At 35.7% G+C, this 144,179-nt stretch overlaps 5 protein-coding genes across 6 annotated transcripts; 3 read left to right on the top strand and 2 right to left on the bottom strand.

The window, feature by feature from the left end:
• The first annotated feature begins 68,149 nt into the window (after positions 1-68,149).
• Positions 68,150-80,867, top strand: LOC131147265 (uncharacterized). Its single transcript, XM_058097048.1, has 7 exons — positions 68,150-70,314; positions 74,109-74,199; positions 75,171-75,328; positions 75,415-75,466; positions 75,561-75,643; positions 75,810-75,903; positions 79,872-80,867. Exons 1-7 carry the CDS (start codon positions 68,692-68,694, stop codon positions 80,465-80,467), a joined length of 2,697 nt encoding a protein of 898 aa, XP_057953031.1. The 5' UTR covers positions 68,150-68,691; the 3' UTR covers positions 80,468-80,867.
• A 1,171-nt stretch (positions 80,868-82,038) lies between these two features.
• On the top strand, positions 82,039-84,809 carry LOC131147263 (protochlorophyllide reductase, chloroplastic). Its single transcript, XM_058097047.1, has 5 exons — positions 82,039-82,398; positions 82,499-82,597; positions 83,221-83,758; positions 84,003-84,361; positions 84,477-84,809. Exons 1-5 carry the CDS (start codon positions 82,345-82,347, stop codon positions 84,630-84,632), a joined length of 1,206 nt encoding a protein of 401 aa, XP_057953030.1. The 5' UTR covers positions 82,039-82,344; the 3' UTR covers positions 84,633-84,809.
• A 557-nt stretch (positions 84,810-85,366) lies between these two features.
• On the bottom strand, positions 85,367-107,945 carry LOC131147262 (lanC-like protein GCL2). Its single transcript, XM_058097046.1, has 6 exons — positions 107,643-107,945; positions 107,300-107,478; positions 87,208-87,319; positions 87,017-87,133; positions 86,622-86,936; positions 85,367-85,966 (listed from the first exon to the last, which is right to left on the bottom strand). Exons 1-6 carry the CDS (start codon positions 107,883-107,885, stop codon positions 85,616-85,618), a joined length of 1,317 nt encoding a protein of 438 aa, XP_057953029.1. The 5' UTR covers positions 107,886-107,945; the 3' UTR covers positions 85,367-85,615.
• A 3,523-nt stretch (positions 107,946-111,468) lies between these two features.
• Positions 111,469-128,684, top strand: LOC131150415 (ribosome biogenesis protein BRX1 homolog 2-like). 2 transcript variants are annotated; one of them, XM_058101127.1, is made up of 9 exons: positions 111,469-111,760; positions 112,685-112,901; positions 113,023-113,164; positions 113,354-113,432; positions 113,716-113,840; positions 115,752-115,853; positions 127,565-127,633; positions 127,711-127,809; positions 128,240-128,684. In XM_058101127.1, exons 2-9 carry the CDS (start codon positions 112,711-112,713, stop codon positions 128,369-128,371), a joined length of 939 nt encoding a protein of 312 aa, XP_057957110.1. In that variant the 5' UTR covers positions 111,469-111,760; positions 112,685-112,710; the 3' UTR covers positions 128,372-128,684. The 2 variants fall into 2 exon arrangements, with proteins under 2 accessions (XP_057957110.1, XP_057957103.1); XM_058101120.1 differs by lacking the exon at positions 128,240-128,684 and having other exon boundaries at positions 111,474-111,760; positions 127,711-128,128.
• Positions 128,685-131,116: 2,432 nt separating this feature from the next.
• LOC131150403 (stem-specific protein TSJT1) lies at positions 131,117-132,716 on the bottom strand. Its single transcript, XM_058101113.1, has 4 exons — positions 132,256-132,716; positions 131,913-132,153; positions 131,651-131,771; positions 131,117-131,522 (listed from the first exon to the last, which is right to left on the bottom strand). Exons 1-4 carry the CDS (start codon positions 132,462-132,464, stop codon positions 131,323-131,325), a joined length of 771 nt encoding a protein of 256 aa, XP_057957096.1. The 5' UTR covers positions 132,465-132,716; the 3' UTR covers positions 131,117-131,322.
• Positions 132,717-144,179: the final 11,463 nt, after the last annotated feature.

Raw genomic sequence — 144,179 nt, 5'->3', positions numbered from 1 at the left:
ATTTCAATATCTTGATTTTACGATATTTTAATACCATGATTTTATTAATTTTAGTACCATGATCTTATGAATCTCAGTACCATGATTACACGAATATCAGTATTATAATTATGCAGTTTCAGCATTATGATTATGCAGTTTCAGTGTTATGATTATGCAGTTCTCAGTATTACGACATATGAATTACAATACAGTTATGCAGCATCATGGTTAATTCAGTACTTCAGAATCATGGTAAATTAGATAGACATATATATATATATATATATAGAAATATATTATATGATATCAGACCCTGTTGGACTTGCAGCTACAGAGCATAGTACCGTTGCTACGGATACTATGTTACTTTATGAGTGCAACCACCTGTTTAGATAATACATGGTAAGGTCAATCACCTAGGCTCTTGAAGAGGTTAGGATCCCCATCCAGATATGGGTTGAGGTGGGCAGATTGACCGATGAAGTATAGTGATTTATTCCTGATTGGCCAGCCAAGGTAAATCCAGCCTACGGGCCGCACAACCCTGTCATGAGGGGGTAAGTCATGACACACAGTTAGTCACAAGGAACATTTTCAGTTATTATTATGTATGTATAGATTTGTAGAAACAGGGAACATACTTACTTATATTATAAGTATTTTGAATAATAAGCTCCAATACTGTCATGTTAAGCAATAGGGACAGGGGTGGTGGATTTTATCACTTATACTTCAGTATATATTCAGTTATACATGTTTATTTGAAAATAGATTTTCATGATATAGTAGCTCATTTGCCACACACTAGTAATAGCATATTTCGTCTTACTGAGCGTTGGCTCATCCCAATGTTGAAACATTTTTCAGGTGATCCAGGTAGGCGAGCAAACTAGGCTCGCAGATAGAGGGGCTTCTGTACTGCCCTGCCAGTGGAGAGTGAGTACATTTTGGGAATGATCTTGTATACCCTAGCTAGTTAAGGGCATTTTGAGAAACAGACGTATGTACATATATTTTGGAAAACATGTAGTACTCTTGTATTGTGTGGTATTGGTTTGGTATGATATATATTTTTTCATATGGTTATGTCTATGTGATTTATGCTTCTCGCTGCTTAGGTTTATGGTTGGGTTTATCCTAGTATGGTATCAGAGCATGTAGAATATTATAGTATAAAAAAAGAGTCCCCAGTTAATTAAGCAGGTCGTTACATTCTGTCATCCATATCTCCAACATAATCAGCATTTACAAACCCTATAACTGAAAGGAATCCCCTGTTGCTTGCCGAACATAATTCCACATTTTGATGTATCTCATAAATATCTAAGTATCCATTTGACGACTTCCCAATGCTGTCTTTCTGGATTAGAGAGAAACTTACTTACCACGCTCATCGCATGAGTCAAATCTGACCTCGTACACACCATGACATATATTAAACTCCCCACAACACTAGCATAAGGGACCTTTGACATGTCCCAGATTTCCTCATCCATACTTGGGCAATCTGCAGCAGACAACTTGAAATGATTTTTCTAGAGGTGTACACACCGGTCTTGCATCAGTCATGCTAAACCTCACCAACACCTTATGCATATAACCGCCCTGAGATAGCCATAATCTCCCTGCAATTTTGTCATGGCGAATCTCCATCCCAAGTATTTTCTTTGCCGAGCCAAAATCTTTCGTGTCAAATTTCTAATACAACAGGTCCTTTAATTAATTCACCTCAGTTAAATCTTTTGCAGCTATCAACATGTCATCAACGTACAATAACAAGAAAATAAGAGAACCATCCTCAAACTTGTTCACATATACGCAGTAGTCATACTCACACCTTTTGTAGTCAATCTTGATCATGTAGGAATCAAACCGTTTATACCATTGCCTTAGAGACTGTTTCAGCCCATAAAGAGATTTCTTCAACCTGCAAACAAAATTTTCTTTTCCTGGTTTAATAAATCCCTCCAGTTATACCATGTAGATTTGTTCCTCTAAATAACCGTGAAGAAACACAATCTTCACATCCATTTGTTTCAAATGAAGATTATAATGGGCTACCAACCCCAACACAATTCTGATATAAGTATGTCGAACCACTGGAGAAAAGATCTCATCATAATATATCCCCTTCTTCTGTGAGTATCATTTTGCCACCAACCGTATCTTGAATTTCTCTCCTTCCTTTTCTGAAATTGTCTCCTTCTTCCTATATACCCATTTGCAACCTATCGGTCTCTTCCCATTTGGAAGCTCCACTAAATGTAACGACCTGCTAATAAAATAATTTTTTTCCTAGTTTTAAATCCAATCATTAACCTAAATAGTGGAAAGCCAATCATATAAAAAAATCCACACATAATACAATACCAGAGTGACAAATCAACCCACGATATACAATCATCATTGTCCTCTCGAAACTACCCTTACTGATACCAAGGATTTACAAAAACATGTTACCCAAAAATACTCACTCTCAAAAAGGGTAGTACAACAACCCCTCTACCTGCGAGCCTACTCCGCTCACCTAGCTGGTTCACCTGAAAAACAATTCAACACTGGAATGAGCCAACGCTCAGTAAGACGAAACATGTTATTACTAGTGTGTAGCTACTGAGTTATATTTCTGTATTAATAATCTGATTTAGAAATAATATCATGGATAACTGAAATTGTAAATGTTGGTATAAACAACATATATTAAAACTATATAAATTTACTTTTCATAATACTACTACTATTTATGGAAATCTACTTATAGTTATAATATCTGAGAAAATTTCCCTGGATGGTTGTATATCATATTTAACCCCTCATGACAGGGTTGTGCGGCCTAAAGGCGGGACTTATCCTGGCTGGCCTACCAGGGTAAGTCAACTGAACTCCGACAATCTGATCGGCCCCCTCAATCCATATCTGATGGAGAGCCTGTCCCAACGTGGGCACGATCGACCTCATACCACTTACTATCTAAGTAAAGTGGTTGCACTCTAAAATGAATATCTATAGGCACGGTACTGTGTTCTGATATCTGATCCATCAGGGTCTGATATTATATAGGTAACTGATATCTGTAACATACTATTTTTACTGTGGTTTCTAAAATAACCATAACCCCATAGAATTTATCTGAAATTCTAAATAAACTGACTGAAAATCTGATTTCTATATAACTAAACTGTTGTCTGAATATCTGTTTATTGGGGCATTATGGTACTGATAAACATGTTATTCTGAAATTACTGAAAATGCATATTTCTGAGTTTACTATACACTAAAAAATTCGTCATTCTATAAATATGCAAATATCATGGATTTCTGTTAATAACTATAAACATGGTATTCACAAATTCTATAAATATAGTAATGTTCTATTATCAACTCCAGCCGCACAAATAAATATTAATATTATTAGGTCCTGGAAACTGTAAATATATATAATCTGAATAATAATTTGGTAAAAACATATAGTTCGTAGTGAAATCGTAAAAGGGTTTCCTAGAATAACATATTTCTCTTACCTAACTACTAAAAAGCCCCTACTGAATATTTGTCCAACACCCGCAGGGTTTCCCACTCAACTCCCTAAAAACAACATTCGCCAGAACAGAATATCATTATTTCTTTGTCTCCATCATTTCCTATAACTGACAAAAGGCTAAAAACTAAATAAAAGACCTTACCCTGATTTTAGGGAGAAATTCGACTCGATCCCACCAACGATCTGCCCCCGCAAATTTGAAGAGAACTCCACCAGGAGCATCGTGGTGGCCTCAGATCGTCGATCCTGCAAATAACGGGGCCGAAATCGAAAAGAGATGGAGGAAAGACCGTAAGAGAGAGAGAGGGGAAGATTTGTGTTGATTTTTCTGCGATTAAACCAAGTTTAGGGCTATTTATACTGCGGCCTTCGTTGACGAGCCACGTCATGTAACGCCCTCAAAATTCTATCAATTATATATATATATATATATATCCATACCTAAGCAACGAGAACACATATCATATAACCATTCACATTTATACTATACAATACCAGAATCCAGTATATACAGACCATAGCCATACAAAAATACCCCCAGCATCATCTACTCAAAAATATGTACAACTCTGTCAAAAACTCACCCTATAACCAAGGGTAATCAAACTACTCTCTATCCGTGAGCCTAATCTGCTCGCCTAATTGGCTCACCTGAAAAATGTTAAAGTAATGGGGTGAGTCAACGCTCAGTAAGTGGAAATATGCCATTACTAGTGTGTGGAAACTAAGTTAAGGATACTTTTAAAAAATAGTTGAACTGTAATGCAATAAATAATCTGTAAAGCATATCTTTCTTTCACAATTTAAAATATATTGTATCATCTGTATTTTCTACTTTTCATACTGATAATATCATACTATACTCATCATATATTGTAAAACTGTATACATATAGATAACTGTACTTTATCCTTGGGACTCTGTACGTCACGATTTGACCCCTCATGATAGGGTTGTGCGGCCCGTAAGCGGGACTTCATCTGGTCGGCCCTCTAGATAAGTTAATATACTCTACACTACCTCAGCCCGGTCAAACTGCATCCACTCCTAGGCTCGCGACTAGCTACAACCTCGTTAAACCGGCTCCCTCCACCCAATGAACTGGGGAGCTGCATACTCTCCGAGCACGGCTGACGGCACCCACACACTATCTAAGATATGTGGTTGCACTCTATCTGTATATAGCAACGGTACCGTGCTTTGTATTCTATATCTATACTGTATCTGTCTGTAATCTTTCCACAGGCATCTGATACTATATATATACGTATATACTCTTTTACTGTTTTCATCATGTTTCCAAAATTACAATAACGCTATCTATCTGTACTGTAAGTATTGTAATCTCTGTATACTGTATCTGTAGCATCTTGATGCTACCTCTGTATCTCTATCTATATACTCTGTCTATATACTCTGTATGTTATGGTAATAGGAAACATGGCATGCTATTACTCTGTATATATTGTTCTGTATAAAGCTGTGATATATATATATATATCCTAATCTAAATAAAATTGTATACATGTATATGCATATATATATCTGTTTCATGAAACTATTCATATAAAAACTGCATATGCATGTAAATTTCTCTGTATCATCTTTTTGAATATATATCTGTATCTGTATATTTTGTATAACTCTATATACTAGGAAAAACTATGTAAACTGTATATACTATCTATATCTGTGTATTCAGTATAGTATGATACATTATAAAAACTGTATAAATTCTTCATCAATAAAAATCTACTCAGGTCACACAAGCATTTAAACTCATATTCTGTAAAAACTATATAATAAACTGGTATGAATATATGTCTATGAAATCTCTATTAACTTTATTAAAACTCCTAGTATAGCATATTTCCCTTACATTAACTCTGAAAAGCCCCTATAAAATTATGGCTCTATACCCGCAGGGTTCCTAACTCAATATCCTGAAAACGCAATCCCCCAGAACAAAATATCAGTATTTTCTTATCTATAACATTTCTCATAACTGAGGGAAAGGCAAATACTGAATAAAATGCCTTACCCTGAGATTGGGACGGAATCCAACCCAACTTTTCCAACAATCAACTCCGGCAGATTTGCAAAGAACTTCGCCAAGAGCTTCGTGGTAGCCTCAGATCATCAATCCAGTAAGAAACAGGCTCGGAAACGAAGAGAGAAGTGAGAGAGGGACGTAGAGAAAGAAAGAAAAGAGAGAGCGACGTTGAAAATGGATAATAATCTGGTTTTTAGCTATTTATAGGGCCTGATTCATCGACGAAACATGTCACTTAGTCGACAAATCCTTAGTAAATTCATCGATGAAATTCAGGGTAGCCTAAATTCGTCTCTTGGTATTTTCTCATCGACGAAATCTTGCCTTCGTCGATGAGGTCTTGAAGACCTTCGTCGACGAAACCCTGTATTCGTCGACGACTTATATACTCGTCGACGAACCCCTGTATTTGTCAACGAATCCTGGTAATTCCTTGAAATTATTATTATTATTATTATTATTATTATTATTATTATTATTATTATTATTATTATTATTATTATTATCATCTCCAAAATGTAATGTCGTCGACGATCGCTAAACCTACTGCCTCCTTCCATTTCTGTTTCCATTTTTCCTCTCTCTTTAATATTTAAATATCAATGTTTTTCGGGTCGTTATATGTCATCTTGTCGACGAGTCTAATAGGCAATTCGTCGACAAACTATCCCCTTCGTCAACGAAATTCAGAATCGCCCAAAACATTCTCTCGATATCTTCTCGTCGACGAAACATGCCCTCATCAATGAGACCCTCTTGTACCCTCATCGACGAATCCCATGTGCTCGTCGACGAGGTCATGAGGAAATTAATTGGGTTATTATATCCAAAATGTAATGTCGTCGACAAACACAAAGCGTTCATCGACGAAGTCTGCTGCCTTCCTCTATTTCTGTTCCCATTTCCCTACCTCTTTATTATTTAATTAACATTATTCTTCAAGTCGTTAATCCCAAGTTTGGTTCTTATGTAATGATTCCCTCTCCTCAATCATCGCACTCATCCACCTATCTTTCTCCTGGCCGTGCATTGCCTTTTGAAATGTAGTTGGATCATTACAACTACTAAGGAAAGCATAAGATACTAACTCTTTAAATCCATACCTTGATGGAGGTCTGATAGTCCGTCTGGATCGCCGTATAGGAATATCATCGACTTGCTGGTTTCCCGAGCTAGAGCTCCCTACAACCATAGAACCATGATCATTGTCGTTGCCTTGAGCATCCAACTCCACCTGCACAACATGTTTATCACTACCCCATCTTTCTAGCTCCTGTTTCTAATCATCACACTATTGAGTATGCTTTACCATAGCCTTCTCATCAAAGACTACATCCCTACTGATCACCACCTTGTTTGCAACTAGGTCTCATAGCTTATATCCCTTTACACCCTCAAGATATCCCAAAAAGATGCAACAATGAGACTTTGGGTCAAGCTTAGACCTCTCCTCACTAGATATGTGAATATAGGCTAGACACCCGAATACCTTCAATCCGGAGTAGTATACTGCATTTTCCGTCCAAACCTCTTTTACCACTCTACCGTCTAATGACGCCCTTGGTGATCGATTTATCAGAAAATAAGTCATACTCACTGCCTCAGCTCAAAAGTTCTTCGGTAACCCTACATTTAATCTGAGACACCGATCCTTTTCAAAAAGAGTTCGATTCATCCGTTCTGCCACACCATTTTGCTGAAATGTCGGGCGAACTATAAAATGCCTCTTAATGCCCTACTCCACACAAAACTCCATAAACTGATAATTGACGTACTCGGTCCCATTATCCGACCTTAAGTATTTGATTCTCCTCCCTATCAGGTTTTCCACTTCAGTCTTCCAAATCTTAAACTTGGCAAACGTATCTTATTTGTGACGCATGAAGTAAACCCAGACCTTCCGTGAGTAATCATCAATAAAACTCATATAATACACATGTCCACCCTTTGATGCAACTATAACTGGGCCCCAAACATTTGAATGCATATAATTAAGAATACCTTTTGTCTTGTGTATAGCTAGTCTGAACTTTGCCCTATTCTATTTTCTAAGAACACAAATCCTGCAAAATTCAAGCTGACATGATTTCAAGCCCTTCAAAATTTTCCTCTTGTGTAGCTCCTTCATGTTGTGTTCCCCCATATGCCCAAGGCGCATATACCACAAGACAATCTCATCTGATTCAGCATCTACGGTTGTAGCTCCACCTACAATGGTAATTCCCTGCAATGTGTAGATATTCCCATCTAGTTTCTGCCCTTTCATTACAGTCAGATTACCTTTCCATACCATCAGAACTCCACCTTTGGACTTGTAATTAAAGTCATTACAATCCAAAGTACCGAGTGATATCAAACTCTTCCTCAACTCTGGTATATGTCTTACATTACACAACATTCTTACAACACCATCAAACATTTTTATCTTTACATTTCCTATGTCAATGATCTTGCAAGAATCATCATTACCCATAAGAACCGATCTAGAATTCACTGACCTATAAGTGCAAAACCACTCCTTGTTAGGAGTTATGTGATAAAAACATACCGAGTCAAGTATCCAAGAGTCCGTTAGATTTTCCGACCCCATTAAAACTGATAGAACATCACCATCACCACACGCTGAACCTCCTTCTTGAACAACATTCACAAATTTTGAAGTACCCTCATGTTTCTCAGAATTCCCTTCTTCTAATCTGGACACTCCGGTTTCACATGCCCATTTTTACCGCACTTATAACACTAGATTTCTTTCTTCTTCTTGAATTGATTTCACAATTTCTGACTTGATCCATGTTTGGATTTTCCCTTGCCTCGCTCATTATTACCGTTACCACTAATCCTTCTCCTTCATCATATATTTTCAATCTTTGATGAAAATTTAGTAAAGCTCTTATTACCTTTTCTAGATCAAGAGTTTCTTTTCCCCATGTAAAAGTGATCACAAGATTTTCATAGGTATGAGTTAAGGGCAAAGAGTTTAACAACATCAAAGCTTTGTCATTCTCATCAAACTTAACATCAACTCTCATCAAATCACCAATAATTTGATTGAAAGCATTAATATGTTGATCTAAGTTTGATCCTACAACAATTTTAAGCCAATACAAACGTTGCTTAAGAAAAAGTTTATCATTGAAAGATTTGGACATGTACCGACTCTCTAACTTTCGTCATATAGCCGCTGAAGAATCCTCCTTCATAGTCTTCAACAAAACTAACAAATGACGATTCACTTTGTTGCCTGCTAAAACACCCCATTGCACAATCATAGAGGACCTTTGATATATCCCGGACATCACAGCCCATCCTTGGGTACCAAGCAGTAGGCATTCCATAATGATTCTCCACAAAACCCCCTTGAGACAGCAAATAAAGTCTCCCTGCAGTTCCATCCATAAATCCACCTTGAGATAATATCAATCTCTTTGTAGCCCTATCAACAAAACCACCTAGAAATAACTTTAATCTCCTAGCAATTTTGAACATGTGAATCAGCAAACCAAGACCCATCTTGGTCGTACCCAACACATTCTTGTCAAAACCTTTCGACAGAGTTCCCAATTGATTAGCCTCAGTCAAAGCCTTTCCAGCCAATAACATGTCATTCACAGACAACAGATACATCAATCCACAGCATCCTATCACCTTGGAAGCCTCACCAACTCACTTGAGTAGTGATCTGATAGTGCACATGGGCTCACTGTGATTCTGTTGGTCTCCTGAGTTAAAACTACCTACAATATGAACTGTCATCTCCGCCCTTAGTCTGTTGCTCCACCTGCTTCACATGCCCATTCATTCCATGATACTGTTGACCCAGGATAGAACTCCCCGCATTTCTACCCCGAGTCCCTAACTCCACCTAAATAACATAATTGATGCTACTACAGTTTTCTGGCATTTTTTTCTCTTCCTTTACCTAAGTACACTGCCCCATGATTTTATCATCAAAAGTCATATCCTCGATCACCCCTTTGTTTGCCATAGGATCACCCAGCTTGCACCCACCTTTCTTATACCCTAGAAAAGTGTACCGTCCGAACATAACACCAAGCCTAGATTCTCCATCACTAGAATAGTGCACCAGTGGACATCCACTCACAACTGAGTAGTCTACCGCAAAACCTGCCCACAATTCACTTGCAACTTTCCTATCTAGCGATACCTTTGGCGATCGGTCACGCGAGAAACGCGCCATACTCACTAACTTTACCAAGAAGTACCTTGCAAGCCCTGCATATAACCTACCCTGCTCCCAAAACTTCTTGAACAAAATCAGCGTACTCAACCCTAATGTTTGACTTGAGAATCTCTTTCTCGGTCTAGTTCTCTACCTTAGCCACTGCATGAAGTACACCAAGACCTTTCGTGATAAACACACGAAATACATATGTCTATCTCCTTATGTTATCATCATTTGTTCCCAAATATCTGAATATGTATAGTCACCCATATGCTTTAACCGCATATGCCACAAGATATCTGACTCAGATTCAACCGTTGCAACTCCCCCTACAACCATAACATCCTACAGTGTATAGATATTTTTTGCTACTTTTCCCCTTTCATCACTATCAAGTTACCTTCACACACTTTCATTTCTCTACATTCAGACTCGTAACAATATCCATTACGGTCTAAAGTTCCCAATGAAATACCATTCTTCCTTAGACCCGATTCATGCTTTACATCACATATGGTTCTTACAACACCATTATACGTACATTTTGATTTTGACATTTCCAATAACAAACAATTTATATGAAATATCATTTTCCATTAAAATACAACCAATATAAACGGACTTGTAGAAATCAAACCATTTTCTAGGACAAAAGCATCTAGTATCTAAAATCCAAGAATCACCCGTGAGGCACTCTGAACCCGATAAAACATGTAGCATATCTCTATCACTACATTCTGAGTCTTCCTCCACTACACTTGCAGATTTTGATGAACCCATAGACATATATCAGCATTCCTGTTTTCACCAAATTAATGCCAAAGAATTCTCATCCATGACATGATACAACACGTCCTTAACCAAACAAAAACAAATGATTGCTCCCAATTCATTCCAAGTAGTTACATCAATGCTATTTGGTTGAAATTCTATATAAACCTTTCGCCAAACCTTGTTGCACTAAGAAATCCTTCAATTCAGAGGTCATACAACACACTTTGATAACAATTGTTGTGAAAATAGGGCCTCTTCGAACAATGCGCAATGGAATGGCGATATTGTTGTAAAAGATCAAACATACACTTGCATACAATGTAAATGGTGAATACATAATATATCCACAACCACAGCAATATAAAAAGAGTAATAATAAAGGTAACGACATCAAGAATTACGTGTTTCGGTAAAGTCTACATCCACGGGAGCAATTGGTAAAAGATTTCACTTTGAAGATCAAAGTTTACGCACAACAATGATCGTCCCTCCTTCTCTCACACTCTCTCAATCTCTTACTTTTTCAAAATATGCCCAGAAGAACATATATAACAAGCCCTCGGAGGTTTCTCTCTGAATCCTCAACCGTCATAACATTTAAATTCAAAATTCAAATATTTTCTCGCAACCTAGAAGCACTCATTGATGAGAATAGGGCACTCGTCGATGAGACAGAAAAGACCACTCGTTGACTAGTCTATTCACTCATTGACAAGTCTTTAAACTCTGAGATTTTATGGCTCTCGGAATCTCCTCATCAACGAGCACTCTGTGCTCGTCGATGCGTCTTTGCTAATTACCCTACACCAAGAACAAATCCACATGTTTTTCTCCATTTTTTTATAAACCCCCAAAGTATAAGAGCCACACCATAAACAACATAACACATTCATCATCATTGAGTAAAATGTAAGTGAAAGCAGTAAGCAATTCATGAAAGTAATGGCATGTAATTTATTAAAACAACACCTCTGTTAAATATGCATGTCTGGCAAGGGAGGCAAATAGGCTAAACACATTTACAATGACTAGTGAGTTTTATAGATTGATGAACACTTACCTTCCCCTAAAGAACTTTATATGCAAATCTAGCTTTGGCACTAGGAAACATTAAACTATTCAAGGAATCATACTCTTATTTTTACCTTAGGACAAAACTACCCTTGAAAAATAAACTTACACTAATATATATGTGATAGTAACCTATTCCATGTATAAGAGACAAGCGGTCATGAGCAAGCATAATGCCCTAAATAAGTTTGACTCTTGACAACCATATAAAGGTGTATTTGTGGAGTGTAAGTTTAATCCAAAAATGAGTGTAATAGGGTTTAACTTATATATTGGTTTTTTTGAGACAAATAGTCACAAGCAAGCAAGCATGATGCCCTAAACAAGCTTGACTCATGATAGCCACATAAAGGTGTATTTGTGGAGTGTAAATTTAATTCGAAAATGAGATTATTAGCTATTTTTAGCTTATGTATTGGGTTCTTCTTTTATATATTTTTTTTTCTTCTATTTTTCAATTAGAAAATGTTTGAGAGTTTTCAAAAATTGTGAGGGGCAGAAGTACATATTAAACTTCCCCTTATAGATTTTGTCCACGCATTGATTGTAAGTTTATTCTTACTAATTTAATAGTCCTTTGACAGATCTTGTGTCAAACCATGCATTTTTTGTTCTTTTTTTTTTTTTTTGCAAGTTAAATTTCATTTCACTTTTATTCTATTCCATTTTCTCACATACCAATTAAAAATTACAAATTTTTCACTATAGGCATGTATATTTCTATGTTACTACATGTAAATTCAAATAAACTTTTAATTACTTCTTTATATGCCTTAAAAATTTATAATATATATACTTATTTAACACTGCAAATTAAACAAACTAAGCCATTCATGAATAGCTCATAAGTTCAATTTGCTAAGAACTTGTTCAATTAACTTGTTCATTTATAAGTGATTACCCAGTCTAATTTTGAGATTTGTTCATAAACTAGTCAAACCTAAAAAGAATGGGCTCTCGACTCGTTTTGATTTGTGAGTGCAGTACCAATTACAAGCTTTCGTTAGATTTGTTTAATAGGCTCGAATTATACTCACTTAATAGGATCGAATTGGGTTCAATAATTGTAGAGTGCGTCTTGAATGTGCTTGAATGTTGACTTATTTAGCCTAAGATCAATAACTTGAATTTGGTGATAGTATGAAATTAAGTCCAAGGCCAATAAATTGACCTAATGGGAAGTAAACAATAACCATCACTCTTCACTTTTTGCATAATAAAACTTAAAAAACCTATCACATTTTATAGTAAGAGTCAAAAGATTCAAGTCGTTGATGATTAAGTTGGTAACTCGCTTGATAAATGTATTAAAGTTTGATTTGAATTTGACTTGCATGATTTGACCTTGACTCAAATTCGAACTTGATTAAAAATTTAATAAATAAGTTTGAACATGATAAAAGTCATTCAACCCAGTTGACTCATCAACTCTGCTAATTTTATTTTGGGTAAAAGATACTAATCTCTCATAAGATTTGACAAAAGATATTAACATCACCTAAAGTTTAAAAATTCCAAAGATCTCGCTGGGATGTTAAGAATTCTATAGACCTCCCTTGAGGTTTGTCAAAAAGACATAAACCTTCTCTTATATTTAGCAAAAAATAGAAGTCTTTTGAGGGAGATTTTTACTTTTTTGAAAAATTTCAGGAGAGGTTTGTAGTATTTTTGAAATCTCAAAAGAGGTCAATTAAATTTTTAAAGCCTTAAGAAAGTTCCAGTCTTTTTTGTAAACTTAAAAAAAAAAAATTTGTGTCTTTTTGCCCCTTTTGTTTTTACAAATCAAACATAAAATGAATCAATTAGTTAGAAGAAGCTACCAAGGCCTTGGCGCACGTACTAGTGGCAGAGTGGTGCAGGTAAATTGAATTATAAGGAAAATCAAGTGATATGGAAAGGAATTTCGTATTAGTGGAAGAGTGGTGCAGGTAAATTGAATTGCAAGGAAAATCAAGTGATATGGAAAGGAATTGGCGGTAAATTAAATGGATAAAAAATAATGATACCTCTAACAGATCGTTTGGCTCAAAGAAATAGTTATTCAATGGAACAGGTTGAAATATATTTTAAATTTTAAAAATCAAGGGAATAATTTTTCTTTATATATTTTTAATTATTTTATTCAACATGTAATAAAAAAAGAATAGACATCCTATAATGAAATTTGAGAATAATTATTCTTTATTTATTCCTTGTTGTGGACTTATAAAATATTTAACATTGCTATTTATTTTACACTAATAATATAATTTCTCATATAATTAATTGTAACTAATCTACTAAAATTAATTAAAACATAACCTGAAAATGTGTTTTCTTTCACGTTTTCAACAGAATTGATGGCATTTCATATCGTCCGCGCGCGCGCGCGCGCAGGCGGTGGTGGTGGAACCTATTAATACGGTGAAAGCAACAAGCTGGCTCATTTTTCCGTTGAGGCATTACGCTGGTAAATTACCACGGGTGCGTCAATGGATGGGCGGCTTTCAACCCCCGATTTTAGTGTCACACCATAGTGTCCAATGTGGTGCGATAGTGGCTGGAGTCCCCGAGTTATCAAAAAAAAAAAAAAACTAACTAATTTTATTTAATTTTCAGTGTTGTAGCAACTAAAGAGCGAGCATTGCATGCTATGTATATTGATTAAGTTGATAACACATACGTTGTTATGTGTTAGGGAGTGACAATGTAATGTGATAAAAGGGGAGAGAGGTACTACTCTAATTGTATTTTTTAGGGATTTATAATGAATCTTTGACTGCTTGTGTTAAAGTTTATATGGTTATTCTCTTACATATGAATAATACAAGTAGTCCATCTCATTATGGTGTTTTGTTGTCTTCGATTGTGATATGTCTTATTGCTTTAGTATTAGTCCATGTATATGAATACCTTTGCTCATGTAATATCCTAGCGTTCCTAGTTTCTCATGGTATTGAGACTTATCTAGTGCCCGTGCTTGTAGGCTTGAACGTGTGATTATTGGCTAACTCGTCGGCAGAGAGCTCTCAACGAGTGTCGGCCAACCCTTACTTGAGTCTTATTTTGGGGGTCCGTGACACGATGCAAAAAAGTTCTAACTACTGTCGGACTGATTAATTAATTGGTGCTGTACCAGATATTAATGGGGGACATGCATAAAGAAAAAGTAGCTTTAATTCGTTTGTGAAAGTTTTGTGACACTCCCCATTCCCTCCATTAAGCAAATCTCAGCTCATGAAACAAGGCTGCAGATTCACGGGCACCTTCGACATGATGCATGCATGCATGGGGCTATGTAATTGATCTTTCTAACTACTGGGAAACTTGATTTGATAGGTTTTTATTTGAGTACAAGTAGTGAAACCCTACCACACCCTTTCCAACGGAGCAATAGAGTTAAATTTGTGAGTTTCTTGCAGATTTTATATTCGAGATCTGACCAAGAGGCCGGAATTTTAAAGCAATTAATCCAAGTGATCGATTTTCCCTTCACAGTTTCCTATTTTCCTCAATTTTAAGGGAAAATTGATGATTTCATTTTTAATTTCTTCACTTTTCATTTGCCCATTGCATATTATGTCATAAATAATTGCAAATTAGTAAAAAGTAAGATTATTAAAATTTTTAAAAATTATAACTCGAGGTAAAGATCAAAATAGAATTCTAGATGAAAACATGTGAAATCATGCCCCAATTAATTAAGATTATGCACACACAGAGTAATATGTATAGAGAAATCAAAGGAAAAAAGAAAAAAAAAATGAACACGATGAATTTACATGATTCAGCAGTGTACTTACTTCCAACGAATCCCTACAAAATTTCTACTATATTATCAAATGAAAATTGTTTTAAAATTCCAACTCTCTAGACTACAATATGTATATATAGCCTATGTAAAAATTTCAAAATATCCTCATATAATAATACAGTTATATTATATCTTGACTCAAAAGTATTGTATGTACCATATAACAGGGGATAAAGTCTCAGCATCCCACTGGGTTAGGTTTAAGTAGACATTGAGGTTTCACGCAAGGAGGGCTTAGGGGTCTTGCGAGCCCCTTGTACCCTCCACGTTAAAACCTCCTACTTGTTAAAGATTTCAAACAGATAACTTATCTGAATATGAGACATAACAAAACATTTCCATAAAAATATCTTTCATGTTTATACTAATTAGCTAGTAAAGATAGAATATGATAGAAAGATTGAAATTTTATAAATTATATATATTGTAAAAATTGGTTCAAACTTAATTGCTAACAAATTCATTGTTAATTGTTTTCTTTAATTAAATACAAGTAGACGATTACTTTTATAAAAAAAAAATTATCCCATGTTTGGGAGCTTGAAATTTGAACATTTGGTTTAGATTTGTCTTAGTTTGGATAAAATGCTAAACAAAATCTGATATAAATTTTTATTATATTTTGTCCAAAACTGTAGAAATCCAAGTTCTCATAAACACTTAGCCAACAAAATGGAACATTAATAACATTTCTGTTCATATATAGTAAAGATGTGCAAATATAGCTTATTACCACACGGTGTATTTTTTGGTAGATACTATTTCATTTTATATAATGAAAATAACGTTAAATGTAATCCTAGCCAACCAATTGAGACAAAGTCTATATGCATATATTTTGACCCGAGCTTTTCATCAAAAAGATAATTACATACCTACGTCATCGCTGATGCTAAAAATTATCTTCGATATATATGTCTGATCACACCAATATACTTTGATTTACAAGTCTCACAATTAATTTTATTTTTAAAGCATTTTACTTGGATAAAGCATTTCCAAACTTCAACCACTAGACTCTTAAGTTGGAGGTATCTAATTCTAACAAATAAAAGAAAAGTATAAATTTATAATTAACTGAAGAACATAGGATAAAAATAACATCAATTCTTAATCATGTAAATCAGCCCCATATCCCTCTAGACCCAATAATTTTTTATAGAAACGGAGGCAAAAACACATTAATTAATACAAAATTTACTCGAGACTCTCCATAGTTCCCATGCGCCCTTAGGTAGCTAGGTTATCCATTTTTGTCAGTCATAAGCGGGTTGTACTCGAGTGTGTGCGTGTAAATAGAATTATAGAAATATATATTTGCAATTTGCTCTGATCGAAGATAGCTAGTCATCAAAACCTGGAACTGTGTTCCCAGTAAACAGTTGTGCTATGTAGTGGTAGGAATTACTTGTAGCTTACGCAAGTATGTTTGACAAACAACAGTTTAGACTTTGATCAATCCGGCCGGTCTCACTTTCTTTCTAATCGGCCAACTTTATTAAGTGTATGGTTGTTGTCGTCCACAGACATCATCATTACCAGTCGGTTCAACTTTCAGGCTTTTGTTCCCATTTCCCCTGGCCTGCTCACTTTGCTTTTGCAATCTAAATTAAACTTAAACTATCAAATTAACATCTATCACCTCATCAGCTAAAAAGCAGAATAAGAAACCCAATAGGGCAATGAAGCAGGCCAGAAGGGGTTTCTTTCTGTCAAGTTATTATGATGGCTATTGCGTTTTCCTCTTCGTTTAAAAAATTTTGTGGGGGTTTTGTCGTCACCATCATTCATATGTGTTGGCCATTGGTACTATAATATAATTGTGCTTTTGGACTTTGTGCAGCGATATGTCTGCATGATTGATTTCATGTTCCTATCAAACTCAGACATATTTTGCTTTGTTGTGCAGAAAAGGTTTAATTGTGCTGATTATTATTATTATTATAATTCTGCAATATGCCAAAAGCGAAACTCTCTCTCTGCATTACGCTGTTCTTGATTAATTAGTTTGTTCTTTCTTTTTAAATTTGTCTTTAGTTCGTGGGGGAACAGTACAAAACACATGCAAAGCTAGCTAGCTTTAATTAAACAAGCTGCAAAATCATATCGGCACTGACGGCATTGTCCCCTTTGCCCTTGGGTTTAGTTTGATATTATTGGTCGATGCCATTTAAATGCATGTACAGCGCTTTCTGCAGCTAGCTAGCATATACATAGCGATGACCTTTCAATTTTCTTTTGTTTTTAATTAATGCGAAATAGGTGAATCCAGATGGGGTACATGCGGCACCCATCCACTCATTTTCCTTTGGGTTCACAACAGCATATATATATATATATATATATATATATATATATATATATATATGATTATATATATCAATGTTTTTGCATGAACAATTTTTATAAACATGGTTTAGTATTTTGAAAGTCTGATCTAAAGGGATCGATCAGATTGAATGAAGTTGAAAATCAAGTTGGCACGGATCAGTTAGCCGTTAATCCATAGAAGTATTTCACAGATATAAATTTGGTATGTACTCATTAATTGATATATAACTATATATAATTCTGCCTTTGTTTTTCCAACATTCAGTTGCTTTAATTCTTTCAAAATAAAAGTGCAGATACAGTAAGAGAAGAAGAGATTGAGCTTATAGGATGTTAAATTAAACGATGACATTTATGAGGATGGAAAGGGTCAACGAGCTAAGACAAACCATAATCTAGCTAGCTACTGTTTGCTCAGTTACCCATCCATCCCTCTCTCTCTCTCTCTCTCTCTCTCTCTCTCACACACACAAATAAATAAATATATATATACATACTGTTAGCCCAGTTGTCCATCCATGGCTAGAGAGAGGGAAGTAATGGAGTAGGGGATGATGTTCAAGTAATCAAGTATGCAAGGAAAATAAACAAAAGGAAGGGCGGCCGACTAAGTTCCGCCGGAATGCATGCATGCATGGTGTACTTTAAATTAAAGGACGGAGGGCATGCACGCAATTAGCTAGCTCGAACAGTCGACCAAATCGTCATTTCTATTAATTTTCTGTGTAAATTCTTATCTCTCTCTCTCTCTTTACAAATCTGAGCAGGCATGCATGCTTAATTGCCAATGCCATACACATATATCCGAGGAATTCAATGCCCCAGCCGGATATCTTATTATTTTATTTACAATATACTTGTTTGATGACTAGTGGGGTAATTTAAAAGGAGGAGGGAGGGAGGGAGGGGAAAAGGGAGTACAGGGCAAAAAAATAGTAAAAAAAAAAAATTGAATTACGACTCGTTTGCTTGTCCTTAATTACGTGCGTACTTTTTTTAAGAGACATATTCCTACAGGTATAGTTTGAGTCTTTGAGACCTATATATATAATAGAATAGAATAAAAAGATGTATGTTGTAGGTATACCGATGTCATTAAGAATATGTACGAAGGATTAATGACTAGTGTAAAGACTATAAATGAAGAAACTAGAGAATTTCCAATTACCATAGATGTACATCAAGGATCTGCTTTGAGTCCTTATCTTTTTGCTTTAGTGATTGACCAATTGACTAAAAGTATTCAAAAGGAAGTTCTATGGTGTATGTTGTTTATAGATAATATTGTATTAATTGACGAAACTAGGGATGGAGTAGAAGCTGAGTTAGAATTATGAAAAGAAATTTTTTAATCTAGAGGCTTTAAGATAAATAGAAATAAAACAGAATATATGAAATGTAATTTTAGTAATGATAAGAGGAATATTAGTGACAAAGTTAAACTTGATGATGAAAAAATAAATAGCACTTGCAGATTTCGATACCTTGGATCTATTATGTAAGTTGAAGGAGAAATTGAAGATGATGTAATGCATAGAGTTAAAACAGGTTGGGTAAAATGGAGAAGTGCTTCAACTGTTCTATGTAATCGTAGAATACCCTTAAAATTGAAAGGAAAGTTTTATAGGATAGCTATAAGACCAACTATGCTATATGGATCAGAATGTTGGGCGATGAAAAAACATAATATCCAAAAAGTAAAAGTTGCCGAGATGAGGATGCTTAGATGGATGAGTGGTATAACATTGAAAGATAAATTAAAGAATGAACATATTCGTGGTAAGTTAGGTGTAGCTCCTATAGAAGATAAGATAAGGGAGGGACGACTCAGATGGTATGGACACTTGCAACGTAGGCCTTATAGTGCACCTGTGAGGAAGAGTGACTTAGTTACTATGGGGGGCAGTAGAAGAGGTAGGGAGACCTAAAATAACTTGGGAGGAGATAGTGAGTAAGAATTTAATATCTTTGAATCTATCAAAAGAAATGGTTCATGATCGCATAAATTGGCAAAAAAGGATTCATATAGCCGACCCCACTTAGTGGGACTAAGGTTTGGTTTTGTTGTTGTTGTTGTTGTAATAAAAAGATGTAAGGTTATTGTGTAACATGTTAAACCTTCAATCAATCCAAAAAAAAGAAGACATTACTAAGTTGCACTATGGCAAAAATATATATTATTCAAGAATTTTTCATATAAAAAGTTATAATTAATTTGAAGTGTTTAATTTTTTTTCTTTTTTTTATTACCTGGAGCTTTAACCTATGTATGTCTTTTGAATCCACCCAGATAACACCAAATCGGAGATTGAAAAGTTGAAAACATTATCACTTGCTTATTGGCGCATCTCTGATAATTCACTTAACAAATCATAAGTGCATAATCAATCCTAAGATCTTGAGAACATTAAGGTCTATATTCGCCTTTACCACGTGAGTAAAATTGGCTGGACAATGTGTTTAAAATTATTATTCTAGACAATTTATTTTTTTACTATGAAAGAACATTAAAAGTGGGGTGATTAATGTAGACACCCCATTTTGTCCGAGACTTATATAACACAATTGAGCAAAATTTATTAATGCAATAAAATTAGAAAATACAATATATATATATATATATATAGGAAAAATTGAATTTTAACATTGAAAATAAAAAAAATTAAAAAGAAAAAAAATAAAATAGAAAGTGTTGGAATTGGTGTATTCCCAAGAGGGAGGTGAATTGGAAATTTAAACTTTATCCTAGGTCAATTCAGATTTCTCAAATAGTATTGCACAAACCTAATTAAACAATTAAATGCAAACATTCAAGTGCTGAAATTTAAAATGCAGAAATTAAAAACAGACGCAAGAAATGCTATCTGGGTTCAGCCAACCATGCCTACGTCCCTACCTCAACTCGCAAGCCCAAGGATTCCACTAATGCTCACTTAACGAGTGAAGCGATAATGTTTACAACCAAGTCAAATTCCTAGGGCTGACCTCAACCTTTACACACTCTCCTTAGAGGGCGAAGAAGGTCTTACCAATCTTTACAGATTAGATCAACACCCCTTCAGGCTACGCTTGGAATACAACGGTGAGTATCAAATTTTTGTGTACAATTCTAATGCTTCTAAACAAGCAGATATGTACCAATACGCACAAGCAATAACTAATGCACTTCAATATGATAAGATCTATGAGCTCAATGAAGATACAATCTACTCTCAACATTATGTTAATATGCAATCAAAGTGTGAGAGTGTATGTGTTAGTGATCTTTGAATCAAATAACAATTTCAATCACAATGTGCAATATCAAATATCAGAACCACACAATCAAAAATCTCGAAAATGATTTTCAAAAACCAAGCACACGAGGTATTTTGAAAACAAAATTTGTCAAAAATATTTTTCTTCAAAACACAAAATAAACTTAAGAGTCTTACGATAAAAGTGCAAAGACTCACAAGCTAATAAAAAGTTTCACCACAAAATAAATTTATGAACTAAATCTATGGGGGAAAAACTTTGGGCTTAACTCTCAATAAAAATCAACAAATCAATCACAACAATGAGAGTATAAGCTAGTATAGGAAGTGTGGGTGATCTCAAAGATACTCTCACTCAATAAGATTTTGCAAGGAAATGAGTATATGTGAGGTATATAGGCTTGAATGGGGAAAGGAATTTTAGAGAGAAAAATTTTTAATCTAATCTCTAATCACTCTCTAATTTTTGCAAATGAAGGCATATATATATATATATATATATATAGCCTTCACTAAGAATATGACCGTTAGGATATAGAGGGAATAATTAAAAATGTTTTAAACAAGTTTACCCCAAAATAACTCCGTTTTACCCTTAATAACCCGTGGTAAAAATAGGCCAACCCGAGAGTTTCAGTCGACTATATTTGAGGTTCGGTCGACCATATCACTGAGTTCAGTTGACTGTGGCATTTTTTAACTAAGGTTTTGGTCGACCGCATTAAGGCGATTTTTAACTCGGTCGACCAAGGCAGGTTTGGGTGACCAAATTATGAGGTTCGGTCAACCAGATCAGATTTTAACTAGTGGTTTAGTCGACCAGGTTGTTGGGAATCACCCACATATCAATTCAGTCGACCGTGCAGTTCAAGTTCATTTAAAAAATGGTCGATCAAATAGTCAACCTTTTAACCCTGGTATGTTCGGTCGACCGAGGCTTCTATGTAGGTTCGGGTTCAGTCGACCGAACACACTTAAAGTGTGCATTTTAGTCCTATTTTGAGTTTAAAGTTACGTGCAGGGACCTAAGGTCTATCTAAGGTCAAAACTCTTTAATTTAGCCCTAAAAACTTGGCATCAGTCGACCGAAGCCCTAAAGTCTGTCTACGGTAATTACTGAGTTTATAGTCCTATTATGCATGTCATGCATTAATTATTACAGACTTTAGATTATAATTACAGACCCTAATGATAAATATGAAAAAATATAATACAACTTAAAATAAATAAAGACTTCACGCTCTACCCCTTTACATTTCCATGGAATGCACCGAATGATGTGCTCGTTTAAGTGCTTCTTGGCTTCCAAATTGCATCATCATCTGAGCTAACTAAAACATAAACCTGCTTAAATACTCAAAGCACACAGATAAGATATTGTGGTTTGTCATAATCAATAAGTTTAATGCTAGTTTATTTGCTATTTCAGAACCTTTCATGGCTAAGGAATTTATGGTAATGCTGGGTAATTTTTTGAATTATCACTATTTTATATCTAATGAAAATTAGGGCGATAAATTGTGGATTTTTTGGAAGTATATAAATGCCTTTGAGGTGACTTCAATCACGACTCAGTGATTTCTAGGAGATTCTTCAGGAACAGCCAAAAGATTTTGGTGAGTTTTGTCTATGTCAAATGTTCTTACGTTGAAAAAAGGGAATTATGGCCGCAAATGGAGGCGTGCCAATCGGATTTTCCTTGGTTGGTCCTAGGTGATTTTAATGTTATTCGAACGAATGCGGAAAGAATTGGTGGAAATCCAAGACCACTCTTACCTATGATGGAGTTTAATGATTGTTTACATCATTGTGGTCTCTTTGATTTATCAAACACAGGCTCTCGCATGTCATGGTGCAATGGCCATGAAGGGGTGGCTTGGAGATGCGCTAAGCTTGATCAAGTTCTTATTAATAATGTTTTTTCCAACCTATATGGTTCGGCTAAATTCAAATATCTGAGTTGGAAGTCCTCAGATCATAGTCCTATAGTGGTGTATACGAATACGTCATTCTCTTTGTATGGCCCTACCCCATTTCGGTTCCTTAAGATGTGGAGTTCGCATGATTTTTTTTTGTTGTGCATTAAATATGCCTGGATCAAGAATGACTCGACCTCGGGTCTTTTGAAACTTGTTATTCGCTTTAAGAGAACTAAAGTTGCTTTATGAGCATGGAATAAAAATGTATTTAGGAAAGTGAGAGAAAACCTACAAGCTCTCGAGGAAAGGATGGAATCTCTAGAAATCAACTGCAATCAAGTTTTTCTGAGGACGTCGAAGCCGATTACTTGACTACTAAGCTAGAGATTCGGGTGTGGGAGAATAGGGAAGCATCTCGCCTAGGACAAATTGCGAAAAAAAAAATGGTTGATTGAGGAGGATCAAAACTCTAAATTCTTCCATTCAATTATTAATCAGAGGCAGAATAAGGGCCGTATAGACCGTATGGTTCTGAACGACGGGAGAATATTGGATGGTGCGGAAGGAATACATAATGAAGCCGTTGCTTTTCTTCAAAATTTTCTCTCAGAGGCTCTAGTGGTTGAACCTTGTGTTCTCTCCGAGTTAATTCAAAGGCAGATTTCAAATGCTGATAATAATTTTCTCTGCACCAATCCAAGAAAAGAAGAAGATAAAAGAGCGATACCCTCTATTCCCAAAGAAAGCAGTCAGAGACCAGATAAGTTTGGCTTTAAATTTTATATTTCTTGCTGGGACATTGTTAAAAAAGATGTCTTGCAATTGGATGTGGCAAGGAATTTTTTTTAGGGCACTCCTTTTTCCAGGTTCTTTTCCTCCTCGTTTATTGTTTTAATTCCAAAGGTGGACAATCCTTCTAGTTTTGATAAATTCCTGCCTATTAGTTTGTGCTTTGTGGCTTATAAATTTTTTTCCAAGATTATTTTTTTTAGGCTAACTAAGTTTGTTGATAAATTGGTCTCACATGAGCAAGGTGTTTTTATTCCCGGACGTAGTATTTTTGAGAATATTACGTTTGCACAGGAAATGGTTCATTCTTTGTACAAAAAAATGGCTGGCGGCAATGTGATGGTAAAAATGGATATGGCTAAGGCTTATGACAGAGTGAATTGAAATTTCCTTTTGGAGGTTCTTAAGGCTTTTGGTTTCTTTGAGAGGTTTTACAAGTTCATAAAAAATTGTGTGGAGTCTCGATCTGTGGTTTTTCGTTATAATGAATGGAACTTTTAAAGGGTTTTTTCAATCAACTAGAGGCTTGAGGCAAGGTGATCCACTTTCTCCTTATTTATTCATCATAATGGAGGAGGTTTTGACAAGGTTGCTTAGGAAAAACTATGAGACGAGTCGTATTAGATAATTTAATCATCCGATTGGGGCCCCTTTGGTTTCGCATTGGCTTTATGCGGATGATATTCTTATTTTTGCAAATGGTGGGAAAAGGTATATTAGAAATTTGGTTCACACTCTGGAGATGTATGAGAAGTGATCAGGTCAAAAAATTAGTAAGACAAAGTCTGCGTTATTCCTTTCGAAATACATTACTCCTAGTCGGAAATGTGGGTTATTAAGAATCACAGGTTTCATGGAAGGTAAATTCCCAGTTACATATTTGGGTGCTCATTTGGTTTCTGAAAATTTGTCTTTAAGGATCTTGGAGCCTCTTGTGGGGAAGATTAGGAAGAAAATTGCAGGGTGGATAAGTTGCTCTCGCAAGGTGAAAGGTTGATTTTATTAAGACATGTGTTGTCTAGCATGCCGATACATTTGATGTCGGTTATTAATATTTCATAGGTCACATTTTCTCGCATCAACTCTCTTCTTGCCAATTTCTTATGGGGAGAGGTGAATGGTAAAAGGAAGATTCATTGACGCTTTTGGGCGAAAATTTGTAAACCCACCTCAGAAGGGGGTATGGGCTTGAAAGATCTTAAAGAAGTCCAAAAATCACTTTTCATGAAATTTACCTTCAGACTGCTCACTTCTAACAATCTATGGTCAAGTTTTTTTAGGGTCAAATATTGTAGAAATGATTATTTATTAATAAGGAAGGGAATACCAAATGACTCTCAGTTCTAGAAATCAGTGATGGTCACTATGCTGGAAGTTATGGGTAATGTTAAAATTTTGGTAAGAGGTGGGAACTCTTCCTTTTGGTTCGATAGGCGGCTTACATCAGGACCATTAGCGTTGTGTATTGAGGATATTTCGAACAAGAAGCTGTGTATTAAGGATTGTTGGCTAAATAACAATTGGAACTCTGATTTATTAATGGAATTGGTTGGGGTAGATAGAACAATGGAAATCTTGCATAATGTGCCAGCTGGTAAAAGTGGTTAGGATATATTCATATGGAAGCTTGCCTTTGACGGCAATTTCTCTACAAAGACGGCATGGGAGGTAGTGAGGAGTAGAAGTGATTTATGGAAAGAATTTCAATGTGTTTATGGAAAGTCTGATTTAGATGTTTGGTAGTAGATGATAGAATTTAGGCCAAAGGAATATCGATAACTTCGGCTTGTGATTGCTGCGTGCAGAAAAGCTAGGAAAATGCTAATCACATTCTTTCTTTAGGCGAGGTGGCTTCAAAGGTTTGGCGTCGGCTAGTGTGTTGTTGGGGATTCCTTTCCAACGATTAATTCCCTGGAAAAACAGAATTTCAAACTGGTTTCATTATGCTTGAAAATCATCTATTAAAGGTATTTTAATCAGTTTGATTTTGTGTTTGATTACTTGGTGCCTTTGGAATCGAAGATGTAAAGTGAGAATGGAAAGAGTTTTTCAAAGTGCGGATCAGACGTGGAGAAATGTTTGATACTGGGTTAGTTCTTTAGCTGAGAGCTCCAGTTATTTTCGAAAATTGAAGATATCAGACATTACGATTTTGAAAGATTTTCAAATTCAATATCAGGGAGTTTGCGCAGGTCTAAAAAAATTATTTCGTGGGTTAAACCCTCAACAAGGAGGATAAAACTTAATTGTGATGGGAGCTGTAGGGGCAATCCGAGTACTTCAAGAGGTGGAGGAATCATTCGGGATTGTCAAGACATGGTGAAAGCAGTTTTTTCAAGCTATTTTGGTAATGGTACAAACAATAGTGAGAATTAAAAGCAATTCTAGAAGGAATTCATTTATGCAAACGACTTAATTATTTTAATGTGATTATTGAAAGTAACTCACGAATTGTTGTTGATTGGTTTCAGAGAGGTAGATGTACCTTGTGGTATCTTTGGGATTTTTGGGAGGACCTCTTGGCGGAGCTAGAATGAGTGAATTTCATGGTGATCCATCAACATAGGGAAGGTAATAGTGCTGCTAATTTTCTCACTAGAGAATGAGAAATGGAAAACAATGTCATCTATGAAGAACAACATCTTTTACCACATTCTCTAAAAGGTATCCTTTAGATGGATAGGTTGGGTCTTACTTCTTTTCGTCATTAGTTCATCCTCTCAATTTTTGTTTGGTAGGTTTAGATTTTAGTTTATTTTTTATTTTTGCTTTGATAGGTCTGCTTAGATTTGTTTCTTATTTAGTTTTGTTTGGATATGTAGTCCTGTTTTGGTTGGTTGTTGGTATTGTTTTTTAGAGACCTTTAATATTTTTTATCTGTAATCTCGCAATGTTTGTCTTGTAATCACGGTATTCCTCCGTTAAGTGAGGGTATATCGATAAATAATTGGAGGTACTGCCCTCCTTTAGCTAAATAAAAAAAAAATAAGAGAGAAAACATAAGAGAGGGAAGAGGGTCTTACCCAAGCTCCATTGTGTGTGGCGAGAGCCACTAGAGGAGATGGCAGCCATGCAGGTTGACAATCGAGATCTAGATCCCTGCAAGAAAAAAAAGAGCTAGAGTGAGAGACCTAGAAATAGATTAATAAGAGAAAAGATTGGACAACGAAAGAAAGATCGAGAAGAAACCGAGAGAGAAAAGAAAAGATCGAAGAAATAAAGATCTGAAAGAACAGAGAGAGAAAAGCAGAGATCGAAGAAAGAAAGAGAAGAAACAGAGAGGAAAGAGAAGAAATAAAGAGAGAAGAGAAGGCATTAGAGAGAGAGTGAGAAGTTTGTGAGAGAGAGTGAAGGATAAAGAAGAGAAAAGAACAGGGTGAGAGAGAAGAGAAGAAAAAAATAAAAATAAAAATTATATTAAGATTTTCCAAAAACAAGAAAAAGAAAATAAAAATATTTTTAATGGGACACGTGTCATTGTACAGATGGTGACACGTGCGACAATAAGGCTATGCATTCAGGGAGCGACGGGGCACGATCTTCACCATCCAATCTGTGTTTTCTCTAAATGTACAGTTGGCTCACTGTCACATCAGCAATCCGTGTCAGACTCCTTAGGCAAGCCACACACTGCCACGTTGTCGAGTGACATCATTATGACGTCACCCTACTATAGAAAATTCAAAAAATAAAATAAAATAAAATTAGTATAACGTGTCTCCATGGCTAGTTGATATGTGACCATCCATTCTGTCCAACCAGACCAGTTGAATCGATTTACACTGTTTTGAATTGCCGGTTCATTTATTTAATTTTAAAATTTGTTTGTAATTAGTTTTAAATTTTAAAAAATTCAAAAAAATAGTTTGAAAAACAAAAAAAAAATTATTTTCGAAAACCAAAAAAAAAATTATTTTTGTTTTGCTCAGATAAAAAAATGGAAAAAAATACCAAAAATAGAGAAATATTTTAAAATCTTAGAAAATTGCAGGAAAAAATGTTGGAAAATTCTTAGAAAATTCTACAAAAAATTAGAAAAATATGAGAATATTTTAAAGACTCTTTTTTTATCAAATTTGATGAATTTATTATTTATATATATTTTATTTTTGTGTGTGTGCATCTCAATGACTAAACAAAAGGTAAAAATGTATTTCAGACTTCACCTATATTAGTTTTGAGGAGTATTTAACTAATAAGATCCCCTCCTTTGTAGGTCTTATTAGACATTCCTAAATCACACTAATATTTTAAAATTTTGATATTTATTTAATATTTTTTAAGGAGTTAATTAAAACAATTAGATTCAATTTAGGGATAATTCAAATTTAATTAGGTACATGTGAAGGGGGGTGTTAGTACCTTCCCCCTCGCATAACTAAACTCCTAATTCCAACTCTGGTAAAAGTAGGCTGAGACTACTAGTTCCTTAACTTAGGATTAGTCTAGAGATCAATCAACAAGTAGTAATTTATTGAACTAAAATAATATGTTAGTGGCGACTCTATCAAACTTTCAATATTATTATTTCTCGTCATTCCGAACTCGTCTTCGGGATGTTGCGACAGTTAAGACTATATTTTTTTTTTTTGAAAAATAAATTAGGTAGAATATAAGAATATATATGTTGAAACACCAAAGGGATTAAGCTGGAATTTTATTTGAGAAAGAAAATAAGTACTATTAGCACAAATTTTGTTGAAATATAATTAAGAATTTATTAAAAATAAAATGTATATAAAATTTAAAATTAATTTTTTGTTTATTAATTTATTATGTATTTCATTTTCTTTCTTCCTTTCCTTTATAACAAAAAGGGAAAATGTGAATTCTTTCATATTTTTTCTCTCCCTAACATTTTACAAGTTTTAAATAGGGGCTAAGTCTTTTTACTCCTAAAAAAAAGTTAAAAGTGTATATTTAACAGTAATAAATAGTTAAATACTTCTGTTTTTATTTTCACCTTTTTATTTTCACCTTTCATTTAGCTATAAAAAAATATTATCTTATTTATTTCTTTTCTTAATATTTAAATAGGAAGTTAAAAAACATGTACAACTTTTTTTTTCAAGTTCTTGACATAAAATAATAGATATTTTGTAAAAAAAATTTAAAAATAAAAAAAATTATTTTCTTGAGTACATTACTCTCAAGTTGAAGTCTGAAAGGTATTTTTCATATGGATAGGTGGGGTCTCACTTCTATTTGTCGTTAGTTCAGCCCCTGAGTTTTATTTAGTGAATTTTGATTTTTTTTATGATTATTTTTATATCTCTATCTTCTTTGTTAGTTTTGTTTAGTTTTGTTGTCCTGATTTTGTTGGTTGTTGGTGTTGTTTCTGGGAGGGTTTATTTTATTTTCTCTTTTACTTATCTTATAATCATGGTATTTGTCAACCAAAAGTGAGGGTTTATTAATAAATAAATGGAGATGTCGCCTTCTTTTAGTAAAAAAAAAAAAAAGTGGTGTTTAAAGTATTAATATTGTAAAGGTTTGGATTTGATTTGTATAAATTGATTCTACTTTTGGTAACATAGATTTCAGATCTTAGATTTTGAATTTGAGTGAATTTAGACAAATTTCAATGCGATTTTATATTACAGTTTATCAAAATCTAATACAAAATCAAATCAAAATATCTCCAAACATAGGTATTTTATTCAAATTCACATAAATTCAAATTTAATATTTGCATTTCATTCCCTAAATACACTAATTTTGAGAAAGTAAATTTCAAATTTTAGAGTTGATCAAATTTGTATAGGTTTAAACAAAATACAATATAATTATATATATTTAAACTTAATTAATATTATCTATAATCCAAACTCTCAAACAGTGAATAATTAAAATTCTTAAGTTTTACGAGTTATTTAAATTTTTTGGAAGTTCACTATTACTTCTTTGAAGAGAGAGAGAGAGAGAGAGAGAGAGAGAATAATCTGCAAACATTTTCCATGTAAGTTCCACTTTTTAATTTTAAAAAAAAAAACTTGCGAAAAAAAATAAGGGCAAACTTACCCCCAGGGTGTGGTTCAGGTGGTAGTGCGGGTTGCAGGAGTGCCTTTCATGAGATCAGGTGTTCAAACCCTCCTGAATTCGTTTTCGCCCCTGGACTCCTGAATTTACCTTCCCTTTGGAGTTGTGAGATCAACTTCAAGGGGCGCAGGTTTAGTCACGTGGACCGTAAAACGGACGCGTAGATACCCTGTGCGTAATCCAAAAAAAAAAAAAACAAACAAACACTCACTTAAAGGAATAATGGGGTTAGGCGCACCAAAAATTGTATGAGTAAAAAAACTAATCAAGAACATTTTAGAATTAGGGTTCCCTTCATTATTAAAATTTCTAAAGACAAACAAAATTTTGAAGAGTGACATGTGGAAGGGTACAATCATTCACCATGCAGCTGCAAACTAGGGTGTCAAACGGCTGATTGATTCTATCCCACAAATATTCTTTTAACATTTTTAATTTTATTTTTGGAAAAAGGTATATATAGACACAGACACACGTTCTTTAGAAACTATTTAATATCATTGTCAAAAATTAGAGAAACAAAAACTAGAAATAAAAAACAAAAAGTAGAAATAGAAATTAAAAATTAAAACCCAACAACTTGTTTAGTTAACTTTTATAAAACTAATACAAATTTAAAAAAATTAAAATATTATAAAAATATGATTAAAATAATAAAATTACAAATAATACACATTGAAAATTAATATAATAAAAAATAAATTTATTATAATTATTTTACTTAATTGTTATGTTTTCAAAATTTACTTTATAATAAAAATTTTATTGAACATGACAATTGAAAAATAGCAAACGTATTTTTTAATTAGATTTATTATTATTTTTTAAAATTTATGTATATTTTTATTTTAATTATATTTAAATTCATATGATCATTTAATTTTAATTTTAATTTTAATTTAAAAGTATATAAAATGAATAATTTAATTTTAAATAATTATTTTTGGACATTAAAATTTCTGACATGTTGTCAAAATAATTAAAAATCATAAAATCTAATTTTTTTAGTTTTTTTACAAATACCTGAAAATTAACAATAGAAATAGAAAATTAACAATAGAAATAAACTTATTTTTATAGTTTGTTATTTCATTATTGAGTATGAGGAATGGTGTAATTCCAAAAGGGGGATGAATTGAAATTTTAAAGCTTTTGCGGATTAATTAAACTGATTCACCAATCAATATCGCAATCAAAATATAAATGTGTGTATATAAAACAATCACAACAATATAAACAACATATACGTACAGAAATTTAAATAGTGTAGGGAGAGAGAGAATGACACCAAGATTTTTAACGAAGTTCATCTATACCCGCCTACGTCCTCCCCTTGGGCAAACCACTTGATGATTCCACTAAACACTCCTTCAAATTAGGTGGAGCCCCCCGTTACACACTCCCTCATTAGGGCAGAGCCACCCTCTACACACTCTTTCAAATAGGGTGAAACCCCCATCTCCAAGTGATACCGCATGCTTGGTACACTACTTCAAATAGGGTAGAGCCCTCCTCTTTAAACGATACTCCACACTTGGTTCACTCCTTTTAGGCAGAGCCACCTCGCCTAATAATGTACCCTCACTTGGCCACGATTCACAACCCAAACCGCGAAGAGCTGTTTCAAAAAATAATTTTTCGTATAAGGAAATGCTTCTTTAATAAGCAAAGACGTACAATATAAAAACTAGATGCACTCTCAAATGATTTATAAAATAAAGTTAAGTAGAGTTAGGGTTTTTCTTCCAAAAATATTTTTCAAGTAAAAGTGAGAGTATGGAAAATGATTTTTCTTAATATAATTGACCTTTGAAAATTCAAATGCTAAAAGGCTTCTAAACAAAATATATAAGTGTTAATATGTGCTCAAGTCTTTCTCAATAAGTTTTTCAAGCAAATATATATCAATTTCATATGCTTCAAGTTTTCTTGTAACTCACAAGTTTTTCTCCAAAAGGATTTTCAAATTGAAAATAGGAGAAACTTGATTTTTGAAAATATCATAATAATAAGAAGTCTTTTTAGCAATATATATGAACTGATATATGCTCAAGACTTTTAATTTCAAGAATTAATTCAAAATCTTTTCTCCATAAAATGTTTTCAAAATGAAGAGTGGAGAAATATGAACTTTGAAAAACCTCAAGAATAAAAAGGCTGTCAAGATGTAAACTCAAGCTTTTTTCATATAACTCTTTAAAAAAATATTTTCAAAATGCGAGTGTAGGAGATAAATGAACTTGATGCTCAAGAAGAGTACAAAATAAGAGAGAGAATTAAAAGATATTCAAATAACGTTTCATAGTAATTCTCCAACCTTCTCTAAGTGTTTAGGGTTGATATTTATAAACAAAAACACAAAATAACCTTTAACTGATCGTTGGATATTAAAATAAGATTTTATTTCAAATTTTTCTGGCTGTTGAAGGCTCAAAATGTCCTGAACCCAAGAGGTCCAGTCGACTGGCCCAAGGTCCATTCGACCGACCTGAGGCGATTTTTCATTTTCGCAAGGTTCGGTCTATTGGCCCTATGATCCGGTCTGTCGGATCATCTTTCCTTTGAAGGTCGGTTGACTAGGCTTAGAAAGCCGGTCGACTAGCCCTTTTTGTAAAATTGAGTTTTGACCAGTTTGTTCTATTCGATCTGCCGGACTTAAGAGCAGGTCTGCTGACCTTTATAAAATTGGCCATGTACACAATCCAGTCGACTGGGCTTTAATAGCTAGTCAATTGGGCCTTTGTAAAAATACATTTTTGGTCATTTTAAATTTTCGATCAATTGGGCTTATTAGTCGGTCGACTGACCCTTATGAAAAATTAAGTTTTTGTCTTCTTTTAAGTTCAAAATCATTTTAAACCTTTTGTGTAAGTTTAACTTTGTAACTGAAAAGTTTTCCATGAAACTTGGAGTTTCCTAAGGTCAATCTGAAGTCGTCATTGAGTTTTAAATTAAATCATGAGATGTGCATGCACAATTAAAACAAAATTACTATTACAATTGAAAATTATAAAATTTTTAAGTCTCTGCTCTTTACAACTTATGGAATTTGCCAATTGATGTGAACTTTAAAATATTTCTTGACTTTCATTTTGCATCCATCACTTGTGCTTTTCAAAGTATAAATATGTTCAAACACTTAATATACAAATGAGATGTTATGGTTTATTTTAATCAAAATAGGGATCGCACTCAAAAAGCCAATATTGAGAAATATGGAACAATACAAAAGCATGTTTTAACTCTTAACGTTATTTGTTAAATCCAATGTGACATCCACGTAAATCTACGTAACCGTTAGCATCTGGTGACAGACAAATGGCTCTGGTAATGATCATTCAGTGCCAATGACAGCTGGTTTACCTAAACATTCATGACAGACAAATGGCTCTGGAAATGATCATTCATCGCCAATGACATTCTGCCACGCTGGTGAGGTTTCATGCTTCAGCGAAACCGCTGCTAAACAATAAATATAATTAAAAATTGGCTGTGCCTGGAGATTAATGAAGCAAAGTACACTAAGGGCCACTAGCTTAATTTATAATACTATTATTAATTGTATATTATTTATTTTTTCCTATTATTATCATTCAGATTATTATTATAATTGGGTGCTCATGCCAATTACACCCTGGGATATTATTTAAATTATATTAATAATAAAAAGCATTAAAAAATAAAACCAAAAAATGTAACTTTTTTTAAAAAATAAATAAATAAAAATTTTGTAAGGGGATATTTTAAGTAAAGAATTACTATCAAGCTCAAATAGGCTGTTGGGAATCAAGTCACGCGGCCGGTCGTCGGTCCATATTAAATTCATAAATAATAATCTAAATTGTCCACAACTATTAATAGATAGGACTCTATCGTCTTTTTACATTTATACTAATTATGATATGCGCGTTAATTTATTTTGTGAGTCCTTAAAGAACATTTCAATGATTGATGCTTTAGACTTTTTTTTTAAAGTCTCAATTCAAACTTCGAGAAAATATAAAAAAGGAGATTTGAGATGAAGATAAGTTTCAAATTCCTTTTTGTAGATCGTATGGCCCTCCAATAGGCCGAAAAAATAATAATAATCTCTCAGGTAACTTCTTTTTTAAAGGCCGTCTCTAGGATGAGTTCCTTCATAACATTTCAATGATTAATGCCTTAGACTTTTACATTGAACTCGTGGATTTAAAATTTGTAAAGACATAATATATATATATATATATATATGAAATGAAAAATGGATGGCATCTTGTTATATATGTAATTAGCATAGATCTTATGTGTGATGCCCCAATTTTTCATACCAATTTTTTTTTTTTCATATAAACCACACATATCGGTCACGTCAACCACTGATACCATAATACATAACTCGACCTGCAAGTGGGTACCAGGTATACATCATACACACATCTATAATCCTAACAACAGAAGTCATATCATATTCATATATACATCCTACAACGAATGCACATATCAGAGTACAAAATCATCCATAAATACAAGTCTAATACAAAACCTCTAGGGAAACCAAACCTCCCAAACTCAATATACTCACCCTAACTACTCAGGGTATCTGCTCCCCTCTATCTCGGAGCTTTATTACTGAGTCTATCTCAGTTTCCTAAAATATTTAAATGATTGGGTGAGACACATCTCAGTGAGACAGAATAAATTATCTACAGTTTGTGGCAATATGAGATTCATTATATCATAATATATAAGCAAACTAGTGTTAGTGTAATGACCCGGATTTTAAATGAAATTTAAACAATAAAAGAAAAGGCAAATGGAAGTTAGGAAAGAAGGGAAGCTGCCAAGCTTCGTCGACGAACACAGGGTTTCGTCGATGAAGGCTTAAGAGAATTCGTCAACGAACACAGGGCTTCGTCGATGAGAAAATACCACGAGGGGTTCTGAGACAGCCTGAATTTCGTCGACGAATACAAGGTCTCGTCGACAAAATTTGTGAAGGACTCGTCGATGAAGGTCGGGCTCGTCAACGAATTCTTCTGTCCTATAAATATGGAAATCTGAAAGTTTAAAGCTTCTTTAAGAAGCTAACTTTTTTCCCTCTCTCTCCCCTTCGATCCTCTCTCCTTCGTTCGTCAATTTCGGGCCAGATCTTCGCCGGATCGACAATCCGAGGTCACCACGACACTCTTAGCGAAGTTCTCTTTGAATCTGCTGGAGCGGATCATCGGTGAAAGTAAGGTGGAAACCATCCCAAATCCAGGGTAAGGCTTTTTACTTAATATTTGGATTTGTGAATGTTGAAAAAAGTGTTTTATGCGTTAAAATATTAAAGTTTAAAATTGGGGGTTTTCGTTTCAAGGGGTGTTGATTGGGAACGTAGGAAATCATCCTTGAGTTGAGGTAAGGCTCTTAAGCCGAATTTGACTTAATGATAGTTAAAAGAAATGTTATATACGTTGAAATACTAAAGTTTAATTCTGTGAATTTTCATTTTCAAGATATTGAGTTAGGAACCCTGTGGGTGCGGGGAAGACTTTCTTAGGGGCTGTTCAGGAGTCAAGTAAGGGGATAAACTAAGCTAGTACTGTTTTAGAAAATGCTTATATACATATAGTTATCATTTGATTTATGGAAAATGTATATGTTTATATATATATGTTTTATATTTGCAAAATACTGTGAAAATGATCGTATGTTGAATATGTGGAAAATCTACTGTATAGCATGAGTAAAAATGTTGTGAAATGTTGTTTTCTGGGGAATGTGGATGATATGGATTTTTATGATGGAAAACCGGTGTACGGGCCAAGATGTTTATATATATATATATGTGTGTGTGTGTGTGTGTGTGTGTGTGGATATGTTTGCTGGCGTATGGGCCGTGCTATGTGATTTGCCAGCGTACGAGCTGTGCTATGTGATTTGCCGACATATGGGTCGTGCTATGATAAAATGTGTAATACCGGCGTACGGGCCGATGATTTTCATGATACACGTATATATGTGAAATGATATGATTGATGTGAAAATAAATTATATGAGATATTTATGTATCACGGTTTCAGTATATGTATATGATATCAGAATCTGGTTAGCTTGGTCTAGGCTAGCACTTGCACGGTACTGTTGCTATGTGTCCATGGTCTTCGTGATCATGATATCTATGTTAACGCCGCTGTACGGAGTGGTGTGATATTGGATGGTCGATGTGGTTATGTTCAAGAAGTGTGTTGTTATCGCCCCTGGTGTACGGACTAGTCTGGGTAGACCCATCGGACCTACAGACTAGACTATTGACTTGACAGTGGTAGGCCAACTATTGTGAGGTCCCGTCTTCGGGCCACACAACACAGTCATGTGGGGGTAATACATGACAACAACCAGCTAACCTACTAAGATTGTTTTATGTTATTATTATTATTATTTGAGATGAGATATGTTTATGAAATGCAGTATGATCTGCCATGTTTTGATGTACTTATGTTTTCCCAAAATTGATAAACAGTATTGAATATGTTATGTATGGTATATGTAGAACACAGAATACTCATGTTGCCACACACTAGTATTAGTTTATTTCCCTTACTGAGAGGTGTCTCACCCCTAAATCTTATACATTTTTCAGGAGCCCCTGATAGGAGAGCAGGAAAAGCCCCACTGATCTAGAGCAGTGTTTGCCCTCTTTGGAAGGATAAGTTTTTGGTAGGGACAGTTAGGTTTTTTTTTTTTTTTTTGTGAGAATGGTCCCTAGATTTTATTTTGGGATGTATATACTGAGAGATAGTGATTGTAGTACTCTGGTATGTTATAATGCATGTTATGCACATTATGATGAGATGTATATGATTTTATATTTTCTGCTGCGTAGGCTTCTGCTGTATGTTCTGTTATATCCCTGGTACCCACGGGTCCAAGTAGATGGTGACCTGCTGAGTTGGAATGTGAGATGTATGATATTGATTTTATGTTTTGATGTTAAAAAAAATATATGTAAAAATGAGCAGGTCGTGACAGTTAATATCTTCTAAGAAAATATACCATTTCACATTTACTATCATATAGATATACAAAATAAGCTTTCAAAAAGCTTCTATTTCCATTTCCAAAATCATTCAATATAACCCAAATTGACCTGCGAAGTTCTTGAGAATATGGAAGCTTACCCGCTCATACAAGCAGTTTCCCTCTACCCTGATATTGTTTGCAGCCTAACCCGATTAATTCGAGTTCAGTTACAACTGATACTTATCAGAGCACTCACCTTACTTAGTAAGCCTTCAGGCAGTGTGTTTTACTTCGCTTTAATTATTTATTAACTCAAACTATTCATTCCTCATTTCATTATTGCTCCCATTTTTATGTTCATTTCCATTCTCATTTTATTTCCATTTTCCATTTCCTTTTTCCTTTCCATTTCTATATCTAGCTCATAAGTGCCTCCATATTGAAGTATCTGTGTCTGTACTCATGGCTGCCCTGAGGATCTCGCTCCACGTCATGCTTCCCCCTATGAATAGGGTTGTGCGGCCCAAAGGCTGGACCTAACCGCAGTTGGCCGACCTAGTTAGGTCAAATATCATCACATATCTCATGTATGTAGTATGACTAGCCGAACAAAGCCTTGATTCGAACTCAAGGGGCACAACAATTCTACTATATGACTCAGCTTACTGTCACGCCACACGCTCCACGAGTTCGTGTGATTGCACTGCTCCACTAGCAACGGTACCGTGCTCTCAATATCATAATTCATCATTAGGGTTTCCATATTCATCCATCACGGTTTTCACTACCACATACCAATAATTATTATATGGAATTGACATTTCATCCATCATATGTCTGTATTCCCCGTGCAGAATTCCACATTTCATTTCTCATAATTTAATGTTCATGTTGCAGAATTAACGATGCAATATTCACATTTCCCATAATCGTATTTCACATTTTCATATTGCAGAATTAATATTACAATATTTTCATTCCCCATATTCACATTTCTTATCATCATGTTTCATATATTCACATTCCTCATATCCATATTGCAGAATTTTGCATTGCAATATACACATTTCAAAATCAGTATTTTCAACACATTTTATCATATAAACATATCTTTTCTCAAATATTCAGTATTTCTCAAAACACATTCACATATTTCACATTTCCTCATTTTCTTAGAAAATATCTTTCCTGCATATTTTACTTTCATTATTTCCCCATAATTCAATTCTCATACCATAACATATTTCAATATCACATATTTTACAGGGTAATTCATTTATCATAGTTTAAACATTTCCCAACACAATTCATATGCCGCACAAATTTCATCTAATATTTATATTATAAATAAATTTCAAGTAAAATATCATATACCATTTTCACATATTTTCCAATTCAAATTTTCATAAAAATACTGTTATAATTTATTCCCCTTACTTGGCTTACTGAGATGCTCGCAATTTAATCCAAACTTACACCCACAGTGTTCCCAGCTCAACACCCTAAAATTTACATTTTTCCAAACAAAACTTCAGTATTATTCCATCTGCTACACTTTTCTCAGTCCAAAAATACCAAATACTTTATAAAACTTAAAATAACCAACTTACCCAGATTTTGAGATGGTGCCCAAATGCTCAAAATCAAAATTCTGATCAAACAGTATTGTAGAGAATCTTCCCAGGAGTAATGTGGTACCTTGCGATTGCCAATTCGGGCTTTAACGAAACCAAAATTCTAGAGAGAAGGTGAGAGGGACGAATTTCTTGAGAGAGAGAGAGAGAGAGAGAAAGAGAGAGAGTTGCATGCGATTTTTCTCGCCGGAAATGTGGTTTGCGCCTATTTATAGAGTGTTGTCCATGTGGCCTCGTCGATGATCCACGACTCCTCGTCGACAATTCCAGGAAGGTAGTTCGTCGACGAAGACTACCGGTTCGTTGACAAGCCTGAATGTCTTGAAATCACCCCTCTCGGTAACTCTTCGTCGACAAGACACATGCCCTTATCGACATGCCCAAGAAGGCTACTCGTCGACGAGCATTCTGCATTCTTCGACAAGAACCTGCTGAGCCCCTTAGGAAAACTCATTTTTCTTTCTTTTTTTCCTTTATTATTTATTTGCTATAATTTTCCGAGTCTCTACATTATGGAACTCAAGTGGACCAAAAATATATATTATTCTCATGTATCGCCTTACCATAAATGTAACAACCTGCTATTTAACTGGGGTTTTATATATATATATATATATATATATATATACTGCAAAATTTATAATGCTCTGATACCTACTAGATCAAACCAATCCATCAACCTAAGTAGCAAGAAGCAGAATTCATATAAACACAACCAAGAAAATATACAATACCAGAGTGCTAAAAGTATCCTCAAAATGTACATATATGACGACTTCCCAAAATACCCTCAACTGGCTATGACTATACATAAATACTCTAAAAAATACTCACTCTACTGGCAGGGTAGTACTGAAGCCCCTCTATCTGCGAGCCTGATCTTCTCGCCTACCTGGATCACCTGAAAAATGTTAAGGTAATGGGATGAGATGACGCTCAGTAAGACGAAATATATTATTGCTAGTGTGTGGCAAATAAGTTAAAATACTAAGAAGATATGTTTCTATATAATCACATATAACTGATTCTGTAAATAGAGTACAAATAATATAACAACCACCATCCCATATTGCTTAACATAACTATATTTTAGGTTTCTATACATAATACTTCTACTATGCATAAGTACGTCCTCTGTTACCGTAAAAATATATATACATATAATAGCTAAAAACTTCCCTGGATGGTTGTATGTTATAATTTAACCCCTCATGACAGGGTTGTGCGGCCCGAAGGCGGGATCTACCCTAGCTGGCCGACCAAGATAAACCACTATACTCCATCAGTCTGATCAGCCCTTCTCATCCCATATCTGATGGGGAGCTTGTCCGCTCCTAGGCATTTGATCAACCTACATACCACGTATTATCTGAATAGGTGGTTGCACTCTGTACCGAATATCTATATATAGCAATGATACCGTGCTCTACTGAATCTGATCCATCAGGGTCTAATACTGAATAATACTTTACTATATACAATCTACTTGTTTTACCATGATTCTATAATATCTGTATTAACCATGACGCTGTGATAAACTGTATCTGTATCAACCGTATTTCTGAAATAAACTGTAAAACTGTATATCATGGTACTGAAAACTGTATAATCATGGTATTCTGAAAATACTCTAAAACATATTTCCTGTCTGTATAATCTGTAAAACATAATCCTGAAAATACTGTAAAAACATGTTTCTATACTATACCCATATTCTTATGCAACACAGTAATTTTAAACATTTTAAACATATTTGATAAACTGTATAAATTGTTGTTATGAAATAATAATCTGATAAAAATATATATTTCATACTGAAATCATACTAGTATTACCTAGCATAGCATATTTCCCTTACCTGATTTCTGCTAAAATCCCCCTACTGTAGTGGGTCCTACACTCGCAGGGTTCTCCACTCAACACCCTAAAAACCATAAATCTCATAACAAAATACTACTATTTCTACGTCTACATAATTTCTTACAACTGTCGAAAAGCCTAATTTCGAATAAAAGACCTTACCCTAAATCTGGGATGAAATCCAACTTTGTCCCACCGACGATCCGCTCCTACAGACTTAGGGAGAACTTCCCCAAGAGCATCGTGGTGGCCTCAGATCGTCGATCTGGTGAACAACGGACCAAAATCAAAGAGAGAAGGAGGTGGAGCCATAGGAGAGAGAGAGAGAGGGAGTGAGTCTCTGTGAATTTTATGCATAAAAATCCAACTTTCAGCTATTTATAGAGCCGGATTCGTCAACGAGACATGTCACCTTGTTGACGAGTCCTATAGAAAGTTCGTCGATGAACTTGCACCTACGTCGACGAATTTCAGACTTCCAAAAATCCTCTCTTGGTATCTTCTCGCCGATGAAACTTGTCTTCGTCGACGAGACCCTCTTGTACCCTTATTGATGAATCCCCCGTGTTCGTTGATGGGGACCTGATAAATTCTCTTGGTCATTATATCCCAAAGTGCAACGTCATCGACGAAAACTGCCTCCTTCTGTTATTGTTTTCATTTTCCTCTCTCTTTATTATTTAAATACCATTATTCTTCGGGTCGTTATAGTAAAAATGTATGAATAGTATTTGATGTTGATAAGAAATTCAAATGATGTTTTTATCAATTAGAATTTGATGGAGGGTCCATCCTGTAGAAAAATTCAAATATCACTAGTAAAAAAGAAATTAAGGGTCTATTAAGTTGTGAAAAATAATTTATATTTTTTTTAAAAAAATAAAAATAAAACATTTTTTACTCTTTGTTGGGCTTTTGTTAAGCCTAGTTGCATTCGATCTGAATGATGAACCGACTTTTCTTTAATGAGATATTTCTATCCTAAGGCTTAATCCATGAGCGCTACGGCTTGGGTCAAAAATTTTTTAGACCCATTCGGAACCCTGTGCGCAGCGTATAAAATGATTATTTTTGGGTGAATGAAAACTCTTCCCTGACATATTAGAATAACGCAAATACAGTGGTCAAAATCATAGATCTAATCATCAATGTATCATTAAGGAATATATCACATAAAATTAAGAAAATCAATGATACATAATTCACCTTAGATAGTGAAAGAGAAAGGCTACATATATATATATATATATATATATATATATATATATATATATTATGGTTAATTCTTTAATGAATTGATTGCACTTGTGGAATTATATAAATGACTCTTGGTCGTCTTGCCATTCAGCCAAATTTGATAAAACTTTTATCACTAAATAAAAAATAATGTTGTGTCGAGCACTCCACTTGTGTCAAACAATACTGTAAGAACTCGAACCGTGATATATGGGTTTAAATAAATAAGAGAGGGGCAAATTGGGAATTTAGCAGGTTCGTCGTCGAAGCCAGAGTTTGTTGACGAAATCCATGTATCTCTCGTCGACGAAGTTCAGAGGTTCATCGACAAGGAGAAGCCGAGGGGTTTCGGGAAACCAGTGATATCAGGATTCGTCGACGAATCCACCATCTCGTCGACGAGCTATCTATATGACCTCATCAACAAGTACACTATTTCATCAACAAGGACGCCCGAGTCAAAGGGCTATAAATACAAAGTTTCATTACTTCCAAGCTAAGAAAACTCAAATATCTTCTCTCTCTCTCTCTCTCTCTCTCTCTCTCTCTCTCTCTCTCTCTCTCTCTCTCTCTCTAGAACTCTCCCTGCTCTCTATCTCTCTATATTTCTTCATCATTCATCATGAGAATCATAAATCTGAAGTTACCACGAGGATCGTGGAAGAATTCTCTACAAGTTCTACGGATCCGAATCTCGTTTCGGAGATTTTCAGGTTTTGGCGTAAAATCAAGGTAAGGCTCGATTTTCAATTATAATCCGGTAGTTTTGTAGAGAACAGTGTTGTGAGTATCTTCTGTACTGTTGATTGTAGGTTTTGGAACTAGTTCAGGATTTGCTATTCGGGGAAAAGGTAAGGGGAATTGTGTTTATATCAGTTATTTTTTAAATCGGACTTGGTAGAACTGTGGTTTACGGTCCTATGTGTATTTTGGGTACTCATTTGGGGGGATATAACGGGGAAAACTATGGGTTTTTCATGATTACAGTTTTGGGAAAAAGAGGGTGACGGGCTGCATCCTTGGTTTTGTTGAAAACCGAACGTATATGTTGATTTATACTGTGTTATAGGGATGGTCGTGCCTTGACTTGTTTTAAACTATACGTCTTCTAAAAACCATGATTCTAGATTACCAAATGAGTGTGGTTTGTTTGGTTACATGAGCATGCATGTGTGTGTAATTTGGTTGAAATGCTAGTAGGAACGCGGTTCCGAATTGTTCCAAGTAGTGAGAGTGTCCGACTCTATATCCAAGAGCGTGAGCCTATTCTGGCAGATTGGGACGAAGGGTGTGGATCCACCAGTATAGCGCTAGTACGATGCCATGGGAGTTGGGGACTAGCCACGTGTCGGTGGCACTGTTCGCGGGTTGGCTACAGGCCAACGCCATATCTCGCGGGCCGACTTTGGGCCGATGGGTGTGACAACACCAGGATTGCTGATCATATGTGTGTGTGCATGTATGCACTGTTGTGAAATTAGTACAAGAACTACATTTAACTGTGTGTATATTGTATCATGATAACACTCAAATGTTACACACCAATATAACATGTGTTCTTTCTTACTAAGAGGTGTCTCACCCCTACTGCACGTACATTTTTACAGGTCCTTCGAGTAACTGGAACTAGCGTCCTAGTGTCGGAAGTGTAGTGGCCGGTGTACTGCGGGTAGTGCTTGGGTAAGTGCTAGTGTTTGTATTTTGTGGGTTGCCATTTTGAGATATGTTGGGCACCCAATTGTACGTTGTTTGATGGAACCTTGATTCTGTCCTAATATAGACTCTGGTATGGTACTGTATGTATATAGAATGGCCGTATTTTCACTGCATATGTTCTATTGTATTTAGATGTGTATAGGGTGTCTGGGAACCCCATGGGGTTGGACCCTCATCCTTGCTCTATATCTTGGATGTTTTGTATGATACAGAACTGGTTGGTTTACATTTTTCACCCCTAGGTCTCATTTTCGGGTTCGAGGCGTGACAAATACTACAACTAATGCTATTGAATATATAAGAAACTAAAGTAATGCAGAAACTAATAATAAAAATAGTAAAAAGAACAAGACAAGAAATTAACGAGGTTCGGTATAGAATTACCTACGTCCTCAGGTGCTGACGATCAATCTACTACTTCTTGAAAAAGTACAACTTTGAGGTGTATTTTACAAATTGAGACTTGAGCTCTATATATAACTTCAACCTCAAGTCCAAAAAACACTTCTCACCAATGTGGGACAAACAAGGAAAAAATTCTAAACAACTTTTTATACCAATGTGGAACTATTCTACTAATGTTTGACAAAAAATAATAAATCTTCACCTTGACGATAGATTCAACAAATTTTTCAGTCACCAACATTTATTGGAGTTCCACATCATCGGCGCCTTCCAAAAATATTCATACTTGCAGGATATTGATCAAGTCCAAACATTGTTTGATATTGATTGTTTTCACAATTTTGGTCAACATATCTACGGGATTTTCAGTTGTAACAATCTTCTGAAGAAGTATCTTGCCTCCATCAATAATATCCTGGATAAAAAGGAACCGAACGTCGATGTGCTTCATTCGTGCATGGTAGACTTGGTTCTTTGCTAAATGAATAGCACTCTGGCTATCACATAACACAACAATGTGCTTATGAACAATTCCCAAATTTTCAAGTAAACCCTGCAACCAAATAGCTTCCTTAACAGCCTCTGAAGCTGCCATGTACTTTGCTTCTGTTGTAGACAAGGAAATGGTAGACTATAAGGTAGACCTCCAACTCACTGGACCATTAGCAAATGTAAAAACATATCCATTAGTTGATCGGCATTTATCTAGATCACCTACAAAATCAGAATCCACATATCCAACAACTCGTTGTTCAATAGTATTATTTTTCTCAAATACTATACCAACATCAATTGTATTCAAAATATATCTCAAAATCCATTTCCAAGCTTGCCATTGTCCTTTACCTGGATCATGCATATACCTGCTCACCATACTAACAACTTCTGAAATATCAGGTCTAGTACAAATGCGACAATCTGCTTAATTTCCACATTTTTTTTCTCATAATATAAATACCATATTACAAAGGTCAGCAGATCATAGTCTACCTAGACCCGTAGATATTAGGGATATATCAGAACATATAACAGAAGCCTAAGCAGCAAGAAACATACAATCATATACATTTCATTATACCATACATCACAAAACCACAGTTACTACAACCACTGTATTTATATATACACAATACACAACCCAAAAGATATCTTAGGGTCATTTCCACAAAAATACATCCGACCCTATCAAAACACTTACCCTTTTGGAAGGGCAAATCAGTCGTACTAGATCAGCAGGGCTTTACCCGCTCTCCTATCAGGGACTCCTGAAATATTTAAGAAATTTGGGGTGAGACACCTCTCAGTAAGGGAAATAAACTAACACTAGTATGTGGCAACATGAGTATTTCTGTGTTTTATATAAAACCATACATAACATATCAATATAATTGTCTATATCATATCTGGGAAACATATATTTTCAAATCATTGCAAAACATACATGATTTTCATAAATATAATTCATCTCGTATAACATAATAAGAAAACAATCCTGGTAGGTTAGCTGACTCTTGTCATGTATTATCCCCACATGACTGGGTTGTGTGGCCCGATAGCGAGACCTGACAATGGTTGGCCAACCACTACCAAGTCAAAAGTAAAGTCTGTAAGTCTGATGAGTCTGCCAGATCTGGTCCGTACACCAGGGGCGCTCACACTCTTCTTAAAACCACATCAGCCATACAATCTTATATCACTTCGTACAGCAGTGTTAACACAAATATCATGATCATGATGGTCATGGACACATAGTAACAATACCGTGCAAGTGCTAGCCTAAATCAAGCCAACCAGGTTCTGATATCATATAACATATAATGAAACCGTTATACATGGATATTTCATTTCATTAATTATCAAATCAATCATATCATTTTGCATATATACGTATATCACAAAAATCATCGGCCTGTACGCCAGCAAATCATATCCATAGCACAGCCCGTATGCTGGAAAATCATTTCCATAGCTCGGCCCGTACGCCGGCAAACATATCCATAGCTCAGCCAGTACGCTGGCAAATCATACACATAGGTCGGCCCGTACGTCGATAAAACATATAAAAATCTCGGTCCGTACGCCGATTTTTCATTATAAAAATCCGTATCATTAACACATTCTCATAAAACAGTTTTTCATCATAATTTCTACTCATGCCACACGAACAGGTTTTTCTTATATTTAACATACCATCATTTTCAACAGTATTTCTCAAATATAAATCATACATAAATATATTTATTTTCCTGAAATCAAATGCTATAACAATATACATATTTTTCATAAAATACTAGCTTAGTTTATCCCCTTACCTAGTTCTTGAAAAGCCCCTAAGAGAAATACTCCTACACCTGCAGGGTTCCTCGTTCAACACCCTGAAAACAAAAATTTTTCAAAACTAAAGTTCAGTATTACTATGCGTACAACACTTTCTACAATTGTCAAATAACCAAATACTGAGTAGAAAGTCTTACCCTGAATTTGGGATGGTTTCCAACTCAGCCCCACCAATGACCCGCTCCGGCAAATTTGCAGAGAACTTTCCCAGGAGTGTCGTGGTGGCTTCAAATCGTCGAACCAGCGAAAATCCGACCCAAAAACTTAGAGAGAAGGAGGAGAAACCGAAGGATGAGAGAGAGGGAGATTCTGCGCAGGAAAATTAATTGAAAAATCACGTTTAACCCTATTTATACTGCGGGATTTGTTGACGAGTCACGTCACCTCGTCGATGAGTCCTGTAGAAAGTTCGTCGATGAACCTCAACCCTCATCGACGAATTTCAGTCTTCCAAAAATCCTCTCTCGGTATCTTCTCATCGACGAGACGGAACTTCATCAACGAGATTCTGAAGAACCCTCGTCGACGAAACCCTTGTATTCGTCGACCTGGCCTGAAAAATTCCTTGGGATTATCCCATCCAAAATACAACATCGTCAACTGCCTCCTTCTGTTCCTGTTTCCATTTCCCTTTCTTTTTATTATTTAAATACCATTATTCTTCGAATCGTTACATTCTCCCCTCCTTATAAAATTTCGTTTTCAAAATTTACTGTTCACGCAACTCGTCATCCCTAAATAGAAAAAGGGTCTACTTATTTTATTACTTATCCTCACTTATAGCGGAGGAATACCGTAGTTACATTCAGAGTCCTAGGAGATTACATATACAAAAGAAAAATTCTCCCAAAACTAAAATGCTATACTAATTAAACCATTACATGTACCTACAAAAGAAATATTACCTAACTACTTAAGTTTCTTGAAATAGTTGTGGGTACTTCTACTTCATCTGCTCCTCGGACTCCTAAGAAGCCTCTTCTATTGCATGATTCCTCCACAAAACTTTTACCTGAGGAATCTCCTTGTTACGTAACTCATGTACTTTCCTATCCAGAATCTGTACTGGCACCTCCTCATAAACCAGTCAATCATTAAGTTCTAATTCACCATAACTGATGATATAAGAAGGATTTCGGACGTATTTCCTCAACATAGTAACATGAAATACGTCGTGGATCTTGGACAACACAGGTGGCAAAGCTAGCTTATAGGCTACCGATCCCACTTTCTTTAGAATATCAAATAAACCGATAAACCTAGGACTAAGTTTACCCTTCTTCCCAAATCGCATAACCCCTTTCAACGGAACTATCTTAAAAAACACATGATTACCCACATCAAATTCCAGATTCCTACGGCGATTATCAGCATAACTTTTCTGTCGGCTCTAAGCTGCACTGATTCTGTCTCTGATAAGTCGAACCTTATCACGCGCTTGCTGAACAAGCTCTGGCCCCACTACTCGTTGTTCACCCACTTCATCCCAAAATAAAGGAAAACGGCATCTCCTACCGTATAAAGCCTCAAACGGTGTCATGCCAACATTGGTCTGATAACTGTTATTATATGCAAATTCTACCAATGGTATAAACTGAGTCCAACTACCCCCAAAATCCAATACGCACTTTCAGAGCATATCCTCTAATGTCTGTATCGTCCTCTCAGTCTGTCCATCTAACTGAGGATGGAATGTCGTGTTAAGCGATAACTGAGACCCTAGTGCTTCCTGCAAGCTCCTCAAAAAACGTGATGTAAAACGCGGGTCTCGATCTGACACAATTGATACTGGCACCCCATGAAAACGAACTATCTTCTGAATGTAGATCTCCGCTAAACGGTTAAGGGAGTAGCTGATCTTGATAGATAAAAAGTGGGCGGTCAATAATCACCTAGATGGCATTCTGACCATGAAATTCCATCAGCGGTCCTGACACGAAGTTCATAGATATATGATCCCACTTCCACTCTGGGATAAATAATGGCTACAACTGCCTTACTGGCCTCTGGTGCTCAACCTTTACCTGCTGGTACGTCAAACACTAGGCTACATACTCGGTGATCTCTTTCTTCATACCATTCCTCCAGTATGACTCTCGCAGATCTCTGTACATCTTCGTACTACCGGGATGAACTGTATACAAAGATCTGTGAGCCTTCTCTAAAATAGTCTTTCTGATCTCAGTATCGGCAGAAACACATAATCTGGAATGGAACAGTAAAGCCTCGTCATCTGCAATACTGAATTCCTCCCCCTGACCACTTTGTACTCTGTCTATCACCTCTGCTAACTCTAGGTCTTCCTTCTGGGTAGCTTTAATCCTTTCCTACATAATAGATTGCGTCACTAAATTGGCAATGTGAGCCTGAGAACCACTTTCAACTATCTCAATGCCGAATCTCTCCAGATCCATCATGATCGGATACTGGATCTCCATTGTCACCAATGTTGATTCCCTGGACTTCTTGCTCAACGCATCAGCTACCACATTTGCTTTCCCTGGGTGATAACTGATGGTATAATCAAAATCCTTAATTGACTCCAACCACCTTCTCTGCCTCATATTCAGTTCCTTTTGAGTGAAAAAGTACTTCAAACTCTTGTGGTCGGAGAAGATCTCACACCGCTTGCCGTACAGATAATGCCTCCAAATTTTCAAGGCGTGTACTACTGCAGCCAATTCAAGATCATGTGTAGGGTAGTTCTTCTCATATTCTTTCAACTGCCAGGACGCATATGCCACCACCCGGCCATGCTACATCAATACACAGCCAGGTCCCTTCAAGGACGCATCACTGTAAATGACATACCCCTCACCACCTGACGGGATGACCAATACTGGTGCTGTGACTAATCTTTGCTTCAGTTCTTGAAAACTCTGCTCACAGCTATCATCCCACTCAAATCTAACATTCTTCCTTGTCAGTCGTGTCAAAGGCCTCGATAACGCTAAGAATCCCTCTACGAAACGACAGAATACCCAGCTAGCCCCAAAAAACTCCTGATCTCCTGGACATTCCTCTATCTAACCCAATTCACTATGGCCTCAACCTTACTAGGATCCACAGAAATACCGTCTCCAAACACAACATGCCCCAAGAACACAACCTTCTCAAGCCGGAATTCACATTTATTGAACTTGGTGTACAACTTCTTTTCCTGAAGTGTCTGCAGAACTTAAGTGCGTCTCATGCTCCTCATAACTCCTCGAATAGACCAGTACATCATCAATAAAAATAACAACAAACTAGTCTAGGTATTGGTGGAAGACTCTATTTATCAAGTCCATAAATACTGCAGAAGCATTCGTCAAACCAAATGGCATAACAATAAATTCGTAATGCCCATACCTGGTCCTAAAGGCCGCCTTCGAGACATGTACGCTGGAGCTGGTCAAACAAATCATCGATACGGGATAGAGGATATTTGTTCTTGATTGTCACTTTATTAATCTTCCTATAATCTATACACATTCTCATGGACCTGTCCTTCTTCTTCACAAATAAAATTGGAGCTCCCCACGGAGATACACTGGGTCGTATGAAGCCCTTATCAAGCAGATCTTGCAACTGATCCTTCAATTCTGCCAATTCTGTTAGCGCCATCCGATAAGGTACTTTAGAAATTGGTGCTGAAACTGGGAAGTAGATCAATAGGGAAATCTACCTCACGATCGGGTGGTAAGCCTGGTAACTCATCTGGGAAAACATCTGTAAATTCCTTTACTATAGGTGTGTTAGCAAGTTTTAATTCATTCTCTGACATCTCCTTCACAATTGCCACAAACCCATGACAACCACTTAGTAGTAGTCTTCTGGCCTGGATAGCTGAAACTAGTTGAGGCGGGGATTGCACCTACGATCCTACAAACCTGAATTCCGCTTTCCCTGGAGGTTTGAATATCACTTCTCGTGCTCGGTAATTTATGTTGGCAAAATTAGCTGCTAACCAATCCATGCCAAATATAACATCAAACCCGTGCATGTCCAGCACTATTAGATCAGCAGACAAAATTTCCCCTTGAATATCAATTAAACAACCCCGGAGTACTTTACTACATCTTACTACAAATCCAGTTGGTGTAGACACTAACACTTCAATATTCAACAACTATGTTTCTGCCCCACATAGTTTAACACACCCCGAAGATAGGAACAAGTGCGTAGCTCCTGAATCCAACAATGCAATAACTTTAAAAGAAAGCATAATAACCATACCTGTCACCGCGTCACTTACTGTCTCAGCCTCACCCGGCGTTAGAGTAAATACCCTGGCTGGAGTCATATTCCTTTGTTGGCCCCCACGCGGCACCTGATAACCTCCCTGGTATGGTCTGGGAGCTAAAACTGCATCTGGTGGGGTAAGGAAGTCTCGTACCATGTGCCTCGGTCTACCGCAACGATAGTAGACAACACCACCAGCTCGACACTCTCCCCAGTGCCTCCTACTACAAGTCTGACAGACTGGAGGACCCTGCACTACCTGAACCTCGCGTCCTCCAGTCTCCTATCTCCGCCCTCTGCTGTGGTTTCCTCTCCTCCACTAACCCAATCTATGACCTTGCTGATAACCTGTGGACGCAGATCTCTTCCTCTGTCCCTGCCCCTCTGCATCTAGCCGCTCATCAATCTCTGCCAAGGCTGCCTTGTCGACTAACTCAGTAAAGTACTGGATCTACAGCACCACAACTTGCTTGAATATATTCCGCCTCAAGCCTCTCTCAAATTGCCTCGCCTTCTTCACTTCATCAGGGACAATGTACGGGACGAAATGAGAGAGCTCGATGAAATGCGCTGCATACTGCTGAATTGATAACTATCTCAGCTTCAAACTCGGGAACTCTTCCACTTTAGCCTCCCTAACAGTAGCTGGAAAATATATATTGAAGAACAACTCCTTAAACTGGTCCCATGTCATGGCTATTGGAGTCACCCTCTGCTGCTCCAACAGTCTCATCGCAGTCCACCACCTCTCGGCCTCTCCTGTCAATTTATAGGTAGTGAAGAGGACCTTCTGTTTTTTATACACTGTAGCACCACAAAAAATTTCTCAGTCTCCTGCATGCAGTTCTCAGTGATTGCAGGATCGACTCCACCTTAGAATGCCGAAGGATTCATCTTCGTAAACTTCTCTATTAAACTTCTCTATGGTGCACCCATGGCATGCAGATGGACCACCCTGCTCCCTCGAGCTCCTAGCGATCTCAGCAATAACCTGCTGAGCCACACTACGTAATACTGCGTCAGAGTCGGTCCCAGCTGCACCTGATGGCCCTACTCCATCACTGCCACTCGCATAGGCACTACTTCCTCCTGGATCCTTCCTAAAAAATAACAATTGCAACTCAGTAATCCTATCCTTATAATTTACCCGCTTAACCTAGCCTCTTATCTCAATACTCTCAACTTATTTCTATTCCCCAGTCCAACATTCTAGGAACATAACCCATCAATAGCTTACTATGGTTTTCTTGAAATCGTCACCCTAGGAAAAACACAGAAACTACCACGGAAGTCCTGTGTCCAGACTATAGAACAAAACCTCAAATCATTTCTTATACTCTTGTATTGTTCCCGCTGCATTCTAAAGTCTACAGAACCTAACAACCTAAGTTCTGATACCAAACTGTGACGACCAGCTTAATTTCAACATTTTTTTTTCCATAATATAAATACCATATCACAAAACTCAGCAGATCATAGTCTACCTGGACCCGTGGGTACTATGGATATATCAGAACATATAGTAGAAGCCTAAGCAGTAGGAAACATACAATCATATACATCTCATTATACCATACATCACAAAACCAGAGTTACTACAACCACTGTATTTATATACACATAATACACAACCCAAAGATATCTTAGGGTCATTTCCACAAAAATACATCCGACCCTATCAAAACACTTATCCTTCTAGAAGGGCAGATCAACCGTACTAGATCAGCAGGGCTTTACCCGCTCTCCTATCAGGGACTCCTGTGAAATAAACTAACACTAGTATGTGTCAACATGAGTATTTCCGTGTTCTATATAAAATCATACATAACATATCAGTATAACTGTCTATATCATATTTAGGAAACATATATTTTCAAATCATTGCAGAACATACATGATTTTCATAAATATAATTCATCTCGTATAACATAATAAGAAAACAATCCTGGTAGGTTAGTTAGCTGTTGTCATGTATTACCCCTACATGACCGAGTTGTGTGGCCCAAAGGCGGGACCTGAATATGGTTGACCGACCACTGTCAAGTCAAAAGTATAATCTGTAAGTCTGATTGGTCTGCCAGACCTAGTCCGTAGACCAAGGGCGCTCACACTCTTCTTAAAACCACATCGACCATCCAATCTCACACCACTCCGTACAGTGGCGTTAACATAAATATCATGATCATGATAACCATGGACACATAGCAACAGTACCGTGTAAGTGCTAGCCTAAACCAAGCCAACTAGGTTCTGATATCATATAACATATACTGAAACCATGATACATGGATATTTCATTTCATTAATTATCAAATCAATCATATCATTTTGCATATATACGTATATCACGAAAATCATCGGCCCATACGCCGGTATTTCACATTTACCATAACTCGGCCCATACGCTGGCAAATCATATCCATAGCACAGCCCGTACGCTGGCAAATCATTTCTATAGCTTGGCCTGTACGCCAGCAAACAAATCCATAGCTCAGCCCGTATACTGGCAAATCATACACATAGCTCGGCTCGTACGCCGGCAAATCATACACATAGCTCAGCCCGTATGCCGGCAAAACATATAAAAATCTTGGCCCGTACGCCGGTTTTCCATTATAAAAATCCGTATCATTAACACATTCCGAGAAAACAGTTTTTCATTATAATTTCTACTCATGCCACACGAATAGGTTTTTGTTATATTTAACATACCATCATTTTCAACAGTATTTCTCAAATATAAATCATATATAAATATATTTATTTTCCTAAAATCAAATGCTATAACAATATATATATTTTTCATAAAATACTAGCTTAGTTTATCCCTTTACCTGGTTCTTGAAAAGTCTTTAAGAGAATTACTCCTGCACCCGCAGGGTTCCCCGCTCAACACCCTGAAAACGAAAATTTTTCAAAACTAAAGTTCAGTATTATTATGCGTACAACACTTTCTACAACTGTCAAATAACCAAATACTGAGTATAAAGCCTTACCCTAGATTTGGGGTGGTTTCCAAATTAGCCCCACCGACGATTCGCTCCGACAGATTTGTAGAGAACTTTTCCATGAGTGTCGTGGTGGCTTCAGATCGTCAAACTGGCGAAAATCCGATCCAAAAACTTTGAGAGAAGGAGGAGAAACCAAAGGATGAGAGAGAGGGAGATTTTGCTCAGGAAAATGAACTGAAAAATCACGTTAAACCCTATTTATACTATGAGATTCGTCGATGAGCCACGTCACCTCGTCGACAAGTCCTGTAGAAAGTTCGTCGATGAACCTCAACCCTCGTCGATGAATTTAAGTCTTCCAAAAATCCTCTCTCAGTATCTTCATTCTGAAGAACCTTCATCAAAGAAACCCCTGTGTTCGTCGACAAGGCCTGGAAAATTCCTCGGGATTATCCCATCTAAAATGCAACGTCATTGACTACCTCCTTTTGTTTCTGTTTCCATTTCCCTTTCTTTTTATTATTTAAATATCATTATTCTTCAAGTCGTTACAAAAAATCATTGCATATATCAGACTACCAACAACACTTGCTTAAGGAATGTGTGACATATACTTACGTTCCTCATCTGATTTAGGAGATAAAGTCGCACTAAGTTTGAAATGAGGAACAAGAGGAGTGCTTACTGGTTTTGACTGCTCAGACATGCCAAAACTCTGTGCCACCTTCTTTAAATACTGTTCTGAGACAAACTAACTCTTCCTCTCATTCTGTCTCTACGAATCTTCAGGTCAGGTATCTTCTTTGCTTCACCAAGATCTTTCATCTCAAACTCTTGATTTAACTGACTTTTCAACTTGTTGATTTTTTATTTGTTCTTTGAAGCTATCAACATATCATCAACATACAAGAGTAAATATATAAAAGATCCATTTTTTCGTCTGCGAAAATGAACACAATGATTATGTTTATTTTTGATGTACTTCTGACCCATCATAAATTGATGAAATTGTTTGTACCACTATCTTGGAGACTGTTTTAAACCATACAATGATTTACCCAGTTTACATACACGATTTTATTTTCCAACAATCTGAAATTCATCTGGCTGAGTCATATAGATTTCCTCTTCCAAATCACCATGTTAAAATGTAGTTTTTACATCAAGTTGAACTAGTTCAAGATCAAATTGTACTACCAAAGCCAACAAAATTCGAATGGAAGAATGTTTAACAACTGGATAAAAATACCTCATTAAAATAAATGCCTTCCTTCTGTGCGTAACCCTTAGCTACCAATCTAGCTTTGAAGCAAACATTATTTGCATTTGGAAATCCTTCTTTCTTTACATAAACCCATTTGCAACCAATTGCTTTCTTACCCTTGGGCAGTTGGGCTAGCTCCCAAGTCTAATTCTGATGAAGAGACTGCATTTCTTCATCCATCATTTTTTTCCACTTGTCTGATTCAAAGTTCCTCATTGCTTCTTTGAAAGTGTAAGAAACATTATCATCCACAACTGGAAGTGCATAAGCCACCACATCTGTATACCGAGCAGGTTTTTGAATTTCTTGTCTTAGCTTCAAAGAAATAATTGATTCTTGTTGCTGTGAAGATTTTCGAATTGGAATCTCCTCTTCTTGTACACTATTCCTTACCGTAACTGGAGAGTTACCTTGTGTAGTCTCATTTCTCACTAGGTTTCCCAAAATTGTCTCAACCTCCACCTGTTGTTGAGTACCACTAGTCTTCTCTTCAACTCGTGACTCCTTGCGTATTGTTTTCTTCATCATCGTAAGTTCATCAAAAGTCACATCCCTGCTTAAAATAATTTTTTTTTTGTCTCAAGATACCAAAGACAGTATCTTTTGACTCCTGCACTTATTCCCAAGAATATTGATCTCTTGGCTCTTGGATCCAACTTAGATTCTTTAACATGATAATAAGTCATAGTACCAAATACATGTAAATAATCAAAATCACTAGCAGGCTTTCTAGACCATACCTCATAAGGTGTTTTTTCCCCTATTGCAGATGATAGTAGATGATTGATAAGATGACATACATATCTAACAACCTCAGCCCAAAACCTTTTGTCTAACCCAGCATTAGACAACATACATCGAACTTTCTCTAGCAAAGTCCAATTCATGCACTCTACCACCCCATTCTGCTTTGGTGTATTTCGAACTGTGAAGTGTCAAGCAATACCTTCGTCCTGACATACCTTTGTAAATGGGTCACTCTTGTATTCACCACCATTATTTGATCTGAGTCGTTTAATCTTTCTACCAGTTTGAGTTTCAACTAATTTTTTCCACTTAAGGAAAATATCACACACTTCATTTTTATGCTTCATAGAATACACCCAAACTCTTCTGAAAAAATCATCAACAAAAGTGACAAAATAATGCATACCACCCAATGACACTGTTTTTGTGGGCCCCCATACATCTGTATGGATGTAGTCTAAAATACCTTCAGTCTGGTGGATTGTAGTACCAAATTTCACTCTAGTCTGTTTTTTCAGAATGCAATACTCACAAAATTCAAGTTTGCACACTTTTACACCCTTTAACAAACCTCACTTAACTAATTGTTGCAAAGATTTTTCTCCTATATATGCTAATTGCATATGCCATAACTTGATTGTATCTGTACATGCATCTTTCTCAAAAACAACAGCTGCTGAGCCAATAATTGTACTACCTTGTAAATAATATAAGTTATTTTTCCTTATTCCTTTCATCACCACCAGCGCACCTAATTTAATCTTTAAGGTTCCCTCTTTCAAAGTGATAGTAAACCCTTTAGATTCTAAGGCGCCCAATGAAATCATATTTTTCTTTAGGCTTGGAACATACCTAACATCAGTTAAGGTTTTAATAGTTCCATCTTGACATTTTAACTACATTGATCCTATTCCATTTGTTTTACAAGTATTATCATTTCCCACAAAAACAATCCCACCATCTAATTCTTCAAAATTAGAAAGCCATTCCCTATTGGGACACATGTGATAGGAACAACCATAATCCAAAATTCACTCACCAAAATAATGTGATGAAGATGTTCCAATAAGAGTAAAATTTGACTCACTTCCATCATCATTGGCAATATTGAAATTAGAATGTACTTTGCTCTTATTCTTCTGCTGTAATTTAGGGCAATCTTCTTCCAATGCCCTCTCTCATGACAAAAGGCACATTCATCTTTAGTAGGTCTCCTGTGAGATTTACTTCTCCTTCCAGGCTTACGACTCTGAGAACATACCCTTATTGTTAGTACTTCTGTTGTTTTCTTATGGACCCTCTGATCCTTCTTTCTGCATTCTGTACTAATTAATATAGTACAAACAACATCAAAAGTAACTTTATCTTTCTCATACAATAAAGTGGTGGTCAAATGTTTGTAATCATCAGGGAGAGAGTTTGATAACAATATGACTTTATCCTCATCTATCACCTTTTCATCCAAATTTAACAAATCGACCAAAATTTTATTGAAAGCATTTATGTGGTCATTAATCAAACTACCTGGTTGATATTGGAAGTGAAACAATTTCTTTTTCAAATAGAGCCGATTTTCCAAACTCTTGGTCATAAATATATCTTCCAATGTCTTCCAAAACTTCTTTGCAGATGCCCCCCTCATAACACAATATTTCTAATTTTTAGCGAGATACAGACGAATCGTACCGCATGCTTGACGATTGATCTTTTCCCAATTTCTGTCACCCATATCCACTGGTTTATTATCCAAAGCAATATCTAACTTTTGATGATACAGGATCTCCATGACCTCACATTGTCACGTACCAAAATTATTGGTACCATCAAATTTCTCCATCTCAAACAAGCATTAGCTATCATCTTTGACAATGATGTCGAAGTCGAAGGGGTTGAAGTTCGTGTGGATAGAGTTTCTTCTACCGTTGCACTAGTTTCTGCTGTCTTCTTTATATTCAATAGTAACCAACAAAGCAAAAGGCCTAAGATGAATAGTACGTACCAATCGTGTCTACTCTATTTTATCTTATGAAATTTCACTTTAACCACATTGACTTCCAGGGAGCGACTGAACCACAATGGTCTCTAAGCACTCGCTTAAGCAAAGTCTTTCTTAAGCATCAAACATAAAATCAAGGATCCTAACAGAGAAACACCTCCGTATTGACATTATTCAATCTAACTCTAATACCAATTGTTGTACCGATCACCCCACTTGTGTCAAACACCAATACTACAACTAATGCTATTGAATGTATAAGAAACTAAAGTAATGTAGAAACTAATAATAAAAACAGTAAAAAAAAACAATACAAGAAATTAACGAGGTTCGGTATAGAATTACCTATGTCCTCGGACGCCGACGATCAATCCACTACCTCTTGACAAAATACAATTTTGAGGTGTATTTTACAAATGGAGAGTTGAGCTATTTATATAACTTCAAACTCAAGTCTAAAAAACACTTCTTACCAATGTGGGACAAACAAAGAAAAAATTCTAAACAACTTTTTATACCGATGTGGAACTATTCTACCAATGTGGGACAAAAAATAATAAATAAAAGTGAGTAAGATGAAGGAAGATTAAATAATTGCAGTATACTTAAAACTTAATCAAAAGGAATAAAAAAATTAAAAAAAAATATGGAACGATTTTGATTCTACTATTAAATCTCCTTACATAATCGACGACAGACTTTAATATACACATTGATGAGAGGGATGGTTACAAAATCATATTCAAAACCTCCACATAAATGCCTAAAAAACCTATGTAATCCCCACAAGCACAGTAAATTAATGTCGGGTTGATTGAGGGTTTACCTCCACCACTATAAAAATAGACTTTGAGAAAATGTTAGCATCTCATTCATATCTATTTATTTCTACTATTACAATTCACAACCTCTCATTAGTTTCTTACTTAAGCATCAGAGTGATTTTCTAAAATACTTCGGTAAAAATAGTATAAAGTACTTATATATCTTTTCTTAATTATTGATAAAATAACTTAAATATTCTATTGAATGCGAGTCAAATGTGAATTGTGGGGTTTATTTGGGCTGGGGGGTTGACCAGCAGCCAAATTGATATGCTTTGGGTATATGCCAAAACCAAGCTATGTGGGTTTGTCTCCTGAGCTGACATTAGACTCGTTGATATTTTAGTCAAACATTACGGACCATTTTTCATATTATTATTTTTTAAAAAATTTGTTCTCATCAATGCTAATGTCTAGATCATTCATATTTTGAATTTAAAATTATAAAAAATTAAATAAAAAAACATATATATATATATATCTATATATATAATATAGAAAATATAATTAAATTTTTACATAATTTTAAATTTAAATAAAATTCATGCTCTCAAATGCAATAGCACTCTTATTTTATTTTTTAACATTTGGCAATACCACATTATATTGTTTTCCCTATTTTCTTTTAGTATGTTATTTTTTAAGGATAAATTGTGAAAATTATCTATATTTTTGTAGGTAAAAACGTAAACAGTATAAATTATTTTATATACAAAAAAACCCTTGTCAATTAAAATTAAGCTGGCGCATTTATTTAAAAAATAATCAAGTTCAACCAATAAATTTGGAAAAAATTATAATTTCATTCTCACACATTATCAATTTGACTTTTAGAAAATAAATATTAATAACAAAACCCCATAGGCTCAGAAGATTTTATACGTAAGGTAAGTCAAATTTATTTGAGCTAGAAGGAACTAGTTAAAAATAATAACTATAAATTAAGATGATATCTACAATCTGCGTTTATGTTTGATGCTAAAACACAAGGTAACTGTGTATCCAAATTTTTTTATTATATTCATAGGTCCACTTATAGCATGTCGGCATATGAGCTATACAACATTTAAATATCTTATAAGTCAAAATATGACGTAAGTGTTGGAATTTAATTTTCTAATATTTAATTTTCATATGTGGTATATGAATATTTTGTAAAAATTAGAAACTACAAAATTTCTAGAAAAATGCAGGAAATACATTAAAATGTTTTGTTGAACAAACATTCTTTCAAAAAATAATACTTTTTGTAAACTCTCACCGTGGATGGTGAGAGTTTTCTGTGAACCAACGAGAACTGTAGATGGTAATGGAGATGTGTCACAGGAGTCAGGTTGGTCGAACGTCTAACTAATGTATGGAAGCCGTGTCCGCATTCCGGATTTTACCTGATCAACGAGACCTAGGCGGAAGTCGCTGATCTGTAGGTTTGGTGCCGCACTAGAGGGTCCGAAGGGCTTATTGGTGCCTGAAGTTCCTATGTAATAAAAAAAAAAAAAAATTTTTTTATAAACTCAAATTACCTTATAAATTAATTTCTGTATATTTATACATACTGAGTATATAACAAATCCACATGCCGATAAGAATTTTTGTATGTGATTTATTCATCTACACTATACACTCTTCAATACTTTTCCTACACGCATTAGACTACGGTGTCACGTTTACCATTTTGAATATATTATATAATGCTTACAAAAGAAAATGACTTCAATTTTGAGTTTCTTAGTTTTAAAAAATATGGTGAATTGTTCACATATTATTAATGAAAAATTCGAAAAAAAAAAAAAAACAAAGAAGATGTGTTTGTATCTCTTAATTAAATTTTTTGCATAACATCATACAAATATTAGAATTTAATGTTTTATCATTTGCAATATATTTTAATATAATATTAATAATTTTACTAAGCACGCCCTTCTCAAGCTATGCCTAATATTTTAAGATTTATTTTATTCCTAAAATTTATGTTATAGTTTAGTCACATTAGACGTCTATGTATTACTTCTTTTTTTTTGGATTCGTCCGGGTGTCCACAATCGTCCGTTTTACGGTCCGCCGCACCAGTCGTGACTAATCCCACGCCTCGTGGATCCGGCCCCACATCGTCACGAGGAAGGTAAACCAGGAGCCCAGGGGAGGAATCGAACTCGGGTGGTGCAAAGGCTGACCTCGTGAGAGGCACACCCAGTTATTCGCTCGACCATTTGAGCTATGCCCTGGGGGCATCTATGTATTACTTCTTGTAAGCAACTTTGGGGGTTCATACCTTAATTAAATTATGAACATAAGCATAATATGTTTTAAAAAAAGCTAAACTATATCATAAATTATTTAAACACGTTACATACTCAAAAGAGTGATTAATTACTTTCAATCGTGCGCAATATATTAAACGTTATATTTCTTATAATTTTAAATATTTTCCAAAAAAAAAAGAATTTGTAGCTTTAAGTGGATGGTTTTTGTATTAAAAAAATTCTAAAGAATAACTTGAGTTGAGAAGATAGGAATCAAGGAAGATGCATGAATAGAAACTGTTGTGAAATGTGTGTCAATTATGATAAATAGTACGAAAAAACAAAGAGAGAGAGAGAGAGAGAGAGAGAGAGAGAGCAACAAAAACATGCAAATTTAACGTGATTCGACAGTATGCCTACATCCATAAAAGCGAGCAATGATTGAATTTCACTATTACAGAAAGTAGGGTTACATCATATGTATTTATATAAACCCTAGTCATATAAAGGTATTAGAAAAATTTCTCAAATATCCTTATACCGTCGTTTCGCTCCGCTCCACTTTCGGCATCAGCCTGCTTTCTCTGTACACGTGTTTCACCCAATATGAGACAGGTACTGCAATAGAAACTAAAGAATGTAAGGAGGGAAATGATGAGTGTTTGAGTAATTGGGGAATACGAAAAGGTGATTAATTAGTAGAAAGCATAAAAGTAAATGTTGTCAAACGAGTAATTTGATTGAGAGGATGAATTGACCACTAATTGAAAGATTAGCCTAGCTAGCTCCAACATTATGCTATATAAATATAAATATATTTGTGTCATTTTCTTTCCCCAGAATGAACTCCGACCTCACCCCACCTACAATGTCCTTTTGTTCCCCTAGATTTAGCTACACCATGTCTCCTCCCACTATTGCTCTTTTGCACCGTAACCATGCATGCCTTCAAACCTTCTTTACCTAACTAGCCATAGGTAGCTTTCCACCCACTATCTTTGAAAAATAATATTCACAAAACATCTTTCTTTTTCTTTTCACATCACCAACCTATTTTAGAAAGTTTAAACCCTCCCTCCAAATATATATATATATATATATATATATATATATATATATATATGTATGTATATATATATATGTATATATATATATATATATGTATGTATTCACGGGACGATGTTTCCTTCTCCTTTCTTGGAAAAGAATAAGCCACAAAATGCCGTACCTTTCACATTTATATTATTTTTGATCTATTTTAGAAATTTGGTTTATAAAACCTCGAGTAAATATCTGGGAAAAACATCAATGGTTAAGGGTTGGAGTTTTATATTGAAAGCTTGATCAATTTTGAATCTTGAAAATAATAGAAAAATGGTACGAGAAGGGATCAAGATGGGTTTATTGTATGTATGTTTTTAACCGAGTATACTAGCCCTCCGATTTACCTAAAAAAAATAATTAACCTGTGATGGATTCCCTTCTAAAGAATAGCATGACTCTTATTTGAAAAGTCTTTTTGAATTTGGCATGAAGCTGCTATGGCTGTGGAAACGGGGGCAAAGAATTTTTTGTTCTATGAAACATACATGTATTTATTTTATGAGTATTTCGACTAAATTTATACTTAAATAAAACAAACAATGACTAGTCAATCAACCTTATATAATTATTATGGAATGCTTTCGTATCAATGTTAATTAGGCGTGTTTTAAGTAAATGTTGAGTCTTTATTTATTTATTTTTTTGGGTCTCCACAAGCATCCAATTGTGAATTGTGATGTGGATGCGACTTAGAGTCGGAGAAACACTCAATTCAGCTTTTGAAAAAGAAAATGGTTGGGAAATAATAAACAATAGTGTAATCATCCTACTTTATTAAAGAAAATTTTGAAAACAAAAATATCTTTGAAAAAATTACATTTATGTAATCCATCAAACATGATAAAGTTTGATAGTCTTTTTTTATGTCGGGAATGTGATTTGACAATTACTATTCAAATAGTTGTTACTACCAAACTATGTATTTGCTTTAAGAGTTTAATAAGTTTACTTGAACTAGAGAGAGACCAAAGATCATCATTATTGATGTTATGCAACTCACCCAAAGTGAGAAATTTTTTATTTTATTGACTAACAAATGTTTGGGATGACTATTTGACAATTTTAACAATATAGGCGAGAAGCATTTTAATAGAAGAAAAAGGCAATATATGTCATTTAGGGTCGTTAGAATTAAGAATTTTTTTTGTGAAAATGAAAGAAAAAGAAAATAAAGAGGATACTCATATTTTATTATTATTTTATATTAATAAATATTATTAAAAATAAATTTTATTTAATATAATTAAAAAATTATGAAAAATCAAATATTACTAATCTATAAAGTTTAAAAAGATTATGGGTTTAGTACTTTTTTTAATTTTATTTCTACTTTTATTTGATAGCCAAACAAGAAAATGTGAGTTCCTTGATATTCTTTTTTGCCTTTGTTAATAGTTTCTGAATTCTAAACGTGGCCTTAGGAAACATCATATTGATCAAAACTTGTGATTTTCATACTGAAGGTCTCAAATTTGAATTCTGAGAGGGGAAAAAAGAGAGATGGAATGGGAGATAGGCTAATGTCCTTTGTATAATACTCTAGTCCTTGTTTGGGCCTCCAATCAACCTAAGTAATTTTTGTATAATTTGCATCCATTATTAAACTTAGGCAAAGTCTAGGTTATAATGAATAAAAACACATTTAAGAGACTAAACTCTAAATTTATTGTTATTTTTATTTATTTTAGTTTTCTTTATTTTTCTTCTATATTAGTCTTTAATTTTCCTTATGCTTTTAGTTTTTAAAATCTGTTATATTTGTAAATTTTTATACATTTTTCTTGGTATTTTTCGAACCATCCCTTAATTCACAAACTTTTCTATTTTCATTTTTATTTTCTGTTCTTCATTTTTTACCTTTAAATGTTAAAATTTTTGAACGTGTCGACAAACTTTTGATTATTTTTAGGATTTCATTTGTTTTTGGATAAAAGTAAAAAATAAAAAAGAAAAAGAAAAAAATTGTCTATGTGGATCATGCTAACACACTCTTTCTTGGTAAAGTAAATAAAAAGTAGACGTATGAATTTATCAAATATGATAGACTTATAAATTAGGAACAAAAATAGGTACATGATTAGCATGAAATTTGAGTCATTATTATTAATTTACAGAATATAAATATCGATAATATCTTTAATTAGTTATTTTCATCCTAAAACTCGACCCATCATATTGCTTGCAATCCTCAAATTAATATAGCAAATATATTAATAATTTTAAAGAGGTTCTTAATGCTAAGCAAAAAAATTTTAATAACAATAATAACTAATTAAGCTTGTTTTGATTGGCTACATAAAGAAAATTTTAATAAAATAAAGGATGTTAATTAAATAATTTGGTTGAAATAAAATTATTTATTAATTAAATAACATAGAGAAGAATATATATTGGCAATGTGTGATGGTGAGCAATGGCTATAGTAGGTGGTAATTATAGTGATATGTAGAGTGACAAGTGGTGATAGTGGTAATGATAATTAGCGTTGTTTAAAATATTTGAAAACCAATTAAACTTGAACTTAACTTGACTGACTTGAGCTAATGAAGGAAAATCAAATCTGTTGAGGAACACTTATCTTGTAGAGGTAAGCAAAAGTGGATCAGATTGATTTGTTGATCGAGGAGCACCAACGCAAAGAAGTAGAGGTAGGTGAAGGTCAACTTGATCTACCAAGGTGCATGATGCACAATGGGTTAGAGGCAAGCAAGGGTGGTTCAATGACTTCAATTGACTAGATCTATTGAGAAGGTGACTAGATCTTCAAGGAGCATTGCAATAGAACTTGTAGCGAGTGATCTATAAAGGAACAAAGCTAAGCAAAGGTGGTCCAATAAATACTAGTCTCGACCCAACAAGGAGCTCACCATATATGCCAATTAAGGAGCACAAGAATACGAGGAAGATAGTGTCATTGTTGAGAAATAGGCGAATTAGCAATAGATATTTAAAAATTGAAATCCTAAACTAGATATCTTCTTTTACTAAGCTTGTGAGCACAAAGCTAAGTATCTAGATACTCGAACTAAGCTTGATATAAAACTTAAAGTAGCTCGAACTCAAATTTAGTTGATTCGAGGCATGTTTTAAGTCAAATCAAGTTTGTGTAGGTTATGAATAAAGTTTAACTCAATTATACCTAGCATCAACAATGGCAATGTCAAAAAGTGGAAGGTAATTGTAGTGGATGGAAGCAATATTGATAGTAAGAGCAAGAAAAGGTGATGGTAGTGGTAGAGGCGACAACAATGGTGAATTCTAGTGATGACAATAATAATGGCAGGCAATGGTGGTGACAATGGATAGTGAAGGCAGAGAGAGGTGATGATAATGGACACGATGGCAGTATTAGTGATGGTGGTAACAACGACGACAGTGAACATAGTGGTGGCTAAATTGACATAAGAAATAAGGGAACATTTTTTAAAAACACACAAACATATTAATTAAAGGAAGATTTGACATCTTCTAATTTGTGTGTTTTTTGGTCATATATGTTCCAAAAATGTACTATTTTCTAACATTTATACTCAAAGTAAAAATTTTAGTCAATGGTTAATTAAGTAAATAAAATCTTGCCATTATTACCCAAGATTACAGTAGCTACCTCTCTCCTTATTTTTTTTATCCATACATTGCACATTTTTATTACTCTCTATGACTACTGAAAGCTAAGAAGCATATATGCATACCTCTTAAGAGAGGTTGGTGGAAGTCCACACCAGTTCTACTACATCTTACATAACTGGAGCCTAATGATAACTCAATTCTCATCTTACATTCCTTTTCACTCTTTTTAAGATTTGAATCTAAAACCTCTAACATACAAGTTCTAAACCTTTTAAGTTTTAACTACTAAGATGTCTTCTAAATTTAAGAATATATATATATATTTTTTATTTTTTTCCTAGAATGGAAATTTGTACCAACTTTGTTATATCTTACATAACTGAAGTTCAGAGGTAACCCATCTCCCATCTCATATTCCTTCTCACTATTTTCAAGATTTGAATCTAAACCTCCAACAAACAAATTTTAAACTTTTTAATGTCTTCTAAATTAATATATATATTGTTAGAATAGAAATCCATACCAGCTTTGCTACATCTTACATAACTGAAGTTCAGAGGTGACCCATCTCCCATCTCATATTCCTTCTCATTCTTTTCAAGATTTGAATTTAAAACCTCCTACATATAACTTCTAAACTTTTTAACTACTAATATGTCTGCTAAATTAAAAAAAGAAACTTGGTAGAATGGACGTTCACGCTAGATAGCTGGTGCTTGAAGGTAATCCATCTCCCATCCCATATTCCTTTCACCTTTTTGTTTTGATGAATTGAATCTAAAACATCCAACATAGAAATTTTAAACTTTGTAACTACTAAGATGTCTCCTACTTCTTTTTTTTTAAAACAAAACCTATAAAATTTTCCACTCATTTGTAACACCAAAAGATGTCTCTACCAATTTCTTATTCTTGCAATTTACCCACAAGATCAAGTTGATTAATGGATTTACCCAATTAATGTTAGTAGTACATCCTAGCTAACATGAGGGGTCTAATATTACATGAGGTTGCAGGATCAACTCTCGTCACACTCTGCTAACCTAAAAAGAAAAGAACAAAAAAAAAAATCTCTCGTCACTCTTTTGCCATCTCCATCAATACACTTCAGGTTCAGGGGGCTACATATATTAATTATGAACCCACCTAGCTAATAAGATAGGCGCAAGACCTGGTCAGATTGAGGGAATTGGAATTTCCCTCATCAATTGGTTGCTGTCTTTGAATAGAGACCTTTGCTTGCATTCAATTATTCGTTTGAAAATTAATATTGCAATATCAATGAAGATATCCATGTGCTTGGACAAAATTAGATATCATACATAATTCTCCTCCTATTGTTTTATTTATTTTACTAATTTTATGTATTTATTTTTCTCTATTTTAATATATTAGTCTATGCAATTTATTGGACCAAATTTGGCATAATAAATTTTTTTATTGAAATTTCTAATTTTTTATTGAAACAATTTTTAGAGAATTAGAGAGAAAGAGAAAGAGAGAGAGAGAGAGAGAGAGAGAGAGAGAGAGAGAGAGAGAGAGCAACAAGAATTGTATTTGCGAATTATTTATTACTTAAATTGTTGATTTAATTTTAGTTAGCTATGAACTATCTAATACTATTTTTTATATTAAATTATTTTTGACATCGACTAATATTTATGGCTTGCCTAACTTAGGTTTAGCTAGGGAACTTTAGCCTATAATTGGTGCAACATAGGTTTGGGATAGGATTGACTAATTAAGCGAGAGAAGTTTAACTCTTTTACATGGTACAACGCTAGTCGGTCCCCTCCCACAAACCAAAAAATGACTGAGAAATAAAATGACTTACTATCTTTATTTATTTATCCATTTATTTATTTTTACCTTTTGTCCTTTTCAGTCCTTTGAATGATTAATTTATCCATCATAAATAACAATCCAAACATGGAATAGGTTAATTGTCGTAACGAGTTTAGCTTAATACCATTCAATCCAAATTAACTTTTAAACCTCAACCATTAATACAAAACCACCATCCTTTATGTGCATAGCAGATACCGAATAAAAGCTCTATTCGTCCCTTCCTTTTATTTCATTTACTCCAATGTTTCTAAATTAGTCTGTCATGTATATTATATGATGATATTTTTTTATAATTTTTTAAAAATAAAATGTATTAAGTAAATTGTATTTGAAAAGATAATATGATGACATACGATGAGAACGGATGGTAAGTGTGTCTTCATTGAAACCAAAATTTTAAAATTTAAAGTATGATACTAATTCATTCATTTCTTTAAGATAGAGTCTCCTATTATGCCTCCAATTTTATATCCTAAAAAAAGGAAAATATAAGATGTCTTTGATTTCTATTTAGCATGGATGTAACTAGTGAGATATATTCATTTAAGATTCATCACCCCATGCGTTATTAAATTAAAGATGTGCCTTAGTATATTAAGATTAAGCCTTGATATTTTAAGTAGAGAACGATATTGAAGACCCGTTATCTCATAGATTAGCCAATTATTATAAAGGAGCCTTGATCACTGTAAAAAATATATTGAAAAGAGGTGACTATCTTAATTAAAATTATTAATTATTATTGCCTATTTCTCATAATAATAATAATAGCAATTTAAAAGAGCATGGATTGCCATTATAAAAATTGCTTTATAACCATATCCTTCTTTGTCTAAAGTAGGAGGGTTGATTTTGAAATCTCTCATAATTTGAAGATGCGAATATAGCTATTTGCATTTTAGTATTATTCTCATTTTAATTTTTATTGATTTCAAATATTTGGTTATTCAATACAAAATATTTTAAATCCTTAAAATATTTGTCATCCATCCAAATCTTTATTTTACATTTTTAATGTCCTAAAGTTACTATATCAAATAAAACATGGTGATGTTTGGGAGTACAAAATCGTATCATTAATGTATTAAAAGTTAATATTTCAAAAATGTGATTCATTTATTCTTAAGCATGACAATCCTCCTTAACATACGCACAAATCTAATCTAACCTAACGAAAGAAAAAATTCTTAATATATCAATAGCAGGAAAGAAATTTTAAAAATTATATTATGAGATGTGCATAAATTTTAAATGTAGTGTTTTATTTTAGGAAAAAAAGATTTTCTTTAAGCATGTCCGTATTAAACTTAATTAGTCTTCACTCACGAATTCATATTAATTGTTTAAAATTACCCTTAGAAGGGTTAACATTTAAAAGAAATTTTAAAGCATAGAAATGATAATCCTAAATTAGAGCACCAATTTTTAAAGTCTTGGGATGTTACATCGCCCAAGTGACGGTTTCTCTTTCGCGGTGAGAAAATTTTGGTCATGGTCCGGTAGACAACAAGTGGCAGTTTCTACTTGCTCGTCATTTTCTTCTTTTCTTTTCTCGCGAAAAGGGGGGAGGAAAATCAGCGAGATAATTTTCTCTCTCTGCGGAGTTTCTCTTGGATTGGGATCCCATCCCCCAACAAAAACATCACCAAATCTCCCACAACATCACACCACACGACACCGTTCCTTCCCCCCAAGTCCCCTCAGCCCCTGTCTTCTTGCACGAACTGCATAGGGCTGCGTTCCCTTTTCTCTCTCTTTCTCTGTGTGTCTCTCTACTCTAACCCATCATCGGATCTGAGTTCCAAGTAAAACCCATAGAGATTGATCTTCGACGTCACTCCCCTCTATACCGATCTCTCCGAATTCCCGCACCTTTCTCCCTCTGCGGCGGCGGCTCCTGCAAGTGAAGAGTGACAAAGCGCTCAGAGTGAGAGAGCGAGAGAGAAAGATAAGAGGGAGGCGTCTGATCGGATCCATTTGAGTGTGGGGCATTTGGACGAGAATGCCCAAACGATGAGCAAAGCCGGGGACGAAGAAGACGAAGAAGAGCGTTTCTATGAATCGCTTGATCGGATTCTTTCGTCTTCCTCCTCTTCCACTTCCACATCCGACGACGATGATGCTAGTTCGCCGAATTACAGTTCGACGCACTATCAGAATCACCACCACCACCACCACATTTCGATCCCCAGATTCCCCATGTCCGTGTCCAAGTACGATATCTGGGTCTCCGAGCCGTCCTCCGTCGAAGAGCGCCGTAGTCGCCTGCTCCACGAAATGGGTCTCAGTCGGGACCCTTCTCTCGCCCGCAGTAAACCCGTCATTGCTTGCGCTGCAGGAGATTTTGGGAGATCGGCGTCGTCGGATCTCTTGAGTAGTGAAAAACCGGCCGATACCAACTTTCGTGGTGGCACGGGCATGGTTCGTTCGAAATCGGACGGTTCAAGAGATTGCGACTCTTCGCCTTTGCCACATCAGTGTAATTTGTCATCCATTTGTTCTTCTCCTTCGATTCTTTCTGTAAATAACCGCATTGACGTTGTTAATCCTCGGTGCGGCAATGGGTCTCCATCACCTATTGCCGTATCGCCGAATAAGCCTCCCAGGGGGAAGAATTGTAAGAGGGTCAGTGATATTAGGAGTGACTCAACTAATTCATATTCGAACCCTAGCCTTAATTGTAATTCCTTGCCAGTCGCTGCAAATGGTGGTGGAGAGTTTGAGGAAGATTCAGATTGTAGTGGGATTGGTAGAGCCCAAGACCAGGTATGCACAATCAAGGATCTTGACAATGGGAAGGAATTTGTGGTTAATGAGCTTAGGGAAGATGGTATGTGGAACAAGCTTAAAGAGGTTGGGACTGGCAGGCAGTTGACTATGGAAGAGTTTGAGATGTGTGTTGGGCATTCACCTATTGTGCAGGAACTGATGCGGAGGCAGAATGTGGAGGAAGGCAATAATAAGGACAATTCAGATTCAAATGTGAATGGTGGAAGTGGGAGCAGTTTGAAGACGAAGAAGAAAGGGGGTTGGTTTAAGAGCATCAGGAATGTTGCCAGTTCTGTGACGGGCAATAAAGAGAGGCGGAGCAGTGATGAGAGGGATACCTCATCAGAAAAGGGGGGACGGAGGTCAAGCTCCGCGACTGATGATAGCCAGGATGTTTCATTTCATGGGCCTGAGAGAATTAGGGTTAGGCCGTATGGAAAGTCATGCAAAGAGCTCACTGCGCTTTACAAGAGCCAGGAGATACAGGCTCATAATGGGTCTATTTGGAGCATTAAATTTAGTTTGGATGGAAGGTATCTAGCTAGTGCAGGTGAGGATTGTGTTATTCATGTGTGGCAGGTTATGGAATCAGAGAGGAAGGGTGAGTTGTTAATGGAGAAGCTGGAGGATGGGAATCTGAATCTATTACTAATGTCAAATGGGTCTCCAGAGCCAACTTCTATATCCCCAAATGCAGATTTCTACTCAGAGAAGAAGAGAAGAGGAAAGCCATCTATTAGCAGGAAATCACTGAGTTTGGAGCAAGTTGTGGTTCCAGAGACTGTTTTTGCACTTTCAGAGAAGCCTTTTTGCTCATTCCTAGGACATCTTGATGATGTGCTTGACCTTTCATGGTCTAAGTCTCAGGTTAGTTACCATTTATGAAAAAATTATTCCTGTTATGGTTAAGTTATTATTCTCATATTCCAGTAGGTATGCATTGTCAATCAGTCTGCTTTGTTGCATGATTATTTACTTACAGCCCAAAATAAATTGATGCTTTCTCTCGTCCTTAAGTTCTGTCAGGCATTAAATGAAGAATTTTTTGTTCACACATTTAGCCTAGTGTACAAAAATATATAATGAATGGGTTAAATTGGGGAATTAAATGTGTTAACTGAAAATGTGGGAGAGATTGTTGTGCATTGGTGATATTTGAAAAAAATTGAAGAGAAAATTCTTCAGTTTTAAAGGTTAAAAATTCAAAATAAAGGGGGAAGACCTTGAAAATTTTTTTTGTTGTAGCATCAGAATGCCAAGTTGTCAGCCATTGGTTCATTTGGTTTTGGCAGTACTTGATACTGATCTTGCAGGCCTCCTGCAAACTAGCATGTTGACATAGTTTATGTGTTTGTTAGGTTGCTTTTTTATGCACTTACAAAGGAATGTGGTGTTTGGAGAGCACAAGTAGATGTTGCCTGCATGATGATTGAACAAAGAATTACAGTGATAAAATTAGTCCTTAAAGGGTCCACTTTGGCTTGTCTCTTTTGCCTTGATCCCCCCCCCCCTCTTCAACCGAAAAAAAAAAAACCCAGCCAAAGAAAAAAGAAAAAAAGGAAAAAGGATAAAAGGTATTTTGTTCCTTACATGCCCTGCCTAGGTTTTCACCTCAAGCCGTCCCCAGTATAGTTTCTTGTTTTTAACTAGACTGTTGTTTCATTGAAATAAGATTTCAAATAGTTGTTCGTCTGTAATTCAACCTGCTTCTCAAGCTTTAGATGAAATCATCCCATGATATGGGCTTGCTTCTATTGAGTGTTTGAGACCTTCGGCACACCACATTGACATTTTTGCTGAGAGTAAATTACATTCAATATATCTTTCCTCTTTGAGAAGGGGAGCTTAGGCGCAATGGTAAGGTTGTTGCCGTGTGACCTAGAGGTCACAAGTTTGAGGCGTGGAAACAGTCTCTTGCAAAAATGCAAGGTAAGGCTACGTACTATAGACCCATTGTGGTCTGCCCCTTCCCCGGACCCTGCATACGCGGGAGCTTTGTGCTCCGGGTTGCCCTTTTTTTTTTTTTTTTTTTTAAGATCTTTCCTCTTTGACTTTCGGGTGCAAAACTTTTCCTAGAAATGTTCATTAATACAAAACTCTTTGCCTCTTAACTTTCAAGCTACATCAACTTATCCTTTCTAAGTGAATGAGCTTCACTCCTCTATTCAACATACATAGGACATTTTTGTCTTCCGGAAAGTTGATCCTATTTTATTCAGTTATCTGTAGATGACTGTAAAGTCTGTAGTGGTCTAAAATCTGAATTCTTGAAAAGCACAAATATAGGGATCGTGCTAGTTGATATCATGTGATGTATTAGCACATTGATCAATTTGGAAAGTGTAATAATACTTTTAACAATTTAGCTGGTTAAGTTGTTGAAACTTGAAAGTTGCATATCGTGGACACCAGCTGGAGCTGTGACAAAGTGACAATACCAGAGGAATTGAATTGCAATATAGGTGTATGCGCCTGAAATGATGTCTATATGGTTTTGTATTAAAATAGGGCTATCCATCGTTCACTGGTTAGTGGTTAGAAAAATTGTGTATTAGTGAGAAGCAACTGGTTGTTTGATTGACTGGGATACTATTGTTGGTGTATGTGTTTGAGTACCTTTTTTTGTACATTAAAATAGAGCATTGTTTTATTTAATCATACTGTTAGTTTAAAAATGGCTTCTAACAGTTGTACATCCTTTTATGTATTTTTTGAATTTCGGGGTTTAAAGCGCAAGAAGTCATTAACAAAAGTAAAATGGGAGAAATTTCTTTTTTGACAGCCTTAAAATTGAACATAGTTCTACGAGAGATTAGTTTGGTTCCTTTCTGTGTATGTAGAAACTAGTCGATGTGGGGTTATATTATGGTGTTGAGTGCTTTCTGGTTCTAGTTTCAGACTTTGAATGCTGTGTTGACCTTTATTATAATAAATGTATTCCTTCTGAAAATATTGTATCATTCTGTTTTACTTTCTAAATGGGTCAAATGGAGGATACAATAACTCTCTATGGAATCATGGATGCATTCTTGTGCAGCAGCCAGTAGTTAACAGAATATATGGGACAACTTGGTTATGATAAAGGCCTTAGTTTTAAAATTCACATTGCTCATTAAACTCCAAGATGAAATGGTTGTTTGTTTGGCTATTGATGTGTATTATAGAATATTAATAGTGGATGAAGACTATGAGGAACTGAAAAACACTTCAGTTCCAACTATTACAATCCATGTGGTATGTGGAACATTGATGAATTGGATGTTTATTGCCTGAGAGCTGTTCTCAATATTGAAATATGCATCCTCCCTTTTAAGCATGCCATGCTAATCTTTTTTCCATATGGTTTCTGGGTATGCGAATTCCCATTCAATAATCTAGGGGCAGAAGCCAGTAATTTAATATGATATTAAACATTGGTAGATGACTCTCTGACCTCAGCACAACATTACATTGTGCTACTGTCCAGGGCTTTTAACTGCATGATTTTCAGGTTTGGTACTTGGACCCTCCATTATATTTATAGGGTAGATTACTTGTGTCCAGCACCTGGTTGTGGGACATGGATGGCCTGCTGGACATTTCAAAATGATGGAAAATCTCTAGAAAATAGTAGGATAGCTTGACACTTAGACATGCACTCATACTTGAAGTTAGACATGCACTCATACTTGATTCTGCAGTCACTGGGAAGCAACATAGATTTTCAATAAGGTCTCCAAGATAACATTGAACTAATGAGTATAATATTTATCTTGTGTTGTTATTTTCTTGATATTATTTTCTAGCGCCTTGCTGTTTAAGGTAGTTGCAACAAAGTCCTCCCAATATTTTAAAACATTGGATGGATACTTATTGAGCTTCGGTTTAGTAAATTATGATTTTTGGACTGTCAGTGATACAGTTCTGTTGGATTTGATAACTCTGTCCTGACTCGGTTGACTATTCCTGACACAGTGCAATTTGACATGATCATGTAAAGATACTTTTTTTGTCTGGATTTTTAGATTTGCTATTTATTGGAGTTCTATATTCATGCAGAACCAACTGCGGGTGGGGTACATGTGAGCTCTAGGATTTGACAGCCTGGGACTGGGAGCCTGCCCCCACTCCTATATACTACTACTCATGCTTATTTTTTGTACATCATAGCCTTTCTTCTCATTCTCATATATTGGGTAGATGCAAAAACTTTGATGCTGCTGAAATTGCTGACTTCCTCTTAGATATTTGATATGTTCCTGTCAGATTGTGTTCTGAATTTCAATATTTTTTTTAAAATTTTGCTCCTAATTTATATTTGAGTGGATATGCGACTATGGGATAAACACTTAACAGCCAATCAACAATTGAAAGTATACAAGCTTGAAGATGAGAAGAAAATAATGCAGATGTCAAACTGTTAGAAAGATATTTAATTTGCATAAATCACGGGAGGCCAGTGATATTTCAGAAAGTGCAAAAGAAGTCATGCATGGAGAATCCTTGAGTTTTGTGTGTGCATATGCGTGTTTGTGTGCGTCCTCAATTATATATTGAAGTATTGAATATATAAACAGCTGCATTTGTGCAAGTGACCGAGGTTCTTTTAGATTTGTGAGTTCTAACTTCTTGCTAATTAAATTTTCATCAAATGTCTTATTTTCTGAATTTCTACTTTTCAGCATTTGCTCTCATCTTCAATGGACAAAACGGTGCGGCTCTGGAACTTGTCAAGCCAGTCTTGTTTAAAAGTATTTTCGCATAGTGATTATGGTAAGTATTTGCTAGTTAGCAGTTGTTGTGTCAAGTATTTTTTAGCTCTGAGAGATAATGTGGTTGAATTCTTTACAACGAGACACTACTAGAACAATATCAAAAGTCTTCCTCTACTCGTAGAAAAATCATACTTAAGAGAACTTATAAAAAAAAGTCTGATATTTTACTAAATTGATCAACAAATTCAAGGAAGAATTTCTTTGTATGTTTAATGTCTTAGGATGGGATAGATTTATTTCATATCAACCAAGTCCAGAGGTCGTGATAAGTCCAAATCATACAGATCCAAGTCCAGAAGTAAAATCAGATGAAATTAGAGGGGTTAGCACATGCTGGGTGTTCTTCTGTAACTCCTAAGTGCTCCCCTATGTTAGTCAGTTGTGTTTTGGGCAATAATTAGTTGGGTAGCTTGTTTCATAAAAAGTATGCGTTAGTGAATCTGTACACTGAAATGGTTAAAATGACTTTTCTCCCATAGTTTTCTTTGACGGGGTTTCCTGGGAATCGTACTTGAAGGGATTGAATAGGAAATGATATTCGAATTATAGAATTATAATGAAATATGTTGAACCAACATTTCTTGAATTTGAAGAAGAGTCTAAAGAAATGATTTGGCCCTCTTATTTTTATTCCTAAAACCGAGAGATCCATGAATCGGGATCCTAATGCATATATATATATATACACACACACACACTATATTAGTGTGTGGTTGGAGGTACAAGAATTTTTGAAGATGGGTACTTTCATATCATATCTTTTTGGATTAGTGATACTACCTTCCTTTGCATTTGTAATGGGTTGAGGGCAGTTTAATAATATAATATTCAATATTGATCGTTGTTGTCCAAATATATATATATATATATATATATATAGACGTAAAATACAATATATTGTATCTTTCAGTTATAATGGTTTATTTATTAGCTAATTTCATTGCTACTTTTGGATTTTCCTTGACACAGTAACTTGCATCCAGTTTAATCCTGTTGATGATAGATACTTCATCAGTGGTTCCCTAGATGCAAAGGTCCGCATATGGAGCATTCCTGATCGTCAAGTTGTTGATTGGAATGATCTGCATGAGATGATCACTGCAGCTTGCTACACACCAGATGGTCAGGTTGGTCCTTTTTCAATTTACCTACGATCATTGTATGATACACAAAAGATTTATGTGGCTGAAAGAATTTTTGTTGATTTCAAAAGGGTGCACTGGTTGGTTCAAACAAGGGGAGCTGCCGATTGTACAACACAGCTGGTATGACTCTGTTGAGCGCTTGTTTGTGTTATTTGTTGTGTGAGATTTCCTCCCTCTCTGTCTTTGATGTATTAATTGTAATTTTTTTTTCCAGAAAATAAGTTGCAGCAAAAAAGTCAAATCAATTTGCAGAATAAAAAAAAGAAATCACATCAGAAGAAAATTACCGGTTTCCAGGTATTAACTGGCCCTATATTGTTAAGAGAAACATTATTCTTTCCATTTCTCCTGTTATTGAGCTATTTTCACTTGGGCCGAAGTTTTTTTGGGGGCAGGGGGGGGGGGGGTTGCGTTGAGTTTGCACCTCATCCTTGTTCAGTTGCTGATTAGTTTAATTATACAGTTTGCTCCAGGAAGTTCATCAGAGGTGCTTATTACATCTGCAGATTCACGAATTCGGGTCATTGAGGGTATTGATCTGGTTCACAAATTCAAAGGTAACACTGAAATATTATATATTGTTTTGTCCGTATATTGTGTAGTTGCCTGAGATTGTGATTTGAGTTGTGGTTGGTGAATTATATTGCAAAAGTTACAAATTCAATTATATTAAATAAATATTTCAGCGTGGCCAATGTTTAAAATGCGGAGTTTTTGTGACTAGTGTGGATTAATTTGGTAGTCAACTTCTCAGTTATAATTGACTTGCATCAGGGATTGGCAGTGAGCCTGCCAGGCATGTTTCTCCCATTTCCAGGGATGAATTCATTATTCATCTTTTTTGGAGTGACAGGATGGAGTTACTATTCTTATTGCAGTAGTATTAAGTATGGAATTAAAGTAAGGAATAACAGTAAGTTTTTATCTGTTGAAGGATGCTTGAGAGTTTCAAGGGTTTTAAGTTATGACTAAAACAGAATTTACGGACTTAATAATGCTGGCAGTAGAGTTGTCAGAATTGTGGAAACTGTTGGATGAGAAATACTTCATAGTGATTGTGTTTGTTATGTTGGATTGGTTATCCATAAAAGAGGAGATTGAAATAGGATTTGCCTTCAAAATGAAGAGTATTGAATAGGAAGAGTGCTGGTTGAGTAATGTTAGGTTGTAGAACAACTGCATGCCAATTGAGATATATGGTACAAACTATTAGCAGTCTCTGTTTTAACCTGTTTATAACAATGAATGTATAGCTAAGCTGCTGATGCTGAAATGGATGAGGGGTAGTATGAATAAAGATGAAACAAGAGACAATTGCCTTTGCTATAATTTAAAAGGTTGTACTCATTGATAACTAAGATGCAGAAAATATTTATGATTCCTTGGTTTTGGCCATGTGCAAATATTATAATTTTGATTAGATTTAATGATGGTACAAGCCACAAGGCTAGAAGAGCTAATTCCTTCTGCAAAGTGCATAAAGAAATAAATATATGTACTTATTTTCCCCAAAAAACATGGCTTTCTCTTGCTTCGCATATTTGAGCTATAGTATTGATGTGTTTCTTGATAATTGATAAATTTGTCAATGAGAAGTGCACAACTGGGGTGCACAATCCAGTCATATTGTGTCTGAAACTGCAGATATGAGATTATGGTAGGGTTTGAAATGGATCCCTAAGTTTGAGCTTCAATGCCATAAAATCAAGTTTAGGAGCAAGATGTGCATTTGACAAGATGCAACTCAATCTTGTATGTAACAAATTTGTGGAAGTGTTGTCATGTAACAAAAAATAGTTGAATCTACAATAATTTTATCAAGCGTAAAATGAATTGGTTTAAGAACCAAAGGTGAAGTCGGCATGCTTGGGGATGTTTTGGTTTTTGTTGCTTGCATTTACATGCATTTGGGTGTGTTTTATCTATTTTTATTTTATTTTGTTTATTTATTTTTTGTTTCTGAAAAATGATGAAACAGTCTTATGAAGTTCTTTGGAAACTATGTTCCAATTTCCAAAGGAGGGGAAACCAGGAAAGTTACCAGAAATTTTACCGAATATGCCTCATGTGGCTAAGCTTTAGAATTTGGTAAAAGATATAAAAAGCACAAACAAAAATGTTCTGAAATTAGTATCTAGGTTGCATCCAAGAAGAAATGAGAGAGTACAAATAATAGGTTTTGGGCCTTCGGATTATCTGGTAAGCCTTAGATTATATTTCAACTAGAAATCATGGTGTGTTATCAATGCAATTTTCAAGTGTTGCACGTCAGATTTGTTGAATACTTCATAAACTTGGGGTGAAACTTATGGAAATTGTAGGAGTACTGTTCAAATAAACATGTAAGCATGATCTATGTTGCAAGGGTCTTTTGCCTTGGTGATATCCTAAATCGTGCCTATCTTTTGGTGAGTCCCACTCTAAACTAGCATCATCATGGTGCTTATGAATCACTGTTTAATGTTTGATAATTAGGCATGAGTGATTATTCCCCATTGAAATTCTGGTAATGTAATGATCATTTTTTTTTGTGGGTTAATTTGTTAGTAGACATCAATACAAGCTCAAATACAGAACCTCAAAACCGCAAACAACAAACGATAAAACGAATACACAAGCTGAATGCAGAAAACAGCAAGACTGCAGAGCAAAGCAACACCAAATTAGTGGAGCATGCTACCGGCCAAACATCAGCACCAAAATGTGCAAGACAAACTCCTAACAAGAATGATACACAGATTACTTAATTTGAATACAAAACAGTAGGTGCATCAAGCTTTATATGTCTTCTAAAACCCATTTCTCAAAACAATTGCTATTCCTTTCATTGCTTTCAGTTCAATAGCAAAGGGGCTAAAAAACTTGAGCTTATGTCCTCATAAATCTTCTTCATATGTGCTGCTTGAGCATGGAGTCTTGAATGGCCTGCTATTATTTCTCTCAATCCAATTATGATAGGTTGCTCCACTCAATGGCAATTCAAATTCTGTTAGTAAGCTTCTCTTTTCTTGCATTTAAGCAAACCAACTTCAAGCATCCAATATGTGCTAGATCTGCCCATATTTTCTGAGTAGTGCTCTCACACCCATTTTGAAAACCCAGTCAAAAGAAAGAGAAAAAAAAAAAAAAAAATCGGTTTTCATTTGCATTCTGACACAGCAGATGCTTGGAACAGTAAAATGATTGCTTTTCCCATCTAAACATGATGAGTTGGTGATATCTATTACTACATGCAGCTAAACTATGGCCCTGTTATTTGAAATTTACCTTTTTTTATCAGGGAACCAGAAAAAATAGTGCATTGTCATTGTGTAATATGACTAGTTTTTCTCAACTGTCAAAGTTCAGCAATGCCCAGCTTTTTCCCATTCTACCTTCCGCAACAGCGCTCTTTGATTACCTGTCCATAGGTGTTCCAAATGAATTTAATTTTCATGCCAGAAACTAGTGTTGGCTCCATTATCCACAATGTACTGTAAGATTTGGGCTTAAATTTCCAGCACCAAGTACTTCTATTGGGTGATTTTATGTCTATCCTTCTGGAGTATATTGAAATCACCACAAAGCAGGGGGATCTGTTAACAATGAACCATCATTAGTTTTTGTAATTCCTAAGCCTCCTTGTGAGGAAACCATAAACTTTCCCAAGAAGCTAATCAAACTCTTTTGTTAAGCTCATTCTGGGACCATAAAAGTTGCGGACCCTTGTCCCCAGCAGTTTTGATGACTTTTGTTGTAGGGACAAACATGCTGCACTAGTCCATCTGAAGGCTTTGTAAAGCAGCAGCCTCCAACTGAAGTGTGCCTACATATGATAAGAACTTTATCCAAGTATAACTCTTGCAGTGACCTCATCAAAGAAAGGTCGGCAGCCCTTGACACGGAGAGAACTTAATTTTTTTAAAGGACTTGTGGTACTTACTGCACATTTGGTACTTAGGAATGGAATGGAATGGAATTGGGGGGGATGGCATCAAATTTATTACTTGATTTCATCATACTATCCTTTCTATCTTCACTCCATTCCATTCCCATCCCACTTCATTCCACAAACCAAACATGCTGTTAGTAGAATTACTACGCTAAGCAAACAGATTCATGTTGAATGAAGCTCAACAAATGCCTTGGCAACTAGTCTCTGCATTATAAAAAACCAGATTGCTGTGATTTACTGGTTGTTCTCATTTGGAGAACTCTTATCACTTGTCAAAATTTTTAAGGTTCAGGCTTGTTCAGTGAAGGTGTGATTGGTCCCCTTTTTCATCTATATTCCCATGCTAGGATATTTCATCAACCCAAAATTTAGAAAATAGGTTAGGAGTTATGCATTAGAAGCTCAACTTATTCACTGATTAGGGTATGCTTTCAAATAACTGAGGCAAGGAGAGTTTTTGTGATGTTTTAGTTATAATTATTGATGGTATCACCAGCTTTGCTGGAATCTTGAGAATGTATCATGGTAAAAAAAATCCCCATTTTGTCTTCTATAATTTTTGAGTGCATGATTGATGTTATTATGCAACAGGTTTCCGCAACACAAGCAGCCAAATCTCAGCCTCCCTCACAGCAAATGGAAAATATGTGGTGTGTGCGAGTGAGGATTCTCATGTGTTTGTGTGGACATACGAAGGTGATTCCCGACTTAGCAGGACCAAAGGTGTTACTGTCACACGCTCTTATGAACATTTCCACTGCCAAGATGTATCGGTTGCCATCCCTTGGCCTGGCATTGTTGACATGTGGGAGCTCCAAGACTCATGTTCAGGGGAGCTAAATGGGCTTGGCAATCATCTGGACGAGGCCTCAGCAGCCAACCACCCTCCTACTCCTGTTGAGGAGATTATTTGTAATGAGGGTTCACCATCATTACCTGGGCGTATCAGTAGCCCACTTCATGGTACTATTTCGAGTGCAAGCAACAGCTACTTCTTTGATAGAATCTCTGCAACATGGCCAGAAGAAAAGCTTCTTTTGGCTGCGAAGAACCAGAGTCCTCAAGCCAGCATGGACTTCTCCAATGGGATGCTGAATAGGTCTGCTTGGGGTTTGGTCATTGTAACTGCTGGCGTCCGGGGGGAAATCAGAACTTTCCAAAACTTTGGATTGCCAGTTCGGATATAAATGGATTCATCTCCAGCACAGGGAAAATGAGTTCCTGAAGTACTTGAAATCGGTTTGCACCAATCCCCCCTTCATTGAAAAAATGTGTACAGAGGGAAAAAAAAAAAAAAAAAAAAAGGGTGAGATTTGTAATATTGGCGAATTCAATTCTTGTTTTCATGTGCTTGTGCCTGTCAGATCTGGGATGGGGGATGGGAGAGCCAGTCTGGCTAGGCATGGAGGAAAAAGGATAGATTTGTCAAGGGGAAAAAAAAAAAAAAACAATGGGGGAAAAAAAAGAGATTATACTTTGAATTTAGAAAACGATGGATTTCTGTGATCGGGAATTGTAGAGTTATGAGCATGATAAAATCTTATTGAATTAAAAAAATATAATTCTTTTACAATTCATTCGAAATCATTCTAGTTGTGTGAAACTGGCCGCAGGCCAGGAAATTGTTCATCCTCTTTTTGGAGTTTTGTAAGCCTGTTTTGATTATGTGATGTAAATTTTAGCTTTTTATTCTACTGAGGAAGCTCTGTCAAAAACAGAGGAGGCCAAGGCCAACAAGAAATGAAGACAGAAAGCAGTGTTTTAGGTGTTTGTATGGTCGGAGCTGCAAGAACATTCTGATAAAAAATTATATAAATTCACTTAGGTGGCATATGGGAGTATTAATATTTGAAGCTTGGTTTTATTATATTCATGAGTCTAAAATTGAATTGATAAACATTTGATCAATTAGTACTTGTTTCAACTTTCAAAATTCATGTATCCAAGGCCCAAAGAATTGGAATAGTTGAAATATTTGTTCTACTTATCTTTGACAAATGATAAGTTCTCATTAAAAAAAAAATATTAAACTTCTAGTACGAAGGGCTAAATATAATTAAACAAGCATTTGAGGTTCATTTAATCACTGGATCAATCTTTTGGGTCCAGTGATTATCTCCTTGCTCTTCAAAGTGAGTTGTGTTAGGGTTCAATTTGCCGGTTGGAGTACAGTTTGGATAGTTAGGTAAATGCTCCTAGGAGCGACTTTGTATAGACTTGTCATGAATTATACCATTTCATTATCATTAAGTGGGTCCCTAGGAGAGACTTTAAGTGTAAAAAGAAAAACATTAGATGTAAGTACATCCTAAATTTTCATTTAGGAGTAACAGCAACCCTAATAATATTTATCAAAACAGTAATTAAGAGCTTGTTATCAATTGAGAATAACTTAATAGAGATAGACAGATAATTAAGAGTGATTTTGTTTTCGCACCGTAAATGATATCATTCATCATTAAGTCTCTTTGTTTTATTTTTTATTTTTTTCCTAATAATATTTGATATTGGGAAGCAAAAAAGAAATTGAATTGAACTAAAACATTGAAGTAAATTGAATTGAACAAAAACTGGCCATCCCAATCTCAAAGCTGGCCCAACTCCATGACATCTCCCCAGCCCCAGGCGCCCACCACATTCTTGTCCTTTCCAATTTTACAGGCCCAGAGCCCATAACTACAAGACCTTTCAATGGAAGAAAAAAGAGAGAGAGATGGTCTAAGATATCAGAGGAAATCCAAAACTCAAAGGCTGATTGGCTAATGGATTTTGAAGTGGCAGAGATCCATCTTCTGATAATTATCCTATCCTCTCAATATCTCTCTCTCTGCTTTTCCATATCCAAACAACAGGACCCATCTTTCTTGTCACCAACATTTCCTATATATACATGAATAATATCTCCACCCAATTGAGTGCTCCTCTCCTACTCTGCTAAGTTCAGTTCTGTTTTTTTAACTCAGCTAAGCAGTCCGCTGCATTTTAGTAAGGAAAGGATTGCTTAAAAGAAGAAAGAGGGAGACCCAGAATAAAGTAGTTGAAGAGCTTCTGTTTGCAGGTGACCATGGCTCTGCAGGCTTCTTCTTTGCTTCCATCTGCTCTCTCTGTGCACAAAGAGGTCTGTTAGTACTCCTTTTCTCACTTTAAAATTGTTCTTCTTGCTGCAATTGTCATATGAAATGGGGGTTGATGTTTTAGGATATGTTTCATGTTTGCAGGGCAAGTCCAGTGCAGCTTTCAGGGACTCAAGTCTATTTGGAATTTCCCTCTCTGACCATCTCAAAGCTGACTGCAGATCTGCTGCATTGAGAAGCAAGGTATTCCCCACATCAGTTCAATTTCCTTTCCTAGTAGAAAATAAGTTCTTCATGCCCTCAAAATTCTAGTGTTTGAACTTCTTATCGATGATTTATGTAATTTTTTGCATAAAGAAGAAACATCAGTTCAGTTTCTTCTATTACCCGCACTTTTTTAAATGGATGAATTATGTTGAAGAGAGAATTTTTCAAAATGGGTGTTGTGTAAAGAATTAGAAAAGGCTGACTTTAGCTCTTCTACGTTGAGAAGAAAAGGTAGCAACGTCAGTTTTAATTTCAATTGCTCAGAACAAAATTCAGGTGCATAACTGACGGCTTTTATTGAACTAATAATGACTAGATATGGGATACAATCTTTTAGGAACTTCAAACTAAAATTTAGGAAGGCATCTCTTCTAAGATGCTGATGGGTTGCTGACATTCCGTGGCTTAGTATAGAACAATTAAGCTTATATGAAAACTGGCTGGAAATACAGTATTTTTTATATTATATTGACCTTTTATGGAATTCTGTTGTACTCTGTTGAAGATTGTGGTCTTTAGTTCTTGTACATTGAGAATGGAAAATTTTAATACTTTATGGTGTGCCTATCTTCCTACATTATATCACTGGTTTCCTGCAGAGGGAATTAAATCAAAGAAGGCAACTCACTGGAGCTGTGAGAGCTGAGACAATGGTTACAACTCCATCAATCAGCCGGGCTACACCAGAAGGGAAAAAGACTCTAAGACAGGGCAGTGTAGTGATCACGGGAGCATCGTCCGGACTGGGTCTGGCCACTGCTAAAGCTCTGGCTGAAACAGGTAAATGGCACGTAATTATGGCCTGCAGAGATTTCCTCAAGGCTGAACGTGCTGTTAAGTCGGTTGGCATTGCAAAGGAAAACTACACCATTATGCATCTAGACCTTGCCTCCCTTGACAGTGTCCGACAATTTGTGGATAACTTCAGACGATCAGGCAGGCCACTCGATGTCCTGGTCTGCAATGCTGCTGTCTACCTTCCTACTGCCAAGGAGCCTACATTCACTGCCGAAGGATTTGAACTTAGTGTGGGGACTAACCACCTTGGCCACTTTCTCCTTTCGCGGTTGCTGCTTGATGATTTGAAGAAATCTGATTACCCGTCAAAGCGACTCATTATAGTTGGTTCAATTACAGGTGCTAGCTAGAATCCACAACAGTACAATAGCTAAAATTTTGTTTCATGTCCCCTTTTCCAGTTTCCACTGCATTGCAAATCCATTTTATTGCATATTGAGATATTATTCCTTCTCCAGGCATGCATTGCTTCTCCCCCAATTAAAACTTCAATCTTCATCATTTTAGCAGTTTGGTAGTTTCAGCCTCCGAGCCACAATCTGTGCAATTTCTAAATTTTGTGCCACTTCTTTGAACATGTTAGGGAACACAAACACCTTGGCTGGAAATGTACCTCCGAAGGCCAACCTTGGGGACTTGAGGGGACTTGCAGGGGGCTTAAATGGGCTAAACAGCTCAGCCATGGTTGACGGTGGAGACTTTGATGGCGCTAAGGCTTACAAGGACAGCAAGGTCTGCAACATGCTGACTATGCAGGAGTTCCACAGGCGTTTCCATGAGGAAACAGGGATCGCATTTGCTTCACTTTACCCAGGCTGCATTGCCACAACTGGCTTGTTTAGGGAACATATCCCCTTATTCAGGCTTCTCTTCCCTCCATTCCAGAAATACATTACCAAGGGCTATGTTTCTGAAGAAGAAGCTGGAAAAAGACTCGCACAGGTAAGATTAATGCATGTGTGAGACAAAACCGTGGGGGCAGGGGGGTGGGGAAGGTTGGGGATGGGGTTAATTAGTGATCCTGTGTTGCTAATCTGGTTGTTGGTTCCTGTTTCAGGTTGTGAGTGAACCAAGCTTGACAAAGTCTGGTGTGTACTGGAGCTGGAACAAGAACTCAGCTTCATTTGAGAACCAGTTGTCTAAAGAAGCCAGTGATGTAGAGAAGGCGCGGAAAGTGTGGGAAATCAGTGAGAAACTTGTTGGTTTGGCTTAAATGAGAGAGTGCTAAGATGTTCTTCTTGTCAACTAATCTTTGCCAGAGGAGAGCATTTACAGGGAATGAGGCTTCATTCTTGAAATTAGAGTTCAGGTTCAGATTTCTTCTGTTGTAAGCGATTTTCTCTTGTAAAATCAAATGGCTTGAAAGAGATGGAAGTGGACATTAAAATCACTCACCCCTTTTGTGAACGGAAAATCTACACTGGTAGCATTTCCAACATGGGAAAGAAAATGATGTTTGTGATTTTAAGAATTTGGAATGTTTATGGTAACTTGATTAATGCACATTGTTTTTCCAACTTTCAAGCTGGAAAATCTCCCTAAATCCCAAGCACAATTTAGTTAAGTGTGTAATTTTACACTTTGAGTAGGCAGGTGAATAACAAGCAACTTCTGATATTAATTGAACTTGGCATTGATTCAAAACACAGCGATCAATGAAATTTTTTGCCCCCGTAGTTACTATTAGGAAAGACTGCCTTATAACAAGGGAGAGAACTGCAAGACTGTTGTTCCTGCAGTAAGAACATTTTTAGGTAAATTATAAAAAACATATAGCCCTATGGTTGGAAACCCAGCATTGGATTCTTCAAATATAATCCATCATTTCCATCCTAAAAATTACTGCCAAGTGAACCACATTGCCTCGTCCATCTCTTTGACTTTTGGTTGGCTGTGAACAAAACTTCAGCAAAATACAATCCCGTCAGAAGAAAGAAAGAGTCAATAGGGTCTGCAACGTCCTACAGCCAGGCTGCCATGCATGTATTAGCAAGCTCTACCAGTAAAAATTCAGTTGTACAAACAAAAATGTATACATTCCTCTCTGATGCATTGCCTGATAATGCAAAGGATTTTAATATATAAAAAAACACAGGCGCAAGAGAATATTTCACAGAGCTCTATTTCATATATTTACAAGACATTCTGGAAGTCTTCAGGCACAAGATGAGTTTGTATACACGCAGTTTACCTTAGTTAATACATACGCACAAGTTCATAAGCAGGGAACCCAGCCTGGGATGGTTGGATCATATCCAGAAAGAGGTAAGCCATTCCTCCAATGCCTTCAAACAGTGAATAAGGACGATCACCTCCATGCATTTTCCCCTCTGAGATAAGCTTTTGAGCTCTATCAAGTAGAAAGCAAGCAAATGCTTTGGCCTTGTACATGAACTCCTCATTACCTGTTAATCTGTGTAGCGCAAGAAACACGTAAGTGTTCCCACTGATGCCATGACAAACTCCAACTCGTTTAAGCAGACCTCGGTTCCAAACCACCTCCCCTGCATCCAAAGCTGCTTGCAAAAACTCCTCACGTCCAAAAACCTGCCCATTTGACATTTTCATAATTATTGTGAGCAAGACAGCCAAGAGACTCTGAAAACACAGGCACATATATTTATAGGCTAATATGCACAGATGCTTAATGGTTCGTCTGAGTTTTGCTAATAGAGGTTTAAATTATTGACAAATACTTCATATTACACAATATTTTTTTTTTAAAATCACTCCTCAACACCATTGTGTCAGTTTTGTTGAATCATTTAGGCTCCGCTTGGATCAAAGATTTATCTCGAGGAAAGGAAAGGAAAAAAGAAGAAGAAAATTCATTTCTCATTGTATTTGCTTGCTCTATCAAATACTACTAAAATGAAAATTTGTTCTAAAATAGTTAAAAATTAAGAAAAATCAAATATTAGCGGTTTGTAAATCAAAATTTTATTGATGGATTTATTTTCTTTCTCCTTTTCCCATATAGCCAAACATGAAAAAGTGGTTTCCTTTTGTATTGTTCTTTCCTTTTTCTTCTTATTTCCAAGTTTCAGCTTCCAAGTTCCAACTTCCAAATGGGACATTATGGGATCTATTTTTCCAGATTGCAAAGCATTGTGCATGTGCAAGTGACCTTAATAAAGATTCCCCTGCAGTAAGCTTGTCCAACTACTTCATAATGAAAAAAATTAACCTTTAGAAAAATTACCTCAGCTGCTTTAACTAGGGTAAGAGCGACACCAGGAGCACCATGACACCAATGCACAAGACGATCTGACTGGCTTTCCTCACTTGAAGGATAATTGGCACTAGGGAAACGATTTTTCATCATGTAGCGGAGTGTACCTTTAACATCTTCCAGCTCATCTGCTCTTAGTTCCATGTCCATCAGAACATGCATAATCCCTGTCAGTCCATGGGCAGCACCCCAATACTTCTTCCCATGCCATTCATACATCAAGGGGGATCTTCTTTTGCTTGCCAATCGCCTACCATTCTCTATAATTTCATCCACAATCATTCTCTGCACAAATTTTGATCATTTAGCCCTCTTAATTAGAGAGGAACTAAAGAAAATGAGAATGAATAAGAATAATGACTTACTGTGCGAAAAGAAGATATAGTGCCATTACCAATATGCTTGTTTAAAAATGAACATGCCCACAGGAACCCTGCCCTCCCATACAGTAATTCATCTGGCAGATCCTCAGGAAGCCTGATCTGCACTCAGTCCAACAATCCCAAATGAAAAATCAAGCGAACAAAACATTCTTGTATTTACTATATTCAAGCACCTCTTTGAACAGGTTTAAGTAATGATGAAGAAGCCGCTCATCACCAGCATGTTTTGCTACGACAGCACCAAGAGCACAAACACCAGCTCGTCCACTGATAAAAGTCACACGGCTGCAGTCCCATGAATCCAATAACAAACATAGTCAAGCTAAATAGCTTTACCAATGGTGCATAAGTAAATGTATGCATAATATCCACTAATCTCAGCCCAAAAGCAATATAACTGCTGTAGTTGCAAAGAAAACATAGAAGCAAAATGAAATAAAGCAGAACAAAACAAAAAAACAACAATTTGATCGGGTAAGGATTAAAACCTGAATCACAGTCGATGCAGTATTCCAACTAAATTGACAATCTCAAACACCACATAATGAAACATTAGTTAAGTTAAATTGTCACAGCACAGTGTAAGCACATTAAAATTGAACCCACAATCATTCACACAAGCAACGATGCAAGCAACCCACATGTCATAACCATCCCCAAACAAACCTCGATTATTGTTAATGTTATATAATTCTTGGCAAAATATCACAGAGCCCTAACTGGGGATGTAGCAGATTGCACAATGCCAAGCACTGTGTTGAGTTGTAAATCATATTCCAAAGGGAAGTCTGTTAAGGATCATGCTGAAGATCTGCCTTAATTCTCGGACATTAATTTTGTATATATTTTCCATTTTACTTGTTCTAAGATTAGTATGTAATTAATTGTAATTATTGCACCTAATCACTATAAATAAACCTTACTCACCACTTTACAAGGTGTGGTGGTTTTTCAAACCTTATCATGGAATCAGCCTAAACGGTCCTCCCTAATTTCATTTAGCAGGCACTTCATTTTTTTCCGCAGCCCTAATCCTTTCTTCTCCCTCCAGCGCTGCACCCCACCATTCTTTCCCAGCACTTCCTTCCCTGCTGCTTCACCTCCATGTCGTCACCCTACAGGCCACCTCCTATACTCTCTGCAACTGCCAGTCGCCGCTGGCCACCACCACCTGCCTCTCCAGCTTTCCCTCAAACTCCGGATCTTCTCTGTCTCCATCGTTGTTGGCACCGTCTCTCCCTGTCTGCTTCACTGTAGAGTCGGCGATCCCATTCCCTTCGTTCCTGCTGCTGCTTCGTTCTCGGGTGGCTTCTGTCAAATCAACGAACCAGTGACCAAACCAACTCAGCAATCCCTCATCTCTTGCAATCTGACTTCGCCAGCTGCTGCAATCGCCGAAGATCCCGTCACCCCTTTCCCGTCCAGCCTGAATCCTCCCTCCGGAGCCTCACTCGCTTCACATCGTCGCACAGCAGGCCACCCCACGACCCCCTTCCCACCACAGCCGCCCGTCGCAGGAGACGTCAACGACCAGCAATCAGCTCCATCAACACCCACTGATGTCACTGCCCCTTTGTCACACACTCGTGTTACAGATTGCTTGGTGCACCTGCCCGCGATACCTATAGGAGAATACACTCCGTTGCTGAATTCCCGTTGCAGCCATTAACAACCAGCAAACCAGCATCGTCATCACCCATGGCTGCCGAATCCACCCTCCTCCCTTTCAACACCCTCATTCCCATGGTTAACATCAAACTCTCCTCTTCCAACTATCTCCTATGGAAGAGCCAATTGCTTTCTCTCTTAGAGAGCCAAGAACTAATTGGCCATGTGAATGGAACTCTTAAGCCCCCACGCCGCTTTGATCTTGCGGATTCTCAGACACCAAACATCAAACATGTGGCATGGAAAACTGCATACAAACGCCTCCTTAGCCTTCTCTTGTCCTCCCTCACTGAGGCGGCCATGGCTGAAGTTGTGGGTCTCTCCACTTCACGCGAGGTATGGGTTACCTTGGAGAACACTTTCAGCCATCGCTCCAAAGCTCGTGAAATCCGTTCGAAGGATGATTTGCAACTAATGAAACACAGCACCAAGTCCGTTTCAGAGTATGCCGAATCTTTCAAAGTTGTCTGTGCTCAACTACATGCCATCGGCGGCACCATTGATGACACAGACAAGGAACACTCATTCCACCGAGGTTTTGGCTCGGAATTCTCAAGTTTTTCTACATCACATATGGCTCTCACCCCGTTACCTTATTTTGCTGACTTGGTGCCCAAAGCCGAGAGCTTTGAACTATTTCAAAAATCATTGGAAAATATCAGCAAGGTTGAACTAGTGGCTATGGACGTGGACAAGGGCACTCCTCCACTGGGCGCCGTTCCCCCGCGTTGCCAAATCTGCCACATGGATGGTCACTATTCGGATCAATGCAGCAAACGCTATGATCATTTGCCGAAGCCCTTACCTCATCATATTCCATCTCCGGTTATGAGGCGTCAGATTGGTACTTAGATACCAGAGCTTTGGCCCACATGACTCCAGCTCAATCCAACCTCAATTAGTCCACTTCTTATACGGGTAAGGATTGTGTTATTGTCGAGAATGGTGCATCACTACCTATCACCCACACTGGTAAAATTTCTCCTTCCTCTGATTTTCACCTATTAGATGTTTTGGTTGTTCCTCACCTCACTAAAAATTTGTTGTCCATTAGTAAATTAACGTCTGATTTCCCATTATCTATTACATTTACTAATGACTCCTTTACTGTTCAGAATCGCTAAACAGGAAGGGTGGTGGCAACCGGTAAACGAGATGGTGGCTTATATGTGCTAGAATGCGGAAATTCTGCCATTGTTTCCATTCTTCAAAATAAATCTTTACATGGTTCGTATGATTTATGGCATGCTCTCCTTGAACATGTGAATCATTCTGTTATTTCTCTTTTGAATAAAAAAGGATAGCTTTATCTTACATCTTTTTTGCCATCTCCTTTATTATGTCGTACATGTCAAATTGCGAAAAATCACCGATTGCCTTATACTCGCAAATGAACATCAATCATCCAAAGTATTATATCTCATTCATTGTGATATATGGAGTCCTTCTCCTGCAAAATTCAAATTGGGTTTTGTCTACTATGTTTTATTTGTTGATGATTTTTCTCATTTCACTTGGCTTTATCCATTGAAATTGAAATCTGACTTCTATGATATTTTTCTTCAATTTCAAAAATTTGTGGAAAATCAATATTCTGCCTATATAAAAATATTTCAAAGCGATGGTGGTGCAGAATTCACTCGCTATTACTTTCAAGCACACCTTTGTACATCTGACATTCATCATCAACTCTCTTGTCCACATACACCTGCCCAAAACGGTTACACCAAAAGGAAACACCGTTATGTGACTGAGACATGTCTGGCTCTCCTTTTCCATTCTCACACTCCTACTCACTTCTGGGTTGACGCTTTTAGCACTGCTGCTTACATCATCAATCGTTTGCCCACACCGCTTCTCGAAGGTAAGTCCCCCTTTGAGCTTCTATATGGTACTTCTCCTAATTATGCAAACTTTCATCCCTTTGGTTGTCGTGTTTATCCTTGCTTATGTGATTATATGTCTAAGAAATTTTCCCTCGTAGCCTTCCTTGCATTTTTATGGGTCACAGTTCATCTTACAAAGGTTTTCGTTGTCTTGATCTCACCATCTCTAGACTTTATATCACCCGACGTGCCCAATTTGATGAGAATCACTACCCTTTCCAACATACTTCCCACGCCCAACTCCTGTCCTCCCTCCACATCTCCAAATTTATGGAACCCAGTCTTTCACATACAAACATTCTCCTACCTTCTCCTCCGCCACCTTCCCGACATATTCCTCAATCCGAATCCAACCCGTGTATTATTTGTACTGATCCAGTGGATGAGTCTTTGCAGGTCGCTAATTCTCATGCAGGTACATCTCTGCCGCTCTCGGCCCTCCGCCCGGCTTCTCCTGAGCCCGCCTTTGAGTTGTTTATCATTGCTTGCCCTCCTATTGCAGCTGCCCCATTGGGCTCTCATCCTATGCTCACGTGAGCCAAAGCTGGTATTTTTAAGACTCACCCCCCTGCAAATCTCGACCTTGTGAAAACCTCTAGCCTTCTTTCTGTTCTTCTCGCTTCAACTGAGTCAAAAGGATTCAAATCAGCTGCTAAGAATCCTGCTTAGATTGCTGCCATGGACAACGAAGTTAAAGCTCTGCAAACTAATCACACCTGGATTTTGGTTCCTCGACCCGCCAACACCAACATTGTGGGTTCTAAATGGGTGTTTCGGACCAAATACTTACTTGATGGATCTATCGAGCGTCTTAAAGCCCGTCTCGTTGCAAAGGGCTACACTTAGGTACCTGATCTTGACTACACTGACACCTTTAGTCCTGTAATCAAGGCCACCACTATTTGTGTTGTTCTTTCTCTTGTTGTAACCAACAAATGGTCTCTTCGCCAACTTGATGTTAAAAATGCATTCCTCAACGGCCTTCTCACTAAACATGTTTATATGGAATAGCCCCTAGGTATATTGACCCTCGCTTCCCCAATCATGTATGTCAGTTGAAGAAAGCTCTTTATGGCCTTAAGCAAGCCCCTCGCGCCTGGTTTCAGCGTTTCAGCTTCTTTCTCACTCACCTTGGTTTTTACTGCAATCGTGCAGACACATCTATCTTTCTTTTTCATAAGCAGACTGACATAATATACTTGCTTTTCTATGTTGATGACATCATTATTATAGGCAACAACACCAAGCTTCTTGACAGTTTTATTAGCAAGCTCAATTATGAGTTCGCAACCAAAGATTTGGGTTCCTCAGTTACTTCCTTGGTCTTGGAGCTACCCCCACCACTAATGGTCTTATTATCAGTCAGTTGAAATATGCACGGGACATTCTTACACGTGCTCAGCTACTTGACAGCAAACCCGTCCACACCCCAATGGTTGTTTCCCAGCACATGTCTACTGATGGTCCTCTGTTTTCGGATCCCACGATTTACAGATCTCTCGTTGATACTCTTCAATATCTGACTATCACACGTCTTGATATTGCTCATGCTGTCAACTCTGTTAGTCAATTTCTCCACTCTTCGACTGAAGATCATTTCCACGCTGTTAAATGTATTCTTCGCTATATTAAGGGCACACTGCATTTTGGCCTCATATTTAAACCATTTGCTGCTCATGTTGCTTTAGTTGCTAACTCTAATGCAGACTGGGCAGGTTGTCTTGATACTTGTCGTTCTACCTCTGGTTAATGTATTTATCTTGGCAACAATTTGGTGTCTTGGAGTGCAAAGAAACAACCTACTGTTTCTCGCTCCAGTTGTGAATCTGAGTATAGTGTCTTGGCTGATGGCTCTCATTGCTGCCGAAATTCTTTGGCTCACGCAACTCCTTCGTGATCTCAAAGTCCCTCTTCCACAACGACCTCTTCTACTTTGTGACAACAAGAGTGCGATCTTCTTGAGCTCTAATCCCGTTTCTCACAAGCGGTCCAAGCATGTTGAGCTAGACTACCACTTTCTTTGTGAACTTGTTCTTGCTGGCAAACTTCGCACCCGATATGTGCCCTCTCATTTGCAAGTTGCTAACATCTTCACCAAAAGTGTGTCAAGACATCTCTTTGAATTCTTCTTATCCAAGCTTCACGTCCATACAAAGTCGATGCTTAGCTTGCGCCGGGGGGGGGGGGGGGGGGGCGGGGGTGTTGAGGATCATGTTGAAGATCTGCCTTAATTCTAGGACATTAATTTTGTATATATTTTCGATTTTACTTGTTCTAAGATTAGTATGTAATTAATGGTAATTATTGCACCTAATCACTATAAATAAACCTTACTCACCACTTCACAAGGTGTGGTGGTTTTTCAAACCTTATCATAGTCAACTTAAAATCTGTAAATATGTGGGAGATCTCACAGTGGCTATATACATAGCTAAAGCCGAGGTTGAAGCCCTAAGGCAATTCTATTGACAGCACAGTGAAGACAGGGGGCTCCATGGAAAAAGGAACACTACAATCGCACGGAGATTTCTCTAGGCTAGTATTTGATGTGGAGCTCGAGATTATTCCACCTAACTTCACCTAGTTTACTATTGCACATGTGAATAAAGAGTGAATGATTATGCTATATTATTCCAGGTAAATTTTCAGAGAAGTGGGGGATCACAATTGACCGCTTAAGTCTCACTTTCCTTGACAAAATTTTTCTTAAACACGTAATTAGCACAATATATTACTGCAACTATATCCGACAATAGCTAGTTATTGAATAGATAAAAGGAAGAACACCTGAATTTATCGAGGTTCGATTAATTGTGTTTACGTCCTCGGACACTACCAACTAATATTTCTCTATTGCAGAAATATTACAAAGAGAGAGAAGAGTGAATGTGCCTAAGAGGGTAGACAATTCTAGGATGGTTTTACAAATGGAAGTGGTGGGTTTATATAGGGTAGAGAATAACACTATTGCAAAACCCATTTACTATTACATCAACCCTTCACCCACCATTGAAGACTTCCATGACAGCCTCAAATTCAACAATGGTGAGCTTCTGGAAATGAGCCACTATTCAACAAATCTCCACCTTGGCGAAATTCCATCTCTTAAAATCTCTCATGGATTCCATAGTATCTTCAAACGCACTTGTAGCGCCAATCTTTCAATTTTCAACAATGTTGATCAAGTTCAAGCAATGTTGAAACTTGATTGCAGTCACTACTTTTGTCATCATATCAGCGGGATTTTTAGTGATTCGAATCTTCTAGATTACTACTCCACCTTCTTCCATAATTTCTCGTACAAAGTGATATCGAACGTCGATGTGCTTTGTCGTTGAATGATAGATTTGGTTCTTTGCTTAGATGGATAGAACTTTGGCTATCACAATGCACATTGATGTGCTTCTATCCAATTCCCAATTCTTTCATCATTCACAGCTTTTGTGACTACCATATACTCTGCCTCTGTAGTGGACAAAGCAACTGTTGACTGTAGAGTAGACTTCCAACTAACCGAAGCTTTTACCATGGTGTGTACAAGGCCCGATATTTCACAAGCGATTGAAGTTGTGAGCAGGCATATGCATGATCCTGGAAAGGAACATTGACAAGCTGTGAAATGGATTCTACGATACATTCTGTATACCGTAGATGTTGGACTGATATTTGAGCAGGATAAGCAAGATGGTCATAGTATTGTTGGATACTGTGATTCTGACTACATTGGTGATTTAGATAAGCATCGGTCAACTACTAGCTATGTATTTATTCTTGCAAAAGCTTTGGTTAGTTGGATGTCTACTCTACAGTCAACAGTTGCTTTATCCACTACAGAGGCAGAGTATATGGTAGTCACAGAGGTTGTGAAGGAGGCAATTTGGCTTCAAGGATTGATAAAAGAATTGGAAATTGGACCGAAGCACATCAAGGTGCATTGTGATAGCCAAAATACTATCCATCTAGCAAAGAACCAAGTCTACCATTCAAAGACAAAGCACATCGACGTTCGATATCACTTTGTAGTAGAAATTCTGAAAGAATGTGGAGTAGTAATCCAGAAGATTTGAACCACTAAGAATCCTGCTGATATGATGATAAAAGTAATGACCGCAGTAAAGTTTCAACATTGCTTGAGCTTGATCAACATTGTTGAAAATTGAAAGATTGGCGCTACAAGCGCGTTTGAAGACACTATGGAATCCATGAGAGATTTTAAGAGAGGGAATTTCGCCAAGATGGAGATTTGTTGAATAGTGGCTCATTTCCAGAAGCTCACTATTGTTAAACTTGAGGTTGCCATGGAAGTCTTCAATGGTAGGCTAGTCTTCAATGGTGGGTGAAGGTTTGGTGTAATAGTAAATGGGCTGTTGTAATAGTGCAATTCCCTACCCTATATAAACCCACCACTTCCATTTGTAAAACTATCCCAAAATTGCCTACTTCTCTCTTAGGCACATTCTCTCTTGTAATATTTTTGCAATAGAGAAATATTAGTTGGTAGTGTCCAAGTACGTAAGCACAATTTGCCAAACCTCGTTAAATTTTGGTGTTCTTTCTTTCATCTATTCAATAGCTAGCTATTGTCGGGTATAGTTGTAGTGATATATTGTGCTAATTACGTGTCTAAAGAAAATTTTGTCTAGAAAAGTGGGACTTACGCAGTCTATTGTGACCCCCCACTTCTCTGGAAATTTACCTGGAATTATTTAGCACAAGCATTCACTCTCTATTCACCTCTGCAATATTAAACTAGGTGAAGCTAGGTGGAATAATCCCGAACTTTACAACAACTGGTATTAGAGCCAAGGTTATTCTTAGTATGCTCTGTGGCTGCAGCTTAGTTTGATCTTCCACATCAGAAAAGTTTCCCTTGGGCTATTGGCATGTTTGTTGAATAGTGGATCATTTCCAAAAGCTCACCATTATTGAACTTGAGATTGCCATGAAAGTCTTCAATAGTGAGCTAGTCTTCAATGGTGGGTGAAGGGTTGGTGTAATAGTAAATGGGTTGTTGTAATAGTGCTATTCCCTACCCTATATAAACCCACCACTTCCATTTGTAAAACCATTCAAGAATTGCCTACTATTCTCTTAGGCGCATTCTCTCTTCTCTCTCTTTACAATTTTTCTACAATAGAGAAATATTAGTTAGTAGTGTCCAAGGACGTAAGCACAATTAGCCAAACCTCGTTAAATTTTGGTGTTCTTCCTTTCATCTTTTCAATACCTAGCTATTGTCAGGTTTAGTTGTAGTGATATATTGTGCTAATTACGTGTCTAAGGAAAATTCTGTCTAGGAAAGTGGGACTTAAGTGGTCCATTGTGACCCACCACTTCCCTAGGAATTTACCTGGAATAATTTAACACAATCATTCACTCCTATTCACCTATGCAATAGTAAACTAGGTGAAGCTAGGTGGAATAATCCCGAACTTCACAACAATTGGTATCAAAGCCAAGGTTATTCTTAGTATGCTCTGTGGTTGCAACTTAGTCAGATTTTCCACATCAAAAAAGTTTCCCTTGGGCTATTGGCATTCCGCATCAGCAGCTAATGAATAGCATTTATGGCAAACGACACAAAAGATATCCACATCAGAGGTGGCAAATAGTGCAAAAACATCCACATCGAACTCGTCTATTCTGGCAAGAACTACTGTGACAAATGCCAGATTTGCAATGGAGATTTTTTACGGCACCAATCATTTTGGTATGTGGCAAAGTGAGGTTCTAGACGCTCTCTTTCAGCAAGGTCTAGACATTGCCATTGAAGAAGAGAAACCAGAAGATATAAAAAAAAAAGAATGGGGAACCCATCAATCGGTTAGCATGTGATACAATTCGATCATGTCTTTCAAGAGAGTAGAAGTATGCATTCTGTAAGGAAACTTCTGCAAATAAGTTGTGGAAGGCACTGGAGGAAAAGTTTTTGAAGAAAAACTGTTAGAACAAACTCCATATGAAAAAGAGACTATTTCGCTTCACTTATGTCCCGGGTACCACTACGAATGATCATATCACCAACTTTAATAGGTTGGTTACTGATCTAATTAATCTGGATGAGACTTTTAAAGATGAAGACCTGACTTTGATGTTGTTGGGATCCCTTCCTGAGGAGTTTGAGTTTCTTGAAACTACTCTACTCCATGGAAAGGATAAAGTGTCTCGTAACGAGGTTTGTGCTACTTTGTACAGCTATGAATTGAGGAAGAAGGACAAGTTTGAGAGCACAAGTGGAGTCAACGAGCCTCTAGTAGTTATAGGTCATTCACAAAGCGAGAATAGAAGAAAGAAAGAGAGATCCAAGTCAAGGTCCAGACCGAACAAAGATGAATGTGCCTTTTATCGAGAAAAAGAGCACTAGAAGAAAGACTGTATGAAGCTAAAGAATAAAGGCAAACCTAATAAAGGAAAGGTCATCTCAAATGTGGCTGAGTACGAAGATGGAGGCTCAGATCTTTCACTTGCTGTTACACCGTCAACTAGTTCTTCCTGTATATGGCTACTAGATTCTGAATGTAGCCATCATATGTGTCCCCATCGGGATTGGTTCTTTGATTTTAAAGAACGAGAAGATGGAGTCGTCTACACAGCAAATGATATATCCCTCTTACCACACATGGGATTGGTTCAGTCCGCTTGAGGAATCAAGATGGATCAATCAAAATATTGACGGACATTAGATATGTACCAAGTTTGATGAAGAATCTTATTTCTGTGGTAACCCTAGAAATCAAAGGGGTTCAGAATAACAACAGAAAATTGAGTCATGAAGATCATCTCTATCAGGGTTGTACAGTTATTGGAATGACAGCAACAATTTGTACTGATGATAAGGAAATAGAAGCAACCAGGTTATGGCATATACGCTTAGGGCATGCAGGTGAAAAATCCATGAGACTTCTTACAAATCAAGAATTATTAAAGGGAGCAAAGACCTGCAAGCTAGAATTCTGTGAACATTGCATCAAAGGGAAGCAGACAAGAGTGAAATTTAGTATTGCAATCCATGATACCAAGGGTATTTTGGATTATGTTCACTCTAATGTGTGGAGACCTTCCAAGACAGCTTCATTGGGAGGAAAACACTATTATGTGACCCTTGTTGACGATTTTTCCCAAAGAGTATGGGTGTATGCTATGAAAACTAAAGATGAAGTGTTGGGAGTCTTCCTCAAATGGAAAAATATGGTGGAAACTCAAACAAGCAGAAGGATCAAGCGCCTCAGCACAAATAAAGGTGGAGAGTATTGAAGTGATCCATTTCTTAAAGTCTGCAAAAAAGAAGGTATTATACGACACTTCAAAGTGAGCAATACACCACAACGGAATGGAGTGGCAGAATGTATGAACCAAACGTTGTTGGAGAAGGTTCGGTGTATGTTGTCCAATGCTGGATTAGGTAGAGAATTTTGGGTTGAGGCACTAACATATGTCTGCCACCTCATCAACCGCCTACCATCTACTGCTATTGGTGGTAAAACACCATTAGAGAAATGGCTTGGAAAGTCTGCTACAGATTATGATTCCTTACATGTATTCGGTTCCACTGCCTACTACCATGTCAAGGAATAAAAGCTGGATCTGAGGGCTAAGAAAGCAATCTTTATGGGGATCACCTCTGAGTAAAGGGATATCACCTTTAGTATCCAGAAACAAAGAAGATAATCTTTAGCAGGGATGTTACCTTTAATGAATCTACCTTTTTAAAAAAGGTGACAACAGAAAGTGTTGAGCAGACGGATGGTGCTCCAAAACAGGTGGAGTTTGATAGAAGAATTGTTCTCCCAGCAAATGAAGAGACAAAAGACTCTCCTATGGTAGAAGAAGAGTTGCCTGAAGAAGAGGTTTCAACCCAAGAACCTCCACAACAACATGAATCTATAGCATTGAGTAAGCCAAAGAGAAAAATTAGAAAGTTTGCTCGCTTTGTTGACATGGTGGCTTACGCATCTCCAATTACAAACGATGATACTCCTGTCACTTACAATGAAGCAATCCAGAGTTCAAAAGAAGAAAAGTGGAGGGGAGCCATGAATGAAGAAATGCAATCCCTTCATAAGAATCAGACATTGAAGCTAGTTAGTCTTCCGAAGGGAAAGAAGGCAATTGGGTGCAAATGGGTATACACAAAGAATGATGGATTTCCTTACAAGAATAGTGCTCGTTACAAAGCAGGGTTAGTGACTAAAGGCAATGCACAGACCGAGGGAATTGATTACAATGAGGTATTTTCTCCAGTAGTAAAACATTCCTCCATTAGAATCTTATTGGCTTTCGTAGCAAAATTGGATATGGAACTAGTTCATTTGGATGTAAAAACTGCATTTTTACATGGATACTTGGAAGAGGAAATTTACATGACTCAGCCAGGAGGTTTCAAAGTTGCCGGAAAAGAAAATATGGTGTGCAAACTTGAAAAATAGTTGTAAGGATTAAAACAATCCTCAAGGCAGTGGTACAAACGATTTGACAAGTTTATGATGAGGCAAAAGTACAGAAGAAACAAATATGATCACTGTGTGTATTTTCACAAGTTACAAGATAGATCTTACATATATCTTCTTCCCTACGTTGATGATATGTTGATAGCCTCCAAGAGTCAGACATAAATTAACAAATTGAAGGCTCAGTTAAACAGGGAGTTTGAGATGAAGGATCTAGACGAAGCAAAGAAGATTCTCGGTATGGAGATAAGTAGAGATCTGAAATTGGGGAGGCTTTGTTTGACTCATAAACAATATTTGAGGAAAGTACAGAAGCATTTTGGCATGAATGAGAAATCAAAACCTGTTAGTACTCCACTTGCTCCTCATTTCAAGCCGAATGCATCTATGTCTCTAAAAACTGAAAACAAGAATACATGACAAAAGTACCATATTCAAGTGCTATTGGTAGCTTGATGTATGCCATGGTGTGTACAAGGCCCGATATTTCACAAGCTATTGGAGTTGTGAGCAGGTATATGCATGATCTTGGAAAGGAACATTGGCAAGCTGTGAAATGGATTCTACGATACATTCTGTATACCGTAGATGTTGGACTAACATTTGAGCAGGATAAGCAAGATGGTCATAGTATTGTTGGATACTATAATTCTAACTATGCTGGTAATTTAGATAAGCGTCGGTCAACTACTGGTTATATATTTATTATTGCAAAAACTCCGATTAGTTGGAGGTTTACTCTACAGTCAACAGTTACTTTGTCCACTACAGAGGCAGAGTATATGGCAGTCACAGAAGCTGTGAAAGAGGCAATTTGGCTTCAAGGATTGATAAAATAATTGGGAATTAGACAGAAGCACATGAAGGTGCATTGTGATAGCCAAAGTGCTATCCATCTAGCAAAGAACCAAGTCTACCATTCAAGGACAAAGCACATCGACGTTTGATATCACTTTGTACGAGAAATTCTGGAAGAAGGTAAAGTAGTAATCCAAAAGATTCAAACCACTAAGAATCCTGTTGATATGATGACAAAAGTAATGACTGCAGTCAAGTTTCAACATTGTTTGAACTTGATCAACATTGTTGAAAATTGAAAGATTGGCACCAGAAGCGTGTTTGAAGACACTATGAAATTCATGAGAGATTTTAAGAGATGGAATTTTGCTAAGGTGGAAATTTAATGAATAGCGGCTCATTTCCAAAAGCTCACCATTGTTAAACTTGAGGTTGTCATGGAAGTCTTCAATGGTGGGTGAAGGGTTGGTGTAATAGTAAATGAGTTGCTGTAATAGTGTTATTTCCTACCCTATATAAACCCACCACTTCCATTTGTAAAACCATCCTAGAATTGCCTACTTCTCCCTTAGGCACATTTTCTCTTCTCTCTCTTTGTAATATTTCTGCAATAAAGAAATATTAGTTAGTAGTGTCCAGGGATGTAGGCAAAATTAGCTGAACCTCGTTAAATTTTTGTGTTCTTCCTTTCATCCATTTAATAGCTAGCTATTGTCGGGTATAGTTGTAATGGTATATTGTGCTAATTACATGTCTAAGGAAAATTCTATCTAAAAAAGTGGGACTTAAGCGGTCCATTGTGACCCCCCCACTACCCTGAGAATTTACCTGGAATAATTTAGCACAATCATTCACTCTCTATTCACTTGTGCAATAGTAAACTAGGTGAAGCTAGGTGGAATAATCCCGAGCTTCACAACAATTATTGTCGTTCTGCTTGTTTGAGTTTATTCTCTGCCCAACCCAGCATTGGACAACATACACCTAACCTTCTCCAACAATGTTCGGTTCATACATTTTGCCACTCCATTCTGTTGTGGTGTATGTAGACACCCAAATTTTAACCAGGTCATTTCGGAGAAAACCCAGTATAATAAAAGTTGACCTCGAACCCCCGAAAATTGGAGTCGTACTTGAGTCCCGGTGTTTTTATTTTTCGAGACCTAGATATTTTAGGAAAAATAGAGTCTCGTCTTGTTTTGAGTTTCGGTTAGTTTTCGAGCTTTTTTTTTTTTATCTTGCGTTATGATTACTTCAAAAAAATTAAGTCCATTTGATAGTTTAAACTAGAGTCAGTATCCTTCAATGTCAAAATTAATTATGGATTAAGCCCCATGATTTCAAAATGAGTCTTGTTTAATCTTAATCCGAGTCCTTTAACTTCTAGTTGGAGCTCTTATCTCTTTTCATTTGGAAATCGGGTTTTTAAATTTTTAATTTGAGTCCTAAAAGTTTTAAAATCAAGCATGTCTTTGTCTTTAATTTCTGAAATAAGTCGTTTAATCTAAAGTTTGAGTCCTTTAAAAATCAGGCGTTTGGTCACGTTTATTACCGTTCGTTTTCTTAGTTAAAATTAGTCAACCGGGAGTTTGCCCTTGGTCAGAATTGAAAAACAGTCATGATGTCACATTTTATTGAACAAAAGAAGGGCACCTGTTCCCCCAGTACAACCGAGCACAAGCAGAATGGAGATACAAAATGTGCAGAAAATTAAAAATGAGATGCATACAAGGAAAAAAAAGAAAAGTCTGTCCAAATAGATGTTGCATCACAGGCAACACGGGGGTACATCAGGGGGGGAGAAAATCCAAAAATACAAGAAATTTAAAAATTTTAAAAAAAGAAGGGGGAAAGCATGTGTGAGTGAGGAAAGCTGTTGGGAGATTTCCTTCCCTCCCGAATATTCGCCAGAGGAATTGCAATGATAAGGAGGGAACAAATTTCAGGGAGGAATGATTCTTATGTAACCAACTTTTGCGTGCCAATTGAGTTGTTGGACTCTCTATAAAGAGAAAGTCACGCACAGGCAGAGAGGGGGGGTCTCCATCTTATTCTTCACTGTTCACGCACAGGGGGTTCTAGATTTTTTCTGATATTTCTTTCATCACCCTCATAGACTCTCTCGGCATCTCCTCACCCACAGCACCTAACCACCTCTCCTCTCATCACACATCTTTCACCAGCAATGCCTCCATTCTCCGACACCCAGCATCTTCCCCCACGCCTGTTCCTTCTCTTCTCCTTCCCTATCCACCTGCAGATCCAAGCCATCTCCAAGCTCCCCCTCTCTCACCCAAACTCGCAACACCCAGCTTCCCTCACGGTTTCATCCTCGCTACCCAGCTCCAACCTCCCTCCAGCTCACCCTCATCCTCTCTCTCGCTTACCCGAGCACCCACGCCTGCAGCCTAGCCGAGCCCAGCTCTCTTCACAACAGTCACGCACAGCAGCAGCTCTGTGTACGACCTCCTGCAAACACTACTCCGGTCACCCTTCACCCACTGCCTGCACGACTGACAACCCAGTTCGGCAACCACCATCATCACCGTCACCACAACCATTCCCCCAGCATCTCACAGCCAAGTTGCACCATCGCACCATCTCACCACTCGCCGCCGCACTCTCTGCAACTGGCACCATTCGCAGGCACCTGTTCCACCCTCTGCAACTCCGACAGCAACAGCAGCTCTGGCATTCTCTCATTGCTCTGCTCACCCCGCAGCCCTGCCAACACAGCCACCTCTATGGCCACCAACCCAGCATCACCGCCGTTCACCTTCGCCAAGCAAGCATACACGGCAGCCAACACACCATAGCCTTCACGCCACGAGAGAAGCATCTCTCTCTCTCATTTTTTCTTTCCTCAAAAACTAACCCGCGAAAGACTCTTCTGGCAGCATCTCTTTCTTTCTCTCTCTCAACATTCTCACATCCCTTTCTCCTCTCTTTTCAGCTTCTCTTTGCAGAGACGAGTTTTTGAAATCAGGTTGGAAGCGGGTTTCAGAGCACAGGAAGTGTTGGAGCTTTGTTCAGAGAACCTTCTCTTGCCGGTGGTTTCTTCAGCTCAGTGGCACTTTGAATGCGGCTGGTCGTGCGGGCTGAGTTTCAGGATCCTGGGCTTCACATCTCAGATCTGTAATGGCAGACTAGCGGACTCAAAGCAGAGCCGCGTTTCAGAGATTTCGAGCTCGATTTCAAATCTGTTGCTGTTTGTTTTCGTTTGGATGGAAGTGAGGCGTATTTCAAGTTGGAAGTTGTAGTCGAGTTCGGCTCTGCGGCTGGTTTGCTCTTCATTGGGTTCACAGAGGTCTCGCTCTTCTTAATCTTCGAGATCACACTGGTATCGTTCAGGTTGCAATCCTTCCTAACGAGTTTCCAGATGCATATTTCACTATTAATGAGTTGAGGTTCGAGTATGTGATTGCTGTGGAATGTGTTGTTCGATCTCGGCCAACTGAATCTGTTGACACACTTTCACGCACCACACACGCAGCAAAACACACACTAATTCACACGCCAACACACACACTGCACACACACACACACACACTGCACACACAGCGCTCATTCACGCACACAGTACACACACCACACCACACCCCACCCACACAGACCTGCACACGCACTAACACACACACACACAGTACACTGCAGGCTAGCTTTGTCTAATTAACAGAATTTATTCTTGCTGCTGTGTATATAGTCCAGGTCTTGTGCGTAGAGGTGTTGGAATTTTACTGGGGGATGCATTTCTTTGGGTTGGTGGTGTGTGATGAATTGACTGATGATGATATATATTGAGTTTCCTTTGGGCAGTTTTAGAAAAATAAAATGACAAAAAACCTTTGCAGTTATTATGCCTATCTCATGTATTGTGGTTCATTATGATGTTTAGTTTGTTGTTAAGAGTTATTTTTATCATCATGTTTAATATTTTAGTTTTATTTATTATTATCTTTACCATCACTGTATTCATGTTTAGTTTGTTGTTAGGATTATTTTTATCCTCATGTGTTTTGATAGTTCAGTATTTCATTGCATCATTATATATTGTGTTATTATGTTTAGTATATATTGTGGTATTTATATTTTAGTTATTATGTTTATATTATCTATGCATCGTGGTATTATTATATATGTGTATATGTGTATGGCTGCAGGGATATATGGTCTCGACCAGACCTTAAAAAGGTTGACCCCCTTTTTAACCGGTTCTCCTCCGAACCGGTTTGGGTCATTTGAACCGGCCGTGGACCGGTTCCTATTTAATTATCTTTAATAAAATTGAAAATTCAAAAAAATTAATAAAAATAAAAAAAAATGCTAAAAAATCCAGAAAATTCAGGGGAAAATTCTAAAAGGGTTTTTTTTTTTAAATTTAATTCCTACTATCATATTTTGGGAAGAAACATAGGAATAAAAATTTAGAGAAAACGTTTAAAAATTCATAAAAATTCATAAAAATAAAGAAAAATGCTAGAAAATTCAGAAAACTCAGGAAAAAAATCTAAAATATTTTTGGACTTGATTTTCATGATTTTGCTTTAATTGCCTTTTTGTTATTTCAATAAAATTATAAAAAATTCAGAAAAATAAAAAAAAAATGTTTTTGAGGTTGAAGATTATTTTTGGCACTCCCTTCTATCCAAAATAAAATCCAAAAACCTCCCGGAATATTATTTTTCATACTTAGAAAATTATATAAAAATTTCAAATCCCGGGAGTGTATTTTGTACCATATATTCTCGATTTCCCGATCCCAATGATTGCAAAGGGAGGCATTAAGCTCTTCGAAGCACGATATGCCCCAACTCTGAGAGAATACCTATATGGTATTTTTCTTTTGCATTTGTTTTACAATTTTGAAAGGAAGTAATTTTTAAGACTTATTAAATTAATTTTGGAGTAATTTTCGATTAATTAGGTACCGTTTGTAAGAACGGGCATGTAGGGGGTGCTCATACTTTCCCCTTACGTAACCAAACTCTCAAACCCGACTCTAGTAATGCAAACCGATTCTACCCTTAATTGGGTAGTAATCAAGTGTTCTAACTGCACTAAAAGGTTAGTGACAACTCCATACACCTTGTTTTCCACAAAAATATATTTTCAAAATCACACCTTTTCCAGTTCGCGTACCCCGGGGACACACACTTTGTGCGTTCCGCCCCGTGCATCGCGACAGTGTATTCCTCACTATGAAATATCGTATAATACCTTCTTCTTCGCAGACTTTAAGAAATAGATCACTTCTATACTCTCCACATTATCTGTGCAGAGGAGCTTAATCCTTCTGCTTGTTTGAGTTTCTACCATATTTTTCTATTTGAGGAAGACTCCCAACACTTCATCCTTAGTTTTCATAGTATACGCCCATACACTTCGAGAAAAATCGTCAACAAAGGTCACATAGTAGTGTTTTCCTCCCAATGAAACTGTCTTGGAAGATCCCCACACATCAAAGTGAACACAATCCAAAATACCCTTGGTATCATGGATTGCAGTACCAAATTTCACTCTTGTTTGCTTCCTTTTGATGCAATGTTCACAGAATTTTAGCTTGCGGGTCTTTACTCCCTTTAATAATCCTTGATTTGTAAGAAATCTCAAGGATTTTTCACCTGCATGCCCCAAGCGTATATGTCATAACCTAGTTGCTTCTATTTCCTTATCATCGGTAGAAATTGTTGCTGCCGTTCCAATAACTATACGAGCTTGATAGTGAAACAAGTTATTGTTCTTCCGAATTCCCTTGATAACCACAAGTACACCAAAGATGATCTTCATGACTCTGTTTGCTGTTACTTTGAGCCCCTTTGATTCTAGGGTTACCACAGAAATAAGATTATTCATCAAACTTGGTACATATCTAACGTCCGTCAATAGTTTGATTGATCCATCTTGATTCCTTAAGCGGACTGAACCAATCCCATGTATGGTAAGAGGGATATCATTTGCTGTGTAGATGATTCCATCTTCTAGTTCTTTAAAATCAAAGAACCAATCCTGAATGGGACACATATGATAGCTATATCTAAAATCTAATAGTCATATGCAGGAAGAACTAGTTGACGGCGTAACAGCAGGTGAAAGATCTGAGTCTCCATCTTCGTACTCAGCCACATTTGAGACAACTTTTCCTTTATTAGGTTTGCCTTTATTCTTTAGCTTCAGACGGTCTTTTTTCCAGTGCCATTTTTCCCGATAAAAGGCACATTCATCTTTGTTTGGTCTGGACCTTGACTTGAATCTCTCTTTCTTTCTTCTATTCTGACTTTGTGAACAGCCTCTAACTACTAGAGCCTCGTTGGCTCCTCTAGTGCTTTCAAGCTTGTACATCTTCCTCAATTCATAGTTGTACAAAGCAGCACAAATCTCGTTAAGAGACACTTTATCCTTTCCATGGAGTAAAGTAGTTTCAAAAAATCAAACTCCTCAGGAAGAGATCCTAACAACATCAAAGTCAGGTCTTCATCTTTAAAAGTCTCATCCAGATTAACTAGATCAGTAACCAACCTATTAAAGTTGGTAATATGATCATTCATAGTGGTACCCGGGACATAAGTGAAGCGAAATAGTCTCTTCTTCATATGGGGTTTGTTCTAACAACTTTTCTTCAAAACTTTTCCTCCAGTGCCTTCCACAACTGAAGCGAAATAGTCTCTTCTTCATATTGGGGTTTGATACCAATTGTTGTGAAGCTCGGGATTATTCCACCTAACTTCACCTAGTTTATTATTCACGTGTGAATAGAGAGTGAATGATTCCACTAAATTATTTCAGGTAAATTCCCAGAAAAGTGTGGGGTCACGATGGACCGCTTAAGTCCCACTTTCCTAAACAAAATTTTCATTAGACACATAATTAGCACAATATATCCCTACAACTATACCCGACAATAGCTAACTATTGAATAGATGAAAGGAATAATACCATAATTTAATGAGATTCGGCTAATTGTTCTTACGTTCTCGGACACTACCAACTAATATTTCTCTATTGCATAAATATTACAAAGAGAGAGAAGAGAGAATCTGCCTAAGAGAGAAGTAGGCAATTTAGGAATGATTTTACAAATAAAAGTGGTGGGTTTATATAAGATAGAGAATAACACTATTACAACAACACATTTATTATTACACCAACCCTTCACCCACCATTGAAGACTTTCATGGCAACCTAAATTTCAACAATGGTAAGCTTCTGCAAATAAGCCACTTTTCAACAGTTTTAGCAATTGAACAGCAATTGAGAGCACAAGTCTAATCAATCTAGGCAATCCCTCCCCAGTTTAGTCATATCTACCCTTTCTTGAACAAAAGTGCTCGTCCCTGTCAGTGAAAGCTACTACACCAAATTTGAAACCAGACCCGAAAGCACAGTTCCAGCCATTTTAAGGGAAATCTAAGAGATCTCCCACACTCAACGAGCAACTCGGAGAGAGAGGGAGAGGGAGGGATGGTTACCTGGAACTGCGAGAAGCAGAATCACATGCCTTAAGAATCTCAGAGGAGGTATCGAGATCATTCTTGCTGTTGGTAGCTTGATAGGCTTTGAAGCACAAGTAAGCGGTCCCAAGAGCCCCAGTGTAGAGCGTAAAGTCCTGCACGCGTTTCCCACCGAGTCCCCATGTCTCCCTCACTACCTGAACCCCACACAAACAGACCCAAAAACAAACACAAGGTGGGTACCTCCATTCATATCTCAGAACACAAATTCACACCGAAAACTCAAAACCCACAGATAATACAGTGTAAATTTCACGGGGAAAAAAATAGAAAGAGAGAGTAGTGAAGGTGGTGTGAGTACTATGTCTTTGAGGTCCAAAGCAGCCCTTTTGAACCTCTCCGAGACTGTTCTGTAAGGAAGAGAGAGGAGCTTCGTGAGCGAGTCTCTGGTTCCTTCGGTGGCTGTTTCATCTAACTCCGTTTGGGGTACGAAGTCTGGCATTTCGTTCGGGAAGAAACGGTCCGACATCCCTCTCTCTCTCTCGCTATGAGCTTCTGTCGGTGCCTTCCGCCCGGCGAGGCTCCGGTTAGCAAAACGCAGCATATGCAGCCACCCGCTCCCCGTGTCGGATTTTTAATATGTGATGACGATTAAAAAGTCCCTAATTTTTCTAATTCTTAAGTAATAGATATATTTATTTTTTTAGAGGACAATTTAAAGAATGTATACATTTTTTAAATTATTTCTATTGAAGGGCAGTGTGCACTGGAGATTTTTTTTTCATTTAATTAATATTAATGATTTAAAACTTATACATCAAAATGAAGTTGTTACGCATATAACTATTTTATGAAAATTAATATAAATTTTTAGAAATAATAAAATCATTCTTAATTTTCGTCAATTAAAAATATTCTATATATTTATTCCTGATCATGTGAGGGCCAGAAGAAAAATCTGTAACAGTTGTTGGGTAATGTGGGCACTTGGGAATTGTGATACTAAAATTTAGCTATCAAATTAAGCTTTAAAAATCAACTAATTTTATTCAATTAATCTATTAGTTTCATTGGTTTAGTATAATTTTAATTTACAAATTTTGGTTATCAACTATTGGTTTCATTTTCATACAATCCATTAATAAAATAATAAAATAATTTAATTTATTTATTTATGTTGATAAAAAGAAAAAGAGAGAAAGTATAAGTATAGTGAGAGGGCATGGAAAATATATATATACAGGGAAGATTGTGGTTTGATAAAAAAATTACAGTGATTTTAATGTAAATACAAAGTTTTATTTGATTTTGAAAACTTTGAAAAGTTATAATGGGGAAATCTTAAATTTGATTATTGACATCTATTACTTATTTGTGTAATAAGATTTTCATCTTACCCATTATATGTTTCAATAAATGTCTAGATATTTATATTTGTTTTTGTTGATGTTTGAAAATAGATTGTTACTTTAAAGGTTAATTAGGTCAAAAGTTTGTGAAAAATCATTCTCTCTTTTGATTTGCAAAATCAAGAATGAGCTCCCGGGAGATCCCAATGACCACAGGGAGATCTCTTGATATCTAAGTTAGTTAACTATCCTCCAAATAACATGTAAAAAAGAGAAAAGAATGAGAAAAAAAATCAGTACATCTTCTCTCTTGAGCAGGTAATCATTACTCTCGTGAATACATGAGTTTCCTAGATAGTAATAGTAATTCATGTGTTAGATGGATGAGAACAATCCTAAGATTTGTTAACTTGATTGGTGAGCTCCACGAGCAACTCGATTTTGAGCTTAACAGGATAGCTTGGTTGGTGGACTGCACAAATAACTCAATTTTGGGCTTATTGGGGTAGCTTGGTTGGTATGCCCCATAGAAAATTGGTCTTGAGCTTAATAGGGTAACACGATTAGTGGGTCCCACAAGTGGCTCAATTTTGGACTTAATGGAACAGCTCGATTTTGGGTTTAATGGGGTAGGTCGATTGGTGGATCCTACAAGTAACTCGATTTCTTCTATGATTGAGATCCCTATAGTTATTGAATTTATATTTTGGTCGCTTTGTCTATTGCATTTTTTTTATTAATGTTTAAATATATATATTTTTACCTAAATTTATAAGAAGGAGATGTTGCAAAAAAATTTATTGCGTTTAGTATTAATTTATTTTATTTAAAAAAAATTATTTATGAACCTAAATAGAATCTCTTGTATAGCAATTATAGGTATTAAATTAGTTAATACGATGAATTTAGTGAATTAACTAAATTTATAAATAAATAAAAATTGGATTAACCATTGACCTTAAAAAAATGGACAAAAATATGTTAATCCGAACCGAATCCAACTCGATTAAATATACTCATAGCCAATCTGCACTTTAAATGAGCCAAATATGATTTAAACTTTTTTTATCCGCCTCTAAATGAGTTGATTGACAAATTTAAGATTTTATCTGATGGATATCCCTCTATTTACTAACAACTAATGTTTTAATTAATTGATAATTCCATATGTCCATGCTTATTAGACATTATTTCGATTAACATGAGTTTTATTAGTTAATATCTAATTTAACACTTCCAACTCTTACATTATTGTATGGGTCTCTGGTATGGCCTATGCCCCATTCAAACTCAATCTTAAATACTAAATTTTCTCGTGATCTATACAAAAGCATCTAAATTTATGTTCTAAAGAATAAGAAAATTATAATTTTGTGATTAGTCCTTAAATGTTTAACAATTACCAAATTATAATTCAAAAAATAATTTAAGTTATTATGTTACAAAATAAATTGTTTATAAGATGGTAAAAAAAATTATATTAGGGATGAAAATGATGGATTAGCCTCATCTATCACGGATTATTCGATTCGAATTACCATAAATCCGCAACTTAAAGGAGTTGGATATGGATTGTAATATCCTCACTTTCGTCTAATTCAACATAAATTATATAACTCGATTCGCTTTACCAAGTCTAGTTAATCGTACCTCTAAATCGAATTAAATTGAATTAGAGGGCACAATCAAATCTTACTTGACCGAATTTTATTGCGATCAATTTTATTAACCAAAGTTAATCAAAATTAATGAAAGAAACACCCACTCCCTTCGAAATTTTTATTTCCTACAAGTTTGTGTATTGTACCACATTACCTTCAAGCCTTAGGTGGTTTAGGATAGTGATTGACAATTGAATTGCAGGATAATGTATGAATGGTGAGCATGGTGATGCGGCGAGCACCGAGTTGTGGAGGGTTGGTGGTTGGAGTAGTTGAAACCCGACAAAGATTGAAGATGCCGAGACTTGAGAGTGGGGAGAAGAATAGGGTGACTATTCTTGTGCTCTAATAATGAGAGTTAGTGGGATTATGGAGTTCTAGCCTACTTTGGATTTTGATAAATCACACACATTACATATAATTGTATATAATATATATGATTTTCGATCATTTAATTCGATTAATTGATCAAAGTTTGCCTTTGATAACTGAGCTATGAAAATTTTGAAGATTTAAGTCAAATCGATTAAATTCTAAGTATTCACCAAACTAATTTAATTAGTCTCTGTTAACAAATTTAGGGACTGATTGGCATTATTATAAAAAATTGGAGAAACGAAAACTAAAATCTAGAAACAGAAATTAAAAACTAGAAACTAACAATTAGTTTTGTTAACATTTATAAAACTAATACAAATTTAAAATTTAATTAAAAAAATTCTAATTTTCATATTTAAATCAAATAATTTTATAAAATATGATTAAAATAATAACATTATTAATAATGTATATTAAAAAAAATAGTATAATAAAAATAAAATTTTACAATAAAAATGTTATTAGACATGATAATTGAAAAATAGCAAATATATTTTGTAATTGGTTTTAGTATTTATTTTTAAAATTTATGTATATTTTTCTTTTAATTATATTTTATTAATTTTAAAATATATAAAATAAATAATTTAATCTAAAAAAATAATTTCTAAATATTAAAAATTATAATTGTTAAAATAATTGAAAATTATAAAATTTAATGTTTAATTTTTTTAAAATTAGTAAAAAATCGATAACATAAATAAAAGGTCGATAGCATAAATAAATGTATTTTTATAGTTTATTTTTTTTTTAATGCTAATCTAAATAGTAATATAATTGGTCCTAACGGCGAATTAAAAAATTACGGACCCATTTTAACGTGACTAGCTCTTTGTTTTCGTTTTGGGGGACGAAAACCCTAAACCCTACTCGTCTCCATACTCATTCTCCTTTACCATTAACAGGTACTGCCAGTCCTACCTCTCAGCCTTAACCCTCTTGATCTCTTCTAAGTGGGATGCACCATTGATCAACTGTTCTTGAAGGCGCAACGCTGGAGCTGTCCTTTCTATTACGCTGTGGCATAATCTCCAGCGCTTCCCTTTGGTTCTCTCTTACATCTCCAGCTTCTCCTCAATCCCTCTTCTGTGGTATGTATTCTATTTTCCTTTCAAGTTTATTTTTCCTGATTTAGGGTGGTCCTTGATTTTAGATTTTTTATTTGAGTTTTAATTAGTCAGGTCGTTTCGTTTAGGCTTTGAGTTACGTTTCTGATCTAGGCTTTTAGATATTTTAGTTCAATTTAGTATTTAATTTGTGTTTCTCATTATTGATTTCAGAATTACACTTTATTCTGATTCTGATTTTATGCTTTTAGGATTTATTTTTCTTCTAATAAGACTCAGCTGTTCTTTTATATTGAACCAAATCACATTGTACATGAAGCTGTTGAGTTCACTTCTCCAATTAATTTATTATAGTTTTCTGTCATTTTTATTTTTACTTTGATGTATTATTCAGTATTTTGTTGTTTGCTTAGAGCGCCTGCGACTGCATTAATGCGTTTCTATTTTTATATTTGCTTTATTTATTTATTTTTACTAACCTTTATGATATGATGCTCGGGGAAAGGCCCAAGTGTTGAAAAATCGAAGGGCCTTAATCTGTGGTATTGGTTAGCCTGATGATTTTGTTTGGTTAATATTTTGTTAATAGACTATATTTATGTTGCTTCGGCTGAAGAAAAATTTTAACTAAAACTTTTTTATTATTTCAATGGTTCAAACAAATTAACCATACGTATTGAATCCACAATGGCAACACAAAAGTGTTTTTGGGCCATCCAACTACTCACCCAAACTAGCAGAAGCTATCCAAACACCCCCCGAACCTGAATTACAATCAGATAGGCTAGTTAGGTGCAAGTTAATTGCCTCTAGTGTTTTGGCTTTATTTTGGTAAGACAAAACCTGGTAGCTGTTGTTATCATTCCTCCCTCTCTCTCTCTCTCTCTCTCTCTCTCCATTTTCCTGATTCTGGCATGCACTTATAATTATGCTTGTCAATTATTTTAGAATAATTTAGATTCGTAGAGGAACTGATGGGGAAGAAGAGAAAGCACAGTGAGGCTGAGGTACCCACACCTGCAAAGAAGGATGAAACTGCTGCGGAGAGACCTAAGCGGACGCTCTTTGGATGGAAAGAAAAGAATGAAGAGAAAGAAAATGATTCTTCACGTTTTAGGAACAAAGAGAAAGTGTTGGTTACTTGTTCACGGCGCATTAATTATAGGTGAGTTGACTCTCTTTGCAACAGCTATTTTGCATGTATTTTGTTGTTATTGTTATTGTTTTCCCATTTTTATAGAAATTTTAATGGTATTAATGATTTTTTTTTTTAAAAATGATTTTAGGTATCGGCATTTGATGTTGAATGTGGTGTCACTTTTGCCTCATTGTAAGAAGGATAATAAGGTTGAGTCTAAGGAAAGTAAGGGCACGACTTTGAATGAGCTGGTTGAGCTAAAGAACTGCTCTTCTTGTCTGTTTTTTGAGGTGAACTTTTGTTTAGTCATGCTTTTAATGCATAGATAGGAAGAATGCCAACGGTTTACAGGAAATTTGTATTTGATATGTTGATTTTTTATTATGAATTTGAGATTTCTTGTGTGTAGTTTATGTCAGTTTGTGACTTTACAGAGAGCATAAAGGCATAATTTAATTTCTTTATTTTATATTTTCCAGTGCAGGAAGCAGAAAGATCTGTATCTCTGGATGGCCAAATGTCCCAGTGGTCCATCTGTGAAATTCTTAGTTAATGCAGGTAACTTTCTCTTTGGTTCTAAACTATATGGTTGTATATCACTGGATGGCCAAATGCCCCAGTGGTCCATCTGTGAAATTCTTTGTTAATGCAGGTAACTTTCTCTTTGATTCTAAACTATATGGTTGTATAGGTTTTTAGATTGTGCAGTTTTTGAATTTTTGTCTCAAATTTTGTCAAATCTATTGATTTTTTTTTTTTTAAACTTGTGAACTAAATTTGGTTTTAAGTTCGAGTTTGGTTAAAAAAGGCCTTATTACTAAAACTTGTTTTTGTCTTTTAGTGCATACTATGGAAGAATTGAAGCTTACTGGAAATCATTTAATGGGTTCGCGTCCTATTTTGACTTTCTCAACCAATTTTGATAAGGACCTTCACTGGAAACTCTTGAAGGAGATGATCATTCAGGTATTTGATTTTGTTTCTGCTTTATTACGTGATAATAACTAGTAGCGTATCGTTCAACATGGTTATCGAACAAGTGATTCCCTTCTTTGCAAAAATTATTCATAAATTAGTTCCATTAAATTTTTTTGCCAACAACAAAATTTTTTTTTTTTTAATTGAAATTTTTTATGTTGGTGGTATTTATTTGTGTAATGCAAGGTGCTTCATTTCACAATCCATGACTGTGTGTGCCCTTTAACATGCAATTGGTAAAAAAGAAAGCTTAAGATAATATTGGTATGGTTAGTTGGGGTGTTCTATAGATTCTTTGTAGACATATATACAAACATATGTAAATGTATACCCACACACTTATATGCGCTCGCATGCAGACATGCTTTCTCTTACAGATGTGTTATAGTTGAAACACATCTGGGAGGGCTAAAGACAATATTGGTCTATTCTTAGTCTATGGTGTGGTAGTTGGGGTGTTCTAAGTTCTTAGACAATATTTCTCTTACAGATGTTGTCGTTGTTGTACATTTATGCTTACATATAAACTGTACACCTTCACATTAAGTCATGTGCACGTATAGACACACTTTCTCTAGTAGAACACATCTATAAGAGAGAGTTAAAGATAATTGGTCTAAGCCCTTACATATGTAATTCAGTTTAACACATGAAGAAAGAGCTAAAGAAAATATGGCCTCTGCTTAGTCTATGATGCGGTTAGTTGGATGTTCTATATAATAAAACACAAATGAAGAAAAAGGAAAGAGGTAAAAAAAAAAGAAGAAAGAAACAAACTTTTGGAAATTTGGGGAGCCCAAAACAAAATGAATGACATGATTAATGAAATGCGTGCTGGTGGAACGGTTGCATGTTGGAGATCGTTTAAATTGTCTAGCTCTTGCCCTTTCCTGCTGTTGCCTTTTCTTTATCAGCAACAATCAATGTTTTAAATTTTACTGTGGCTGGTTCTCTTCCTGGTTAGGCCATGCATAATAAATTGGCAAAGAAAAAGAAGGATTGTTGGCAGGTACTTTTGGATCCAGAGTCACGGTGCTAACAAGTAGATGGATGCCCTCCCATCCTTGCCAGCCTTTCTATTTGACAACACACCATGCATTCCCATCTGACCCCTGTCTGAAAATAACTTAATTTATTTTGTAAAAGACATGTCCTAGACACTTACAGATGTGTAGGGAACTATTTTGGATGTCCCTGGTCTTTCTAGTTTTTCATGCCTTTTATTGTTGGATTCATATTTGTTGTTGTAGCAACGTTTTTTCGTGCTTCCTTTTTTCATCATATGTTATTAATTTGATCACTTTATGAATGCGCAACGTAAAATTATGAAATATGAATGCAGTTAATGCACGTGGTTTGCATTTTTTGTAGATCGTGAGAAATAATACCTTAGTTCATCTTAATTTGTTTTACTTGAATAATTTACATCCCAAAGGAAAATCCAATACCAAGTATACCTGAATAGATATTTTGTTTTAATTAATTAATTGACATTTCCCGATCATGTTGTATCCTCATTTTCAAAATTTTCTGTATTGCTCTGTTGGTATATCATGTTATGTCCATATTCGTGTATATCTGTCCATGCTTCTTAGTTTTATTGTTTTTATTGAGACTTACTTTTGGCCATTATATCTTATTATGTTGGGTAGGCATTTAATTGTAGTACAAAGATAACAATGAGGATGTTGAAGGTCATTTGCAAGTGTGCCAAATGGATATAATTTTTTAAAAATAAATTTTCTAATCATAGATTGAATTTTGGCTTCTTTGTTTCCCCCCAAAAAAAAAGAAAAGAAAAAGAAAAAAACACTGTTGATCAAATAGACTGGTGACTTGTATTTGTGTCTATAGTTTTCTAAATTTAATATACTAACATTTCCTTTTGTTTTCTGTCAGATCTTTGGAGTTCCAAAGGAACACAGGAAGTCCAAACCTTATCATGATCATGTCTTTGTTTTCTCAATTGTTGATGATCACATATGGTTCCGGAATTACCAGGTTGGTGATATTCAAACTTTTAAACCACGTGACAAAATTCTGTTTGAAGTTCAGAGTTTGTGGCTGCCTTCTCCATTATATGCAATTTCGTACTATTTATTTATTTTTTTAATACTTTTCCCTGAGCTTTTGTTGAGCAAATGAAGTTCTTACGCCAAGGGGTCTGCACTCTGCAGTTGATTAGTTTGGTCAGTTTGATAAGGTTTTGGACCAAACTGAGGTAACCTTTTCTTCAGAAAATAATTAACACACAGAATACTTATAAATCCAAAATAATGGAAGCAAAAGTATGCAAGTTTAGTTCATTCAGTTTATCTGATTATGCCTCTTAACTCTAATTCTCGGAATATGCATAATACTTATTTCAAATTCAGAAATAGTATGGGGCTAGTAAGAATTAAGAAATTATAACTCAGTAATAAATTCATTTTTGACTTTCCCAAGCTGAAACAAAACTGAAAACTATATATTTTTTTCTTTTTTCTTTCTAGCTGTAGCAAACTAAATTTCCTAAGTAATTGAATCAAATTAACCAAGAAGAGTGTGTTTGGTTGTTTACCTCTATGGCTATATGCATTATAATTTTGTTATTTGTGTTGCTCTTATTGTGTTTATATTTTTCCATCTATTATGTGTTATAAGACACACGAATTGTTTAAGATTTAATACAAAAAGCAAAGCTAGCAGTGTATGAGAACACATTTATGTGAGTAACAAAATGAAAGACTAACATGTAACAACTTTTCACTCATTATAAGAGCTAAGGAGTCTCTTAGCGGTACACATGTACCAAAAGGTGTTTTGATAGTCAACCCTCAGTTTTTATTTACTTGAAAAGCCAATAAGCTTGTACAACTGTGGAAAACTTGTATAAGCCATAGACAATTTATGCACTAGAGTTGTAGTAGAATTGTAAAAATGTGTACAATCCCTCGAAAATTATAAATCCATATGCAAAATATATAGTGATATAGTTGTATGTCAAAAAGAACCCAAAGAAAATCATCTCCTATCTCCATCAATCATCAAAATCATCATCTCCAAGATCTGTGTCAATCTCATCATCATATACCTCATTCGTCTCAGATTTCCATCATTAGGGAACTCTTCTTCCTCATCATCTCCAACATCATCAATTTCTTAAATTTCATATTCTTTAATGGACTTCTTCCCCCTTTGTTAGTCCATAATGCCATGCTAGTCTTTTGGTCCCATAGAAAAGCTATTGACACAAAAATATTATGACTTAAGTAACTAATTTTTACTACTTGTAAAATAGTAGTTATTAATGAGTCACTAAGTAGTAAGCAACTGCCATTTAGGCTATAAATATAAAAGTCTAGCACATAAGTTACCTTTTTCTTTGATGACTAGATCTTCTTGATCTACCTCAAAGTATTCTTGGATGCCCATCCAAAAGTGTCCCTTGGAAGTTGATTTGGCAAATTGGATAAAATCTGTTAATTCAAACCAAATCCGTTCCACCTAAACCAACTCATGCCTGATTCGTGTGTGATGTAGGATGAGAAGCGGATATTTGGATGGATCATTTCAACCCAAAGGCCTATGTCAAAGAATAGGGTGAATGGTTTGTTGGGTCCAAAACCAAAATGTGCTTAGTTTGTTAGTTGTTTAAGTATGTGTGTGTAGTTTGTTTGTATTAGGATTATTTATGTTGGGGGCTTGTTTATAGTAATTGTGTATTTTAGGGGTATGTTTGTAACGCAATGTAGTTTTAGGGGTATGTGTGTAATTTCATGTGTTTAAAGGCTTTCTTATAAATAGTGTGTGAAAGCCATGATGTAGGTAGTTGTTAATGAATTTGAATTGAATTGAACGGAAGTTTTCCCCTGGTATGTTTTCTCGCCTTTCTTCCTCTTCTTTCTTCTCTTCTAATATTTCCATGGCTGCAGAACCTTGATGTTGCGCCTGCAAACAAGTCAGATATGAATTGCAATTTTTTCATCCGATTATTCACCAAATTTCACTTATGATCAAACCTGATCCACTTTGCTAGGTCTATGAGGATCACATAACTATCGTTGATTATAGAGATTTTCACGGTTTAAAGTTATGGAGGAATATGTTTTTAAGAATTTGATTTTAGAATAATTATGTTTTTTTAATATTTAAATTTATATAGAAAATTACATTTTGAATTGTGGGTTATGTTAATTTTTTATAATTATGGCTTAAAAACAGTTATGTTTTCTATTTAAATTTAGATGGTTAGTTGTTTTATTTTAATAACTTAGTTTAAGAATAGTTGTATTTTTTCATTTAGTAAATGTTTTACAATTTATCAAATTATAAATTGAAACACAACTTCAACGATTATGTTGTGAAATAATTTACTGATTGAATCAGGAAAAAAATTATTTTTAGGAATGACATATCTACCCATCACGATGTATTATCTGATTTGATTTATCACTTAATTGGGTCGGATATAAATTATAGTTTGTTAACCAATTATCCACCTAATCCATCATGGATTACCCAATCCGATTCACTTTGCTAGTGTAGAAAGTCCATTTTGTCCGGGGCCTTATATAGCAGAATTTGGGTTATTTTTAGGTCTAATTTTAGTGCCCATTTGGGCCTTTTCTTAGTTCAAATTTTGAATTTATGCATAATTGTGTTAAATATCCATTCATACTATAAAATGAGAAAATATAGGGAAAAAGAAACATAATTAAAGACATTGTAAATGAACAGAAAATGCAGAGAATAAAACAATTCAGTGGGCCAGCTAGCCTTCTCCATACTTGCACCTGCACACACAAAAGAATTTCAGTTAGGAAATTAGAATTCAAAACTAATTGGTTTTTAAATTTGATTGAACAATTTAAAACTGATTGGTCAGTCAAATTTAAATCAAGGTTCTTTCTTTAGCATATAAATAAGAGAGATTCAGCGAGCAATTGGGGAGAAATATTCGATAGGAACTGGCTATTGGAAAGGAGTGAAGGTAAAAGAAAGTTGAGAGATTGAAATTTGAAGTGAGGAGAAGGTTGGCATTTGGAGTCTACATTGAGGAATAGTGATACAAGTTGAGGCAGACAATGGGAGAAGCAGATAAGGGGAGGCACAGGCAACAGCAAACAGATTAAAAGGAAAAAGTGCAGAGGAGGATTGGGGTAGAGACAGCAAAGCTGAAGGGTTTCTGGAGGACGAAATGGTTAGTACCCTCCCTTTTAATTTTGTCTGTTTTGAGTGTGAGATTCAATTGAGTTCAGATTTAGAAAATTTAAAATTCAAAGAAATTAGTAATTCTCAAGAGAGAAATTCCAAACTGATTTTCTAAAAAAATTTTGAATAAAAATTCTGTGGCAATTCCCAATATCTAGACCCGGGTACTTGACCTGGATTCGAAAGTCTGAATACTAAATATTAGATGCGTGATCCGGATCCGAAAACCAGAATACTAAATACTAGATTCGGGAAAATTTAGATTTTAATACCCTTGGCCTGAAGACCCAGGACCCAGGTCAACCTTGACTTGAATTCATTTACCCGTCAACCCAAGCCCAATTAGCCCAGGTTAAGGTCCAATTTTATGCTCAAAATCAAAACCTAATTGGCCCAAATTAGCCTGATCCAACTCAACCCAGTTTAACCAAAACCGCATGGCCCAATAACATTAAACCCAATTTAACCCAAGTTAACTTTGTGAAACCCAACTGGCTGGGCCCAGTTGGGCTATTAACTTAAGCTAAACACCAAATCCAAACCCAACCATAGCTTAACCTTAGTTAATCAACCTTGGCCCTGTTTAGTTCACAAGAAACTAAAAGAAAATAGGAAAGAAAATGGAGGAAAAAGAAGAGAAAATGAATAAAAATGAAATCTAACTGATCCAAGTTCGGATCTGACGGCAGAGAGCTCAAGGCTTTCTGCTTGTGTGCCTTAAGTCTCTTGAAACCTGCAAAAATGAGAAACATAGAGTGAGGATGAGAAAAGAAGTCAAGGGAGAAAGAATCGAAAATGAGTGAGAAAGAGATTAGTGAGAAAAATAGAGAGAACGGTGAGAGAGAGGAAGAACAGAGAGATGTGAGAGTGAAATTCGGGAGGAGAAGAGAGAAAAGAAAAGAAAAGAAAAGAAAAGGTTTTTATATTAGATTAAAAAATTAATTAATTAGTGGGACACGTGTCACCGTTTGGACGATAACATGTGGTGCAGCTATGATTGTGCGCTTGGAGTGACGTGATGCGATCTTGGCCATCTTTTGTGTGTTTTCTTTGGACGGCCGTATTGTTGCCACATCAGTTATCCGTGTCAAACCCTTAGGGCCACTTGTATCTTGGCACATGGTGCGGGTGACTTCACACTACGTCATCCCTATTGTAATGAATTAGAAAAAATAAAAATTGGAAAAATAAAAAATGAAAAATAAAATTTTGCGCCATGTGTCGCCACCTTCGGCTGACACATGGTTGCCCTTCCTTGGATCGGGTCAGCTTGTTGACTTGGTTCAGATTGGTTAAACCAGTTTGTCCCATCCCGAACCGCCAATTTATTTTTAAATTCAAAAAAATAATTTTTAATTTTTAAAAATTGGAAAAAAATGGTTAAAAAGACTAGAAAAAATAAGGAAAATTTATTAAGAAAATCAGAAAAAATAAATGAAAATTATTTGAGTAATTTTTTACTCCGATAACAAAAAATGGAAAAAATGAAAATATAAAAAAAAAATTAAGAAAAATTCTTTGAAAATCTCATAAAATTGAAGGAAAATGCTAAAAAATTGAGAAAAAATTCTTGATAAATTTCGAAAAATTTTGGGAATGTTTTAAAGACTTTTTGCTTGATTTTTGTGAATTTGATTAATTATTTCATGTTTAAATATTTGTATATATTCTATTTTATGCGTGTGCGTTCCAATGATTAAACAAAGGGTAAAAAGATGTTTTAGATCTCACCTATATTAGTTGGGGGAGGTTTATCTATTAAGATCCCCTGTTTTGGAGGTCTTATTAGACACTCCTAAATCACACCTTATTTTATATTTCCTTTTGAAAATTTTAATTTTTTTTTTGGTTTATTAAGGAGTTAATTTAAGATCATTAGAATCAATTCAGGAATAATTCATAGTTAATTAGGTACCGTTCCTAGAATGGATGTGTAGGGAGTTAATTTTGTTGGTACCTTCTTATCGCATAATTGAACTCCCAATTCCGACTTTGATAAATGCAGACTAAGACTATTAATTCTTTGGCCTTAAGATTAGTCTAGAGACCAATCAACGAGTAGTAATTAGGTGAACTAACCACACCTAGGAAAATAATAGGTTAGTGGCGACTCCATCGAACCTTCAATATTATTAACCTTGCCACTCTGGACCCTTATCGTAGACGTTGTGACAGCTAGGTCTACTTGGAAGGCATGCATCTTCCTTCTCCATTAACCACACATCATTCCATCCAATGTTAGACAGATATGATTGTATGTTTCTCTATTCTTTTGCATCTTCAATTGTCTTGTATGTGAGTTAATATTAATATGATTTTAAATTGTGGTAGTGGGTAGTGTAACGTAACAGTAACGAGTGTAATAGGAAGCGGGAGTAACGAATGTTACATAATGGGAAGTGGGTGTAACGGCCGTGAATTTTTTTTTAAGCAGGCACAACCTTGTGCGTATTAGTGTATTTGCATGTTTCAAGCTTTTAACCACTCTTAGAAAGAGTTTTAGTATATTTTGGTCCTTTAGTTCAAGTAATTAAGTTGTTTGGTAACGGCAAGAAGTTAACATTTATTTTAAACCATCATTGATAGAAAAATTACATGTATGCATATTTGTACTTTCTCATTGTTCTTATGTGTGGTAAATTCTTATGTGTGCTAAAATAATTAATAAAAAAAAATACATCATACACTTCATTAATCTATTAGACATGTAAGGTATATGAATAATACTAATATACAATAAATAGGAAAGAAAAGAAGGTTGAAGTTGAATGGGGTGGTTGGTGTACTAGGTCTGTTAATGGTCCACATGGTGTTGTCTTGTGGAAAAATATTAGTCAGGGATGGTCTTCTTTTTCTTGCCATGTTCTATATGATATTGGAAATGGGTCTAAGGTGAAATTTTGGCAAGACCATTGGTGTGGTGAGACGTCTCTTGCAGTCAGCTATCCTGATTTGTATAGATTTTGCCGAGATAAAGAAGCTAGCATGGCTGAGCTTATGAAGTTTGATAATGGAGTCTTGTTTTGGGAATGTAAGTTTCTTTAGGGGTATGCATCTTTGGGAATTAGAGGCCTTGGCTGGTTTTATGGATACCATATATGGTGCTTCGGTGAAGGGGTCTGGTGAGGATAAGATGTTCTGGAAATCTGATAGAGAGAAAGGCTTCTTGGTTAAAGGTTATTATGGTATTTTAATGGGCTCCAAAGATTGTGGCTTTCCTTGGAAAAGTATTTGGAAGCAGAAAATTCCATCTAGAGTAGCTTTTTTCGTTTGGACTGCTTCTGCTTTAAGGTTGGGATATTGGATTGGTGCTACATGTGCAAGTGTAATAATGAGACAGTTGATCATCTTTTTATTCATTGTCCGGTTGCAATGGACTTGTGGGTTATGGTATTTGGTTTGTTTGGAGTGAGCTGGGTTATGCCGCAATCTGTAGTGGGACTTCTAGCATGTTGGCAATGCAGCTTTGGTTGTTATCGAAATGGGTTTATTTGATTGATGGTTCCTCATTGTTTATTGTGGTGTCTTTGGAGGGAGAGAAATAGTAGGTGTTTTGAAGATAAGGAAAGATCCATTTTGGACCTAAAGCTATTTTTCTTTACAACTTTGATGGATTGGTTGGCTGCTTTGCGAAACCAATCATTTGCTTCTGTTTTTTATTTACTAGATTCTTGTAATTTCTGTTTGATTTGTTTACCCCATGAACACTCCTTGTGTAATTGGTGTTCATTTTTGTTATCAATAAACTTATTACTTATAAAATATATATATATATGCTGATAGTTAACATACTAGCAGTAACTAGCAAAATTAGCTGATTAATAAAAAAAAAATATTTTCCTAATAAGTTAGTATTTTCAAATTGTTAATTAATGCATCTATTATGAGTATTTAAAAAATAGTAAATTTTGTATCATTATCATCCTCATTATAATCTTTTTCTCTCCTCTCACCTCGTATTAGATTGAGAATGATTTATGAAGGGAGGGGAACAAAAGTAGGAAGAAAAAGTAAAAAATAAATAATTTTTTTTTGGCGTAACAATACTGTATTGGTTACGTAGTGGTCATAGATGCCTTTGCGTAATAGTCGCGGTCTGTGATGGCCGCTGCAGCCGTGATTTTTCTTCCTATTGATTTCGCAGTGTGTAACGGTAACGGGAGCCCAAAAACCATTATGTAATGGCGTTACATAACATAACGGTTGCGGCCATTAGTTAAATCCATGGATATTACACTTGGCAAATACAAGACCATTGAATCCTTGTTTCTCCAAATTGGTCCTTTCCTTTGGGTGAGTATGACAAAAAATGCTTGGATTTATCACACAACCCGTGGCTCTATAAGTAAGGGTAAGCGCCCATACAACCAGCTAGTGGAGCCCTTATATTCATTCTCATATCTTTTCTATCATAGTCCTTGTGCCCAAACTCATTATCACAATATAAATTATATCAACAAGGGTAGTGAGGGTGTATTTGTTTCAAGCTAAGGGTTGCTAGGCTTGATCCTTTATAATCCATGTTTGGTGCAAACAAAAATTGGATTGGACAAGATAGGAGGAGGGTCCTTCGTCCAAGCAAATGGACTCACTATGATGATTATCATATCTTGGGCTTGGTTGGTCATGAAAAGGGGTAGGGTAAGGATTAGCAAAAGGATATGAAAAGGAGTATGGTAGTAGCAATTAGACCAATTATTTACTGGTTTATTTTTAACTCTATTAATGTGGCCTTGCTCATTCCAAATAGATCTTCAACTTTATGGAACTTCTTCATTTTGTGCGTCATTCTTGCAACTTGTAATAATATTAAGGAACATCCTTTCAATGGTGGGATGTAGAACAGTTTTCATTACACTACTAGGGATGAAGTTGGGTTCCTAGTGGAGCTCGCAAAATAAGTTACTAGCATTATTAGGTTTGCATCACTTGACAAATAAGTAAAATCTCATTTGGTTAAGGATTCAAAAATGAGTTTCCATATTGTTGTTCTGGAAAATGAAAACAAGTGATTTTGTCATGTATTTTTTTTTTTTTTTTACTACTCAAAAATGCATTTGGTTGGCTGTTTTTGAAATTGTTCCTGAAAATGAATACAATTGAACTGTGTTTGGTTAAGGTTGATCCAAGAGACAATTTGTTAATAAAATAACAATTGTTGTTATTATATTATCATCATGGCTATTGTTATTTAAAAATGGGTTTTACCCCATACCCATGCATTCATTGCATCCGAAAAATTGTATCCAGGAACACATGAAACACCTTAAAATCATTTCCTGAAACTTATATTTTTAGGGGTGTTTTTGGATATGTTCCTAAAATGATTTTGTGAAAACACTTAACCAGCACACAAATTTTGTATATTTTTGTATCCTGCATTTTTGGACATAGAAAACTATATCTGAAACTTTTACCAAACAGGCTGTAAGAATATGCCTCTTTTTAAGTTCTTAACATTGAAATTCTTTTCATTTTGTTCCTCAGTTAATCCTTTGCTAAATAAATCCGTTGCCGGCTTTGTATCTCCTCCCACGAATCTTCTACACTTAGCAGAAGGGGAAATAAACTCTTTTAAGCAATGTTTGATAGATTTTCAAAATGTAGAATCATATAAGATAATCTTTTCCACCTAAAATGCGTCACTGATGTTTGAATATGGACTTCTGCACCGTTCTGCTAATATAAGTATGGTCTTTACCCATATAAGATAATCTCTTCCACGTAAAATGCGTCACTCTTGTTTGAATGTGGACTCCCATTATAATTTGCTTCTAGATACTCCTTAAAGTTAGTTAGACTGGAAAATATAGTCATCACCAGTTGAATCAATTCCTGATTGTGAACTTCATCAACAAGCTAAGGACCGAACCATAACAATAATTTTAAGCTCTGGTCCTCCTTGGTTTTGTTATGGCATCCTTGTGTATTTGCAACTTTTCAGTGCATTGAGCGGTGCATGGGGCTGAAAATGGAGATATACTATTTTGCATCAACATCTCACTTGCGTCGACAGTCACTTGCAGCAACATTAATTGAAGCTGTCTGTGACAACTTGAGATATACTTTCTTGTCCCTATTGCATCAACCATTGAATCAAGCAAACTTAATTAACTCCAAAAAAATATTTGAAATAGAAAAGTGACCACAGATTAAAGAGAACTTGTGTCACATGGTCTATTAGCAAGTGCTGCCTGTTCCATTAGAACATGCATTCAACATCAATGAGCGGTCTTTATCCATTCCTATTTATACTTCCGTAATAATGCATTCATGTTTCTAATTCATTCATTAAGAATATGCTCCTTGGTTGACGATAAAAGGGTAAGTTCTTTGTCATATTCTCCAACTGAAAGATCATATTTATAAGCAATGGGCTTTTCACTGAATTGAATGGTAAAACATGAACATATAATTGTATATATATATATGCACATATATAAGCACATGGGTTCTTGATCCTTCATTGTCAATAACGTGACTTGCTTATATATATACACACCATGGTTCTTAATCCTTCATCATTGCCAACAAGGTATCTTGCTTCCCGTTTAGTTGGAGAAAAGAGGAGTCTAAATTGAACAGTAAAGCATGAGCATATGTATTTATATACATATATCACTGCAATTCTTGATCCTTCACCATTGCCAACTAGGTGGCTTGCTTCTTCCCTTTTAGTTGGAGAAAAGAGTTCATTCACCAGTTCTCATTGTGCACCTTTTTTCCCTGCTTCTATGACCATCATAAGTATCTGGACAGATTTTTAGAGTGCTCAATATTTTCCCCTTCAAAAAGTTGTGCTACTTTTAAAATAGCCCAAACTTCATTGGATGTTTTGGAACCTTCTTCTCTCTTCTAGGAATGTGTGGAAAAAAGTGGATTTGAGAACTCCCTTTTGTAGACTAATAAAAGAATAATGTTTTCTTCTTGGGATTAGGAGAATCCTCAAGTTATTCTCTCTCCCAGAAAAGACAAATAAGTAAATAAATGGCAGTTAGTTCACTGATTGGGCTAATTCAAAGGTGTATCCTGATTCCTGGCAATCAACGCTAACAATGATCCAAACCCCTCCCCCCACCGGGTGGGTGCGCCCCAAAAAAAAAAACCAAAAAAAAAAAAAAGACACTGCCATGAGACACATTATGAACTGTCTTTAATTTGTTACATACCATGCCTCATACGAAATTGCAACAACGCAACTTACAAAATCAACCATATGCTTTACAATTTTATTTATTGGTTTCCCCAATTAATTCACCCATGGAACTAATTGTAGAATTGGTCAAGCATCAAAATTCCAAGACTCTACATATTTTTATATTTTTTGAGTTATAGATGAACTCTCATATTTGATATATATATTTAAGTACAAGCATTATCATTGTCAAAAATTTTGAAGACAAACTAAAATTGAAAATAAAATTGAGAACTAAGAAGTGAAAACCATCAATTATTGTTTTATTGCTAAAATTGAAAATATCCTGAAGAGATAATGAGTGCATTTTTTTTAAAATTTTTCTCTCAAATCAATAATGATATCCTTAAATCACTATCAAATTCTTCATCCTTAAGTTATTAGCATTTACTAGTAGTCTAGCATCGCTGTTATACTTCATTAGTCAGTATTTTGAAATAGATGTAAAACTCAAATGGATTAAAATATAATTAGAAATATTTAATGAAGGATGCAAAGAAAAAAATTAGAAGATTAAAGAGAAGAAATTACCTGGCGACTATGCATTTAATTCACTCTTTAGTATTGCAGGAATAATCCTACCTTATATTGAGGTTTGAAATTGATGAAATATATATACTATATTTTACCATTTATTTAATAAAAAGTGTTTGCAAAATTATTTAGTCTGTGACCAAGTGAATTTTGGATATTAAGGCATTGTGATTACTGAATTGAAAACTGCAAAATTTTGGTTCTGTTACATGAGTTGAAAAGACGTGCAATTGAAATTGGAAACCAAAAATTCAGACTCATTCTAGGCTTCTAGCTAAAGGAATCAGAAAAAAAAAACTAAATATGTAAGCATTAGATTGCTCAATTGAGTCAATTTTGCTGTTGCCCCTAATTATATATTTTGTAGGCTGGACATTGAATTAGTGGTGAATACCTTGTATAGAAGATATTTCTGATCTCGTAATATCTAGTCAATACCATTGTACAGTTTTTTGGTATTCTACACAAAGATATTATTATACTGATAATTTATGCGAAGCTGGAAAAGTCATAACTAGTCCTCTTCATAAGCTTATATGATTTTGCTTTTTGTCTTTTTTTTTTTTCGTTATGTGGATGACAAGCTATTTTCCAGTAAAGTGGTTTCTCAAAATAGGAATTTGCTTTCCTTCGTTTTGAAGGATTGTGGGTTTATAGCACTGTGAGATTCTAGCGTCATGTAGAATTATCTTTTTTCCCCTGGTACTATATATTTTCCATATATATTGTTATGGTGGGTTGTTAACTGTTAGTCATTATGATTTTCATAATTCTTTAATTTCTGAAACAGATATCTGTTCCTCATAATGAACCAGATAAAGTCGATCGAGGGGGCCTTGACAAAATGACTCTTGTTGAGGTTTGTATTGGGATGATTTGCACCTAACTGCATTATTTGGTTCTTGTGAATGTAATTTTGCTAATGTTTGTGGATAGGTTGGTCCAAGATTTTGTTTGAATCCAATCAAGATATTTGGTGGCAGCTTTGGGGGCCCAACATTGTATGAGAATCCATTTTACATATCACCAAATCAGGTGGTTTATCCTTCCATTTTCTTTTCATTGACGTTATATTTTTGGGGCCACTGTTATCTGTTTGTCATACAACAAATTCGTCTTCTTGTGGATTGCGTCTGGGATAAGAGATCCTATCCTTTAGGATATTATGTTAGCAGCCTTTTATGCATGTGTACTTACATTTTGAATCAAACCCCCACTAAAATGCCCAATGTGCCAGATGGTGTCCAACATGTATATAATCCAACAGATGACTAGCTTTGCTTCAATAATTAAGCAGATTAAATCCCAAACTGCTGGGACTTATTTTTTCCTCTTTCTTGGGGAAGAGGGGCCACCATAATTGTTTATAGCTCCAAAGATTCTGCCTGACCTCGCCAAACTGTGCTTCTGTTTTTCCACTGATCTCAACACTAATGGTGTATTATGACCATTGTTATGCTTCCAGATCCGTGCTTTAGAGAAAAAACAAAAAGGTGGTAAATATGCCAAGAAAGTCAAAGCCAAAACAAGGAGGAAGATGCATGAGCTATCGAATCCGTTGTTGGCCGATGAGTTTTCAGATATGTGGAAGGAATGATTTTAAATTAGCAGATGACAGATCATTCTGACGAATGAGCTATTTTGTTATGCATTCATTAGCTTCTGGTTTGAAGTGGATAGCTTTACTTGTTCAGTTCTCACTTGGTTTAGAGGATCCAAAAAATGATGTTTTTGAGTGGGTTGGCCACAGCCCAACGTCTTTCCTTCAATGGGATGGCCAATTCTTAAAATTTCCATGTACTATTTCCCCAACCTAAAGAGGGGGAAAACTAAACGAATGGACGAACATTATCACCATTTCAGTCATCTTAATACTCTATGAAATGCAACTTTTAATCCATTTAAATTTACACTGCATGCTTCTACTTTACAACTTGAATGTTATAATTCACCTTCCTCTGTAATATGGTTCATTGATTGTTTAACCATATAAGTGGAACACAACTGATCCAGGAAATCACATGCATCACTGTTCAAATTTTTTTTCATCTTTAGCTCATTTAAAAGCACTTGGGAGTTGAAAAACAGGATGCAGTGCGGGTAGGGTGCGGGGTTAGAGTAGGGTATCTTTCATGTTTGGGTATGTATGCCCTAATCTCTTGGGTAGGGACTCTGTTTACCGGCATTGCAACTTTGCCAATGTCTTGTTTAAGCAAATCAAGTAGTTGGTCCGTTCTTTTAACTGGTGCCTTTGTTTTCTAGTGCACTGCAAGTGGGATGTTGCTCAGAAAACTTAGCTACATGAATTCTTCATTATATTGTTGATCTGTGGTTCATATTTAGAAAGAGGATTATCAAGTTGTCATGAGAGGGACTTCGGTGCCCGACCCCTTACTAGATTGTTATGATATTGAGTTGGGTATATAATATAATATTGTTGTCATGGGAATATTGTAGATGTTTCAAACAGGATATATATGTATTTGTGGTTTGAAATTGAAATTCCAAGTCAATTTTTATTAATGATGTGGCAGAAATTGTATAGAAGTTTTGTGGACATAGGTTCTTATTGAACCACATAAGTCATTAGGATATTTTTTGTTATATTTTTCGTTCAACTAGTTTCACATGTGCGCTTAACCCCAAGGTGCTGTTTCACAGCAGTTGCCATTAGAGCACTAGGTTAGTGCTAATAAGTTTGACAAGAAATGAAACTTTAGCCTATGGGTGATTTGTCAATTCAACCAAAGATTTATAACAATGTGTAAATGAGAGAGAAATTATAGAAGATAGATGCAAATGATTTGATGCAACTAGAATAGAATCAATAGATTATTTTTAATTCAGTTGATTCTGTTTTGACAAAGGGTCTATTGGCGAAATTGGAGAGTATGCATATGGTGAAGAGTAATATCAATGCATGTGGTTTAAGTGATTTGCTTGGTGGATATGAGAATTGAAGATAAAAATGAAGCCTTTAACGTATCTACATGTTTAGGTGGATGAATAGGTCTAAAAGCTTTAGGAGGGTAAATATTTGTTCGGGTGGAGTTATGACTAATATTACACATTGTCAAATCATGTATAATTTTTTATTTTTTGTTTTTTTGTTTTTGTGTTTTTAATTTCTCCCTTTAGATTTGCTTTGTGCGCGGAGCGGATGACATGCTAACATATTCATAACATAAGTACCATTTGTAACCTTCAGGGTGTGGTTCAGGTGATAGTGCGGACTGTGAGAGTGCCTTTCACGAGGTCATGAGTTCAAACGAATTTCTTGAATTCCTGAATTTACCTTCTCTTTGGAGTTGTGGCGTCAACTTTAAGGGGTGTAGGATTAGTCACGTGGACCACAAAACGGACACGTGGATACCCGATGCGTAATTCAAAAAAAAAAAAAAAACATAATTATCACTTGCATATGCCAAAAGCGAAATCCTTTCTCCATTTTCCATCCTTCGAGAAGCTCTCATATTTAGGGACTCTATGAGTTCGAAAGACATTAAAAACAAAGGGTTATGCCTTGGAATATCTTTTTTAGCTCAGCTCAAACTATCCCAGGCCAATTTAGCATATCAGGATCCAACCTTAGGTGGCGCCATCAAGCAGCTACTCATTTTGAATCGTTCATTCAACTGTTTGGTGGTGTAATATGCACGCTGCTTTAACCTGGTTAATTTCACCATGGAGAGACCAGTTTCTTGCAAATAGTCTAGAATTTATCTTTCATCTCCGTATAGGAATAGGTAAGAGCTGAGTTGGCGATCTACGAATATAGGATTAGAGTTATTTCTTATGAATATGGATATGTAAGGGACTTTCGTTGGAGTGTCAATTAACATGCAACAGCAATATTGCCTCAGCAGTGTTTCTTGGAAGGGCATGATCCAGAGCATGGTTTGCTTTTGTTTTCTGTGAGCCACTTGGTACCGTAACGTGCATTGCCACTGCCCACTCTTGTTATTGATCTCAATTTTTCAGTGTCAAATATAATGTGTCATTAGCTAGAAATACCCATAGAGCATATAGCATCTAAGATACATGAATAAATAAATAAATAAAAGGTCTCCGAGCCTTGGAAGACAGCCTAATTATATTGCCAAAGCTAAAAAATAGTGTATACCCAAACCTCTGGAGTAAATATACTGTACAATCTCATTATTATAAATGAATCACATGATGAAACTTCCAATCCCACGTGAAAGTTCAAAACATTCATCAAAGATGTCAAGAACCCATCTCTTAGCACTTCTCATAAGACTCGGAGTCTCCTCTCCATCAATATATTTCTCGAAACAAAACAGACAGGAATGCAAAAAGGAAATTATTGCGATCTACCAAGTAATCACAAAGTAAGTATGTACGTTCAGTTTTTTGAGAATTCATTATTCATGGACTGACTCAGCGCCCAACACTACATATTCACACCCTAAACAGAGAGCATAAACCAAGGCAACACTTTTAAAAAAAGAAGTAAAAAATCAAATGACACAAAGGTTGCATTTTTCCCTTCCGAAGGAAACCCTGCAACAATTTTCAATTAATTAATTAAAGGGCATCACGGGAGGTCCAGTCCATCCAGTTCACTTCGCTGCCAACACGGGGCATGCTGTTGACCCTCGAGTATACATCAACCTTGAAGTTGGCGCCGCACATCGCTCCTTCGCTGTCTATCCTCGGCATCGCCTTCACTCTGTTCATCGGATGCTCAAAGCTCATCAAGCCTCCCTCGCTGTGGAACATGCATCCTGCAAAGCCATCCCCACCACACCCATTAATCAATTCTTTAACGGTCGGTTTATTTCGTACGTAGTTCAATTCAGAAGCCAAAATCATTATGAAACTAAGATGATCCAGTATCGAGCTAGTGCAGTACCTGCTGGAAAGGGCGCAAATGATTTTGCACACCCAGCCTTTATGGTCTCCAAGTCGTCAGAGATAACTACAGAGCCGTCGGCTGCGATACCCCAGAACAGCTTCACTCCTCCATCAGAACCCTGCGCACAAATAATTGGGATTTAAAACTTGATATTATACTTAAAAATTAACGAAGGGAATTGAGGAGGAGATAGAACATTTGTATAGATATCTGTCACTGTGAGTGTGTTTTTTTGGGTGGGGGGGGGGGGTGGTTATACCAGAGCGGTGAACACAGTTCCGGCCTTGCTATCAAAGACAACAAAGGCAAAGCTGCCGTCGAGATCCTTGACGACCTGATCAGCAGGGTAAGGACCCCTGTCTCGCAGAGTCCGGTACGCTTCTATCACCAGCATCGGCTCGTTGGTTCCCTTTGACACTCCGTACTGCCTGTTCAGCGCGCACAGGTTGTTCAACCTCCCAAGGAAGAGGCAGTATATGTCTTCGTACCCACAAAAACACCTGCAATTCAATTTCAATATGACTTCTTGATTACAACCCACAACCCTGTTAATTGAAAACTCGTCATTTACAGAGAGAGAGAGTGTGTGTGTCTGTGCTTGCCTCTGATCTTGGGAGAATGGGGAGGTGGGGCGAACGTAAGCAAGAGCAGTAGCATCGCCGAAGCAGAGGGAGAAGGTGTTGGCTGAAGGGTGAGAACTGAGGAACTCCTGGAGAGTTTCCCGTGGAAGCTTTTGCTTTCGTGAAGACGACCCAGGGCTGTTCAGCTCCTCCGGTGGATTCGCAAACCCCTTTTGGAAAATCGCCAACATTTTCTAAGTTTCTAACCAAGTTTTCTGTCAAGAAACCGAACACAATCCCAATCCCAAAAAGGAAAAAACAAAGTAAAACAGAGTTCTCCTTCTAAAATATTAGGCGAATTAAGGGGGAAGATGTGTTGCGGTGCGAAGGGATGTGTGGAATTTATAGGCGGCTGAAGACAAAAGTGTGGCGTAGAAGTGTCAGAATTATATCTCATTGTGGCGTGGAGTTTTGTTTTATGGATAAGTATGGGTCTGCTTCCCATTTCTTTTGTTTTTATTTATTTATTTATATCTGTGATCATGTGCTTTGATTTTCTGCTTCACCTAGGTACGTGTGAAGGTCGTGCCATGTGACATTGACTACAAGTGATCTTAGCCGTTCGTGTCGTGGGCTCACTGCATACATATTGCCAAGCCAGCTTCTTGATTCCATGTGCCCTTCCACTTTTTGTTCATCACTAGATACTTTCTGCTTCATTAAAAAGTATTATTAAATTTACAGATCACCTTAGCTATTGTTTAATGTTTGAGATGAGTTCTTGAATATTCTTGTGTTGGAACCATAGAACCTACAAGAATTAGGGAGATTGATAGCTTAAGTCGGTATTATTGGATGTTTAAGTTATTAGGGCTCAAAAATACGAAATGAAAATCATGTTATTTAATTTATGAGAAATTATTAGGGGATCTTTCTCTCCATCCTAGTGCATATTTTTTTAATGTTAGACATGTGATAAATTCGTCATATATTTATTAATATCAACTCATTCATGTACATAAATACGTGGATGGAGGGAGGTTCCTTGTATAATTTTTCTTTAATTTATATACTAAAAGATGCATCTAGTTAACTATTTTCAAAATTGTTTTCACTAGAGTTAAGTTTGGTTAAAATTAATTCAAGTAATAATTTTTATTGTTGTGAATTAAAATTACGTTTGATTATGGTTGATTCAAGTGATAAATTATTCTTAATAATTTATTATTATTAGCATTTTAATGTGCATTTTTCCTCGATTTTTTTATTGTATCAAAAAATTATATTCAAAGGAGAAATACTTGTAAAAGATCGTCCATTCACGTATGATTTGAAACAGACTAATTATAAGATATTTTATTAATATTTGAATCTATTGAAATAATGCCAGATCCACATCAAATTATAGGTCATATGTCTGGATCAAGTAATACTTATTAGGACGGGACGAGTCTTTGTGTATGAGCTTTATATATATAGGTGAATACCAATTTAATGTTATTGAGTCTTGGATTCAACTATGCTTATGAGCACTAATTGTCCATTATATATATATATATATATATATTTGATTACATAAGAACTCCAGCCACCAACGAACTTTTCGGACCCCCTAGTGCGGCACTAAATCTACGGATTAGCATCCTCCGTCCCTAGGTCTCACTGATCAAGGTAAAGTCTGAAATGCGGACATGCCTTCTGTGCATCAGTTGGACGTTCAACCAACTTGACCCGTGGGACACATCTCCATTACCATCCACAGTTCCACTAACTCATAAAGAACTCTCACCATCTACAATCCCCGCTGGCTCATAGAGCGAACTCTTACCATCCACGGTTCCCGCTGGCTTACAGAGTAAACTCTCATCATCTACAAGTACCGCTGATTCCGTGAGTGTATTTACCTGAAATTAAACCCCCGATGCTCCTTCTTATTTGTTGATGCCTTTCCACCGCGCCAAGTCTGTGAAGGCTCCATTATATTTTTTCATTGTAAGACAAACTTGTTATGAATTTAATATAAATATAACAATAAACTTAAATATAAATCAAATATAAACATGATTCGTAATTAAGTTGAGGCACGAATATCTCACTCTTTTTAAAGAGATTCAAGCTCTCAACTTTTTTTCGATTTAACCTTCAAATTAGTACAGTAGAACTTTACTTGACCTGTCTCTCTCAAGATATAACAACCAAATTTGAATTCGTATGATTCTCTCGAATTCTACATAAATGCAAGAGTGTAAAGCTCCACAAGTCTCTATATTTGAATAATAGCATAGGATGATGTTAGTGTTGTGAAAAGAATTGTGTGTGGGAATTATGTGTAGGATCAATGTTTTAGGGTCTATAATAAACCAAAAATCAAGATCAAAATCAAGCTACACATAATACTTTGAATTTATGAAACATATAAACCAAAAACTCAATAAATAGATATCTAATTTTAAGGTATGTACCTTTTTTATAAATTCAATTGAATAAATGTCCAACTCCAAGAAACATGCCCTTTCCAAGATGATTAATAAATTTTGATAATATCAAAATAAACTAACATATCATAATTAAAATTCTCAAAATATTTTTGGATATATTTTTTTAGTTAATTTTTTTTTAAAACCTAACTGAATGGTGATTTATGTATTATATACTTCCCATATTTTCAGATACTTTATTTGGACCAAATCATCTCCCTTTAATGTTTAATCATTATGTTTTCAATTATATTATATGACACTGGTTGATATTATTATGGGCTCATATGGTAGGACCAAATTAAATAAAACAATGTGAATCTCACACTTTTTCATCAAACTACGTCCTGTCACATTGCCTTTTGATGTCATCAAACATTATTATTATTTTTTGGACAAAAAATACTAATCTCTTGGGAAGTTTAACAAAAAAAATATTGATCTCTTTTGAGGTTTAAAAATTTTCAGACTTCCATAGAGGTTTCAAGAATTTTAAGGATTTCTCTTAAAATTTGTTAAAAAGATCCAAATTTTTTCTTGTATTTTGTAAAAAGACAAGTTTTTTGAGAGAAATTTTTTGTATTTTTGAAAAATTTTAGAGGAGATTTCTGATATTTTTAAAATTTTAAAGAAGATTTTTAATATTTTTAAAATTTTAGGAAAAATTTTTATCTTTTTTGTAAACCTAAGAGAGGTGAGTGTTTTTTATCCTTGGAAATGGATAAGGCGGGAGGGGCTGGGGTCATTCTCATCAGCGACGAGAATATATCAGCGACGAGAATATATGTAGTGAGGATAGGTTTGGCTAGTGAAGGCTTATCCCAAACGTCAAATTCAGCTGCAATCGCCCCATGGTTTTTCTTTGGGAAGTATTCCATCTCCATGGGTGATCTGCTTAAGCAGATGGCTGTGCTGTGGTATGTCCAAACATGGGTAATTAAGGTGTCATTTTCAATTTAAGACAGTTGGAATTTGAAAAACATTAAAGAAAAAAAAATTGAATGATTCATTTTTTTGTGTTTAATAATTAAGAAAAGTGAAAAAAAAAAGATAATACATATGCCTATATATATATATATATATCAAATTAATGAACACATATTTAATTTAACATGCTATTTTTTTTTTTCAATTTTAAGCATATTGAAATAAATATTCAGTTTTAAAAGTAATTAATATAGAGAAAAACAGAATATATATATATATATATATATATATATATATATTTCTTTTATTAAAAAATTATTGATCCAAACGAAGCCAAAGGGTCTGTTTAGTTCTAACAAATAATTTTTAAATTTTGAATTTGAATAAACACAAAAATGACATTCAATTAAACACAAAAATGACACTTGATTTTGTAATTTTTAACATTTGCACAGGAAAAGTAGAAAACATTTTCAGGGCCTATTATATTGAGGGAAACAGTTTTATTTTTGTCTTTGTTTTTTCAAAGAATTAAAAAAATATCATCCTATTTTTCAATATTTCAACATTTGTGTAGAAAAGTTGAAAAATAGATTTTTTTTTTATTAATTTTTAGGATGTTTGGAAATTAGAAATGCAATGCAACATTTTTAGAGTGTTTTAGATAAATCTCCTATCAAACAAGTAAAAGTAATATTTTTAATTTAGTTAGAGGTGGAATAATACCATTTAAAAAACTTACCAAATAAAGTCAGTCCATTTAATCAATTTAAGATCATGAAGACTACCAAATCAATATTGGAAAGCTATTACATGAAAACAAATGAAAACACATAAAATGTTACATGATGTGTTTTTTAGGATTTGTATATTTTACCATGAAACCAATTGCCCTTTGTGTGTGTGCAAATGTACGAGTTTTTTCCTTTTTCTCTTTTACTTTTCACATACATTATTGTTTTTTCAAGTAAAAGTGGAAAGAAAATGATTAGGACATGACTTCATACGGAGAGCCTACCTTTACCACTATAAAAAGAGGATCCGAGGAGTAGGTTAACATCTTATTCTCTCTCACTTTTCTATTATTGTTATGACCATGAGCCTCCCACAATTCCTAACTTTGCCATCAGAATGATACACCTCAGGTCATCCATGTCATTATTATTTGATTCTTTTTAGGTGGTCATGATTGAAGGACGATTCACAAAAACTGTTCAATTTTTCACAGCAACAAAGCTTAAAAGAAAAATTTGGATATGAATTTTACCCATATAAATTCTTACATGCGACACAATATAAAAAAACTCAGAGAAGGGATTTAGTTCGAATTGTCTTAAATACATGTACTCTTGTTTGGGTACATGAATTTTTAGACTTAAATTTAAATTTATATGGATTTGAAAAAAAAAATAGTATAAAATTATATTAAATTTTATTTTGAATAAATGAGCATCAAACACATTTCATTTTTTTGCAAAAGGGTAAGTGAAACTTTATTAGCTTATAACATCATGTTGCCAACAACAATATAGCAGAAGAAACTAGAAAAACTGAAAACAGTCTTTAGGGATTGTTCGTTTTAACTAATTTGTATTTAATATGTTGAATTATTTTCTGAGACACTTCTTCAAAAGTTAAGTGGTTGTCAGCATGTAACACAGTGTTTCTAGATCTCTAAGTAAAAGAAACTGCTACAAACCAAAGTAGACAATGGATGTCATCTCTTTTTCCATTCGGAATTTATGAAATCAAATTAAGCCCCATCCTCCTATGGATTGTAAGGTTTGAAAATGCTAAAAGAGGATAAAAACATTTTCATAAATTGCTTTAACTACTTCACAATTGAAAAACAGATGATTTTAGTCTTTAGAATTTTTTCCACACAAAACACAATCAAAGCAAAGAAATTTTCTCAAAGAGCAAATCTTTGATAGAGTTGGAAGTCTATCCAATATAACTTACTAGAAATTAAATGCATGCTTAAGTATGTGTCCCTTGTGCCAAAATGATTTTATGCTGAGAGACCTTTCTACTTTTGATTAATCTCCAAGTAGAATTAAGAGTGAAATCCTTTGAAGCAAAAATATTTCATAACACACTTATCGCAACGTTTCGGAGGGTCAACTGCGAAAAAGAGAGTCGAGTCTTTAAATCACCTTGATCTAATGGGGAACCTAAAATTATATAGAGGGTAATGTATAAGGATGAGTAATGGGTCAAAATATAGTCCAATGAAGTTGTCACTAACTTTTTTTTATTACTCTAAATGAAGTTAGAATACCTATATAACATTCTACCAGTTTATTGGTCTCTAAGCTACACATAGGTCCAAGGAAACTGGTCATCAATAGTCTGTTTTGTCAGGCTAGATTCAAGAGTATAGTTATGCGAAGGGAAGGTAGTAACAACCCTTCACACCAATCTGATAGATGGTACTTGATTTGCCTAAGGTTACCTTTGAAATAAATTGATCAAAACTCAGATTATTTCGTTTTATTCAATTACCAACCCATTAAATATTGGATAGCCCTACGAAGGATAGGAAATTACCCTCACCTTAAGATCCCTTGTTGACCTTATAGGTCACACCCGGTTTTGATAATGACAAATACTCTGGTATTTAATGTCTATCTAGTTTGTGTGTAAGTTTATATTATCAGATCATATGCTGACACATGAGAAGACTTGAAAACTAAAGACCCTGAAGACTTATTGTTGTAATTTATATTATTTGGGTCTGTAATAATTTATATCGGTCTGTAATAATCTTTGCATGTCATGCATGTAGGTTCTTGTGAGCTCAGAAATGCCATAGACCAACCATAGAGACTAAATGACCTTAGGACACCAGGTCGATCGACGTCAGTTTTTTTGGCTTACTTGAAAAGACCCTAGATCCTTACACAAAATGCACAAAATAGTCCCCATTATCATTCACTATATCAGGGGAATTAAAATAGGATAAAAATAGACTTCATTGAAAATATTATGAGTGTTCAGGCGACTGAACCCATTGCGTTTAAAACGCTTCAGGCGACCGAATCTTGGACAAGTCAACTTGTTGACTTTTGTTTGGGCACCTGAACCATTTTGAGCGCATCTTCCTCGGGCATCCGAACCCTTTAAAGAGAACTTTTCACCAACTTGGGCGATCGAACCTTTTAGTTCAAATCAGACCCCGGGTGGCCGAACACAAGAGTTCAGGCTACCAAACCCAGGATCAGGCACTCGAAGTCACGAACAAATGTTTCTGACTTTGATTCGGGCAGCCGAAACACGACACGGATGACCGAACTCAGTTGAATATCTTTTAAAGTTGTGTCTATTCGGGCGACCGAACCTCGGTTTAGCCACCCGAACCTTAGCGGGTTAAAAATTATTTAACCGCGGTAAAACAAGGTTAAGTTGGGTTAATAAGCTTTTAACATTTTGAATCTTTTCTAATTATTCCCAACAAGTCCCCAACGGTTATAATTTTACCTCTGCCTATAAATATGAGTTCATTTGTGAGGATTAGTGTGAGATTAGCATAAAATCATTTACAAAATCCTCTTTACTTCAAAATCTTATTCTTGCCCAAAAACTCTCAAATTTCTATTCCCTTGATACATTCTAGTATTGTGAGAGCATATTGGTTGTGCTCGTATTGCTTATACTCCCAATGTGCTTGTGTGATTGAGATATTATTTTTGGGGGAGTTTAGCTTAAGTTTATCCCACATATTTTCATACTATAAATCTTGTGCTGGGATAACCTAGTAAGTTTAGGATATTTGCATTGTTATTGCAAGTGTCCAATAGTTTGGATTTTTGTTGTACAAATATTTTTCAAACAAGCAAACTATTTTCAAACTAGTATTGTGCATCTTTCATTGAGGAAAACTCTTTTGAACTAGTTTGATTATCTTATTTGTATACTTGAAATATTGATGTGTTATTGAAATACTTTGGTTTGATTCCAAGATACTATTTGTTGTGAACACTTTTGAGCATATTAGTGATCATATCTTGTTGAGTGTAGCTTGCACAAAAATACACATCACTGAGCTTACATTTACCTACATTGATGATGTGTATGTGATTGATTAAGTATACTGCATGCATTTGGGTACATATCTGCTTTACATGAAAGCACAATCAATGTACCAACTTGATTGAGAAAAATACTGTTGTATTTCCAAGCATGGGTCTGAAGAGGGAGACTAGCCCTGTGAAATAGTTCCGGATTGGCTTAAACCCGGTTAGGAAAGTTAGGTGTGTCATCCTGTTAAGGCATGTCGGTTGAGGTCAGCCCCTTGAATTGACCTGGTTGTATTAAGTGCCGCTCCACCCGTTTAAGTGAGCATTATAGTGGTAATCCTTGTGTTGGTGTGGCCAAGGCGGGGACGTAGGCATAGTTGGCCGAACCCCGATAACATATTGTGTGTCTGTTTATATTTCCACACTTTATATTTACCGCACGTGTATGTTATTGTGTAAATGATGCACATGATTTAAATTCTGCATATTATACTTATCTACGCATTTGGGTAGACAACCCTAGGTTGTGAATGTACTGCTAGTATTTAGGTCAACCCTAGGAAAAAGTTTTAAATTCCAATTCAAACCCCCTCTTGGGAATACACCAAAGCTAACATCCCCAATGGTGTGCGAAGACACAACTCCCAACGATCTCCTATAAGGATTGATTATTCATCAAGTTTTCTTCAAATTAAATGTTCCATTTATATAACCTTTAGATATTAGGAGGCCATATGAAGGACAAAAACCCTCACCTTCAATTTCTCATGGGCATGTTCATTACGAGAATTCATTTTAGACAACACCTCAACTTATGCAAGAATATAAGAGAAACATAAAGCTAAGGAGTACAAATGAAAATATACATTCAAAGCGTATGAGCAAAAAATGCATGCATGAGAATTACATATGCAAAGTATGCATGAATAGTGTGCGCCTGAATCAAAGAGTCTAATAGAATCACTATCAAGTAAACACAAAGTGATTTTCTTAGATTCTCCACCCCCTTCAAGATATAATTAAGAGTTACATAATCTTATTTCATTATATTCCTCCTTATAGGAGTGCGCGCGCGCACACACACACACCCAATCAGAAAACATACATAGGCATAAAGGGAACTGCATATGATGCATCATGTAAGATCACATAATGAAAACCACACAAAAGTCAAAATATATTGAAAAATTATCAAAAATCGGCAAAAGAGGTCCTAAAATTTTCTTTGAAATTTCTCTATTTTTTAATATTTTATGCCATTTAAAAAGATTTTAAAGGATTTTTCTCATTTTTTTTTATGTTTTTTAAAATTTGATTTTTTTTTTTTATATTTTTCCTTTAAAAACCCATGAATAGATTCCTAAATATATTTATAGAAATTTTTCATCATTTTTTCTGCATTCTTTGCTATTTTTTTTTTATGAATTTTAAAATATTTTATCTGATTTATTGTAAATAAATTTTTTTTTCTAAAAAAATAAAATTAGTTCAACTCGGTCAAACTGATCAACCCAAGTTGACCCAAATCAAACTAAGTTAACTCGGTCAACGGGAGAAGGAGCGAGATCCTCGATAGCTAACATGTGGCATAAGTGACATCAACATAACGTCACTAGATTGTCTCGTCATTCATCACGTGGAGTATTGCCATTGACATTCGTTGCCCCACATATCATCACTATGTGGCCAACATATGGTTGTCTACAAGAAACACATACTAGACGTGTCACGACTTGATTTTCCCACCAATATCTTTTATTTACTTAAAAAAAAAATGATAATCATTATCATTATATCAAAATCCTGGCACCATATATCATCAAGACTCAACTCGAAGTAGGATATCGAGTAATCAGTCCATCATATAAAAACATACCTAACAGTGGAAGTCCATATTTACATACCATTTGGAATAAAAACAACCAGAGTACTAAACATCCATAAACATCTCCAAAAATCCATAACATAACCCAAGAATTACACAAACACATTCCCCAACACAAAATGCTTACCCTGTCTATCAGGGTACTAATTCCCCTCTGTCTCGGAGCTTTATCTCTTAGCCTGTTACGATTCCCTGAAATATTTAAATATTTGGGGTGAGACAACTCTTAGTAAGACGGAATAAATTATTCACGGTGTGTGGCTGTATGAGTTCAATTACATTATAACACATTCCATTTTAATAAATATAATAGCTGGGAGAACTATATATATATATATATATATATATATATATATATATATATATACATATATATGTGTGTGTGTGTGTGTGTGTGTGTGTGTGTGTACTTATAATCATATATGGATGTAAAACATGTTTTCAAAGCTCTCTTATCATTTTCATATCATATATATACTTTCTCATTTCTCAAAATCATATTCACATTTTCTTTCATAGACTATTCTTTCTCATATTCATATTTCAATAGATTTTATAAGTTTTTCTTTCTCGTTCTCATTTTCACATTCTAGCCCATGGGTATCCTCATATAAATATCTCAACGTTTCTGTAACCCATGGTTGTTCATTATCGCGTCTGTAATGAGCTATCATAATCCAGCACATGAGTATCCACTAGTAACAAAATCCACAATGTGTTTATAACTCATGGCTGCCCTAAGGATATTCTCCACCCCTTGCTTCCCCCCATGGTCAGGTTTGTGCGGCCCGATGGTTGGATCTAAACCGTGGTTGGCTTACCTGGTTAAATCAAAACAATGTAACCACGTGTCAGTAGTACGATTGGCCAGCCTAATCCTAGTTCAGACGCTAGGTAAAAAAATTGCCCTTCCCACTGGTCCAATCGAATGGCACGCCACACTCTCCACAAGACCATGTGGTTGCACTAACACCTCACTAGCAATGGTACCATGCTTTCTATCAACGACAGCCCATCAAGGTACTCATTTCCACATTTTCGAATTCACATTTCATTTTTCTCAATTTAGTATTCACAATTCAGTAATCACATTTTAGTATTCACATTCAGTATTCACAATTCAGTATTGACATTCATTTCATCACATCAGTGACATTCTCATTATTTTCTGTGCACATTCCATTCTTATAATAAATATCTCATTTCTTGTATTTCAACATTTCTTACTAAAAACATATCAATACCACATTTCATTATTTCCTAGTAAATTGCACACACACACACACACACACACACACATCACATTTCTTCGTTTTTCCATAAAATAATTTTGTATACCACTTTTCATTATTTTCATATAACAATCTCATTTCATCACAATTATGTATATAAAACATAATTAAATTTCCATGACTTCATTTCTGTATAAAACAGTTCAATATATATATACACACGTCACATTTCTTTGTTTTTCCATAAAATCATTCTGTATACCACTTTTCATCATTTTCATATAACAATCTCATTTCATCACAATTATGTACATAAAACATAATTAAATTTCCATAACTTCATTTTTTTTGTATAAAACAGTTCAATATATATATTTCATAATCTCATTTTCCTAAACTCAAATCATATATCCCAATTTCAATTACATTTCCAGTGTAAACCTGTTATATCATATTTCTCATGCCACACAATTTTTGTCTAATATTTATAACATATGAATCACAGGTAAAATACCATATTTTATTTTTTTACATACTTTAAATCAGCAATTCCTTTCCCAAAAATAGCTGCTATAATTTATTCATCTTACCTGACTTATTGAGAGGCCTGTTAACAACCTAATCCCACACCTGCAGCGTTCAAAACTCAAAACCTTGACATTTACAATTTTTTCCCAAATCAATCAACTCATTTCCTAGAATATTTCGCATTTAACACTTCCTAGACCTTATATACTCAAAATAAACATTTAAACCCTAAAATATCTTACGTACCCTGATTTTTGGGATGGTGTCCAAGAACTCCAAATAAACAATTTGCTTTAGTTAAGTTGTAGAGAATCTCCTTACGAACCCCGTGGTAACTTCTGATCGTCGAAATGACTTAAATAGTGAGAAATGAAGAGAGAAGGGAGAGAAATCGAACTTAGAGGGAGAGAGAGAGAGAAAGAGAGAAAGAGAGAAATGAGTTTTTTACGCTGAAACCCGATTTTAGCATATTTATGGATCGTTAGCCACATGACTTCGTCGACGAGACACATGGACTCGTTGACGAACCATAGAAAGACGTTCATCAACGAAGGTAATGGGTTCATTGACGAACCCTTAATAGCCTGAAATTCTCCGCTCTCGGTATCTCTTTGTTGATGAGACACGTGTCCTTCGTTGACGAGGCCTAGAGGGACTTTCTTCGACGAAGACCGTTGGTTCATCGACAAACCCCTACTGACCCCCCTTTGTTCCTTTTTCCTTCTCTTTCATTCTTTTCTTTTATTACTTTCATAACTTAAATTTGGATCTCTACATTCTCCCCTCCTTATAAAATTTCGTCCTCGAAATTGCTATTTATCACCTTTCCATCCTTAAAGAAACACCCCAATTTTTATTAATTACCCTTACTGATGGCGGAGAAATATCGTGGTTACAA

The sequence above is a fragment of the Malania oleifera genome, chromosome 1, assembly GCF_029873635.1.
Source record: "Malania oleifera isolate guangnan ecotype guangnan chromosome 1, ASM2987363v1, whole genome shotgun sequence".
NCBI classification, from domain to species: domain Eukaryota; kingdom Viridiplantae; phylum Streptophyta; class Magnoliopsida; order Santalales; family Ximeniaceae; genus Malania; species Malania oleifera.
The sequence above is the reverse complement of the archived record's forward strand: the minus strand, read 5'-3'. Positions and strand labels throughout refer to the sequence as shown.

What these genes read in the sequence shown, in the direction of transcription:
- LOC131147265 (XM_058097048.1), top strand. Translation starts at nt 68,692, where the DNA reads ATGAGCAAAGCCGGGGACGAAGAAGACGAAGAAGAGCGTTTCTATGAA. An exon ending in TTTCATGGTCTAAGTCTCAG is followed by an intron (nt 70,315 to 74,108) that starts GTTAGTTACCAT and finishes TCTACTTTTCAG; the next exon opens with CATTTGCTCTCATCTTCAAT. An exon ending in TCTGGTTCACAAATTCAAAG is followed by an intron (nt 75,904 to 79,871) that starts GTAACACTGAAA and finishes ATTATGCAACAG; the next exon opens with GTTTCCGCAACACAAGCAGC.
- LOC131147263 (XM_058097047.1), top strand. Translation starts at nt 82,345, where the DNA reads ATGGCTCTGCAGGCTTCTTCTTTGCTTCCATCTGCTCTCTCTGTGCAC. An exon ending in CTGCTGCATTGAGAAGCAAG is followed by an intron (nt 82,598 to 83,220) that starts GTATTCCCCACA and finishes GGTTTCCTGCAG; the next exon opens with AGGGAATTAAATCAAAGAAG. An exon ending in CTGGAAAAAGACTCGCACAG is followed by an intron (nt 84,362 to 84,476) that starts GTAAGATTAATG and finishes TTCCTGTTTCAG; the next exon opens with GTTGTGAGTGAACCAAGCTT.
- LOC131147262 (XM_058097046.1), bottom strand. Translation starts at nt 107,885, where the DNA reads ATGCTGCGTTTTGCTAACCGGAGCCTCGCCGGGCGGAAGGCACCGACA. An exon ending in CTTTGGACCTCAAAGACATA is followed by an intron (nt 107,479 to 107,642) that starts GTACTCACACCA and finishes TGTGGGGTTCAG; the next exon opens with GTAGTGAGGGAGACATGGGG. An exon ending in ACTTAAACCTGTTCAAAGAG is followed by an intron (nt 87,134 to 87,207) that starts GTGCTTGAATAT and finishes GACTGAGTGCAG; the next exon opens with ATCAGGCTTCCTGAGGATCT.
- LOC131150415 (XM_058101120.1), top strand. Translation starts at nt 112,711, where the DNA reads ATGGGGAAGAAGAGAAAGCACAGTGAGGCTGAGGTACCCACACCTGCA. An exon ending in TCACGGCGCATTAATTATAG is followed by an intron (nt 112,902 to 113,022) that starts GTGAGTTGACTC and finishes AAATGATTTTAG; the next exon opens with GTATCGGCATTTGATGTTGA. An exon ending in GAAATTCTTAGTTAATGCAG is followed by an intron (nt 113,433 to 113,715) that starts GTAACTTTCTCT and finishes TTTGTCTTTTAG; the next exon opens with TGCATACTATGGAAGAATTG.
- LOC131150403 (XM_058101113.1), bottom strand. Translation starts at nt 132,464, where the DNA reads ATGTTGGCGATTTTCCAAAAGGGGTTTGCGAATCCACCGGAGGAGCTG. An exon ending in GAACTGTGTTCACCGCTCTG is followed by an intron (nt 131,772 to 131,912) that starts GTATAACCACCC and finishes ATTTGTGCGCAG; the next exon opens with GGTTCTGATGGAGGAGTGAA. An exon ending in ATTTGCGCCCTTTCCAGCAG is followed by an intron (nt 131,523 to 131,650) that starts GTACTGCACTAG and finishes ATGGCTTTGCAG; the next exon opens with GATGCATGTTCCACAGCGAG.